The sequence below is a fragment of the Biomphalaria glabrata genome, chromosome 11, assembly GCF_947242115.1.
Source record: "Biomphalaria glabrata chromosome 11, xgBioGlab47.1, whole genome shotgun sequence".
Lineage (NCBI taxonomy): Eukaryota > Metazoa > Mollusca > Gastropoda > Planorbidae > Biomphalaria > Biomphalaria glabrata.
Window position 1 is genome coordinate 6,005,281 of NC_074721.1, and position 144,179 is coordinate 6,149,459.

The 144,179-nt window shown below is 35.5% G+C and overlaps 6 protein-coding genes across 7 annotated transcripts; 3 read left to right on the plus strand and 3 right to left on the minus strand.

Moving 5' to 3' along the window:
- Window positions 1–588: 588 nt before the first annotated feature.
- Window positions 589–10,423, minus strand: LOC106072494 (endoglucanase E-4-like). The gene is made up of 7 exons (XM_013232872.2): window positions 10,268–10,423; window positions 8,668–8,823; window positions 6,240–6,450; window positions 5,410–5,546; window positions 4,631–4,800; window positions 2,238–2,385; window positions 589–1,058 (listed from the first exon to the last, which is right to left on the minus strand). Exons 1-7 carry the CDS (start codon window positions 10,384–10,386, stop codon window positions 611–613), a joined length of 1,389 nt encoding a protein of 462 aa, XP_013088326.2. The 5' UTR covers window positions 10,387–10,423; the 3' UTR covers window positions 589–610.
- A 3,225-nt stretch (window positions 10,424–13,648) lies between these two features.
- LOC106072495 (collagen alpha-6(VI) chain-like) lies at window positions 13,649–38,813 on the minus strand. 2 transcript variants are annotated; one of them, XM_056004668.1, is made up of 15 exons: window positions 38,716–38,813; window positions 36,550–36,639; window positions 32,610–32,834; window positions 31,892–31,915; window positions 30,705–30,934; window positions 26,809–26,971; window positions 22,698–22,880; window positions 21,304–21,333; window positions 20,608–20,625; window positions 19,443–19,454; window positions 19,191–19,205; window positions 17,926–18,140; window positions 16,738–16,900; window positions 15,900–16,080; window positions 13,649–13,753 (listed from the first exon to the last, which is right to left on the minus strand). In XM_056004668.1, exons 2-15 carry the CDS (start codon window positions 36,608–36,610, stop codon window positions 13,744–13,746), a joined length of 1,530 nt encoding a protein of 509 aa, XP_055860643.1. In that variant the 5' UTR covers window positions 36,611–36,639; window positions 38,716–38,813; the 3' UTR covers window positions 13,649–13,743. The 2 variants fall into 2 exon arrangements, with proteins under 2 accessions (XP_055860643.1, XP_055860644.1); XM_056004669.1 differs by lacking the exon at window positions 38,716–38,813 and adding an exon at window positions 38,575–38,593.
- A 1,125-nt stretch (window positions 38,814–39,938) lies between these two features.
- LOC106072496 (collagen alpha-5(VI) chain-like) lies at window positions 39,939–52,941 on the minus strand. The gene is made up of 7 exons (XM_056004982.1): window positions 52,911–52,941; window positions 51,231–51,292; window positions 49,845–49,883; window positions 47,917–48,137; window positions 46,043–46,205; window positions 40,795–40,974; window positions 39,939–40,049 (listed from the first exon to the last, which is right to left on the minus strand). Coding segments are annotated over exons 1-7 (720 nt in total). The 5' UTR covers window positions 52,913–52,941; the 3' UTR covers window positions 39,939–39,996.
- Window positions 52,942–81,358: 28,417 nt separating this feature from the next.
- LOC129928927 (G-protein coupled receptor GRL101-like) lies at window positions 81,359–86,361 on the plus strand. The gene has a single exon (XM_056045446.1). The coding sequence runs from the start codon at window positions 82,652–82,654 to the stop codon at window positions 86,231–86,233; it is 3,582 nt and encodes a 1,193-aa protein (XP_055901421.1). The 5' UTR covers window positions 81,359–82,651; the 3' UTR covers window positions 86,234–86,361.
- A 10,294-nt stretch (window positions 86,362–96,655) lies between these two features.
- Window positions 96,656–100,449, plus strand: LOC129921717 (G-protein coupled receptor GRL101-like). Its single transcript, XM_056004272.1, has 3 exons — window positions 96,656–98,301; window positions 99,006–99,694; window positions 100,371–100,449. Exons 1-3 carry the CDS (start codon window positions 96,778–96,780, stop codon window positions 100,447–100,449), a joined length of 2,292 nt encoding a protein of 763 aa, XP_055860247.1. The 5' UTR covers window positions 96,656–96,777.
- Window positions 100,450–106,271: 5,822 nt separating this feature from the next.
- On the plus strand, window positions 106,272–108,902 carry LOC106062306 (G-protein coupled receptor GRL101-like). Its single transcript, XM_013220578.2, has one exon. The coding sequence runs from the start codon at window positions 106,272–106,274 to the stop codon at window positions 108,804–108,806; it is 2,535 nt and encodes an 844-aa protein (XP_013076032.2). The 3' UTR covers window positions 108,807–108,902.
- Window positions 108,903–144,179: the final 35,277 nt, after the last annotated feature.

Here is a 144,179-nt window from a genome sequence, read left to right on the forward strand (position 1 = left end):
AAGACACTGCCATTAAAGATTACATAATATGAGTTGGTAATGATGCATGACTACAACTTGATAGGCACAAACAAACAAAACAAAACAAAACAAAACATCTCGCTTCTTTAAAACTATAAAAACTGTGATACTTTATGCACACAATAACAAACTATTTTTTTTAACAAGATTATCTTTTCTTAAATAGGGAATGTGCAGATAATTTTACTCGCCGACTTGCACGATCATTATAAAATGGACCTCATACTTATTGATTTGCAAATCCAGGCAGCCTGCGATCGAGAGAAATGCAGGGGCTAGTCTGTGTGCGTCATACAGCAACTTTTAAGATGAACTTTATGTCACGTGTTCAATTATGATAATAACGTGATGGAGTTCAACAGTGTGTGTGGTAAATTACACCAACCAATTTAAAGACAGAAGCAAAGAAAAAGATTCCAATCTGTAATAATAACTTAAAAAAAAAAAGCGCCAGGGTCACATTGGCACCCCAACAGTCTTCGTATTACTAAGTACTTAGTATTAAATATTAATAAAAAATGAATTCTAAAACGTTTCACTGTGTTGGTACAAAAGAACACTTCAGAATATTTTACTTTAGTTACTTTTATTAGCTTTTACATGGACATGCATTATTTGTCACTGGCAATGAATTTGTGGCCTGGAGATGGACAATGCCAGCAAGTGCACCCTGAAAACCCGCATTGATGTCCGTGGCGACCTCGTTGTGGACATAGTCAGATCGTAAGTCCACATAGGCGTCGTCCGCGTCGGGACCACCGACCAGTGCGCCTTCCAACACGTGAGGGTTTGGAGTTTGTGCGTTGTACTCATTCCAGCCACAAGGAGCGGGCCGGTCAGGACACGACGCTGCCCTGTGATGAGGCTGTGTTGGGTACTTAGAGCCATACCCGACTTGGAAACTAAAGCACCCGCCAGTGTGGTTGTTGTCTCCTAGGAAGTAGTTGATTTGCTGCACAGCCCACGTCCTGTACCTTGCAGCTTCAACCCCGGTCTCAGCAGCCACCAGGGCCAGAAACGCTACATTCGCAGAAAATCTGTTTAAAAAGAGTAAGAAATTATTTTAATTCAGTTCTTGTTCTATAACGATAAAAAAAAATGTAAGCCGGCATACACACGTAACAATCTTTTTTTGCAATTCTAATGTTACACTTTACATTTTTGTCACAGAATTTAAGTGTGACCGAAACAGATGACCTTTACATCATCTGCCCCATAGATCGCAATATTTGAAAGGATTTCTTTTCTTCTTTCTATATTTTAGAAGAATCAAATTCAGTAGTAATAAATGTCATCTAAGCTTGAACAAGGGAAAGAAATTTAGCTTGACTGAAGTGGTGGTATAAGCTGAGTTAGTCCCCTTTATATGCCGCTCTAAATTGTATTAAACAATATATAACTATAAAATCTTCTCTATTCGTAAGTGCCTCACTGGCAGAGTACTTAGCACTTCTGCCCGAAGAGGCGTGATCTTGGAGCTCGAATACAGGTCGTTACCTTTTTTTTTTTTGTAAATGCTTTTAAAAACCAATTACGATAAAATTCACCCAGATATCTCTTTCTTTCTTCTCTTCCCCCACTACCCTCCCATTTTCCCAACTGGTCACGATAAGGATCACAGCGTATTGAGAAATCTAAAAGCATGAAATAGCGCTTTAAAAAAAACAACAATTGGTTATTACAAATTTAACTACATGGCTGATCTAGACTAATTGATACAATCATACATCTTATAAACTATGTTTGTTCGTTTTTTTAAAGTATTTTTTAAAGCTTTTCTTGTTTAAAATTTAGATGTACCTGGTTTTTGTGTCGAACTTTCATTGAATGGTCCTCATGTTCTAACTGTATCATAATTGAATTCAATCCAGATGTAAGTAATCTAGATATGACCGGATTAAAAAAAAATATAACTTCTGATTTTCGAGATCTTCTTCTTCTATATTCTCATTTGTATATCTTGATATCCTATTCCTGAGACAAACTGCGCAGTGGTTTCCAGATAAGGTAGTTCTCTATATAGTTTTTCTTCCATAAGGGATGGAGGGGTGGAGGGTTGTGCAGTGCCAGTGTCTTGTTCAGGCATGTCAATTTAGTATGCAGCTTTGAATGACACGATTAGAATTCTCTGGTGACGCTACTAGATCTCAAGGTTTAGCTTCCGGCCCATGTATTTGGAGGTTACATTTAACTATTTATTGAAACGACACACTCACCTATTAGGGCTCCATTTGCTCCTCCAGGCCAGTCCACAAGGTGTGTAAGTCACGTCACCGCCTGGCAAAAAGCTGTTGATGAAACTGACCAGGGAATTTCTGTACTGAGGGTCTTGGGTCTCTTCATACAGAAGTTGTAGGCAGGCAGCTGTGGAAGTGAGTGGTCAAGGCAATATGAGATGAACTATAACAAGTGCAACGGAGATAAAGCAAATAGGTATTACGAAAGTAGGAATCGATTAATATAGATATGTTATTTGTTATATTATATGTTATTGCATTGCAAGGTCTGTATGTGAAGATCTTTGCATTAAATGTTATATGTAAGTGCTAGTTAGACGAAAAAAAAAACAGATACTAAAATAGAAACCCCAATATTATTGTTGAAGTACACCGCACTGGTGGCATCCTTGTAGAGGTTCTGAATAACTTTGATTATGTTTTTATTAAAGTTGTACTTTTCCATTGTCGCCCAGAGTGCCCAGTGCCATACTCGATCGAAAGTTTTCTTGAAATCAATAAAGACATGGAAAAGATTCTCTTGGTGTTGGTTCAAAACCAGAGTTGGAGTAAGACAAGGCTGCCTACTGTCACCAACACTCTTCAATATCTTCCTTGAAAGGATAATGGAAGATGCCCTCGAGGGCTATGAAGGTACTGTTAGCATTGGAGGAAGAATAATTACTAACTTGCGCTTCGCAGATGACATTGACGGCCTAGCAGGGACAGAAGAAGAACTAGCTGACCTGGTGATGCGCATTGACAAGACTTCCGCAGCATATGGCATGCAAATAAATGCCGAAAAAACTCAAATTATGACCAATAGCCATCAGGGCTTTAAAAGAGGCATCAGTATTGGAGGTGAAAAGCTAACTAGTATTAATAGCTTCAAATACCTCGGAGCTATTGTCTCAGATGAGGGAACAAAACCCGAATTATTGGCCTGAATAGCACAGTCCACAGCAGCCCTTTCAAAACTTAAAATAATATGGCCAGATAAGGGCTTAGCCTTCGGCACCAAAATCAGACTGATGCGCTCTCTGGTCATGGCCACATTTTTATATGCTTGCGAGTCGTGGACGTTGAATGCAGAGCTTGAGAGGAGGATCCTAGCAATGAAATTGAGATGCTACAGAAGGATCCTAGGCATCACATTCAAAGACCGCATCACAAACCAAGAAATCAGAGACATGGTTACTGTAGCGATCGGAGCCCATGATGACCTGCTAACTATTGTTAAAAGACGAAAGCTTAAAACCTTTGGCCACATTACAAGATCTACGGGGCTCGCAAAGACCTTCCTTCAGGGAACACTGCCAGGGAAAGAAGAAGAGGCAGACAGAAAAAGCGATGGGAGGACAACATTAAAGAATGGACAGGCCTGCCATTGAGAGAGGTTCTAAACACGCAAAAAAAAAGGGAGGAATGGAGAAAGACGGTCGACAAATCTTGCCTGGTGCCCCAACGGTCCAACAGACTAAGGGATAGGTAAAGGTAAAGTAAAAATAGAAACAGATGCTAACATAGAAGCAGATGCCGACAGAGAAACAGATACTAAGCATAGAAACAGATGCCAGACATAGAAATAAATGCAAACATAGAAACAGATGCTGACATAGAAACAGATGCTGACATAGAAACAGATGCTGACATAGAAACAGATGCAAACATAGAAACAGATGCTGACATAGAAACTGATATAGACATAGAAACTGATATAGACATAGAAACATATGCTCCACAGTCTACAACATCTTTATCTGAAAAAAATGTTTCTGAAATGTTAAGAAGTAACTTTTTTAACAATATTTTGAAGCATTTCTTTAAGCCTCAGTTTGAAGCATTTCTTTAAAATTTAATTTGAACAAAAAAATTAAGATCATAAGATCAATAACTTGAACAACTTCCTCGTGAACAATACTAAATAAAACTTTGATTTTAATATGGACAAAATCAAGTCGCAATGAGGTAAAATTAATGTACTAGACTTTAGTGATAATATTTGTAAACCAAATATACAATAACACAACCTTTCAGTCTCACGTTCTTAGAGCGTCTGTCCTAACTAAGACCCATGACGACAATGCCACCGATCTTGCATCATGCCATCATTCACAACTGATCGCTAACGTCTTCCCACCGGCAGCATAGAAGCACACAAACACACACACACACACTAACCCAAAAAACAATGTGTCATTCTACTCTTGTATGTTAATCTTAAACTCTGCTATGTCGTTGGTTTCCCTGGCTGACTCAGTCAACCCATTCCATACTCTAATGGCACGATATTAATTATTATTATACTTATCATACAGATAAGCTTGATGTATATGCACGTATGATTTTTTACTTATCTTATCTTATTACTTAGATTAGTAAGTGTATGCCACCTGTCTTATCGTCCCAGGTAAATCCCCAGGAGTAGGCATCAGAGAAAGACTTGGCGTCATTCAGGTAAGAAGTCTGGCGTGTGGCTTTGTACAACCAGATACTTGCTTCACACAGCTCGTCTCGGTCAGCTGTGGACGTATAGAAGTTTCCAGCAGTCTTGAAAACGCCCCTGCCAAAGACATAAATCAAAGACTCTAAAGGTTAGAGTAACACCTTTAGTGAAATCACTAAATTTAGAAAGCCTTCAGAATAGAAGACTGAAAAGTAAAGTAGCGATCATTCATAAAACACTGAACCATAGTCTTCAAATACAAAATTTAATAAAATACTCAGAAATACACAAAGATAAAGGTACATCTCTCATTTTATATGCTAGGACAAATTTGTACAAATACTCCTTCTTCCCTAATGCTATTTAGAGCATGGAATGGGTTGTCTGAGATAGCCAGGAAAACCAGCGACTTGGCAGAATTTAGGTCATAGGTTAATATGCATAACTAAATGCATGAAGCCTCAAACGTAATCATCTTCTTTTTTGAAGTGACGTCTGTATTATATAAGATGAGATAAGATAAGAATCACAGAAACGAAAGATGTTGAAGGTTGCATTTAAATTGACGAAGATAGATCATCAAAGAGCAGTACCTACCATCTTCTTTTCAGTGTTATTTACAATTACCTCAAATCTCAAAGAATTGAAATAGCAAACATTGGTTCGACTTTTCTATCAACGAAGTAAATAGTTGTATATATTTAGAGCGTATGCATGATCATTTACCTATTAGCTTTAGCAAAGCTGTATAAGCTTTCGGCTGCTGTCAGCAGTTCTTGGCTGTAGTCTGCGTCACCATTGTCCAAGAAGACTATGGAGCCAGCAGCCAAGGCCGCGGCTGTACCAGCAGCTATATCGCTACCCTTGACGAAAAAAAAAAGTCATACTATTGTGAATATTACATTTGTAAAATGAAGATAATATGAAAGTAAAGTCATTAAATAAATTCTTTGAGCTATTGAAACTAATCAGTTTGTTTATTAAAATACTTTTCGCATTAAGCATTTTTTATTTCTATTTTTTTTTTCATTTTATTTAAGTTTTCTTTTTCCTTTATCTCTCTCTCTTACACACACACACACTTTCTATTTCTTTATCTTAATCTCATTCTCTTTTTTTTTCTCTTTCTCTCCTCTGTTCTCTAATTTTCCCACACTTTCTTTTCCCCTTAATATCTCTGTCTCTCTGCCTCTCTGTCTCTCTGTCTCTCTGCCTCTCTGTCTCTCTGCCTCTCTGTCTCTCTGTCTCTCTTCCTTTCTGTCAATCTGCCTCTCTGTCTCTCTGCGCCTCTCTGCCTCTCTGTCTCTCTGCCTCTCTGTCTCTCTGTCTCTCTTCCTTTCTGTCAATCTGCCTCTCTGTCTCTCTGCTTCTCTTTCTATCTCATTATCTCTCTCTCTCTCTCTTTTATATTTTCTTGGGATCATTAAGCCAGAAAAAAAAAATCAAAATGTATAAAAACATTAAAAAAAGGTAAAAAATCGGTTCTATGAAACTGTTAGATTGGACTCTATAAAATTAAACAATTTAGGACGAAATTGATTAGGTGCTAAAGAAACCTTAATTGTTGCGTTGACAACCAGACATGGCCTGTACATGGTCATATCCTCGGGTCGACCCCACCAGCTGTGGTCAGTCTCAGGGTCACCAATCTGAACAACTAGAGTCTCACTTATTGGGTTCCACGCCTTCAGGAAGTAGTCCAGCGGCCATTTTATAGAATCCAACATGGCGCTGGTCTGGCCAGATAGGGCGTAGCCGTCTTTAAATCTACAGTCATAAAGAATCCATATTTATTCAATATTATTCAGGGGAGATATAGATCTGGCTTTTTTAACATAGAATTAATTTTATGTATAACATTTCCATTGTAATCTCATACGACGTCATCTAATGAACATTTTTTTAACGAAACAATTCCTACATTTTGAATATTTAGCGGAACACTTTACTTATTTCTTAGAGAGATTAATTCACAAGGTGGCTTAGTAGTTAATGATTTCAGGAATTCGTAGAACGCCTATTCAGGCGTAGCGGAACACTAAGATTTCTCGGAACACAGTTTGGGAAACAGTGTCATTCAATGTTACTCGGCCTTGGCTCCCTGATAAAAAAAACAACATTAGTTTTAGGTGACGACTGTGCTATAGGGAAAGCTTAACAGATCCGAAGTAGAACCGAGCTCATTGCACTTGCAAGGATGAAAATGCGCCTACAGTAACTGTGAATTAGAGAAAAAAAAAAAAAAAAGAAGATTTTCCCTGGGAACTAGGCCATTAGTCTCGTCCCTCTAGCGCAAGGGTTTTCAACCTGTGGGTCACGACCCCCCTTGAGGGTCGATTGACGATTTGCCAGGGGTCGCCAAAGACCATCGAAAAAATGGATTGTTTTTGTCTATTCTTCTATTGATGTGTGTGTTTGCGGGAGGTAGTCGCTGCAGAGTGGGGGGATTTAAAAAGGGGTCGCCGAGCATAAAAGGTTGAGAACCGCTGCTCTTGCGAGAGTGTCTAGTTCAGGGGTTCTCAACCTGTGGATCGCGACCCCCTAGGGGGTCGATGGACGATTTGCCATGGGTCGCCAACGACCATCGAAAAAATGAATTGTTTTTGTCTATTCTTTTATTGCTGTATGTGTGAGCGGAGGGGGGTCGCCGGGCTTAAAAGAGCCACTGACTCTAGGCTATGGCTATATTTTACAATTTCAGAAGAATTCCAGAAACGATTTATTAATAAGTTAAAATGGTTAATGTTAATAATTTACACCTAGAATTCGCTAGGGGCTTATGAAAGTGCGGGGCCCACTGCGGCCGCATAGGTTGCAGTGGCCTAAGACGGACCCTGCTTTAAGGTCCCTCAGACAGCAAGATTGTATTCATTAAGACCGGGGAAGGGGAGGGCTTCCAAGTTTCAATAGTTTAGGATTTCAAGAGACAGAGTCTCAACTTTTCTGACCAAATTTTTTTTTTTTTATTCTAGACAACACAACATTGCAATGACTTCATCATTCCGTGAGTGTATCGAGAGTTCTCTTTGACAAACATAAATAAATAAATTAAATGTGTTTTGTGTGAAATGTGTTTGTACTTACTCATTTTATGACCAAAATGAAATAAATAAATAACATTTCCATTTTGCATCAATATAATGATACTGCTATTTGTATGATACATGAGAAATCATTAAGATTACTACAGCTATATACACTAAAGAAACCTTATTATTTTGTGGTTAGCGATCCCTTAAAAAGAGTTTTCAGAATATTAAAATGACAATTTTAAAATGTGGTAGAAATAAATTATAACAAAGAAACTTAACAAATAATGATTTAATTATGTTGTAGATAATTTATTAGGTCTATGTTACATTTTTTTTCAAAGAAATGTGTATTTTATTAGTTTAACTATAAAGGGAAACGCCGTGGCTTAGCGGACAAGCGCCTTGTTTTTGAGCCAAGGTCAAGGTTCGAATCCTAGTAAAAAACTGGGCTTTTCAATTTCGTATTCTTCGGGCACCTCTGAGTCCAGCCAGCTCTGAGTCCAGCCAGCTCTGAGTCCAGCCAGCTCTGAGTCCAGCCAGCTCTGAGTCCACCCAGCTCTGAGTCCAGCCAGCTCTGATTCCACCCAGCTCTGATTCCACCCAGCTCTGAGTCCAGCCAGCTCTGAGTCCACCCAGCTCTAAGTCCACCCAGCTCTGAGTCCACCCAGCTCTGAGTCCACCCAGCTCTGAGTCCACCCAGCTCTGAGTCCAGCCAGCTCTGAGTCCAGCCAGCTCTAATGAGTACCTGACATTAGTTGGGGAAAATTAAAGCCGGTTGGTCGTTGTGCTGGCCACATGACACGCTCGTAAATTGTGGGCCACAGAAACATCTTTACATCATCTGCCCTATAGACCACAAGGTTTGAAAGGGGAACCCCTACTATAAAACACACGGTGACTTAGGCATGCTTATGTTACCTGTTCGGCCCTGTTACCTGTTCAGCTCTGTTACCTGTTCAGCCCCCACAGAAGTAGAGTTGCTGCTGAAGACATGGGCAGTCCAAACTTGGTCTGGTCTCCATTGTCGAACCACCCGCCTACCACACAGTCAGTCAGTGCTGCATCTCCCCTCCAGGGGATAGGATTGTTGGCCGGTAGCTTGCCGGACCTGCAGAAATACGAAAACTATCTAAGAAGCTTGCAGGCAGTCTGGTCGTGTGGTATGCTCGTCATTCTGCCATCTCGGTGGTCCCTGGTTCGAGCCTAGCCCGCTTCCCCCCCCCCTTTCCTGGAAAAGGTTTAGGTGCAGAAATAATAATCTTAGAAAATAAAACTATATATAAAGACTTATTACAACGAAAGAGACGAGGCATAGTGGTTAAGTAGTAACGCTTGGCTTACGAAATGGGGGGGGGCTTGAGTTCAAATCCAGGAAAAGACTAGCATTTCAAAAATTGGTAATTTAGGAAGTTCCGCAATCCTTCATCTTCACTTTGACCTGTCCTCTAGTCTGCTGAACCATTGGGAAACCACACGTGATCAGTCCACTGTATTTTCTACATTCTTTTTTCTTTTGCCTTGCATGACTGGCCGTTCAATCTTTAATGCTGTCTTCACATTGCTTTCGCAATTTGTGAGTTCTTATTTTTTTCCTGGTACTGTTCCTTGAAGGAAGGTCTTTGGGAGCTCTATGGTTATAAAGTTGTTTAAGTTTGAGTTTTTGGCCATGGTCAGCAGGTGGGCGTGAAGCTCAATTACCATTGCGAACCTATTTATAATTTCCTAATCTGAGCTCAGCCACTCAATTAAGCACATGATAAAAGTTGGGAGTTGCGTTGGTATATGACATAGTGACACAGTATTATACTTCAACCATGCAAACATCATTGCTCCCCCCCCCCCCCCACATACATCGCCGCAAGTTCTGAAATGGTTTGAAAGGAGTTCCTTCCTTTTTTGCTTTGCTTTACCATTTAATATTAGATGACATGGGATGTTAAGCAAATGATTTCGTTTCGTTAATTTGTTGTTCTTTTTGAGTCGACAGGGCAAGACTCCTATCTTGGTCTCTACTAACCATGAACAATATAAAACAACTGCTACGAACTGCACAACTTGATAACGTAATTTTTTGGGTTTATTAAATAACAGCCAAATGCTGGTAAAATGAGCCGTCTTACTATATAACCAATGTTATGTACTGAACAGTACTGTTGCACTGACCTCGTACAGCTGTTTCGTCATTAACTACACAGGACACTATTGTACCAATCCGTACAGTTGTAAATAACTATCTTGACTATTAAGTTTTGTTTCTTTTCGTTAATCGGGTCCCCGAAGACCTTTAAAAATATGATAGTCAAGCACTTGTTGCTAGTTCATTCTAAACAATAAACTGACCATATCATGGGTGATTTGCATGTCTATTTTAGCCTGCGTCACATGTCAGCTGGTTACACTCATGACCATGCCGCTACCCTAACCCGCGGCGTCAATTCAGACACACAAATATTATAAGTATGATCGTGTCTTTAAGTGGTATGAAATCAACCCCTAAAGAATTAGATATAGAAATATTTCACAATATGATAAATTAGATATTTATTTCTAACCTTTGTGCATCATAAAACAGAATAGACTTCTGTAAAGCTAAGCTGTAGTTCTTCGCCGAATATGTATATGTTATTAGAAATAACAAAATCACAAAACAATTAGTCCAGTAGTATGCCATTGTTAAATAATTGAAGTCTTGAATGAAATTGTCTTGCAATTTTTTATGTATGGTGCGTTAGTAGTTCCATAGAACGAGGAAAGGGCAATAACTGGGTTACTTTCAAATAGCTGACAGTAAGCGTAAAATAGATTTTAGCTTGAGCTTGGATGTCAGTTTGATCGATATTATCTTATTTAATCAAAAATCATTTCTGTTCTATAACTTAAATAGTAGATTTCTTTAAAATCTTTTATCTCATTATTACGAACTATTTACTAAACAAATATTTGTATACCTTAATTTCAGATTATATTTGTTGAGCCAAATGAAAATACGGTGTCGTCATAACGTAGTGTCGCAGATCCTGCACAGTCCTAGAAGACATCAGCATAGACCTTCGAAAAGGAACTACTTGAAAAACTGAGCAGCTGCCCCTCACACCTCCTCTCACCTATCGCTACCTGGCAGTGGCTTCATATGTAGCGTATAGGTCTTCGCTAAAACTGGATAGTAAGTACATTTCTACACTCTAAAGCTCATAGCAATTCGACCCCCTCTTCTTATTATTATTAGGCTAAAGCGCTATTGTTGTAAAGAGTGCCATTTATATTTATAAATTTCCTTTTAGTTAGTTGGAGGCGTGATGGCTGAGCGATAAAGCGCTTGGCTTCCGAACCGGGGTCCCGAGTTCGATTCCTAATAAAGACTGGGCTTTCATTTCAGGATCTTTGGGTGCCTCTAAGTCTACCCAGCTCTAATGGGTACTTGACATAAATTGAGGAAAGTAAAGGCGGATGGTCGTTGTGCTGGTCACAAGACACCCTCGTTAACCCTGGGCCGCAGACACAGATGACCTTTACATTATCTACCCTAGAGATCGCAATGTCTGAAGGGGGAAACTTTTTTTTTTCAGTTAGTTTATTTTATTGTCAGTGTCAGGCCTTTCCCTTATACATTTTCTGACATTGACTCCAGATTTTGAACCCCGTTTCTTATGTCTTATCGTATTTTGTAGATTTCTTATCTTAGTCTCTAGTATCGACAGCACATGTGTGTTTGTGTATGTGTATGTGTATGTGTATGTGTATGTGTAGGTGTAGGTGTATGTGTATGTGTAGGTGTTATACGTTTCAATAAATCATAGAACCGGGGCTGGATTTGGGGGAGAGCAGGCGGGGCTAAAGCCCAGGGGACTACAAAAAGGGGTCTCCCACATTAGAGACAAAAACAGTATTTCGTTTTTTACCGACAATACTTGAAATCTTATAGTTGGCAACACTGTCGCTTTTACATAGTGTCAGCTTATTGTGTGCTTGTAATATACAACAACATCTTTAGATTTACTACATTGCATTTCACTAAATATTAACTTTTTAAAATATTTTTTCAATTATTAAATTTTTTAATAGGAATATTAAATATCAATTACATACTGCGTTCCCATAATGGTAGGGCGCGTATTTGTAGATATTAGTCAAATAGATTTCAGTTTTGTTTCTGGTCAACTAGTCAGTAAATAATCGATTTTTTTTTGGTTCGTTTACGCTATTACCACATTCATTGGCGAAAACGTATGTTGATCTAGGTCACAGCTGAATTTGTGCAAACACGTACAACTTACAACTTTTAATCTTCGAGGTAGGACAGTGATAGACCCGCGGACCAAACCCGGCCTGCACAAAGGCTTAATCTCGCCATCTCATTTTTAACACACTCACCCACTTAATTACAAATACAATTTCTATTTATAAAAATTAATAATTTGTAATAACATTGGAGTTATATTACGAATTTTAATTCATAATTTAAACATTGTCCAATACAGCAAAGGATATCATTCATAGTAGATATTTATATAATGGCACAGTTTTGCCTTTCATCTGTAGCCAAAAGTAGGGTCACAAAATACGAGCATATACAATATTTACACCAAAGTGAAAATAAAGGAAAATTAGTTGTAAAAAGTTGTGAATTTTTTTTGTTGTCTATACTAAAGCTAAAATGATATCTACAATTAAAATAAACTTTTAAATTAAAAGAGATTGAACAATCTTAGTTAATAAGCCATGTAACACATATTCTTATCTTGCCAAATGCTATAACATGTACATTCCTTCTTTCCCCAAATCCATCATGGTTTACATTGGAGTTGTTGGTCTGAGAGAGTTGCAGATTTCTGTATGTTACAAGTTAGATAAGACTATACATTTAGTAGATTTAGATATTCCCTGGAAGTTGATCAGTTATTTACTTCATTTCAATTCATGTCAGACATATTTAAAGTGATGAGTCTATCAAGCTCTAATGGGTACCTGAAATTACTTAGCCATTACTTCATCTTACCTGGGCCGGCTCTAATAGTTGCGGGCCCTATGCGAAACGGATTGCGCGGGGCCCAGTCTGGGTAGGGATAAGCACAAAGTCAATTAAGATTTTGTATTAGAAAATACATTGTCTTTACATTAAATGAAAGCTGAAAATGAGTTTTTTTTTAATCGCGCGTAGGATTGACACCCCAAAATGACAAATTTGTCTATTTTTCAAGAGATTTTTTATGCGTTTTCAGGAGATTTTTAATTTCAGGCGATTTCCAGGACTTTTTCGTATATTTTGCAATTACAAGAGATTCCCAAGAGCCCCTGGAAATCAGGAAGCAGCGGAAACCATGTTATTATATTAGTTATAACGTTTTAATTTAATAACTTAAACCTAGAATTAGCGCGGGGCCAATGACAGTGTGGGGCTCACTGTGACCGCACTGCTACTTACCTACTGACCATTTAGTCATTGTGTATGAAATTCATCGTATTCTGTTTTATCTTCTTTCTTTGTGGTGATTAAATACACATCATTACCACAAATAAACATCCGTCATATTGCATTGCTCCTTTGTAGAGCTAACTCCTTTAAATGTATTACATGATGTATATACTACTAATGTGTTTACAATTAGGTGTTTTGTAAATCCATGTCTATACCTCGAGATGTCTAGGTCTTCATCTCTTGGCTGCCATCAGTAAATCGTATAAATTTACTTCTTAATCAGAGCTTTATCAATTCTCCTGGGTGCAGGGAATACTGTCATCGAAAGAGATTATTGTCAAGGAATGGAGAAAGACGGTTGACAGATCATGTGTGGTGCTCTAACCATCCAACAAATTAAGGGATAGCTTAATATGGGAGTAAAATCTAATTACTGTTGTACATATTATAATATATATATTTATACAACTAGATAAAATATAAAAGTATTTTTAATATATTTTGTAAACTCGGAAAGTTATTTGGAGAGTTCAAAATAAATTTATTTCACTTGTGTTTACATGATCTATACAAGATAATCTAGTGTCCTGGTCTGCATCAGTTGCTGACGTCTTAACGAGATCTGTTGAATAAAAGTTAAGACACGAACAGATTGTTGGATGACACATTAAAGTTATTGAAACTTGAAATAAAATGAGAGACTATCTTACCAGTTAAAAAAAAAAGGATTTCAAACTCACAACTTTTTTTACACATCGGTACTTCGATTGAGTAATTCAAATTGATATTATTTGCTCGTCGAATAAGAAATATACTATTAAACCAAATGAATAGTACTTCTACACTTTAGTAAGTGCCACTAGACTTCACTTCTATTAAACCAAATGAATAGTACTTATACATTTTTAGTAAGAGCCACTAGACTTCACTTCTGTTAAACCAAATGAATAGTACTTCTACACTTTAGTAAGAGCCACTAGACTTCACTTCTATTAAACCAAATGAATAGTACTTCTACACTTTAGTAAGAGCCACTAGACTTCACTTCTATTAAACCAAATGAATAGTACTTATACATTTTTAGTAAGAGCCACTAGACTTCACTTCTGTTAAACCAAATGAATAGTACTTATACATTTTTAGTAAGTGCCACTAGACTTCACTTCTATTAAACCAAATGAATAGTACTTATACATTTTTAGTAAGAGCCACTAGACTTCACTTCTGTTAAACCAAATGAATAGTACTTATACATTTTTAGTAAGAGCCACTAGACTTCACTTCTGTTAAACCAAATGAATAGTACTTATACATTTTTAGTAAGAGCCACTAGACTTCACTTCTGTTAAACCAAATGAATAGTACTTATACATTTTTAGTAAGAGCCACTAGACTTCACTTCTGTTAAACCAAATGAATAGTACTTATACATTTTTAGTAAGAGCCACTAGACTTCACTTCTGTTAAACCAAATGAATAGTACTTATACATTTTTAGTAAGAGCCACTAGACTTCACTTCTGTTTACCATATTGAAAAGCATAGACATTGGAGACATCTGTCGTCATAGGTCACAAAAGAAGGAGTTAAAGAAAGAAAAATAGACTTAAAAGCGACAACCACGAGACATTTTATTTACTTTTGAGAGTAAAGTAGACACACACATTACTTATCTATTATTGAACGATTATATAATGTTACAATGTTTCGGTAATAGCCCCTTTATATTTCTTTTGTCACTTAAACGAAATACTGAAAAATCAATAACTTTTGGTTTAAAAGTTTGAGGTTCTGGAAAGGGAAGCACGAAGCTCTCTCACATATTTACATAATATCTGATTCAACGACTGACTTGCTTGACATTACTTGTGGGCCCCTAAGGGAAGCTTAGGGCAGCAACCTCACATCTCCACCTATATCAGCTCTGAGCAGCTTTTCATCAATTCCCATGTCATTCCAGCATTCTCAGTTTGTTTGGACCTGACCACTTTCCCTCTTCCTTCCAAGGTTTGTTTGGGCCTGACCACTTTCCCTCTTCCTTCCAAGGTTTGTTTGGGCCTGACCACTTTCCCTCTTCCTTCCAAGGTTTGTTTGGACCTGACCACTTTCCCTCTTCCTTCCAAGGTTTGTTTGGGCCTGACCACTTTCCCTCTTCCTTCCAAGGTTTGTTTGGGCCTGACCACTTTCCCACTTCCTTCCAAGGTTTGTTTGGACCTGACCACTTTCCCACTTCCTTCCAAGGTTTGTTTGGACCTGACCACTTTCCCTCTTCCTTCCAAGGTTTGTTTGGACCTGACCACTTTCCCTCTTCCTTCCAAGGTTTGTTTGGACCTGACCACTTTCCCTCTTTCTTCCAAGGTTTGTTTGGGCTTGACCACTTTCCCTCTTCTTTGCGGACTCCAAAGAGACCATTCGTTATGAAGGCCTCAACACTGACCTGAAGCGTCACAACCTGTGGGTAGTAGATCAACAGCTCGTTGCCAAGTCAAAGTCTGTACGACGTAGCAACATGATATTGGCCTAAACTGCCCACAGGTTCTGACTTTGCAGGTCAGTGTTGAGGCCTTCTATAACAATTGTTCTCTAATCCAATTAAGTGCTGCCTCGCAACAGTTGTAGTTAGTTTTCGTAGCTCCATTTTCGCTTTTTAATTTATTGAAATAAATATATTTTGCTTGTTCTCTACCACAATAAGTATCTTTTCGGGCAACCTTATTCCCAACACCCGTCAAGCTCTCTGTGTGACCTGCTGCTTGATCTAAGACTTACTTAAGACAAGCTCTCTGGATGACCTGCTGCTTAATCTGGGACAGTGCGTCGAAAGAGGCGATCTTAAAGACATCGTCTGCAGTGGAGGCCATTCCCTTCAGCTCAGCGTCTTCCGCTTGTCCAATGCCCACACTGACTATGATGATACCACGTGACTTAAGGCGTGCTGCAGACACTTGAGCTAAAAATAAGATAGCATCAGACACGCATTCGTTTTTTAAAAGTTATTATATATACAAAATATATTTTACTTTATATATCTGTATTACTGGGTATGCCAAAGATACAGATATAGCTCAAAAACAAGCAAAATAAAAAAAAAAAAATGTTTATAGTGAGCAAAGAAAGAGCACTGTAAAATACCTGCCATAAATCTCAATATAGCATTTTTATCTCCCCTGTTCTAAATAGAATGAATTGGTATACTATCACTAATCAATTAACTAATTATTTTATTGCTCTTATCCATGTGTTGTTATCGACAATAAATAATTGTGCAAAATTTAATTTTGATCGTAGAATGGGAAGTGGGGAAAAAATATAGAAGAATCCACCAGACAGACAGAGTGAGTTATTATAAGCTTTGTAATGATGATTGAGTTGTCCAAAATTTATTTTCTTTATTATTTCCCCACATTTTCAAAGTGATCAAATATGTAAAATCAGAAACGCGTGTAAATAGTCAAAATGTGAATCAAGTACTTATAATTCAGAGAGTTTTTTTTTAATCTTTGAAATTGAGAGATTTTATAGTCAGTTTGATTCACATATCCCGGGATCCCTTATTTCCCACTAAAGGACTTCAGTCTAGAAAAAGCGTTTCAAAAAAGCGACTTACTTTTCTCGGGGCTACTTGACAAGCCGTCAGTCAAGACGATGACAATCTTTCGAGCGTTACTGCGACCACCAGAAGCAGTAGAGAACATGGTCTGGTTAGCCACAAGGTCAAGGGCGAGGTCAGTGTGGGTGGTAGAGTTCATATACTGCGTGTTCAGCAAGGCCTGTGAGTGAAAGGTCTGCAGGTTTAAATCTAAAGATACTTTAAAGTTGTACATTTTTAACAGCACCTTAAGGGATTTTCACACTAAAAGTTAATCAGAGTAATCTTCTCTTTGTTTACATTTCAAATTGTTATTAGGATCCCGTCCTCGTTCGTTAAACAATAAAATTCAGTAATAGAGATAAAGAAGGAAAACTATATGAAGCAATGTGGTGGCCATATAAAGGAAAGAAAAACGTGGCCGTGGTGACCAAATAGTGAAGGGATTGGCTTTCAAAACGGAGGGGGTGAAAACTGGGATTTTGAATTTCGGGATTTTTTGGGCCCTCTGAGTCCAACCACTCAAATTGGTACCTGACATTAGTTGTGAAAAGTATAAGCGGCTGGTAGTTGTGCTGGCCACATGACATCCTCGTTAACCATGGACCGCAGAAACAGGTGGTCTTTACATCTTATGCCCCATAGATCCATTAAAGTTTTTGAATTATATTTAAAGTTAAGTACGATTGAGGATTTACGAGAAAAGTACTGTGGTGGGGAGAGGGTATCTAGGAGTTGGTTTTCCGCGCTGCCTTTAGGCGCTCAGTAAACGCAACTCTGCCCGAGTCAGGTAGCCAAGACAAGCCAAGTTCAAGTATATAGTATAACTTAGCCTCTCAACCACGCTTCCCACCATACTTCCGAGACTGCGATTTATCTTTGAAGGTTTTCATGTGGTCTTTAAAAAAATGTCTCTAAAAAGAGACCAGCCAGGCAGGGGCACAGCTTTTGAAGATGTAGGACTAAAAGGGTTAACATATTTAGTGTAGGTCTATCTTACGATTAACGTAAATTTAATTAACCCAAAGGCGCCCATTGCGTTTGAGTTGCTTCCTATGCATGTTGTATAAAAAATGTTGGTATAATGATCCAATTAATAGTAATTGTTGTTATCGTAAAGAAATTTAAAAGCGGGGCCTTGCAAGCATTCATTATATTAGGCCCCGATATTCGTTAGGCCGGCTCTGAATCTAGCTACTAGATTACCTTTTTCAATGAGTCTTGAGTTGGGTTGTCCTTGAGGTCAAACATTTTCTTAGCAGTGTGGCTAAACACGACTCCAGCAAAAAGTACGTCGGCGGTTCCAATCTTGAAATTCTGGGTCAGGTCTACAGTAAACTGCAAGAGCTTGTTGTAGTTGACTGGACCAATGCTTCCAGAGGAGTCGATGACGTAGAGAATGTCGGCCACTGTCTTACAGGCTTGCAAGAGAAGTACAAGGTAACGATATTAAATAAAACCAGGGAGTCTCAAGTTATGAAGTGTAGCTCTTGATCTAAGTCTAAAACAAATACATGATCTATAAAAAGGGAAGGGATCAGCAGTGCTGGATTTGCCTATAGGCAAATAACATAAGGCATAGCTTTCGGCACCAACTTGCCTGATGCCCAACCCCCCGGAAAACAAATAGCTTTGAAGAAAAAGAAAAAGAATAAATTGGCTTATGTTAAATATAAGTGAGTCACATATCTCAAATACAGAAGCGGCCACGCTTTGGGGAGGAGGGGCGCTATAAAGAGAATCTTTTTACACTGTCAGCCCATCGCAAAAATATTCGTGTCATTAATTTTATACTAGCCCAGTGCCCCGCGCACTGCTAAGGCCGCCTCCGCTGCAGTAGCTGAGGGCCTTAAGAAATGTATAAGGCCCAAAGGCCGAAAAACACGTGTCGGAAATGTCTAATGTATGATGACCGAAAGACTGCCAGAAATGTATAAGGCCTGAAGGCTGAAACACGTGAGTTGGAAATACACAAGACCCAAAAGTCGAAAGACATATGCCAGAAATGTATAAGACCCAAAGGTTGAAGACATGTGTTGGAAATGTATAATGACTCGAGGTCCAAACAGGTTAGACATCACTGAACATAATTATTAAACGTTATTAACCCACTAACAATCAATCAGTAGAACTCTATTTAGACATGTTGAGATCCTAAACTTCTAGATGCATGCGTTTCCTAAACTTCAAAATTGAAAAGCTGATAAGAACTCAACACGAGACAAAATCATTATGTACATACGTATGTTTAGTAGGAATCATTTTCTTATTCATAGCTATAGATCTATCTACATTGGGAATCACGGCTGCAGGGTCGTAAGGTATACACTTCATACTGTCGTCTCGATGTCTCAAGTTTGGTTGTTCTAAAATGTTATTGGATAATCGTCATTTCTGATGATACGTGCGAAACTTCATCAAACAACACAAAATCTAAAAATAAATAATTCAATATAAAAAAATGAGCTTACCTGGTGCTATTGGTGCTAGAAACCAAGATACACAAAATGAAAACATTAAATAGTTTACAAGTGTAAGGTTACATTATTTATTAAATAACAAATGCATAAATTTACTTTTGTATCTATTGATAAATCGTGTGTAAAAATACTGTGTTACCAGTGTTGAATTAGAACACCATTAATTTATTAATGCTATTAAAATTTTATTTCAAATTCAACAATTTCTAGTGCTGATAGTAAAAAATAAAAATATTAATTTACCTGGTTGAGCAGCTGGTTAAATAAAATAAATAAATAAATAAAACTTTTGCAATAAAGAAATTTTAAATTATTTATCCAAAAAATAGGTACTAATGTTTATAAAGGTCATTAAAATATTCCTGTATATTTTGTGTAAACATGAAAACATTTGGAGTTTTTAGTAAGAATATAAAGCGTGTAAGACTGTAAGTTATTCTGTTTGTTGTCGACAATACAGCAAGTAGGCTACTTTTGAAAATTAATTAGATTATCAATATAATTCATAGATTATCTTTGTGTGTCTATCTAGTTGTGTGTATTATTCTAGTTTAACTTTTCTTGAATATTCAATAGCATGAAAGTTGTGTTTTGAAAGGAAGAGTTACATTCTCCTCTGGCAGTCTTCTGTCATAAAGCTTTTCACGTGTAAGCATTCAGTAAATTTAGCTAGATCCATTCTTATCTTATCTTATCTTACCATATCTTATTACAGACGTTGATTAAAAAATAAAGAAGATAATTTCGTCCTAAGCATTTCATTGTCATTCTAGTCATGCATGTTAATGACTTAAAATCTGCAAAGTTGTTTGTTTTCCTGGCTGATTCAGGCAACCCATTCAATTCTCTAATGGCACTAGGGAAGATCGAGCACGAGTTTGTTCTAGCATATGGTATATTAAACATTGAATTGTCTCTGTTCGGAGTACCCAGTTATTGTACAGCTGACCCCGGGTATTATGATAGGCTGAGATCCTGGTCAACAGGTTTGTCGAAAGGGTAGCAAGAAGAAAGAACAAGAGAAATGGCTTTATCTCGATTACAAGGTGCCCATATCACATTTAGCATAGGGCCTTATCAAGTCTAAATCTTCACCTGTGTAAGTCGATAGAATTGACATACTTTTTAGCCTATTTCTTGTAGTGTTCAGTAGCTCAATAAATTCATTTTTAACTATTTAATAGAGCTGATTCTTCATCGAGAGTGTGCTTGTAGTTTCTGAGTTAAGAATCTCCACTGATAGATGTTATGGTCTTCCTGATGGACATTAACTGGACTAGGGCTTGGAAAGGCACGCCAGCTACCCAACACCTAAACAACGCGCCCGCACAACTACTCAAGGCAACACCTATATATAAGTTGTTTGTGGCAATAAATTTACAATTCAATCTTTTTTTTTCATACTTACTAGTCTTGGGTGTAGAAACTAAAAAGGAAAAAAAGAAGAAAAAATGTATTTATATAATTTAGTCGGAGTTTACATGTATCGTAACATCACAGAAAAAAATAAAACATCCCATTATAATCACATACACTAATGGGGTTGGGGGTAGCAAGGTATCCGTGGCCCCTAAAACAAGAATGTTACAATGGCCCCTCTCCTTTAGAAGGTTGATTATTACAAAACAAATTAGGTCATTCTGTTTGTATTAGTACATTTAAAAAAGACATTCCAATGAATGTGTTATCTTTTATAAATAATCATGTCGTCACCCTTTCATTAATAATCATGTCATCGCCCTTGTATAAATAAATCACGTCGTCACACTTTTATAATTAATCATGTCGTCACCCTTTTAATAGTAATCGTGTCGTCACCCTTTATAAATAATCACGTCGTCACCTTCTAATGCATGTACAAGTAAGCTAAGAAGCGACTATCTTTCAATGGTCCCTCTGGGTCTCTACTATCCATGGGTCAGTGAGCAATAAATCCCCCCTTTCTCTCCATGGTTTCAGTGCCAATGAATGCACTATAGAAGTTATAGTCAATATTAATAGTATGGATGATCACGACATGCTGTTATTATTATGACAATTTTTAAAAGATGCTATGAACATACAGTGTAATAGCAACAACATTTTATTGACTAAACCTTGTTACCTTGTATGACTTCCTTGGTTCCTCTACTGGCTGAAAATATAATGTTCATAATTCTTGAAGGATGGTTTAATATTAGGTATTATTATAATTTCCAAAAATAAATAAAAAAACAAAAACAAATACAAGTAAAGTAAAGAATTAAGGAAATAACTCGGAATTTAAGTGAGACTGTTTAAAACATCATTATTATATACATAACTTAAAACATAGTTGGTGAGTCACTGGGTCGCACTCTTCAATGACTGCTCTTTTACCGCTAGAGGCTATACATTATAGGAACATAGAGAAATTCTAAAGTGTTCGGTCTCCGGCCTCGCTGCAATGAGGGAACCCAGTTGGGGCTAAAAAAACCCGACTCACAATAGACGGATGCAATTGAAATGTGAGACAGAAAAGTGGGTGAAGAGCCAACTCCTCATTCCTAGCCTCTGGGTCAAAGTTCCTTCCATTAGGTCAAAGGTCATAAAAGGGCGCAAATTAAACACTTGGTGAACACTCTACGGAATTGAGGAGCTCATACATATTTGCTGAAAACGTTATTGGTACTCAATAAGTCTATTATTAGTTTTGGTCACATGTAGTTAGAAAACAAGGTCTATCAATAAGAAGAGGAATATATACTGTGATAGCTGTTTTACTGCCTAAGAGTATGTCGTAGAAGACGAGAAAGTTTTCACTAAAAGTGAGTTGTGATGTTTTTTTCATATAAAAAAGGGGACATTATTACCAAGAAATCAATAGGCAAAATATTTTTTTTTAATTGGAGATGAAAGAGTTCTCTCTTTACAGTGTTTCTCAAACTTTTTCCTTAACGGAACATTTCGTACATTCTGAGTATTTAGCGGAACACTTTGCTTATTTTTTAGTGAGATTACTTCACATGGTGACTTTCTAGTTAATTGTTCCATTAGTTCAGTGATGCCCAAAATATGGCCCGCGGGCCAGATCCGGCCCGCTACGTGGTTCCATCTGGCCCGCCGGAACGTCAGCACAAAGTTTAGAAAATCTCCCCCCCCCCATTTTACACACACAAAAAAAAAAAAAAAAGAAAAAAAAATCACGATTACAAAGTTGCTCACATTTTAAGGAGAGAAATGAAGCCATTATAAACCTCAAATATCCCATTAATTAATGTAAGTACTAAGTCCATGGGTTTCTAATAAAATAATATGAGGTCAATTTAATTAAATTTCTGGCACCTTTTTGGAGATATTGCCCGCGACATGAGTGTTAGTAATTAAAATGGCCCGGAGACTGAATAGAGATGGGCATCACTGCATCAGTTTGTTGAACACTAGGGTTCCGCGATACACAGTTTGGGAAATACTGGTCTATTGTGATGTTACAAAATGTTCACATTACTTTATAACAACAAATGACTTAACTTCACTGACCTACACATGTTTTGTCCACGATCAGGCCAAGAATACCGGCCAAGGCGTCAAAGTCTGTGGCTTTGAAAACGTTTTCAGCCCTACTGGCTACTCCCTGGAGTTCTGACTCCTTGATGCTGGAGGTGATACCCACGGAGAAGATAGTGACGTCGTGGTCTTTGAGACGTTTAGCGGCACTCAGAGCTGTTAAACAGAATACAAAATTTACTTTCAATCTCTGTGTATTTCTCTGACTCTTACATTTTTTCAATTACTTAGCAAAATCACTAGAAGTCATTTGAGCTGTTATGCTTACGTTAGAAATGTATTACATAAAATGTCTTTAATTAAAGGGAAACTCCGATGGTTTTTCAAATATGAGTTATTGACATATTTAAATTCTGCGTAAAAAGTTGTAATAGTAAAACATTTTACCATTTTTTTTATTTAAATGCTTAGAAACATTAATATTTAATAAATTAGTCAGTAAATTCTTGACATCTCAAAAAAAAAAACGGAGTTCTTTGAGATTTTGTTTTAAGCTAGTTGATACGTCACTTCCCCTCAACAATACTGAAAGAGAAACTAGATTTGACCAACCGTATCGCTTCATGCTTACAGTAGCTGTTAGACTTAGTGACGGTCTAGTCCAGAGCAATGATACAGTTATATATATATATATATATATATTTACATGTGTACATAGATAGATCTAAAAGCATTAGGATAATTAACTCGAGAAAAAGAGTAACATTTAGAAGCCTCTCTCTGTCCCAAGTAGTAAATAGATCGTGTGTCTGAATGATTCGAACAAACTGGTCAGTGTAAGGCTAGTCGAGACTACGTGTAGTCGGTCATGACAAGACAACCAAGCGATAGTGTTTGTTGTGTGTTGAGTGGTCTGGCGAGACAATACACACTGCCTTGGTTAGTCAAGCATGTAAATCTACTTTTAATACGCATTTTTTCTTTGCTTACAAGATCCTAAATAGACCAAGATATATTTCTTTTACGAGAATGTAAACTTTGCTGTATGGTCTCCTGTTATACAATAAGTCAATAGATTAAAACACATTTGTGATGTCACATATAAACTCGTTGAAAGTCTGACTGTTTTGGATGCGCAAGAAAATTACGTCGGAAAAAACATCAATTACTAAGTTATTATTGCAAAGAAAAAAAAAGAATCATATAATCATTATCAATAAATCAAAACACATATTATATCAAAAATTGTCAAAACCATCGGAGTTTCCCTTTAGTAAGGATACTCTCGCGTATGTTTGTTTGCCCATTATGAAGAAAGGAAAAATGTTACGACTCCCGAAATAAACTTGATTTAGGTTTTAAATTTGTTAATGATATGTTGATAAAGGTGTGTTTCTATCACGCTGTGCCCATGTCTCGGCTACCTGTCTAGAGGTTATAAGGGTCAGTGTTAATGTGCAAGGCTAGTGTAGGAAAAGGGGTGGGAGGGGGTAATGTAACGGAGTGGACTGGGGTGAAGCTCTGCTGACAGGCTGGTGACCTTGACTGGAAAGTGTTTTTTTTTTAAACTAATAAAAAGTGAGGAGGCTTGTCCTCTAAAAGGCAGTGGTCACTACATTAACTTATTTATACCATCGATAAAAGCACCACACTCAGAGAGTCCTCTGTGGTATATATTCTGTTCCCCTTTCAGACCTTGATATCTATTGGGCAACTGTTTCTTTGGCCTACGGTTAAAGATCAGGGTGTCATGTGGCCAGGTACACATTAGAGTTGGGTGGACTCTGAGGCGCCCTAAAAATCCAGAAATTCAAAATCCCAGTTTTCACCTAGATTCGAACCCAGACCCCAAATTCGGAAGCCTAGCGCTTAGCAACTCAGCTACCTTACTAACCTTTTTTTTTCCACGTGCGAATCAGTTTAATTCTTCTTTATTCTGACTGGCGAAAATGACCCTGGCGAGTGTGTAAGTGTGCTATGAAACCTACGTTTTGGATTCTCTCGATTGAGAGATGGAAGATTGTTTTCTTTTTTTATGTTTGTGAATCGGTGAATGTGAATTCGATTGGAAATATTGTATTTCTTTTCCCGGGATTATTGACTCAATACAACTAGATTGTGTCTCTGCCAGATATCTGCAATCAGAGTGATAGCGGCAAACATGGAATCGGTGAGTTATTTTTTTTCAACCCTCACAACATACATTATATTATCGAAAAGAGGTAAAACCAACGAAATACTGTTAGATACATTGAACCCGTTCACTAGGTTTATTTTCGGCTAAAAATGTTCACCTGTAAAACCCTTTTTTTTTCTTTATCACGTTAGATAACTTGGCTAGGCAATCCGCCTTCTAATTTACAAGTTTTATGCCCCTTGTCTATGGATGCTCTTACAAAGCCAAATATAAATTGAAATAAGTATTTCTTGAGAGGCTTTCTTAAAGAAAAAAAAATACAAAATTTGTTTAATTTTATTTTTGCAATGGCTATTATAATTAAAACATTACTAGAAGTACTCTACTATGAGACGTAGGGTTCTCTCAAGTTATGTAATGATCACCTTGTTTCAATAGCTAACATAGGCGTCTCCTTTGTACACAAAGATGAATAGTCACGACCTTGCAGACAATTCTCAAAAGAGGGCATCCAAAACGTAAAAAAAACCCCACTAAATAAAAAACCCACTAAATAAAAAACCCACTAAATAAAAAACAACTTCATAAAAAACCCACTAAGTAAAAAAAAACCACTAAATACAAAAAAAAACACTTCTTCTATATTATTCGACTAATGACACACCTGGATTGTTAGTTGTGATTTTATTTTAATATACTTGACATAAATTTAATCCAAAACACATGGGGCACACTATAGATTTAAAACTTTCTTCGTAAAGAAAATCACTCAAACACAACTTTAGCGTGACACTCCTGGCCTTACTTACTCTATCAGGACCCACATGGGGACTGACCTGATTTTGACCTCATTCACCAAAATGAACTGTCACGTAATATCCCTGGATAAAACAACTAAAAATACGGTCACGTGATATCCATGTTTCATTCGAATTCGGTCGTAAGTTGTATAGAATAAATGGGGAAGCACATAAGTTGTATAGAATAAATGGGGAAGCACGTGACTTAAGGGTGTTTGTTTAAACTAGGCCCTGAGGTCATTCCATCTACCCCTGACCCCGGCTAACCTTAGCCTTCACCTTCCTTTGACGTCTCCACCCCTGACCCCGGCTAACCTTAGCCTTCACCTTCCTTTGACGTCTCCCCCAATGCTGGGAAAATAGTTGTCTCCCTCGTACAGATAAATGACTTCTGGTACATTAAATATTTTTAACCGCTAACAATTGCAGTAATAAAGATTGATTGAACAAGGTCTGTTAAAAGGTATAATATATAATGTATAATATAGCTCCTCCTTTGTGGTCGAAGATGAGCACATTTTACATTTCCTATGGACTCGAAGATGGCTGTTAAGTCCAATCCTCGCTTTAAAAAGCCGGCTGCATATGTGGCATGGGTGGGTTAGGTCAGTTTCAGATAGGACTGCTTCTTCTCTCAGCTTTTTGTTGGTTCGGCGCTCTTTCGCCCCTGGCTACTCCTCTTGCTTCAAGTCTTGAGACTCCGAGACCTACAGCTTCACACCATGAGGAGCGATCGAGAGCTAGTGCTTCCCAGCCGTGAATGTCGATATTGCATTCCTTGTAGGAGCTCTTGAGAGTGTCTTTGTAGCGCTTGTATTGGGAGCGCTTTCCTGCACACAACTCCCCGTACAGAAGTCGCTTGGGAAGGCGATTGTCTTGCATGCGGACTACATGTCCCGCCCATCGAAGTTGGGACCTTTTGACTGTCGCATTGATACTGTGCATGTTGGACAGATTTCTGTGTCTGGTATGTGGTCGGACCAACGCACCTTATAGATACTCCTTAGACAGCGTAGATGGAAGGAGCTTAACATGAATGGACGATATTTTCATTTAAGAATTAAGACTATGAAAGAGGACACCACAAACATCATGACCAGAAACTATGACTGCTTAAATCCGGTCTTGAATATAGTTTATCTCTATACATCTCTTAACAAGACCATTGATTCCTCTTCGACTCATTAAAATATTTAAAAACACTTACTTGCTGTTGGGTTATTAGACTGCCCGTCTGTAATGAGGACAACAATGCCAGGGGCGTCTTCTCTTCCCCCAGCGTGGTTCTCAAACATGTAGGTGTCACTGATGAGATTCAGCGCCCTGTCGGTGTACGTGTTTCCCCCGTCATAAGGTGTCTCCAGAATATTCTGACAAAAATATTTAGCGCCAAGTAGATCATTCTGACATTTGAGGTTGAAAGTAGATCTAGTTTGTATCTATTTATTCTAGACATTCTATAACTAATGACAATAATAATATTTCTACAAGTTATGTTTTATTCAGTGATGGCTGAACTTTTAAGTTCTTGAGCCTAATACATTTCAAACTGCGCCTCGGCCAAAACAAAATGTTCGAATCCTATTTCTGCTTCTTGTGTTCTATGTGCAGAGGTATTGTTGGGCCAGAGGAGATCATGTCACTGGCCAGATATGGCCTGTGGGCAGTTAGTTCGGGCTGACCATTTAAAGTCGTTAATGTCAAGACAGTGGAACTTTTGTTATGGATTGTGTGTGTGTGTGTGTGTGTGTGTATTTTTCTATGGTGAGGGTAGAAAGTGGTTAACGATTGGTTGTGAATGATGCAGCATAGGTGGCGTTGTCGTCACTTGGTCTAGGGGAGACCACTCCAGGACGTGAAACTAGAAGGTTGTATTATTGTAGTGAATTACATTTTGTTAACTCTTTCTTTCCTAACTGACTATACCAACGTTGATTCCACTAGAATGTGATAAATAATTACGGAGAGAAAGAGTTAAAAGATATTATTATCAAAGTCTTAGAACATTGATTTTACCTCATATCAACTTGATTTAGTCTACATTATAATAAAAATTCTATTTAGTATTGTTCACAGGGAAGTTATTAAGTTATTTGAAGCTTATTGTAAAATGTTCCACATGTCTCGGATGTTCCTTCAGAGTTAAAGAAAATTACTGCGTAGTCCAAACCTCCCGCAGCACGACGAGGGATGGAAGCGGGCAGGGTTTGAACCCGGGACCATCGATAAGTCCGAACGACAGTCCAGTGCGCAAACCGCACGACCAGGCAGCTTTATAAGTTGAGATATATTACGCTCACAACGATTTAGTTGTCTACCAGCAGTTTGGTGCTACAAGTCAACGACAAGTAACAACATTAATACATGAGACCAAGACTAGGACTGGTGATAAATAGCGCAACAAATTTTCATGTTGTTTTGTTCTTCATTTGGGCTTTTTCAGTGCACGGACCAAAGGTTTGGAACTCACTCCCCATTGTTCTCAGACAGACAACATGCTATACCACTTTTAAGAAGAACATTAAGACCTACTTGTTTAAAACTTTTTTAGATTAGTTTTTGATATGAGATGTCGTGTTTGTGTTTGTAATGCTATTACAGCGCTTTGAGCCTACATTTTGTTTGTTAACAGCGCTTTAAAAAAGTAAAATTATTATTATTATCATTTGTTACTGATGGTATTTAGGGAAGAATGAAGAATTGAAGTTGGTTTGTTGGAATTTACGTTAAGCTAAAAGGAATCGGATTATTTTACTCTTGACATGGTTTTATCATAGACACAATAGTATGTCCTTCAGTTAAAAAAAAATGGATAAGTTAAGTAAAGAAAATGTACATTTACTGAAAGCAGAACAAACTGTAACTGTAAACAACAACATCAAAATGTTGGACTATTCGATATACAACAAACTATGAATCTACATTCTACATCACTTCTACTCTTAAACCTTAAAACCCAGCCTTCTTTTGTGTTTGTGCAACAATGACAGGGGCGTAACTCTACTTCAACCATTTGACCAATAAAAACAAAACAATTTATACTCGAAATCATCATGCCTTTCAACCAAGATTCTCCATGGTCACAAGGTATAATTGCAATATTTGAGATGCCACTATTTAATATTAATTACATGATTCGGTGAAGAAAATCTATACAGGTCTTTGCTTTGTTAAAGTGTTGGCCTATTTGTACATTCTTCAGTTACATCTCTTTTTTTTTGTTTTCTTTCAAAGAGAGAGAACTTTTTTGCTTTTTTGTTTATGGAACATATTTACAACAAAAAACTATTTTAAGAAAAATGTATAAAAAATAAAATGTCCTGCTTTAATAGCGCGACGCTCTGTCAACTTTGCTAACCAGCCCTACCAATAGGATGGCTGCATGGCCGAGCGGTATGCGCATTGGGCTATCTTTCGGTAGTCTGGATTGTCCCGGGTTCAAACCCTGCCTTCTGCCCCCTCCCCGCGTCGTCTTGGAGGAGGTTTGGATTTGGAAGCAGATTATCTTCAAATCTGAAGGAGCATCCGAAACATGTAAAACATTTTACAAACAATTTATTTTTTTTGCCAATATTTGTATACATAATTTGTTACAATGCATCGATCTACATACATCTAGATATTGATCTAGGAGCTGCTAGTTTCAAAGTATACATATTTTATTTTTATATAAATTTTAATACATGCACATCAGTAATTGTTTCGTTATTAATGTTAATCAGTTTAAGTTTTTTTATTCTCCGAAGTACTTAAAAAGTATTTTAACAAGACCACTAAATATTCTATATCTTTTCTAGTCAACTCAATTTTCTGGCTACTTTTAGAACTTTTTCATCTCAAAAAGAAAGTGTTAGCCAAAACATTGAATAGAAATTGTAATAAAAATTAACTAAATACTTGTCAATCTTGGACACTGACTGCAGAACTAGAGAGGGGGATTCTAACCATTGAACTGAGATGCTACAGAAAGGTCTTAGGTACACCTTAAAAAAAGACCGCATCAAAAAGAAAAAAAGATTAGAGAGATAATCTTAACCCCTGACTGCAGAACTAGAGAGGAGGATTCTAACCATTGAACTTAGATGCTACAGAAAGGTCCTAGGTACACCTTAAAAAAAGACCGCATCAAAAAGAAAAAGATTAGAGAGATAATCTTAACCCCTCACTGCAGAACTAGAGAGGAGGATCAAAGCAATTGAATGGAGATGCTTTAGAAATGTCCTAGGGACAACTTACAAAGACCGCATTATAAGAAATTAGAGACATGATTAGTTCAGCGATCGGACCCGACGATGATCTGCTAACAACTGTCTAAAACAAACACTTTGCAAACTGAAACTATATGAGCATGTCACAAGGTCTTCATGGCTCGCAAAGACCTTCCTTCAGGGAACAGTACTAGGACAAAAAGAGGCGGACAGAGAAAGTGATGGAAAGACAACATTAAAGAATGGAACGTCCGGCCATTGAAAGAGGTTCTATCGAAGACAAATGACAGAGGAATGGAGAAAGACGGTCAACAGATCTTGTGTGGTGCTGCAAGAGTCCAACTGATTAAAGGGTTGGTGAAGATGAATAAAGATCCGTTCAACACCTTGCCCAATGGATATGAAATATATATGAGAGGGCAATTATTAAACTTGGTGTCGCAATGCAGTGAGGCCATTAAAAAAGGCTGGAAATTCGTCATAGAAAAAAGTTCGCCCCCCAAAAAATCACGCTCTATACTTTTGCATGTGTTTTCAAAGGGTGTTACATTTCAAACACATAAAGAGCGCTAGACAGTGATGCATCAGGCCTGTTTTTAACTCTTTATATCCGTAATTATTTTTCACGTTCTGACAGATTTGTTCAGTTTTTGCTTTTGCACATTCTACCCTCTTATGATTAAAATGCATGCTCTTTTTATGTAACACAAGTTAAAGTTTATAAAACCAAAAGTTAATTTAATTTAATGGGTTAAATTAACGATGGTATCGTTATATTAGGAGAGAAAGAGTTAAATAAATTCATTTTAACTCTTTCTCTCCTAACTGACGATACCAGCGTTGATTCCACCAGAATGTGGTAAATAATTATGGAGAGAAAGAGTTAATCCATTACCTTCTGCACTTCATAGACGACGTTGTACTCATCCAGATTGAACCAGATCTGAGCCTCAGTGCTGTACACCACCAGCCCAAAGCGAACATTGCTGGCACCGAAGGTAAAGGATGCTACCATGTTGGCCACCAGTGAGAGGACTTTCTTGAAGTTGACCGACCCGACGCTGGAAGAGGCATCCACAACAAAGACGATGTCAGCAAGGGCGTTGCATCTGATGGGTAGAGGGGCTGTGAGTTGAACAGAATACCATTAGAAGTAGAAGATTATCTCCTTTTCGCTAAACTATTTTTTGTTTTGTAATGTTCAATCGCAAGACTTATATTATTAAACCTCATCTTAAACACATTTTATAAGTATTTTCTTAAAATGAAGAGCTAGAGGCTAGAATGACATAATAAAAAAAATATTTAAAATTGTTTATTATAGTCATCTTCAATTAAATAGGACTATTTATTTCGGCTTAATTCTAATTTAAATGCAATATTTATATCATCAGCATCATCATCTTTCTTTTGCTTTCCTCATGGAACATAGGGCCTTAGTAAGAACACGTCATTCTCTACGGTCACTTGCTAGTTTTTTTAATGTCTTCCCAGCTCTTTCCTGTCCTCTCGGCTTCATCTAGTACACTGCGTCGCCATGTTCTTTTTGGTCTTCCTCTATGTCTTGCCCTGGGGGTTCTACTCTAAGGCCTGTCTAGCTACTTGTTGGTATCTTTTCTAAGTGAACATATATTGAACAGTAACTAAACTTAAATGAAAAGAACTGTAATAGTAAGTCCGTCTCGATCTCAAAGTTACATAAGAATGTAATAAAGGGATCTCAAGCACTTCCATGTCATGGGTTTTATAAAATATTGTTTTTGTCTGAAGCAAGTTTATTAACAAGGATGTCATGTGGCCTAAACAATGACTTATAATTACCCATTAGGAGCTGGTGGAATCTGATAATTGGAAATCTCCATCAGAATTTGAGTTCACTTTAAAAGAGAAGAGAGTGCATATATATATGTCTGACTTCCTATTTCGTCGTATGAGAAGTTTCTCATGAAAAGATTGTGTCTGGAGGCGTTTAATGCCACAGAAATACCGAGTCTGACACAGTTATAGTTCACAATCATAACAATTTCATTCATTTTATAACACACGTTTTTTTTTATTTAATTTTACAAACAAATACATTACCACTGTATCCACTGCCACCTGATACTGTAACAAAAGTAATTAAATGTTAGTGTTATTATATTATACAAAACGTTTAATGATTAGATAAATGTTGGTTGTTAGTTGTACATAGATGATAATTTAATTATTTAATAACAACAATACTAGTTAAACGAATTTCATTGTTGGATTCCTTGAGTCTTAGCACGACTATAGTTCATCGTGTAGAGCATGAGATGCTAGTCTGGGCAGTAGCTATGGTTGAAAATATATTTGCCCTCTTTATGAAGCCGATGAGTCAAAAAATTAAAAAGGTTTCGGATCAGTTTTGGCCAGCATTTAGAATTTTTAACTGCAAACTAGCTAAGGGTTACCAGCAAATTTTATTACTGACAAGTAATTACTCAAACCTTACAGAATATACATTCATTAATTAATTCAGAGAAACGAGAGTATACAAAGTGCAGTGTTACCAATAGCTCAACCACCATCAGGATTTGAGATCACCTCGTAATAAGAAAATCTTCACTGCATGGTAGCTAAACGCCCACAACATTTTAAACCTACCTTCAATACGTGGTAGGTAAACGCCAAAAACATTTTAAACCTACCTTCTCTACATGGTAACTAAACACCCACCAGATTTTTCCTATCTTCACTAGATTGTAGCTAAACGCCCACCAGATTTTTCCTATCTTCACTAGATGGTAGCTAAACGTACACCACATTTTAAACCTACCTTCTCTGCATGGTACCAGAACTCCCACCACCGCACAGAAGACATCCACACCAGTGTGGACCACAGTTTCAACCACATTGCCCGCAATCTTGACTCCAGTGTCGATCACGTTGCCTACAGTGTTGACGGAAGTCTCCACCAGATTCTCTGCAGTCTTGCCCGCTGTGCCTATGACCTTTCCAGCGGTATCAACTATCGTCTTAGCAACATTACCCAGAGTGTTGACTAAAGACAAATTGAATATTTAATCTTTAAAAAATCAAAAGCCAAGGCTTACATAATACTCTAAGCAGTGCTTTAGGTTGTGATGGTAAACACCAGTACGGCGTACCGGCACCTTTTTGAATCTGGGGAAATTTTTTAATACTTTTTTTGAATTTAAACGTTTATTATTAATTTATTAGTTGTTAAAATCCATCACTTAGTACCGACACCTAATCACTGACTACCGGCACCTATTTTTTTTTTTTTTTACAAAAAAAGCACTGACTGTAAGTACATAGTAGTTACCTTCATAATCTCTGATTAATATTACAGTATATAAAATATAGTATCCTCCCTTAGCAGCTTTAGTAATGACAATAATGAGGTCTGTGTGCGGACGTAACAATCTAGATTTCTTAACGATTGTTAAGAACATAAAATATAAACAAGGAAAAAAATATTTTTAAAAAAGCTTTAAAAAGAGAAAGAACTCAAGACTTACAACTATATCTCTCAATAATGTATTTTTCCCCTTTTTTTCGATATGAACAAAAAAAAAAAAAAAAGAAGAATTTTAAATTGATGTATGATTTGTTCGGTACCATAAATAGAGTTTGAGTTTTGAGTTTAGGCACAATTTAGGTCATGTCGTGCCCGTAATCCTTTAAGGATCACTCTCCCTTTACATAACAAGGTTTAAATTCCGTACAGTTAAATCATTAACAAGAAGGTCTATTCACAGTTAAAATAGTAAAGGTAGTAAAAATTTAATAATTTGGTAAAAATCTTATGTAAATATTATATGTTCACAATTCAAAAATCAGATCTTCGTAGACAAGCTCACCTCCCGGAGAAAGCCCAGTCCCTTCCCAGGGTCGACATTGTCGAATAGTGTTTTTAAGGTGTGTGTTCTAAAAATTTCTCCCTAATATCCTGGTATCTGGGGCAGTCGATGAGGATATGTTCCACAGTTAGACGAGAGTCACAGTACTCACAAAGTGGGGTCTCCTCTCTCTTCAGCACAAAAGAGTGTGTGATGTAGGTGTGGCCAATCCTAAGTCTGGACATGGTCATGCTACCACACCTTGTCAGACCCTTAGATGTGGGCCGCCACCTGACATCCGCCACAATCTGCCTGAGTTTGTTGTGAGTCTCAGCCTCCCATAGGTCCTGCCACTCTCGATAGGTGGCAGAGGCAATACTTTGTCTCAGGTCCGAGCAGGGAATGAATGGGTGTGGGAGAAATAATGTGTACATGATCTAAGGGCACAAAACAATACATATTTAGCTATTTATGTCACTGGCGGATCCAGAACTTTGGAGTGGGGGGGGCGATTTTTTTCCAAACCCTAACCCTAACGCCCAGTAAACCCTAACCCTATGCATAAACGTGCGTACATCATATATATATATATATATATATATATATATATATATATATATATATATATATATATATATTCGATATATGAGAATAAAATAAGACTGTTTCTCAATCTTCGGCGAAAAAAAACAGAAAAAAAAACAGTCTTTCTCTTGCAAACTTGGGGGTCTGAGAGAGCGCTGTAAGCTTCTTCAGTGGGGTTCGGGGCGAAGCCCCGACGCCAAAAGCGTTTTCTTGCATTTTTCACTGCAGAAACGCATTCTTCTGACATTTACAGCTCATTATTTATCAGTGGGCTTCGGGGCGAAACGCATTCTCCTGACATCTACAGCTCATTACTTATTAGTGGTGTTCGGGGCGAAGCCCCGACGCCAAAAGCGTTTTCTTGCATTTTTCACTGCAGAAACGCATTCTTCTGACATTTACAGCTCATTATTTATCAGTGGGCTTCGGGGCGAAGCCCCGACGCCATAAGCGTTTTCTTGCATTTTTCACGGCTGAAACGCATTCTCCTGACATCTACAGCTCATTACTTATTAGTGGTGTTCGGGGCGAAGCCCCGACGCCAAAAGCGTTTTCTTGCATTTTTCACAACTGAAACGCATTCTCCTGACATCTACAGCTCATTACGTATTAGTGGTGTTCGGGGCGAAGTCCCGACGCCAAAAGAGTTTTCTTGCATTTTTCACTGCAGAAACGCATTCTTCTGACATCTACAGCTCATTATTTATCAGTGGGCTTCGCCAAAAGCGTTTTCTTGCATTTTTCACGGCTGAAACGCCTTCTCCTGACATCTACAGCTTATTATTCATCAGTGAGGTTCGGGGCGAAGCCTCGACGCTAAAAGCGTTTTCTGGCATTCTTCACTGCAATAACGCATTCTCGTGCCCTACAGCTGATTATTCATTCTATTATAAAGTGCCTTTTGAATAATGAGAAAAATATTCTAATATGAATTTATAGTCCCTTAATACATTGCAAATAAAACCGATTTGTTCTTTGAAAAGATTAGATACCCCACATATTTAGATTAAGGTTTTGAGGATCGCCGCCGAAAAAAAAATATTCGATTAATAATATTCAATAAAATTCTAGCATACATTGTTGAGTTATAGTCCTAAATTTATTTAACTAGAAAAATATGAGATAGAGTAAAGGTTGGAAAAAGTCGACTAGGAAAAGATTATCTGGCTTTTGAACTCATCTCAACCGTGACTGTTATATTGAAAAATTTCGTTTGAATTATAACTTTTCCAAAGCAAAGTCTTTCTTAAAATAGTTATGATAAATTCATGTCAAATTACACAAACTCTGTTTGGAAAGGGCAAGGGCGGTAAAATGAAAACTATTAATTCTCGCTCCTTTTTATAATTTCTGCTATTGATTGCATTTTGCATTAAAGAATAGGGGTTGGGCGACTCGATATAAGAATTTACCTTATAACATATATAAATTATATTAGTGACAGATTTTTTTAATTTTGTAATTTCTTACTATAATACAAAAAGAAAAAGTATTGATTTGTCCGATGGGGGGAAGGGGATTGCATGTATCGCACTTCTACCTGTTTATATTATATAGATATTCGACTAATTTTGTTCACATACTATGATTTCTCCATAAAAGTAGGACAGCCCCCCCACTGAAAGGGTTTAGATGGGAAGGGCGGTGGAGGTATTTTCTCTTCCCCTTCCAATCGGCCAACAGGTGAACGAAATTTTATAAAGACCGGTTAAAATACCAATAACAAGTTTTAATCATATAGATATTTAATTGATTCTGTTAGCAAACTGTGATTTCTACAAATAAATAGGACCGCCCCCCCCACTCGAAAGTTTTATGGTGGGGGGGGGGCGGATTGATGCCATCGCCCCCTCCAGACCCTACCAAATCGGCCAAAATACTAGAAGGGGGGGGGCGAAATAATCTAAAAATAGGTTGAAATATAAATAATTAGTATATATTATTAACAAAAGTAATAAATTCGCATACAAATTGTGTGAATTCTATACTATAATTCGTCCGAGTGGGGGGGCGATCGCCCCTACCGCCCCCCCCCCTGGATCCGCCAGTGATTTATGTTAATACTGAAGGAGTGATTTACCATGTTGGTATCCAAATAATGAATTAACATTGAATGGTTAATTTTGTTTCTATTGATTCTTGTATTATCTTTGCCAATAAATAATTGTGCAAAGTTTCAACTTGATCCGAGAATGGGTGTGGCAGCAATAGAGTGTTGTTTTACCAGACAAAATGAGTTGATATTGATTTGTATAAAATACACAAACATTTCGATCGTCATATTTCAATTAACTAATTAGGTTTACTATAATTAAGTCTAATACTTACTGAAAAATCCATTAGATTGAGCCAACAGTGTAACCAAAACAATACACTTTAAAATTCTCATTTTGTTTTTGTTTTTTTGTAAACCAGTTCCTTAAAATAGAAGTTAAAGGGAAATAACAAAGATATGAATACATGGATAAAAAACTATTGAAAGATTCATTGCACTTATATGTTTGTAAAAGATCTCAATATTCAGATAGTTAGAATTTGTCTTTAAATATAGAAACAAGCTTAAAGAAATGTATAAGCAGAGGCGGTTTTCAATATTAAAAAAAAAGTATTCCTCTTTAACGAAATGGATGGCATTCTTTAAATTCTGCTTCCATATTTTACCCGTAGTATACACAACATATATACACTAGGAGTTCTCAACCTTTTAAGCTCGGCGATCCATTTTTACCATCCCCACTCTACCGCGACCACCCACCCCCACCACACATACAGCAATAGAAGAATAGACAAAAACAATCCATCTTAGGCGACCCCTTGCAAATCGGCAATCGACCCCCAAGAGAGGTCGCGATCCACAGGCTGAGAACCCCTGCTCTATACACTACTGCATTCCACATTCATCTTCGGACTCGAAGACAAGATTTGTTATTATACAATAAATTTGCATCATTCAAATGTTCTTTTTGCAGTCTATCTTATGATCTACACATAAGACGGTCCGCACAATTTTCAGGCGCTTCAATTTATTTACTCAACGTTTTGCAGAATACAAAGCAACATTGGAGTGGAGTGCGGGAATTCCCGCTAATTAAGAACGTCTGTTATAGTTGAGTTCATGACATGGTGAGTGAAAGTTATGAAGTGGGGAAGCCGAGGAACGCAAGAGAGCACGTCAAGACATGCTCAAGTGAGTTGTAATTGTGTAAGTTAATATTTTACCCGTCTTTCTACATACAGCTAGGGTGGGGGGATAGGAGGTCATAATTTGACAATCTCCCCGCCGGGACCCCACTTGAGAGGGTCCCCAGATGAGTGTCCAAAATTTGTTTTTTTACATTAAATATCACTTAAAATATCCTATGTCATGATATCAAATGTCATAATCCAAGCCTGCCGGATACCCAATTCCCTAGCTACGCCACTGGCTAATCTACTTGGTCATTAGGTTGGAGCTCCACACAACAGGTACAACCAAAAAACCGAGTGGGCATGTTATATTCTTATGTAGAAATAATAATTTAAATTAAACCTTGAAATACGAAGCCAGGAAAAAAATTTTATATTTATACATACCAAATTTTTCCCTGAAATATTATAGATGTTGTTACGTAATGAAACGTTAATTTTTTATTTTATAAAAAAAATAAATACAGTTTTTAACTTTCAATGACTTGCATGTAGAAACATAAGACAAAAACAAGCGAAATATAAAAGGTACCTATACAAAACAAAACGTATCTAAGGGAAATAAATTCACATTTACAGTCGTATATCTCAATACTGTAAGCCCTACTACTTATTTCTGCCTTTTGATAGCAAACAAAATTAATTAATAACCAATTTTGAAATCAACAAATTGTTTAATTGTCTGACTGATGCATGTTTCGTTAGGAACAATTCATGATTTTCGCAAGTTTGAACTTGATCCGAGACCCGAGTGGAAGAAATAACGTGTTCGAAATTTGAACTAGACGGACAGAGCAGATTGAGCTGATAGAAGAAGCTTTGTTTAAAATAAAAGTAATAATACTTCAAACAAAATAATAATAAAAATAAGGCTTGTCTTCGAAGACTAATGTGAAATGCAGTATTTCCATATTTTGCCACACACAAGGGCAAGTGTAACCATTGTCCGCCGGTGGTCGATTAAGATATTTTTTTCGCCGTCTACGTCTGTATATATAAAAATATAACACACACACACAAACACAAAATACACGCCAGTCACACGAGTCTCGATTTGTCTCCCTTTTTCCTGTTTTACATCAGTATTTATTAACCTGAAGTACGACAAACAGCCTCGTGATTTCATCATAATCTATTCAGCCTATACAACCAAAAACATCCGCCCACCTTTTCTCTAACAGTCACATCAGAAAGAGGCACATACAATCCATAACACACTTACAACATGTTAGTTGTAAGCATATTAGATGTTTGGAGCTGCAACCCAATGACCATGAATCGAAAGCTACAATAATAACATATACTTACTGTGTGACGAGACCTGGGGTGTCGCTTCGTTACCAACGCTCTAATGTCAATGAACCAAAGCTCCTTTATATAGTCATCACCTGCCCACATAACATCTCATTGGCTGGATACACATGTAAAACTCAATTTTTATCCCCAGTTATGCTATTGCAATTGTTCTCAAAACTTAATTAAATTTGGCATTAACTTTCTGTTTGTCTTCCTTGTTTGATACTTTAGAAATTGTAAACGTTACGTCACAACATCTGTAGCATTTCAGGGGAAAATTTGGTATGTATAAATATATATATATTTTTACTGGCTTCGTATTTCAAAGTTCTGTTTGAATGTAGAATATAACTACAAAGCAGAATTTAAGAATTTAAGCAAAGCGAACAGTTTTAATAACTTAAGCAAACATTTACTCAGTAATAAGCTCATAAAGGGATCCGTTTCCTTTCATTTAAGTCATGTTACTAAATTGGAGGCAATTTAATTGAAATCTAATCAACATTTCTTTGCTTTTTAAAAGTGTTTTTTTAACTTATTTGTTGCAACTTGCAAGACTGGTTTAATTTGTAAACAGTTTTGTATCGATTCGTATCCAAAAGCCGGAACAACACATGATCTTAATTACTTATATAGGCCTATAACAAAACGTAAAGATCCCTTTTCAGACCATGCGGTCTATAGGGCAGATGATGTTAAGGTCATATGTTTCTTTGGCCAACGGCTAACGAGCGTGGTGTCGTGTGGCCAGCACAATGACCAACCGCCATTTCTTTCCCCAACTTAAGTCAGATACCCAAAAGAGTTGATTGGACTCAGGGGGCGTTCTACAAATATAAAACGTTAAATAAGGTTGTAGTAGAAATGTCCTGAATGTAAATCACTTGGTCTCGTGTGCCATTCCATTCAATGTGTAAGAAATCACCACGGCCCGTCTCTTACTTCCTGGGTTTAAAAGCTAAGGGCGACAATCACACTCGGTTTCCTCACCTCTACTTGAAGCAGCATTTCTTCACAATTGGCTTTTAAATTTGAAAAAAAAACAACAGAAATAAGAGATGCTCCAGCAGTCTTCACTGGGTTATTATTACTCGTTTAGTGATCAAGTCTTACCACTGAGTGAGGTCTAGCCCAGGAAGTTTTTTTATATTTGCAAAACGTAGGCAAAGATAATGATTTACTGAGACGTATAAAGAGTTCTGTTCCTTGTATTGAACGTTCAATATCAATAATAGTTTAAAATTAGATTCTTTTATTGCGAAATAATACAAATACAAATTTACGATAAAGAAATTATTTCAGATCGTGTGGATTCTTTGTTGTAAAATTGGACAGCTTTATTCTTCCTGTAAAAAAAAAAACAGCCATTAAAAAATAAGAAAAAACAAACTTTATTTTTTCAGCTATAAAATGATTTTGTCTAATTCTCTTCTAGTTTAATGTATTGGCTAGTATGTATTGGGCAGTTGTTTGAGACAAACATCTATAAAAAAGCTAACAAGATATCCTCGAAATAAAGAATCACCCTTTGTGTCAGGATTTTGTGATTTTACCATCACAAAAGAGATACAAGACACCGATAGCAAAGACAAACAGACAGAAACACTCTTTTGTTGCTCTGGCGATCCAATCATTAAATAAGAACAATCTGATATAAAGTTTGTCACATGTAAATTATGAGTGAGTCTGATTTGAATGTACACTTTGGTTTCTTATAGTTATAATGTTTTTTGTTTGGTGTAATGCACAAATTGTAAGACAGATTTCCATACGGACAAAAAAGATTATTATTATTATTATTATTTTTATTGTCATTATTATCAAAAGGACCGACAAACTGCACAAATACAATAGCAGCTAGTACCACATGGAGCCAATATAAATAACAGTAATGCGGGGTAAAGTGGGACAACAAATTGTGCTAATAATCTAACACACAATCACACTAGTTAGCTGGGGAATCATTGACACATCTTCTACAAGGGTAGGTTACCCACACCATGTCTCTTTCTAATAACAGCTTATAGAGCATAGTAAATATATAGGGATGTAATAATGTCTCCAAAGGTCCTTCCATGATAAATGACCTACCTTCACATATCCTGGATGTGATACGGTCTCGGACTTTGCTGAGGTCACCAAGTTTCTCCACCAGGAAGACATCTTTGCTATTACTCTCAGCAATGACAGGTTCCTGCCACAGTGGCTTGCCCACGGCGACCACTAGAACAGCGACGCCCTGGTCCTGTAGTCTCTTGGCTGAGTTTCTAGCTGTTATATATAGATAAAGTAGAATGTAAGGAGTATGTATGTGCTGTGATGCGAGTTATTTTAAATATGGGCTCGTTATAATTGTGCTTTTGTTCCCCTGGCAATCAAATCATATAAATAGAAACCATCTGATATTAACTTTTCGCTTGTAAATTATGTGTGAGTCTGGTGGTGTGAATGTATATTTTGGTTTTCTATAATTATAATGTTTTGTTTGGTGTAATGCAAAAATTGTAAGACCTTATGGATAATAAACATTATTATTATTATTATTATATTCTTGGAGTTCTATTCTCAACCAGTAAAGACAAATCTAATAGTAATACGATCGTTTATTTACACAAGTATAAGTTTACAACCAATGTCTCCATAGTCTACACCACCTCTTACTTCGGACTCGACCTACTGTTCTTCCAATCCTAGCTCCTACAGGCTACTTGTCAACAAACACACCCACGTGACTCACAGTCCAGTCAACCAACGGGACAGGTACACTATATATAATTACGTCAGCGCACACAGGGGCACTTCTCTTGACCGTGTGTGTTACGTGCGCATCTTAGTGTGAATGTGAAATGGTGCGATTGCGTGTTGAAAGTAGGAAGAAGAACCGAAATGGAGGACTATGAACAAGAAAGTGTTTTCAGTGTTAATAAAGATTAAAGTATTTATAAACTGTGATTTGTCGTTTACATGACTAAAGAGTCTCATCCAATATGAAAACGTAACAAGTGGCGCCCAACGCAAAAGGTAAAACCCACGTATCCCTCTATACACAGGGGATCTCCTGTCAGCAGACAGTAGAGATAGTAAAGTCTAGATCTAGAGAAAGGAGAACATTCGATTCGATATTATTAGTAATCGACTATGGCGGACAAAGCTGAGATAGCAGCGTTGAAGGAAGAGGGAAGGTTGTTGGAGCTTGAAGGGGCAGAACTAAGAAAATACGTACAATAAAGGTTGATGGAGAGGGAGAGATTAGCGATGGAAAGAGACAAAGAAAAGGAGAGATTAGATAAGGAGGACAAAAGAGAAAGGGAAAAAGAAAAGGAGAGATTAGCGATGGAAAGAGACAAAGAAAAGGAGAGATTAGATAAGGAGGACAAAAGAGAAAGAGAAAAGGATAAGGAGATAGTAGCAATTGAAAGGGAAAAGAAAAATGAATTGGTCGCCATTGAAAGAGAAAGATTAGCATTTGAAAAAGAGACAGCAGACAAAAAGTTAAAAACAGACCAAGGAAAAGAGAATGATAAAAGAAAGAGTGAATCTACAGGGAATAAACTGGCAAAATATAAAGGTTTGATTTTCAACGAAGACAAAATAGACATAGACATTTTTTTGAAGAAGTTCGAAATAGAAATGAGAGAACTGGAGTACCCTGAAGACAAATGGACATTCTTATTGTCGAGATCATTTACAGCGGAGGTGCCTTCAAAAATATGTATGAACCAGAGTAACTACAGCATTGTGAAAGAACAACTACTTCGAACTTTCGGGAAAACAGAAGCTTTCTATCGCCAACAGTTTGTTAATTGTGAGATAGAACCAGAGGATGACCCGCAGACCTTCTTGGACAAAATGAGCAGCCATTTCGATAACTGGATAGAAACCGCTGAGGTAGAAAAAACCTTTGACAGTCTAAAGACATTTCTCATGCTGGACAAAGTGATGTACGAGTGTCAGGAGGAATTAAAAATATTTCTGTTGGAGAGGAAACCGAAATCCATAGAAGACATAGTAAGACTGATAAGGGCTTATAAAGTGGCACATCCCGAGAAGAAATTATCTAGAGGCAGTGATATGGAAGAAATAGTTGCATTTAACAGAACGTGTGAGACACAGAATAACTCTCACAGAACAAGGGAGACACATGATAGACAGTATAGAAGTGGTACATATGAAAGACAAAATGATAGCCGCAACGGAAGATATCAAGGAAACAGACAGGAAAGAAAGGACTGGGAGAAAGGTAGAATAGAGCAAGGCTTATCAATGTCATCTGATACTGGAACATTGGAGCTTTTTCAGACATTCGTAGGGAACAAGGCAGCCAAGACCATCAGGGATACTGGGAGCACTATTATTGGAGTGAATAAGAATTTAGTGGAAGACCATGAATATACAGGCGAATCTAGGAAGTGTGTTATGTTTAATGGGAATATAGTACAATTACCGATTGCTAAAGTTAGTATAGACACACCGTATGTTAAGGGGACAGTGGAAGCTTGTGTTGTAGATCAGGGTGAGATAGATTTAATTATTGGGAATATCCATGGGGTGAAAATATGTTCAGTAAGGGAGATTGAGAATTGGAAGATTATGGGATAAAGTCTACGCGAGGTAGAAATGGGGATGTGGAAGAAGACATAGGATCTCATACATCAGATGACATGGGTAGCAGAGAGCACGAGAAGAAAGAATTAACAGATAAGGTAGAAAGCAATGCAATAGGAATGGGTCCAAATCAAAGTAAAGTAAGGCAATCAGTGGTACAGGGAAAGCGATTTAAACCCACATATAGACGTACAAGTCCATACATCTTATGCTTTAATTGTGGGAGAAGGGGGCATATTAGAAGACAGTGTCAACAATTAATTAGAATTAAGGATTCAAGGTACAATAGTGAAGAGGCGTATACGAGAAAAGAGAGGGATATTAGCAGCCTAGAAAACACAACAGCTAGATCATTAGGTAGTAGGATCACAATGGGACATCATTGCAAAGGAGGGAAGCGGAAAGGATGGCATGTCAATAATGTTAGAATTATATAGATATGATTAGAAAAGGTGGGAATGATGGACATTAATTATTGTTCTATTCTACAATGAATAAATATATGTGTAATGAATTGAATATTGTTGTTACAATATGCATGGAGCAAGATAGACTTTGTTTGTTAACTATTTGATTGCGACTGGAATGATGGTGTTTTGTACAGGCATACGATTATGAGTGGGGAGTTGTATTAATAGAAATATGATTACTTATAGATATATGTTAACAGAAGTGGTTTCAATTGCTCATAATAACAGTTATTATTGTGATGAATATAATTGTTATTCCATGTTGGAATTGTATTGGTATTAATATGACATTGTGTTTGATTTTGTGTAATTATTACATTATGGTTTTATATGTTACCGATTTGTTTTAACTTGGAATAGTCTGATAATATATTCAGTGATTTGTATTTTGGACGTTCGATGTGCATCGAACTTGTTAAACAGGGGGGTTGTTACGTGCGCATCTTAGTGTGAATGTGAAATGGTGCGATTGCGTGTTGAAAGGAGAGAAGAACCGAAATGGAGGACTATGAACAAGAAAGTGTTTTCAGTGTTAATAAAGATTAAAGTATTTATAAATTGTGATTTGTCGTGTACATGTCTAAAGAGTCTCATCCAATATGAAAACGTAACAGTGTGTCACTGTTGGTCACCCATGGCATACAATAACTGTGTCAATACAGTGTGCATGTATTTATGTCCCAAAAAGAAATCAAAACCGAAAAGAAATCAGAACCGTTCGATCAATCTTAATAAAAATTAACACAAGTGTTCATTAGATTCATAGCGAAGACCGTAGTGCATGTTTTAGTCTTGAAGACCGTAGTGCATGTTTTAGCTATGAAGACCGTAGTGCATGTTTTAGCCTTGAAGACCGTAGTGCATGTTTAAGCTATGAAAACCGTAGTGCATGTTTTAGCCTTGAAGACCGTAGTGCATGTTTTAGCCTTGAAGACCGTAGTGCTTGTTTTAGCTATGAAGACCGTAGTGCATGTTTTAGCCTTGAAGACCGTAGTGCATGTTTAAGCTATGAAGACCGTAGTGCATGTTTTAGCTATGAAGACCGTAGTGCATGTTTTAACTATGAAGACCGTAGTGCATGTTTAAGCTATGAAGACCGTAGTGCATGTTTTAGCCTTGAAGACCGTAGTGCATGTTTTAGCCTTGAAGACCGTAGTGCTTGTTTTAGCTATGAAGACCGTAGTGCATGTTTTAGCTTTCAAGACCGTAGTGCATGTTTTAACTATGAAGACCGTAGTGCATGTTTAAGCTATGAAGACCGTAGTGCATGTTTTAGCTATCAAGACCGTAGTGCATGTTTTAGCTATGAAGACCGTAGTGCATGTTTTAGCTATGAAGACCGTAGTGCATGTTTTAACTATGAAGACCGTAGTGCATGTTTGGGCTATGAAGACCGTAGTGCATGTTTTAGCCTTGAAGACCGTAGTGCATGTTTTAGCTATGAAGACCGTAGTGCATGTTTGAGCTATGAAGACCGTAGTGCATGTTTGAGCTATGAAGACCGTAGTGCATGTTTTAGCTATGAAGACTGTAGTGCATGTTTTAGCTATGAAGACCGTAGTGCATGTTTTAACTATGAAGACCGTAGTGCATGTTTAAGCTATGAAGACCGTAGTGCATGTTTTAGCCTTGAAGACCGTAGTGCATGTTTTAGCTATGAAGACCGTAGTGCATGTTTGAGCTATGAAGACCGTAGTGCATGTTTGAGCTATGAAGACCGTAGTGCATGTTTTAGCTATGAAGACCGTAGTGCATGTTTTAGCTATGAAGACCGTAGTGCATGGTTTAACTATGAAGACCGTAGTGCATGTTTTATGTCCCTCCAACAACCGGAGGGCCCAAACACTAAAAATAAAATTAAAACCCCTAAATGTATCTCTATTAGAGTACAAAACTATTATTAACCCGTTTTCACAGTATTTTATTTAAGAAATCAATAGGTCGGCTAAAATGTAGGCGAAATACACTCTAGATCAATGATACGCAAACTAAGGGTCGCGGGTCATATCCGGCTAGAATATATATATATATCATACAAAAGTATATTGTTCACTTATTTGTGGCTTCTTTTTCAGGCCCAGCAGCGAGAAGTGAATTTACGCAAAGTGAACCTCTTTACTTATTTTAGTAGTTTTTACTGTGTGATACAATATATAAACCATTATACAGCCCCGCTGGTAAAGGAAAAGAGAAGGGAATAGTACTAGCTACCCTACACTGTTAACAAAAACAAAACATTACCTGTAGAATCACCACTCACTTACTGTAATCTGGAATATCAGAAGCTTTGGCCATTATCAGAACTGCGATTTTCCCAGCATTATAGCGTCCTCCCAAATCAGGCCTGAACATGTCCGCTATAAGGTCAAGGCCATGGTAAGGTTTAGCTTCATCTGACCCGTTGAATGACGTCAAACCTAGTATAGCCTAGAAAATTAAAAAAAGAAATATGTAAAGGTCATATGTTGATATGGTCAAGGTTAACGAGGGTGTCTTGTGGTCAACACACAATCAACTTTTACCTTACCCAACATGTTAGGTACCATTCAGTTTTGGTTGGACTCACAGGGAGACCGAAATCCAGAAATCTAAAAATCCTACTGCGAAATTCGATCTAAGACCCCTCGGTTCAGAAGTCTAACGTTTTACCCCTCAGCCACTGTAAACTACATCGCTCACATAAATAATAATAATTCTAAGTACTGTATTACATCAATCATGATTTTGTGAATTCAAACAACACAGAAAAAAAAAAAGCCGGAAATTAATGCACATAATGACAAAGGCCTGCCGGAGGACGTAACCCCTAAAATAAAATATCCCCCTTTTGATGGACAATTGGTAGCTTTATTCTCGGAGGACTCCAGCTTCCGTGGCTTCATTGTGGCGCCTCCGTTGAAACGTCCCTTCGACGAATCGAATAGGTGAACACGGCCTTCGATGAGCTCGTTACCAAGGTATGTTCTAGCGCATGGGTTCTCAACCTGTGGGTCGCGACCCCCTTGGGGGTCGATTGAAGATTTGCCGTAAATATGTGTGTGTGGGGGGTCGTGGAAGAGTTGGGGATTGTAAAAAGGGGTCGCCGAGCATAAAAGGTTGAGAACCGCTGATCTAGCGCATATAATTGCTTTTGGTGACGATGTAGGAAAGGCTTACTGATAAAGTCAGATCCGTCACATCGTCGTCCTGTGATGGGCCTCCCACGATATTTGACGGTACGTTATAGGCATATGGATCGTCCCATCGCGGGCTCGGCCTACGGCCTTCATCTAAGAGGAGAGACTTATAACGTTAGCTCAAGCCGTGTCTCATGAAAACAGATGTGATTAAATGATCCTCTAGTTGACTGGGGCCTCCAGACAAAGAAGTCAGCCAAGTGCCAATCTCTCATCCTGGCCACGGAATTATAGTCTTTATCTTCTTATCTTATATAATACAGACGTTACTTCAAAAAAAGAAGATGATTACGTCATACGCGTCATGCATTCAATCATGCATATTAACCAATGTCTTAAATTCTGCCAAGTCACTGGTTTTCCCGGCTAGCTCAGGCAACCCATTCCATGCTCTAATAGCACTAGGGAAGAAGGAGTATTTGTACAAATTTGTCCTAGCATATGGGACGAGGAATGTGCCTTTATCTTTGTGTCTTTCAGAGTATTTTATTTAATTTTGTTTTTGTATTTGAAGATTATGGTTCAGTATTTTATGTATAATTGCTACTTTACTTTTGAGTCTTCTGTCCTGAAGGCTGTCTAAATTTAGTGATTTAACTAAAGGTCTTACTCTAATCAAATGTGAATATTCGTTTGTTAAGAATCTCACTGCTCTATTTTGTGTCTGTTCCAGTTTCTTAATGTTTTCTTGAGTTCAGGGGTCACCAACAGAGAATGCATATTCTATTCTTGGCCAAACAAAGGTTAAATAACATTTTAGTTTTATCTTCTTATTTGATTTATAGAAATTTCTTCTAATGAACCCTAATGCTCTGTTTGATTTTTTGATAGTTTCATCAATATGGGGAATTCCCGGATAAAAGTATCATCACAGGGAGGAATCTCGATTCTTAAAGACACTTTAGTCTGGAGGCTCCTTATAACTTCTTAGTCTGCGCGAGAGTTAATTAACAACTACCTACTTTCCTGAGCTGGGCATGATCTGTTATCTGAATAAGATCCAGCTGTTTCTGGGTCGTGTTGCTGTAGACAACGGCTGCAATCTGGGCGTAGTCCACCCCTAGTTTAAACGTGTCCGTGAGGTCAGCGCTGAAGCGTAAAATCGTGTTGAGCTTCTTGTTGTCCTTGCGCCCACTGTCCGAGGAGTCTATTATAAGCACAATATCAGCGAATGCATCACAGCCTATGTAATGATAAGGAAAGTGATAAGACGTCGTTATGAGCTGCTTGTAAACTGAACTATAATTAATTGATTTATTGAAAGATGTCATACCAAATAAAATACATGTTTAAGTTACTTTTAATGTACTTACAGTTAAATTAATTTGATTGTACTCTCACTTGAATATAGATGAGATTTATTTTAAAAATCGCGGGATACACATTTGAGACTAAAAGAACATATAACTGACGAGGACTACGGACAGGAAACCTTAATAGATTTTAAGAATACAACGGTTATGTATGCCCTCGAAGACTAATCTTATAAGTGTAGCTAAGGGTCGAAACATTAAATATTTCTATGGTACTCATAATGATTATATGAACATTTATATAAGATTGTGTTGGGTTAATAATTAACAATTAAAAACGTTTCTTCTAGTCCAAAGATTGAGGAGAGGATCCGTACTTCTTTTTTTTTTTTTTTTAATGGTTATAAAATCCACGCTGTGGTCCTCATGTCTCTGTCACATTAGAATGCTGATATCATTGTCTAAAGGGGAGCAATCGATTTCGTTTTGGTCTCATATTTGTAACGCAAGGTCTTTCTAATATCAAAGCTATTTGTCATTTGCTAATGTAATATATTGAATTTAAAATTTGTGAAAGAATACAAAAAATATGAATACAAAGAGAGACAGAAAACAAAGCCTTACAATACGTATTATTGTGTATATAACCATATATCAGACTGTCTGGTATTAATCAAACATTTATAGGTTTAAATATTGATTTGGTAATGTTTTAGTGGAATAAAAGCAAAGGGTCGAAGCCTCCAATTGATAATGGCGTTGTTTTTTTAAATTTTTACTTATTTCCATAACTAGCAAATCAAATTTATACTATTGCTAACAGTTGGACAGTCTATTGCTAACAGTTGGACAGTCTATTGCTAACAGTTGGACAGTCTATTGCTAACAGTTGAACAGTCTATTGCTAAAAGTTGGACAGTCCATCGCTAACAGTTGGACAGTCTATTGCTAATAGTTGGACAGTCTATTTCTAACAGTTGGACAGTCTATTGCTAACAGTTGAACAGTCTATCACTAATAGTTGGACAGTCTATTGCTCACAGTTGGACAGTCTATTGCTAACAGTTGGACGGTGTTTGATTATAACCTGCTTTTATCTGCATGCTCCAGGTGCAAGAAAAAAAAACAGACTTGATTTGAATGCGACATAAAAAGATTTAAGATGGCTGCCTGACCCTGAGTCCCAAGGTTTCATCATCTCTGCCTCTGCTTGTGGTGCTGTCTGGGTCAAGTCCACTAACCAGCTTCCTCCAGGCGTCTCGGTTCTGAGCGAGTCTCTGCAACTGACGCCCATTTTTTGCTTGGCATCTGCTTCCAAATCTCGGCGCCATGTATCCCTGGCCCTATCTCTCTTACTATTTCATTGAGGGCTCCAGGTTGAGGCTTGTCTTGTGATGTTAGATGTAGGCTTACGAAGTTTGTTTTCTATCCATTTAAATCCACTCTCAATGATATCTACTTCTGTCTTTCCATTGAAATGAAAGTAGACATTTAAACTCCCCCGATTAATAATGAAGCTAAATGAGGTGACGCCAATTATAGACTTATAACAGAGATCAATAATGTCTTACACATAAAATAATAGACTAGACTTTTCAAATAAAAACGACAAAAACAAAAAAAAACGAAATACTTGCCGTCGGTTTGCCACTGCTTCACAGATGTTTCTGGTGTCTCTTACAGATCAATAAGAAAAATAGAATCTTATTAATTATCAATATGTGGTAATTGTTTTAAATTGTTGAAGCAAACAGAAGAATGTTTCAAGTAATTGTATTTGAAGTCTAATAATGTTTTTTGTTTGGTGTAATGCACACATTGTAAGACAAATTTCCATACGGACAATAAAGATTTTTATTATTATATTATATGATTATATAACAGAGGATATGCAACTGTTAATTTCTAATGCTTCAATACAATATGTAAATATTCTTTTTTGTAAGTTTAGTTAATTTTGCTGAATAGCAATGTTTTATTTTCAAAGTTTTTTAAAAAAATGTTTTCAGTTAAAAATTTTCAATTCTACCTTTTTTCTGGACTTAAAGCACTACCTTCAAACCTTACCGCCCAACGTGTCATTGGACAGTTACTTGGAGATCTCCACTGAGACTCTACAGTATAGCATTCTAAGAACGTATAAGATGGATATAATACATAAATACCTAAGCACTCTTATTAGCATACTTGTCAGATTCCAGTCTTTTTTATTCTTATTTGAAAGTGATTTATTTGAAAGTGGCATGTGCATTTTTTTCTCCTCACAGTAGTTAGTGGTAGTGAAAGGCTCATCAAATTGACTTTCAACTTTCTGCAATCGTGTAGAGCAGTGATTCCCAAACTTTCTCCTTATCAGAACGTTTCGCGCATTCTGAGCATTTAGCGGAACACTTTGCCTATTTTTTTTTAGAGAGATTAATTCACGTGGTGGTCTACTAGTTATTTATTCCAGTAGTTTGCGGAACACCTATTCAGGCTTCGCGGAACAGTAGGGTTCAGCGGCACACAGTTTGGGAAACACTGGTGTAGAGCAAAACAAAACAACTAACAAACAAACAAACTGAATCAACACGCCCATATCGAGTTACTTCAGCTGTCTTATTTTTAAACACTCTCAAAGTAATAATCTCAAATGACTTCATTCGTGATCTTCTCCTGTCGACTCGTAGCTCTATGTTAATTGTTCTTCTCACTTTCTCACATTTTAACACAACGTTGGTTACTGCTTACAATTTTGAACCCAACAATAACCAAAACAATGGTAGCGAATGTTTCTATGTTTTTCCCTAAGTGCTGCTTTTTCCAGTCTTTCTTTTTCCTTTATATATATTTAATGTCATTACATTGGAGAATTGGACTCAGGACTCCATACAAGTAATCAGTATCGTAAAAGTCAGTCACTGTTTGTACACATTATTAACAGAATAAAACGTCTTAAAGGTGTTTCAAATGAACAAACAATTGTACAAAGTAGTGACATACTTCTAGTTCTGATGTAAATATTGTCATAAACTTATAGCTACCTTCCAATGAGCTGTCTACCAAAAGCATCAATGCCAAGATCGCTAAAGTACAAATAGTCATCCTGTTAAAATAGAACTAATGTAAGTTATAGAATAGAACTAATGTAAGTTATAGAATAGAACTAATGTAAGTTATAGAATAGAACTAACGTAAGTTATAGAATAGAACTAATGTAAGTTATACAATAGAACTAATGTAAGTCGCACAATAGAACTAATGTAAGTTATACAATAGAACTCATGTACGTTATAGAATAGAACTAATGTAAGTTATAGAATAGAACTAATGTAAGTTATACAATAGAACTAATGTAAGTTATAGAATAGAACTAATGTAAGTTATAGAATAGAACTAATGTAAGTTATACAATAGAACTAATGTAAGTTATACAATAGAACTAATGTAAGTTATACAATAGAACTAATGTAAGTTATACAATAGAACTAATGTAAGTTATACAATAGAACTAATGTAAGTTATAGAATAGAACTAATGTAAGTTATAGAATAGAACTAATGTAAGTTATAGAATAGAACTAATGTAAGTTATAGAATAGAACTAATGTAAGTTATACAATAGAACTAATGTAAGTCGCACAATATAGCGAATAAAACAATAAAATGTAATAGTGTAAGTCTTAGAAGTTAAACTATTTAGAGTATACCTTTCATCAAGACTTTAATGGGTTTAAAGTAGTCTTCATGTCCTATAAACATTGAGTGTGTTATTTTAGTGTGTAGTGAATTACAACTTGCTGTTACGTTCGCAGTATAAACAAAGCGTGAATCTAATTAACTTAATCGGGATAACTATTGATTATCTCTTCTTGTAGCTACAGATCTAAATCGACAAAAAACTAGATGAAAACCAATTAACGTGTTATATTGATATTAGTTTGAACGTGTGTGGCTTACTGGCACAGCATGCTTGACTAACTAATTGGGAGGGGGGAGGGCTAAGTTCAAATCGACCAGGAGGATTTAATTGATATTTGACTCGAATTGTTTGCTTAGCGCCCAAAGCCAGCATGGAAACCTTGTAAAAAAAAGATCTGTTCCACCAAGTCCACGATAGTTACAGCTTGAAAGACACATTTTTAATAAAACTATGTTAAATTTGTGTGTGTGTGGGGGGTTCATTTGAGACCCTCAAAATCTTCCGTACTGATTCAGACAAGTGATAGGATCATAGCGTATTGAGAATGCTAAAAGCATGAAATGGACCTCATTCACCAATCGTAAACAAACAACATTTAGCCACGTGATAATGTTGATAAAACAATGAAAAAACGTATCACTTGACAGCCTTAATGGATTAAATAGTTTGTCTTGAAAGGATAAAGAATCACGTGGCTAAATGTTGTTTGTTTACGTTTGGTGAATGAGGTCCATTGTGCTAAACAAAAACAGTTGGTGAAAAAATTATTAATCGCACATACAAATTAAATTCATTTTGGTTTCAAAGGAAGCTGACTCGCGTTTTATTAAAAGTTCTGCATTAAGAATCTAATACGCCTGCATCAGTTTAGCTGTACTAGCTGTCTGGAGCTATAACCCAAAGAAACACGTGCTTGTGATAGGCTAGTTTAAAAACAATGTTATTTTCATTACTTATAAACGCAGGACTCTAATAACAGTGTCTGACCTCTCTACAATGTAAAGCGTAAGCCCTATACTTACATGGGCTGTATTAGTGATCCTTCGCTTTCAATGTGAGACTGACGATACCAACGTTGAATAGACCCATTAAATTGAATCAATTATTGATTTTAATAAACTTTAATTTATGTTACATAAAAAGAGCATGCATTCTTCTTTAATTATATACCTAATATAACATTTATCAATTACATAAAAAAAAGAGTTATGAAAGTTTAATTATTACAGAGTAATGAAAAACAAGTCAGCCTATTGAATAACTCCACTGGAACGTAGAAAATAATTACGGACAGAAAGAGTTAATAAACAAAAAAAGTCAATCGCATAGTTGCTCCACATTATGTAGATATAGCTCCTCTTTCGTGATCAAAGATGAGCACATTTCTCATTTCTTTTGGACTCGAAGATGGCTATAAAGTCCAATAGTAAGTTCCCCTAGCGGTCTAGAGTGCAGATGATGTAAAGGTCATCTGTTTATGTGACTTACAAGGGTGTCATGTGGCAAGCACAACGACCAACCGCCTTTACTTTTCCCCAACTAATGTCAGGTACCCATTAGAGCTTGGTGAACTCAGAGGCGTCCAAAGATCCCGAAATTAAAAATCCAAGTCTTCACCGAGATTCGAAACTGGGATCTTCGGTTCGGAAGTCAAGCGCGATACTGCTCAGCCACCGCGCCTAAAGTCCAATCATCGCCTTAAAAATGAGGCTTCATACGTGGCAAGGCTAAATTTTGTCAGTTACAGATAGGACTGCATCTTCTCTCAGCTTTTTGTTGGTTCGGCGCTCTTTCACGCTGGCCACTCTTCTTGCTTCGTATCTCGTGACTCCAACACTCACAGCTTCACGCCGTGAGGCGCAATCGAGAGCTAGTGGTTCCAAGCCGTAAATGTCAGTATCCATGGGCGTAGCCAGGGGGGGGTTCTTGGGGTTCAAACCCCCCCCCCCCGAAATGAAATCCCCCCCCCTGCGGAATAAAGTGACTGATTTTTGCTTTCATTTTATTTATTTTAGGTGAGATTTTAATACTAAATCATCACTTACCACAGCACAGCCGAGGCAGTTTTGAGTTAAAAACCCTCTACCAGGGGGTTTTGAGTTTAAATCCCCCTACCTGGGGGTTTTGAGATTTTAAAAACCCCTATCAGGGGGTTTTGAGTTACAAATCCCTCTACCAGGGGGCTTTGAGTTTAAAACCCCCTACAGGGGGTTTTGAATTTTAAACCCCCTACCAGAGGTTTTTGCAGTTAAATCCCCCTCTTCTATAAAACAAAACACAAAAAAATGCAAACAACAATCCCCAAATTCCAACAGCACAGTTGAGGAAGATTTTGATTTTAAAACCCCATCCAAAATTTACGATAATCCCATCTTCAATATAAAAAAAGCTAATTACACACTCAAAATTCTATGAGCGTAGCCAAAGGGGTTTTGAGTTTAACCCCCCTCCCCCTTCCAGTTGGGGTTTGAAGCTAAAAAGTACCTCTTCAATATAAAAAAAAAAGCAAATTACACACTATAAAATCTATGAGCGTAGCCAAAGGGGTTTTGAGTTTAAATCCCCCTCCTCCAGATGGCTTTTTCTTTAAAGTTTAAAACCCCTACAGATGGTTTTCAGTTTAAAATTCCCCTACAGAGCGTTTAGAGTTGAAAACCTCTCTCTTCAATATTATTTTAAAGCAAACTACAGTCACCAAATTCTATGATCGTAGCTAAATGGGGTTTTGAATTAAAAACAAAACAAAAAAAAAACAGAGATTTTTTAGTTTAAAACCCCTCATCAGATGATTTCACGAAAAAACTTTCCTTTTCTATATAAAATCTAAGCGAAATACAGGCATGAAATTCCAAGAGCGTAGTCAAGAAAGGTTACAAATTTCTACCAGTGGCTTGGGCTCCATTAATAAAGTGTGAATAGTCTTCTGCCGAAATTGAAAATCATTAAATGTGTCTCAACAAAGATGGCTAAGACAGATTTTAGGAGTCAGTCATAAATCAAAGAAATCATATGCCGAACTGGGAGTCGAATCCTTAGAAGGTTGTGACAGAGCGTCGCACGAGGTTTTGCGGGGCATGTTTTCCGACAAAAGGAATTATGCAAAATAAGAGTTGCGGAAACAGCTTGCCGGAAAATGCGCCGAACGGCACGAGAGGGTCTAAGTCAGTAAGTTTTTTGAAATAATACTTTTTAATAGCAAGATAATGCATTGTAGATACCTCAGAATATGCATTTTGTTGGCTTTCAATGCCAGAAATAGTGCTCGGAGGCGGGGCTTCGCCCCGCGCTGGGGGAGCGCTGCGAACTCCCCCAGACCCCCTTGCTAGCAAGGGCGGGGAGTCTACAATAAACAATAAACGTCTTCCCAATGGGTCAGAATGTAATAAAGATTAATTATGTACACACACACACATATATTTTTTTTTTCGCGGGGGGGGGGGGGGAGGTCCGGGGGGATTTCCCAAAACCCTCCCCGAAAAAAAATCCTGGCTACGCCCATGTCAGTATCACTGTCATTGAAGGAGCTCTTAAGGGCGTCTTTGTAGAGATGTCCACAAAGAGTCATTAAATTATTAAAAATATTCTAATTTAAGCTAAACTATAAAATTCGTTGTTTTTTTTGATATCATAATATTTGTGACGGTTTCCAAGAGACCGTGGGAGATCTCTCACAAAGGCTGCGGTACACACATTTGAGACCTAAAGGAAGTGCCTTATTGGAGACAGGCGCAGAAAATCCTAATCGACGATACTATCGTTGATTTGAACTCATTAAATTAAATTAGTGTTTGATTTTATAAACGTTACTTTGTCTTGTTTTAAAAGAGCACACATTCCCCTTTAAATCTATACCAAATAAAACATTTTCTGATTGCTAAAAAAAAATTAAATTTGAAGCTTAATCATAACAGGGTAATGAAATACTGCTGTGCAAAAAAAAAGGAATCCCGTTTAAACGTAGACAATTATAATGGAAAGAGTTAATTTGTTTTAAATATAAAAAAATAATTTAAATTTGGCTAGAGAACTAGAAAATATTTCTATCGAACAAACTATAAATCTTCGGGTATTTCCACATGTAGACCCTATTGATTCAAAAGTCTAATAAACTAATGTAAATTAATGTTTAAGCACATTTTATGCATCGTCTAAAAATTTTAGATCAAAAAGCATAGCATTGGAATATTATGAAGTCTAGAAGATTTATACTTTTGCTTAACCAGAATTGTTGTTAGCTTAAATTTCGAACAGATGTACATCCATAGATAAGATTCGCCTATTAAACACAAAGTCACTGCTGCGACTAATAAGATCTTTTAATTAAATCTTTTATTTTTAAAGAACATTTGTATGCATGTATTCAGATTCCAAAGGAGCTCTTATCTTAAAGAAATCCCCAAACTGACACCACTGAACCAAAAATAGAATCCCTCTACAGGGGACCACCATTTTTGCTTATAACAGCAACAAAACTGAGTCTGACATATGCAATCGTAATTTATAATTCATAAATGCTAGAAATTTTTATATATTGTTTAAAAAACGTTTCCACATTGCGACTGCTTTTAGATGACTGCACAAAACAACAGACTCAATGATATTTAAAATGCGCATGTGGGTGGAGTCTTATAGAATAAATTGACAGATATAAAACATAAAGTCATTGAAGTGATAGCAACTACATGTTTGTGGGGATATTGCCAAGAATATATTCGCAAAGCATGTTTTTGAATGTTAACAAATGTCCAGGACGCTTTAAAAAGTTACAAGCTTTATTGTTGGATCTGTAGAATATAAACTCGACTGTGTAAAGGATGGTATTTGCAGTTTTTCAAATCAATAGTGCTCCATGAAGTTTCAACGAAAAATCTTAATTTTATAAAAAAAACTCTCATGTGTAGTTATAGCCATATTAAATATGGGTTGGAGTCTTGTAACAAACAGATGTAAAACAAACCGAAATTTTTAAAAAGATTGGATGACCTTAAAATTATTATCGTCGAAATAAGCTTGTGGCTATTGACATTAATTTACTTGTGTAAGCAATCTTCTTTAAAAAAAAAAGGATTTTCAAAGCTTCTCAAATTTTGAGCCTTCGTATCCGTTATTCACAACGTGAAGTCGCTCACAAGAAGGAACCTATAGACTTCTGTTTTTCTAACTACTAAAGTTAACCCTTAAAGTGCTGAGCTGTTTTAAAATGAGTGCATACAATATGGAATTTCGATTCTGATGATTAAAGGCTAAGCTACCACACGCGTCTTAAGGGTTAAAGATAGGATTCAACATCAAGACCTGGAAGTCGAACAAACTTGTTACTATTTTCAGCACATGATGTATCAAACGAAATTCTAAAATGGATTTATTATTTCGTGTAGCGGAAATTTCTCTAGTGTGGAGTGCAGTGGTTCAATCTAGTCCAGATGACATCTGCCAAAGCAACGACATTGATCTTGTGATTATAATAGACTGTCTTTTCCCGCCCTTGCAATGGGGCATGATACAAAATATTGTGGGTTTATTTAATACTACAAGATCACGAGATGAAACTAAAAATCTGAATGTGGAATTATTCGATTTATTTAGCCAGAGTAAGTTCATTATTGATGACTCGAACATTGACAATGTTTCCGACCTTTGCCAAATGATTACGGATGCTTTAGATGACAATGTATTTAAACTAGAACAAAGCTTAAAAAGAGAAAATTATAATTCTTCAAATTTGATTATCATTGCTATCTATAGAAAAAACAATAGACACAAACCCAATCATTATTTACGTAATGTAAAATACAAAAAGCTTTTAGAAATTTGCATAACGCATGGGAGAGATAAATGCAAATCAAACCATTCTCCTAACTATGTCAAAGTTGACAGCGAAGACGACCTAAAGTATAACAATGACGTAAGTCTAAAGTTATGTTCTCGATGCTTAAGGAGCTGGTTTCCAATAAACGATGCGCAAAATAAACGTCTCATTAGCTCTTGTTTTCATTTTGATGAACAAAAAAATAGCCTAAGTTGGCAGGAAGCTGCAAACAACTGTAGACAAAAAAGGTCACATTTAATAACATTTGAAACAATACAGAGTTTTAAAATCTTTACTTCAGGCTTGAAGAATATTGAAAGTTTTTTAAAACTTGACTTCAGTTCAGAGGCTTTAACACTCTTTTATATAGGTCTGAATACCCTGAATGTCAGATACAATAAACATTTAGTGTGGATTAATAACAATCCCATGGATGTGTTTTTGTACTCTGTAATAGAAAATTGGAGAAAATCTTTTAACAGCGAGAAAACTTGCTTTGCTTTGAAGTATAATGCTTTACAAAACAAGAAGAAAATGATTACCAACGTAGATTGCACATCGAAGAAGTCGAAATATAGTTTTTGTGAACAAAAAATTTTTCAATCATTTAAAGCTATAAAAAGTAATTCACAAATGCGTACGTATGCGGTTCCTAATGATAACTTTATTAACAACAACAGTAAGATTACTTCTATTTCGAATAGCAAAACTTTATCCGGAATTGATTTTCCGAAATTTTTTTGTAAAGAAAATTCTGATCCGCAGTCGTATAACTATGTTTGTGACGGGGTGTTAGATTGCGTCAATAAAATGGATGAAAAAAGATGTAACTATGACATTCAAAAATTAGAAGAATGCATTAAAAACGAAAGGTTTGTGTGTAGAGAGCCCAACGTTCATGGGCTTACATGTATTGCTAGAAGGCAAGTGTGTGATATGATTAAAGATTGTCCAGATGGAAGTGATGAGTCAAACTGTGACGATTGTATTTTCACTCAGTGCTCACCAAATGTTTGTATTCCTGACCATTGGACGCTGAATTGTTCTATAATTAATCAAGAAAGAATGAATGAACCTGATGACAAGTTAAGTCTAAATAATACCATTATCACTGAGTCTAAGTTACATAACTTGAATGAGTTGAAAACTATGTGTAACTTAACTTATAATGAAAGTAATGAGATGTATAACAAACTTAAGTATAATCAGGATTGGGCTCCGAAATGTATTGATATAAAAGACAGGCATGGCGCTCATATTGGATGTTCTGATTTTTCACATTTGCGGAACTGCTCAATGTTCCAATGTCCTGAAGGTTTCTCAAAGTGTTGGGAATCTTATTGTATTCCAGATTCATTTATTCACGATGGGGTCAAAGATTGTCCTCATGGGGAAGACGAAGAAGAACATATCGTTACTACCGGACTACACTTTGCATGTTACCTCAGTTCTAAGAAACTTCATCCTATCTATATCTGTGACGGTAAACCACAATGCCCTAGAGGTGATGATGAGTTAAACTGTCAAGTCCTGCATTGTCCATCTGGTTTCATCTGTCTGGACGGGACGGTCAGTGTCAACGACACAAACACTTTGCTCAACATGTCTTCCTTTTCCCCAGACACAACATATTTAGATATTTCTGGTATTGATGTGTCTCCAACGGAGAATTTTCTAAATATCCAACATTTAAAAAAATTGTTGGTTTTCATTGTTTCCAGGTGTCGTATTGATGATAACACACAAATTATAGCTGATAGTAATGTGATTTATCATTTAGATGTCAGCTACAATAACCTTTCAAAATTTTCTTATTCCGATTTGATTTCAAACTTTTTGAACATTTTTTTCCTAAATGTTTCACATAATACTGAGCTCCATTTTATTCCACGATTTTATTTCAGAAGGTTTGAGAAACTTACTTACTTAGATCTTTCATTTTCTAAAATTAGTGAAATCAATTTAAAATATAATCAAGAAATGAAATATCTATATTTCTTAGAAACAAATTTAGAGAATATCGATCTGTCTGGAAATGCCAGATATCGAATTATTGACTTAAGAAATACTCGCGTTTCAGATACCACAAAAGAAAATTTTTTCAACAACATTAGTGTAAGAGATAAAGTGTTAGCAGACTACAAACTTTGTTGTTCATATTTCAGAGGAGAAAAACTTCTAGCTCATCAATGTGAAGCAGAAGAAGAAACTTTATCAACTTGTGAGGATCTTATCGGACATTCTTTAAAACGAGTCTTTCTCTGGATTGTTGCAATTTGTGCAGTTTTGGGAAATATGATCTCTTTGGGCTACCGTATTTTATTTGAACGAGCAACACTTTACCTGCCATATTTATTATTTGTTACTTGTCTTGGTGTTTCTGATCTTCTGATGGGTATTTACCTTGTCATTATTGCCTCTGTAGATGTAGTTTATAGAAATATCTACATTATATATGAATCTTCTTGGAAACAAAGTACACTGTGTCAGATAGCCGGAACTTTGGCCACATTGTCCAGTGAAACGTCCACTTTTTTTATTCTGCTCATAACACTTGAAAGATTTCTGACCATCAGATTTCCTTTTGGTGAGCACAAAATCTCAAAATTGGGTAAATATGTTTTGATATCTTTAGCTTGGTGTTTGGGATTTCTCTTGTCTGTAATTCCCACAATGTATGAAGAAAATTCTTTATACTCCACTAATGGAATGTGTCTTGGATTTCCTTTGAGGAAGTCTAATGGTATCGCTTGGATTTATTCTGTGACCATATTTCTTTTCTTTAACTCTTTTTTGTTCATCGTTATCGCCATTGGTCAGTTTTTAATTTTCATGACAATATCTCAACATAGTTCTAAGTTTAAAACTGAATGTCAAACTTCAGCTAGAAGAGCAGATAACATTACAGTGGCTCTCAAACTGTCAGTAGTAGTGCTGTCAAACTTTATCTGCTGGTTTCCAGTTTGTGTCATGGGAATAAGGACAGTGGTCAGTGACTATGAAGTGACCAGTGAGACCTATTCCTGGATAATAGCTCTAGTGCTGCCCATTAACTCGGCCTTAAATCCAATTCTGTACACATTACCCCGCGTGTACAAATTATGGACAGAATTTAGGCGAAGAAAATCTTCAGCTGCATAATTCTAAAAATTTTCCTTCATTTTTGTTTTCATATATATAATTAGATTTTAGACTGACATGTTTTATGATATGGAACATTTTCAATTACTTAATAAAATGTTATCGTGTATCATGATTTTCATCTTGAGCATTATAATTTAATTTTTATTTCCAGTATATTAAACTTGTTCATAAAACAACATAACTTATTCAAAACCTTTTTGGTAGATCTACTATGTTTGTTTGTTTTAAATGTTTCTGATGCTCCTTCAGAGTTGAAGATAATGAACTTCTTAGTACAAACCTTCCACATGACAACGGGGGATGGGAGCGGGAAGGGTTTGAACCCGGGACTATCGAAAAGTTCGAACGACTGGCCAGAGCACAAACCGCACGACCGGGCAGCCCTTCCAGCCAGGCAGCCATCTACATCTCAATGCAAGTTTAATTGCTAAACAAATCTTAATTTTTAATCTTTTTGTACTCCTTTATTATTTATTATTATTTTTAAAACGAGATTCCCCGTATTTATCTGTGAAAATAAAACACGTTTTGCATACATTTATTTTTTTTAATGTTTTTCCTGAAAGTGAATTTCCCCACCTTTGTATCGTACATTGATCTTGTCTGTCGCATTTAATTCTTCTGTGGCATTATTTACGTTTCCTATAGCAAGATTTAATGATAAGAAATCATACTACCAAATACTACCAAATACTACCCCTACTTCTATGTTATTGCTACCATTATTGACTTCTGGAAAAAAAAATCCTTTACTTTTCTTGAGCATCTGATTGGTTTATCTTCATCTTTCAAATAGGTCCGTTTCATTTTCTTACCGATTTTCGAAAAAGAGCCCCTATAAAGATGTTACCTTTCATTTTCTTGTCAATTTTTTTTCTGCTAAAGAGAATCAAAGTTCATTGTATGTTATTATTATTATATTATTTGTATTATTATTATTATTTTTATTATTATTATTATTATATTTTGTTATAAAACATAATGTAATAAATTTATATAACATAATGTAATGAACTCATAAAAAGCTTAATTTAAATAACTTATCTAGCATAATGTATTACATTTATATAGGATAATGTAATAAATTTCTATAACATAATGTAATAAACTTATATAGTTTATAGTAATAAACATATCTAGGATAATGTAATAAATTTATATAACAAAATGAAATACATTTATATAACATAATGTAATACATTTGTATAACATAACACACACATTTATATCATATAATGTAATAAACGTATATTATTCCTCTACAAATAAATATTTGGATGCTAAAACACCCCGGAGCGTCAAGTTGTTATTAGTTTCTACCTCAGTCCCTCTCTATTACTCTCCCGCTCTTACCCTCTCTTTCTATCTCACTCTCTCCCTCTTTTACTCTCCTTCTCTCTACCTCTACTTCTCTTATTATCTCTCCTCATTTTCTCTCCTTCGCTTTCTTTCTTTCTCTCTTCCTCTTTTTCTCTTTCCGTTTCTCTCTCTCCTCTCTCTTTTTCTGTCCTTCTTTTTTTTTCATTTTCTCTCTCTCTCTCTAGCTCCCTACTTCTATATTAGCACTGTTTATTTTAATTGTCTCTAAAAAAATATACGTTTGATTTGGATAGGAACGGCCAGCGTTATAACGCGTCCCTCCCTCATACAAACATAATTGTGGCCGGTAAATTATTGTATCATTTTTTCCATCCTCTCACCCCCAACACAAATGTTCGGCTTCAATACTAGCTCTGGCTTTTCTCGACTTCAACAACCAACATGGAAATGTTTAAAAGCTTCTATTTTAGCTTTTCGTTCCTATCTGCACAAACAAAAATCCTCCCAAAAACATACACAAACACTCATTTAATAGAACCTCAAAAATATTTGCTGTTTTCGTGAAAAAAAAAAATGAAAATATCTATCTGGTTTTGTTAGTTAAGCTTTTTTTTAGTATCACCAATGGGGAGTTTAGAACCAAGGAATAATGGATTTCAAGAGTGTATATACTTTTTTTACACACGCTTTCACGAAGCTATTTCCTATTTAAAGGAAAATAAAAGAAAATTTGCTAAAAACTTGAAAAGAAAATAATACGAACTCGATTTTATTGTGTTATTAAATATTTCGGTCATCGGGGAAATACCAAACATCAATATCAAAGGTTTAATTAAATCTTGTGATTTGCAATGCAGCGTTCAGATCGCTATTATTGAGCACTAAAGAGATAAAAGTAACCTGCATACGAATTTTCACTTGAATTCGTTCGGTAATTGCTCAGAATTCTTGATAGCCCAATGACTAAATAGTATTATACGAATATATTCTTTGATTTGTTCTTAGGTTTTTTTTTGGTACACAGTGTTGTTCTCTTTGTTGTTTTATCATGTTTTCCATAAGTTGTTATATATTGTTCCAGTGCTTTTATTGTGTTGTTTTACACACGTTCACATACCGAGGCATCATCATAGCTGTTGATATGGAAGCCTACCATGACAAAGCGGGCCGAATAGGAAAGACAGGCTGCATTTTCCAATGACTGGTGCCTATCTGGACAATTCAAGCTATTGGACTTGGGACAAAATACACCTACTTAACACAATCGTCATCCCAAAAGCAACGAATGCATGCGAGAGTCATCTGCTCAAATTGAGAAAAGACTAAATGTGGCTCAACAAAAATGGCTAAGACGGATTTTAGAGTTACAAAGATCGGGTCCCAGACAAATGAATCCTATGCCAAACTGGGACTCAATTACTAAGAGTTGCAATGACATGGACGCTAATACGAGGAAAAAGCAGAGACGTTATCGTATAAATTGGCGGCACACTTTTATGTAGGACCTCAGAGCAGTGGACACCAGGTGGAAAGGACAGATCCTGTGTGGGGCAGCTCGCCGCCCAATGCGCGGGAGGATCTAAGTCTAAGTCATAAAGTATTCTCCATTGCGCTCTATTTTCTAGCTGTTATGTAAACTGCTCAATGCGATCTGACAATAGATCGAAATGTCTATGATCAAGTGACATTTAACGACATCCCAACCAATGCTGCTAATCAACTATTAATAAATGTTAACTGCAGCATCAAAGACACACAAAAAAGACAGCAGATTCATTGTAGAACCAGTTTGGTTTAGCGTGACATTAATATGGATAAATGTCACAAAGACATGCCCATTTCTCACTACGGTTAATACAATTTCTTTTTTCTAATATAGCGCTACTTTCATGCTTAAAGCATGCTTAAAGCGATATTGTCCAATCTCATTTGTGGACCAGTTGGGGAGGGGGATAAGGAGGTATCTGGGAGAAGATTTTCCATTTCCGTGCTACCTTTAGACGCTCAGAAAACACTACTCTGCTCGAGTCGGGTGTCGAACCTCTAGCCATCTTTCATAGGTAGCCAAGCCAAGTTCTCGACCACGCTTCCTTCTTATACTACCAATACAACAATACTATCAAACTATAACATCAACGTAATAACTTTCATGATCTTGCCTCTAAAAAGTAGTCGTGTAAGGTAACATTCAGATATAATCATTTTACCTTTTTTTAAAAACAAAAAACATTTGACAAAGTGATGTTACGAAACCTCACTGGTATGTAATGAGTTGTTGTTAAGAGTTCTAGTGAATTACCAATAGATAAAAAGTATTCCAATGTTCTACATTGAATGACGGCATTTTCAGATGAGGTTATGAAACCAAGTCGGCTTCACGAACATATAACAATATCCAAAAAATAATTTAAGAATATTCATGAACAATTCTAAAATCTACTAAGTTTTATGATATTCTTTGAAAATGGATTAAAACCAAAATTATTTTTTTTTAAAACAATTATTTAAAAAAAACAACAACATATGTTACACAAAAAGACTTATTTCTGTTAGTGATGAAATATTATTTCAAAATTGTCTAGTTATGTAGCTTATGACGGCATATAGGGAACCATCAGTGGTTGGACAATGGCATAATAAGTAATGTAGAATAAAGAACAGATCTATTCACTATTCACCTTGTGAGTTATGATACACAGGCAACATCTTAAGAAAAGTTTAGCCCGCAATTTCATTTCTATTTGAATCTAATTATAAAAATTGTAAACAAAATACAAACCCATGCCGAAAATGCCCGAAAATAATCTCATCTTTCAACAGTTTTGTGAGACAAATAATGAAAAAGATGTTAGACTCTTGGTGTAAACTGAAGTTCGCTGGATTTCGAAAGTGGTTTGTTATTGCTCGTTTTGTTAAATACACTTTTTTTTCTGAGAAACAGGAAGATTCAACTGTTGGAGGTGACTTAAAGCGGGCTAATAAAATGGCTTTACATGGTAGGCATCTAAGGCAAATGAATGAAACCAAACTCCGACTGCAAGGAAAGAAATGTAGTTTCATTGATTATATCATTTTTTTTTTCCTTTTATCGAGATATTAAATCTATTTTAAGGAGTTTTACAATCTCACATAACTTCTTTGTTGACAAATGAAGTACTGCCTAAGGACATCGATGTCTATGCAATTCACATAACAATGCTCTATGAAGAAATGACGATACGCTTCTAGGATGTAAATAAATATAAAAAATAAATATAAATGACTATTATTAAAACATCTGTTACTGATGTTCAAATTGAGTTGCAGAAAAAAATAGATTTACACAATTATGTCTTCAGTAAAAAGAATGTTAACATAGGAGGCACAACAGAGATGTGGCTGCATTTGAATGTTTCAGTAAAATTCCAAAACTGTGGTCGAAAATGGGATTATTTTTTAGTTTATCCTTCAACATACATGGTAAACCTAGATTTAGTGCGTAACAAACTTAATGAATAAGCAAAGAAAGTAGCCACTAAAAGAGACCTTCGCCTTACTTTGGCTAATTTAAAGCTTGAAGTTTCTAATATTATCAGATTGCAGGAGGCACAATGGTTCCCATTAGCTTAATTTCATTTTTTAGTGAATTCAGCAATAATAATATTTATATTAAAGGTAAAACTAAGTTTATATTTAAACCTAAAAACACTAGATCCTACTATTCAAATATTTAAAAGGGGACTTTTCTTAAGATTTGAAAGAAAGTCATGACAATGAGATTAATTTTTTAAATGTAACCACTGCTAATTATTTGACATAATTTTTGTATAATGATAATAATGGCAATGTCTTCAATTTCGAAAATTACTGCTGAATGCAGTGTTTCACATAACTACGCAAACCCAGTTGCGACCTGCATATTTTCCCAAATTTTATGCAGGCAAAGCCGTTGTCTGCTGGCCGTCTATTTAAGTTTTCTTTCCGTATTTTGAGACCGTCTTCAATAATGACTTTTCTTCGAGTCTCAAATGTTTGACCCGCAGCTTTTGTGAGAGCTCTCCAACTGTCTCTTTCAGAGGCCATCTGATGCCAGAGAATGCTGTCAGATACTTTCCTCCATGCCAGTGAGGGCATCTTTATAGCGCTTACGGGGGGGCACCTCTGTAACTCTTAAGATCACCAAAGAAAATCGCCTTTGGCAAGCAGTCGTGTCCCATGCGGGATAAGTGATTTTGACAGCATACAAATTAATAAATAAATGACATTTTGTTCAAATTTACTTTCTCACGCTTCTTCATAAATGTTTTTTTTTAGAGAGGGCGCTGGCGGATTTTTAAAAAGAAAAAATACGGAAAGGGAGCGCAGGTTTAAAAAGGTTGAAGACCACTGGTCTAGAGGTTAGGGTTAGGGTTAGGGTTAAACCAAGAAGATAGATGCGTAAGCGTCTATCCAAATTTACATTTACTTATTTATTACATTGTAAAATTATTACTTTCAAACTAGTTTTCCCCATATGGCCAACGAGCTCAGCGATATAAATCAACTATTATATTTTTTAGAAAGATCCTTAGAGCAGTATTCGAGATCAAAATCGACTCTCCATGAGGGAGTGACTTGACTAGAGGTGTAAAAAAAAAACGCTGTAAAAAAGCTAAGGGAGATAATCCATGTGATGGTGAAAATATTTTTTAGCTAAGTGGAGATAAAACATGAGGAAATTAGATGATAAGAATTGAAAGTTGGCAATAGTATAATAAAATCATTTAATGCTAATGCAAAGATTATATTAAATCAAAACCGCTTGACCAATCCTGATAAAACTTGGCAGAAATGTTCCTTGGGTACTAACTTAGACCGTAGTGTATGTATTGTAGCCCTAAAACACACTCAAGACCCTAAAAAGAAAAAGTTGACTAACCTTATTGAAGCATAATAACTTTGTAGTTCCAGCCCATAGTGATCATCTACAGGATCTGGATCTACAACTAATTTCAAGAACTACACTTTGCGCAGATAGTTTTTTACTTTGACACATGAAAATACACAATATAGTCTATTGATTTCATTCCATAGTAAAATTAACCTTCAATTTTGTGTTTCAAAAGCATTTTTACATCAATTCGTTCCATATATCTGAGAATTCAGAACGTCCTGACTTACTTATAATCCCTTTCATTTAACAAATCGGGTAAACCCGTTTTGTACTTTATATCCTATTCATCTATCGCTTCTTTCCTTTTTAATAGATATGAATCTATTCGGGTAAATCAATTTTCGCAAAACTAATTTTTTTCGTAGCGAAAGAGAAAAACTTGAAAGGATCATAAGCTAAGTTTAAAATACATCTAAATCCAATTCACTAGATTAGTAAACACAAATTAAGGCCCGCAGGCCGCAGGTAATATCCGGCTAGTTCTATATAAGGCTAGCTGATACCCGTGCTTCGTTCTTCACCTTTATTTTAACCTATTTAACCTATTGAACAGTTGGGGCAAGACAAATGATATGTGGACTGTCTTTCTCCATTTCTGTATTTCTTATGCTTAAATGGAACTTCTTTCAATGGCAGGCCCGCATATTCTTTTATGTCGTCTTCCCAGCCCTGTCTCTGTCTGCTTTTTCTTTGTCCCTGAAGGAGGGTCTCTGCTAGCCCCGAGGTCCATAGGATATGGCAATAGGGCTTTAGCTTGCCTTTTTGCACATTAGTTAGCACGTCATCGTGAGTTCTAACTTTGTCTTGCGGTCTTTATAAATGATATCTAGGAACAACTAATTTCATTCTCTTTGGTTCTGCAGTCAGTGTCTAAGATTCGTAAGCATATAAAATGTGGCCGCGACTAGGGAGGGCATCAGTCTGGTTTTAGTGTCAACGGCTATGCCTTTGTCTTTCCATATTGTTTTGAATCTTGCCTATGCTGCTGTGGATTGTGCAATTGTTGCTTGTAGATTAGGTTTTGTTCTTTCATCTGAGACGATAGCAGATCCAAGATATTTAATTTTACTGACACTTGTCAGCTTTTTACCTCCAATACTGATGCCACTGTTAATGCCCTGTTGGCTATTGGTCATATTTTAAAAAAAAATTGATTTGTATACCATTTGCGTCGGAACTCTTGTGTAAATGCATTACCCAATTAGATAGCTCTGCCTCTGTCCCTGGCAGACCATCTATGTCAGCGATGGGCAAACTACGGACTGCGTGCCAAGTCCGGCCTTCGGAAAGGCTTAATACGACCGCCACATATTTAATAAAAATAGAAAAATTATAAAAAAATTACCTCATCATGTAAAAATTCATGCTTTTATTACGATAGGAAACTTAAGAGTAATATTATATTTAATTTGTATGATTTGAGACTTGGTGCGTTTACTGATTTAAAATTCGCACAAACTAAGTAGGCATAAACAAACTTCAGTGAACGTTGAAATTGAAGACTCCTGTAAACAAGTGATTGTTTGGTGTCTATTGTCTCTTTATTTCATTGAGCGATTCTAAAATGTCAATTATAAAAGTCAAGCTGATTCAGGAAGTAATCGTTTTTGTTTTAAATAATAGTGCACGTAGAATTTTTTTCCATATAAATTTAAGGTCAAACACTATGTCTCATGTATATATTGTTTGCTAATGACGAACGAAAACAAAAAGCTCAACACCATTATTAGGCCTGAAAAATCTTATTGAAAACGATTAATAGTTATAAGAAAGCTGTAATGGCATCATAATATACAATATTGCTCAAAGTGAAAAACCTTAGCATCTAGATTTGAATTGGAAAATTAGAAGATAACAATAAAAATAACATCACTGTTAGCCTCAAAGATTATTTAGCTTAGGTTCCGCTAGATTACTATGAGCGAAAGTATCGACTTAAATATATGAAATTGAGCGAAAACAAAGAGAATTGGTTAAAAACATTTCTAATTGCACAGATTTATTTTTGAGAGTCTTGATCTAGTACACATTTTTTTACATGACTAATCCAAACTAATTTTTTCGCTTGTTTATCATTCCCTTTCTTCTTGTCTTTTGTCTACAGTTCACACTAAATCGCCGCACAAGACTGCTTGCGCTATGTTACGTAAAATACTTAACATGGACATTCGTACTTTATCATTCATAAATGTTACAAGCATTTGCAAATGTTACAAGCTCTATGCTATGTTCAACCTTATGGCACGTGTACACCATAATCCTCACGAAATAAACCCTCCCCGGCATGGCAATAAACATCACTCTTATCTATGATTTAAATGTAGCAATGGGGCGGAGTCTCATTCATAGGCATGGAACATCTATTGAATACTCCAAAGATCATATCTCTCTTTCGCTTTCTAGTATACACATATTTGTGGTTATTCTTCATGAGTTCATCTATCCGCCTTCTTACAAAAAAAAAATGATTTCGTAAGAGTGGAAGAACAGTTTTCTGTTTTGATATTACTACTGTAAAATAAACTCGGTAGAAAGGGGTAATGTTTTTGCTTTTGTAAACAATATTTCATGGATGCAGTATAGCGTTACAATTTTTTTTTGGTTGAAAAATCGCTTGTATTTTAACGATATATTGTTTACGCATTGACTATCTAAAAGAAATCAATAAAGAATGCATTTCTTATTCTGGCTGATCGGAATTAGTTTAACGTGTAGTAAAGCGGACTACGATAGCCCAACAGATATATGCCAGAGTAGTGAGCTAGATCTTAATATATTGATAGACTGTCAGCACCCGCCACGTAAATGGGACATGATTAGAAACATCATACATTTGTTCCGAACTTCTGGCTCAGCAAATAGAACTAAAAAACTATCAGTGACATTGATAGATATGTTTAGTTTAAATATCATGACTCTACAGGATTGGAACATGAACAATGTATCAGAACTTTGTCAGATGCCCACAAACCATAACGATCTAAAGACATTTAAAAAAAAAAAATTAAGTCTACAGAACCAAATCCTGAACGGAGATGATGAAGATTCCGAATCATTCATTATATATATAACCCAAAAAAAGCAAAATATCGTTTTTGAATTTTTAAAGTACTCATCAAGTTTTAGAAATCGTCTCATGATTATTATTTCAGATCGGAAATTTTTGGTTGGAACTGAGGGTTATGGTAACGTTATCGAGGTGGATGGTGAAGACGACCTGTTGTATAACAATGAATTGAGCGTTAAGTTATGTTCACGGTGCTTAAAAGGCTGGTTTCCGACTTATCATGCTGAAAATAAACTCATCATAAAATCGTGTTTGCTTTATGAGAAGGAAACAAAACGCCTAACCTGGCAGGATGCTGCCAACTACTGTGCTCAAAAAAGGTCACATTTGATCACGTTTGAAACAAGATTGGATTTCACATTCATCCAATCAAACTTAGAGAACTTGGTCAAGAATTTTTCAAAAAAAAATTTCCATGCAAAGGAAGCAGTGCTGTTTTATATGGGACTAAACACTTTAAACGCCAGACTTAACGAAAAACTATTGTGGATCAATAGCAGACCAGTTGCTTCATTTATGTACTCACTAATAAATGCGAGCACATCAAGAAATAGCAAGAAGGATTGCTTTGTTTGGCAATACACTGGGATTGAAACAAAGGACCGAGTAATACTAAACGTTAACTGCGAAGTTAAAAAAACTAAGGATATACTATGTGAGCAAGAACTTTTACAGTCATCAGACTCTTTCCTATTTCCAATTAGTCATTCAAATATACTTAAATATGTGGTTCCTAATAATAATTTCATTCAAATAAAAAATGATATTGTTGCTATTTCGAATACTTTTATTTCAGAAAATTCAGGATTCCCGCTATTTAATTGTGGTTACAATGAGAACCCGGCCTCATTTAACTTTGTGTGTAATGGATTCCTAGATTGCTTTAATGGAGAAGATGAAAAGATATGTAAATATGAATTTGATGACTTAAATATGTGCATTCGAAATGAACTGTTTGTATGTCGAGATCCCAACGTCCACGGACTTAAATGTATTACTAAAAGACATGTGTGTGATATGATTAAGGACTGTCCTGATGGAAGTGATGAGTCAAACTGTGATGATTGTACTCTGACTCTTTGCTCACCAATTGTTTGTATACCTGACCATTGGACTTTAAACTGTTCATCGGTCAGCCAAGAAAAAGTAAATGAAACTAGTGACAAAGAATATTTAATTAACAGTACGTTCTACAGTCCTATGTTTGAAAACTCAGAGTTAATAATGATATGTAATATTGCTTCTAGTAAGGATACTGAAAAATTTAATGAACAAAGTAAATATAACCGTTTCTGGACTCCAAAATGTATTTATTTAAAAGATAGACATGGTTCTCACATTGGTTGTTCTGATTTTTCTCATTTGTCTAACTGTTCATCGTTTGATTGCCCTGAAGGTTTTTCCAAGTGCTGGAATTCATATTGTATTCCCGATACGTTTGTCAACGATGGGGTCAGGGACTGTCCTCACGGTGAAGATGAGGAAAGGCATTACCATAACACTGGATCGTACTATAGATGTTATTATAGTTTCAAGGAGTTTCATCCCATGTATATATGTGACGGAAAAATTGATTGCCCCAGAGGTGATGACGAGCTAAACTGTGGAGAACCGCATTGTCCATCTGGATTTATCTGTCGTGACGGGACGGTCACTGTCAACGATACAAATACTTTACTCGACATGTCTTCCCTTTCCCCAGACACAACATTTCTAAACATTTCTGGCATTGATCTGTCTAAACAAGTTAATTTAATGAACTTAGTTTCTTTCAGAAAATTGTTAGTTATTATAGCTTCGAGGTGCAATATTCACGACCAAACTAGAATAAAGGCTGAAAAACGTTCTGTTTATTATTTAGATATTAGCTACAATAATCTTTCTCAGTTTTCGCAGGCGGATTTGGTTTCACATTTTTCTAATCTTTATTTCTTAAATGTTTCTCACAATGCCGGTTTAAGTGTCATACCAAGGTTTTATTTCCGAAGGTTTCTAAAGCTTACCCTACTAGATCTTTCATTTACCAGAATTACGGAAATACATTTAACTTTCAATGATAAAATTCGCTTTCTTAATCTTTCAGTAACAAAATTAGAGCATGTTTATCTAACTAAATATGCTAAATATGAAATAATTGATTTCAGAAAAACTCGAGTTGCTAACACAATCAAAGAAAAATTTTTCGACCACGTTACGGTAAAAGGTAAAGTGTTAGCAGACTACAAACTTTGTTGTTCATATTTCAGAGGAGAAAAACTTCCAGCACATCAATGTGAAGCAGAAGAAGAAACTTTATCAACTTGTGAAGATCTTATCGGAGATTCTTTAAAACGAGTCTTGCTCTGGATTGTTGCAATTTGTGCAGTTTTTGGAAACATGATCACATTGGGCTACCGTATTTTATTTGAAAGAGCGACATTTCATCTGACATATGTATTATTTGTTACATGTCTTGGTGTTTCTGACCTTCTAATGGGCATTTACCTTGTCATTATTGCCTCTGTAGATGTACTTTATAGAGGTGTTTATATTGTACATGAAAATTCTTGGAAACAAAGTACACTGTGTCAGCTAGCCGGAACTTTAGCTACATTGTCCAGTGAAACGTCCACTTTTTTTATTCTGTTTATAACTCTTGAAAGATTTCTGACCATCAGATTTCCTTTTGGTGAGCACAAAATCTCCAAATCTGGTAAATATGTTTTAACATCTGTCGCGTGGTGTTTTGGATTGTTCCTGTCAGTGGTTCCAATCTTATTTAGAGATATGTCTTTATATTCAAATAATGGAATGTGTCTCGGATTTCCTTTAAGAAAGTCCAGTGGTACTGCCTGGATATATTCAGTGACCGTTTTTCTTTTCTTTAACTCTATTTTATTCTTTGTTATCGCCATTGGTCAGTTTTTAATTTTCTTAACAATATCTCAACATAGTTCTAAGTTTAAAACTGAAAGTCAATCTTCTGCTAGACGAGCAGATAACATTACAGTGGCTCTCAAACTGTCAGTAGTAGTGTTGTCCAATTTTATCTGTTGGTTTCCGGTTTGTATCCTGGCAATAAGGACAGTGGTCAGTGACTATGAGGTCACACGTGAGACTTATGCCTGGATAATAGCTTTAGTGCTACCCATCAACTCAGCCTTAAACCCAGTCCTGTATACTTTGCCACGTATATCTAAATCTTGGACAGACTTTAAACGCAGAAAGTCTTCACAATTCTCATATTCGTAAAATCGCCGCTATACAAAGACATTTGTTTAAAAATATTAAAATTATTTGATTGAAATTACTATATTTAGAATTTTTAGCTTTAGTATCTATTTGTCGTGTAATGTTGTTGCGATTTGTGCAGTGTTTGGAAATATGATCGCATTGGTATACCGTATTTTATTTGATAGGCTACGCTTCATCAGACATATGTATTATTTGTTACATGTCTTGATGTCTCTGATTTTCTGATGGGTATTTACCTTGTCATTATTGCCTTTGTAGATGTAGTTTATAGAGATGTTTATATTGTACATGAAAATTCTTGGAAACAAAGTACACTGTGTCAGATAGCCGGAACTTTTGCAACATTGTCCAGTGAAACGTCCACTTTTTTCATTCTGTTTATAACACTTGAAAGATTTCTGACCTTCAGATTTCCTTTTGGTGAGCACAGAATTTCTAATCTGGGTAAATATGTTTTAATATCTGTAGCTTGGTGTTTAGGGTTGCTATTGTCTGTGATTCCCATTATGATTTTCGAATTGTCTTTATACTCTGCAAATGAAATGTGTCTTGGATTCCTTTTTAAGAAAGTTGAATAATATCGTTTGAACATATTCTGTGACCATTTTTCTTTTTTAAAATTCTTTTTTGTTTGTGGTTATCGTTATTGGTCAGTTGTCTATTTTTATGACAATTTCTCAACATAATTCTAAGTTTAAACGGAAAAGTCAAGATTCAGCTAGCATTACAGTGGCCGTCAAACTATCAGTAGTAGTGCTGTCAAATTTTATCTGTTGGTTTCCAGTTTGAGTCATGGGAATACGGGACAGTGGTCAGTGACTATGAGGTCACACGCGAGACATATGCATGGGTATTAGTCCTAGTTCTACCTATGAACTCTGCCTTAAATCCAGTTCTGTATCAGGGGCGTAACTAGGGATTTGGGGGCCCGGGGGGATTGACCTCTTTGGGGGCCCCTTGCATTTTGACATTCGACATATGACATGGAATAATGTACGCAAAGATATATAAGCCCCAAATCAAATTGGTTCAGTATATCAGTAAACTTAACAAAAAGTAATCAAGACTCTTTTAATGAATAAAAGCTTTGTTTATTAGTTAAATAATGCACAAGTGACAAATCTCAATTGATATCGCTTCACGTCGTGCATTCTGTGCAGCAAAGACATCTATAACATCATCTACATCGATACTTTCTAGTATTTGTGACTTCACTGACATTAAAGCCATGATAAGCCTTTCTTGTGTCATTGTGCTTCTGAGATAGCTTTTGATGAACTTGAGCTTTGAGAATGATCTCTCACATGACGTAATGGAAGTGGCCTGAGTTAGCAGTATTCGGAGGAGGTTGCAAAGTTTGAGCACACGTAATTACCATATGAAGCCTGTTTCCTCAATATGTCTATTGGTGATTGTATTACTGGTTTGTTGATGAAGAGTGCTCGTGCATCAATGACATCATACAAACAGGAAAAGTAGCACAGTTTGTCATGAGCGGGTCTTCATCTAACAGGTGTCTTGGTTCAAGAAGAAACCCAAAGGTATCCATTTTCTTTCCAGCCTTTGAAAATGCCCTTCATCTCCATATGAAATCTGTTGAATTGCAGTCCTACATTAGAACTCAACTTCCCATCTCAACTTTTCTTTCTTCTATAGCTTTTATATAGCGTTACTTTCATGCTTATAGCATGCTCAGAGCGCTTTGGTCCAATCTAGGAGTTGGTTTTCCGTTCTGCCTTTAGGCGCTCAGTAAACGCAACTCTGCCCGAGTCGGGTGTCGAACCTCGAGTCCCCTTCTAGGTAGCCAAGACAAGCCAAGTTCAAGCGCACTTAGCCTCTCGACCACGCTTCCCACAGGGATTACAGGGAATCCATAGTATTCACTACCTTCTTTTGCTTTTTTGTTGGATTGGGTTTTTGTCAGTTTCTCATCATTTTGCAGAAAGCATGAAAGGGTACTAATTTCTTCAGCAGCTTCCCGTATATGCAGTCCAGACTTTTGTAGTTTCTTCCGAACTATATTAATTGGGAGCAAGAGCTTTGACCAGAATTCAAGATAGGCAAAAAATTCTTAATTTTCCACTGCATGAAGAAGATTCTGTCCTAATATTATATGGTACTACGTCATTGTTGGTTGTTTATGTTTTGTGCGCAAACAAAAGGATTCAGAGCATACAAAAGTGGGAAAGATCCATATCTCGTTATGCTCGAGTATAGAAATACTCCGATAAGTGGACTGCCGTATTCACCATCACAACTGGTGACGAGTAGAAGACTCAGGGAATCATTCGAACTGATCCCAAACTATTTAAACCATCGGTAGCTGAAAATGCAGAGACATTACTCAACGAACGACAGATGAAAAGCAAAGTGAAATACAATGCAAAAGCAAGACTACCTAAAGATTATTCTGTCGGAGAGTTCGTCTAGGTCAAACATGGCAGAAAGCAGTTGTCATAAAAACATTCAGCACCCAGATCTTACATCTTAAAGACAAACGGAAAAACATACAGAAGAAATCAACGCTTTTTGAATAAGAGTTTCGATGAAGACATCTCTGGGTACTATGATACCGATGGAGACAATGAACTGCAAACTGTTGGAACAAACGAAACAGACAGTTATAGACCAACGTCTAGAGAACTTGTTGTGCCAGTCAAGACAACCAGAAGTGGACGAATTGTTAAAGTTCCTAGTAGACAGGGCCGGCCTTATGCCACTGCAGCCTATGCGGTCGCAGTGGGCCCCGCGCTTTCATAGGACACGCGCTAATTCTAAGTGTACATTATTAAATTAAACCATTATAACGTATATAAAATAACAGGGTTTTCGTGACCTCCTGATTTTCCAGGGCCTCCAGGAAATCTCATGAAAAGGCAAAATATACTATAAAGTCCTGAACTTTTTTTGAATTTATTCAAATCTCCTGAAGAATAGACGAAATTGACATTTTGGGGTGCCAATAAATAAAAAGTGGCATTTCGAGCTTTCATTTGATAAAAATGTATTGCAAAGACGAAAGTAGGCCTATTTTCTAATTCAAAAAAAAAATAATATTGACATTATGCTCATCCCTACCCAGACTAGGCCCCGCGCGATCAGTTTTGCATAGGGCCTCCAAATGGTAGATATCACTCTTAAGAACTTTAAAAGGAAGGGTGTGATAATAACTTCAACAGGATTAGATGGAAATAAAAATAGAGTTTCCATTGGATTGAGGAAAGATGAATAGAGGGGTAATAACTCGAGAGTGAAGTTTAATTCTGAAATTAAAGACGCCAAACCCTAATAATGGACTATTCTTGCATTATTAAGAATAACTTTTGGATCTGTTATACTCGATTCTGTAAATTTTGCTTCAAGGTTAATTAGTGTAGCCATAAAATACTCGCCATTTAGATCTATTATTAGTAAAGGTAATAAGATACCTGGAATTCGCTGTATATCATGCAGTTTTATTCGTGGCAACAAAGTTTAAAATGTAAAACTAACTTTAAAAAAAAACTTTGATCTCTGTGGGAAAAAATATTTTTAAAATGTCAACAAAGTCAACGTACTGATAGACCTAGATCTAGGTTTAGTCTTTGTGATAAATTTTTAATCCATAAATGTTGAAAAAAAAGACACCCGTTGACACTATTTGTCAATCAAATATATTAATGTATGTATTTACAAATAAATTTCGGACACCCATTTGGGGGCCCCCCCTAGGTGGGGGCCCGGGGGGATTTTAAATTTCTCCCCCCCCCCTCCCCCCCCCTTAGTTACGCCACTGTTCTGTATACCTTGCCACGCGTGTACAAATCATGGACAGAATTTAGAGCACAAAAATCTTCACGATTCTCCAGTTCATAAAATCATCATTTTCTCCACATTAAAAAAAACAAAAATAAAATTGTAGAAAAAAACTATGAATCTGCTTTACTACATTTGGACGTTTTGGACATTACGATATTGTATATTGTATAAATGATTTTAATATTCCATAATCGATATCCAGCGTTCCTTTTTTTTAAAAAATAAAATTGCCGAGAGGCTGATTACGCTTGAGCTTTGTTTAGCTAACTATCAAAGGGGCTCAAGACCTAACTCGCTCAGAGTTGCTTTTACTGAGCGCCTACTGTCGCCCCAAAAACCTCCCAGATAAACCTTCCCCTATGTTCCCACTGTTGAGAAATACTCAGAAAGACTCAAAGATAGAGACATATTTCTTATGTCATACGTTAGAAGAAATTCGTACAAGTGTTTCAACTTCCATAGTGCCAACAGAGAATCAAATAGGTTGCTTGAATCAGCCAAGAAAACCAACGTCTTAGCAGAGTTTAAATTATTGATTCACATGCTTAACTTGATTGACACATGAAATGCGTAGGACGTAATTATCTTCTTTTTTGAAGAAACGTCTGAAATATATAAGATAAGATGTGAAGAATAATAACACTTACTCTATGCTATAAACATGAAAGTTGCGCTCTTTAAAAGCAAGGCATGTAAGTAACTTATTTTAATGTATTTCTTGAAAAGTATTCGTTAGTCTCCTTCAGTCGTAGACTATGGTTCATCTCGCACACTTTTTCTTGTGACTGTGGAGCCCTTTTTTGGAGAGACACTCCCGTCCACAAATATCGCAGGTTAATGTGGCTTTCGCTTCGGTGGTAGAGGAGTTGGCCATTTTTCGCATTGTACTTTTTTCTTCCAGACCGGATGCCCATGTTATTGCGCTGTCCATAGCTTTCTTGGTCACTGTCTCTCTCCATCTAATGGTCAGTATTGATGTTCACTGATTTAAGGATCCTTATTATTACATCTATGTAACGGAGGTGGGGGCGACTAGTTTTTCTTGAGCCAGTCGCAAGTTGTCCGTAGAGGATGACTTCCGTGATGCGACTGTCCTCCATCCAGCGAACATGTCCAAGCCAGCGCGGCGTTGTCTGAGGGCTGTAAAGATGCTGGGAATACCTGTTCGTGCAAAAGATCTCAGTATTGCACATTTTTTCTTTCCATGTGATTGTCTCGATCCTACGGAGATATCGCGAATGGAATGAGTTTAGTTTTCTCTATTGCTTTGCGTAGGTGGTCCATGAAAATTGCCATACAGCAGTGAACACATAACACATGCCTTTTAGACTTCCATTTTGGTCACTATAGTTAGCTTCTGGTTTTGCCAAACTCTCGACATGAGTCTAGAGAAGGTCGAGGCAGCCTTCCCTATGCGTTTTTTAATCTCCTTTTCTAGAGACAGGTCATCTTGAATGGTGGATCCCAGATAACAGAATTCATTTACGGGATCCAGCTTGTTATGGTCTATGAAGATAGAGGGTGGTGCAGGTGGTCCCTAACATTTGTTTTCTTCGTGCAAATAGTTAAGCCATATTCTTTACAGGCCTGAGAGAAGCGGGATATTAGTGACTGAAGTTCCTCTTTTGACGTAAGTAAAATTATTTTAATGTATTTCTTGAAATATATAATATACTTCTAAATGTTTAAATATATTGCAAATGTAATAGGCGAGTTTTCAGCACTTCTTTAAATGGTTTAAAAAAAAAAATAACGTTATGGTTCTTATTATTACTATCCGTGCAAACTAAAAAAAAAATAATTTTTAAGTAGATTAAACCTTTTAGACTTTGCGATTGATAATTTACAAGACATCTGTTTATTTCAATCCATAAAGAATGTTTTTTTTTTCTAGTGGGTCTGTGGTTGACTTTATAATACTAGCTAATACCCGTGCTTCCTTCTTAATCTTTATTTTCACCTGTCTCTTTGTTCGTTAAACAGTTGGGTCAAGACACAAGCTCTGCGGACTATCTCCTTTTCTTTCTTATTTGGCTTTTCTAGAATTTCTATCAATGGCAGGCCCGAATATTCTTTTATGTCGTCTTCCCATCCCTGTCTCTGTCTGCCTATTCTTCTTTGTACTGGTACTGTTTCCTGAAGGAAGGTCTCTTCTAGCCCTGAGGGCTTTGTGATATGGATATAGGGTTTTAGATAGCCTTTTTGGACAGTAGTTAGCATGTCATCGTGAATTCTAATTGCTGTATTAATCTTGTTATAATCTTTGTGATGCGCTAAATGATAACTAATATCCTTATCTCTGGTTCTGCAGTCAATGTCCAAGATTCGCAAGCATAAGTGGCCGAGATCAGAGAGCGAATCAGTCTGATTTTAGGGTCGAGGACTATACCTTTTTTCATATTGTATAGATTTTTGCAAGTGCTGCTGTGGACTGTGTAAGGCTTGTCAGTAGTTAAAGTTTGGCTCTTTCACCCTAGATGATAGCAGCTCAGAGATATTTAATTCTACTGACACTTGCTAGCCTTTCGCCTCCGATACTGATAGCCCATTTGGCTATTGGTCATAATTTGTGTGGGTTTTTTTTTGCTTGTTTTTTTTTCATTGATTTGCATACCATATGCTCGGAACGCTTGTCTATGTGTATCATCAAATCAGATAGTTCTGTCTCTGTCCCTGCCAAATCCTCTATGTCAGTGATGGGCAAACTACGGACAGCGGGCAAAGTTCGGCCCGCTGAAATGTTTAATACGGCCCGCCACATATTTTATAAAAATAATTAAACGTAAAAATTTCCTTCACAATGTAAAAATTCAATCTTTATATACGATTTGAATAAGATTAATTTTAAATTGTATGATTGGAGATTTGATGTGTCTCATTGAACATTGAGTACTCCACATGCGACTGTTTCGTGTACACTGTCTCTTTATATCACTGAGTAATAATAAAACATTAAATATAAAAGTCAAGATGATTCAGAAAATATTGTTTTTAGCGGTCCTCAAGGGGAAAAGACGCTATTAGTTTTGTGTGGAATGTCTGTCCGTCCGTCTGTCCATCGTCCCGTGTAGATCTCGTAAACTAGAAAAGAGAGTAAAAATCTGACATCATAATATTTTAGACCATTTTAAGTTCTGATGGAACGGCTACTTTTTTTTTTCTGAAAGCAAAAAATCTAATTTTTTAAATCAATTATGCAAGCAGTTTTTTCATAAAAATACACCATTTTTACAACTATTCACTGTTAATATTAACATACACCGGAGGCTCTTCAGTAGGGGAGGTGACCACCTACCATATTTTCAACACATTTATGGTTTTAGATTTTTTTGTCAAAAAATGTTTACGTTTTCTTAAAGAGAAAAAATATATTTAGTATGTATATAAGTGGAATATAATTTAAAACAATTAAAGGTAGTTTTTCATACTTCACGTGAACTGCAGCGCCTCTACATCACTATAAAACATTTAACTAAAGAAAAATTCATTTTTTTTAACGGAAATGTTTTTTTTTTTTAGGATTTTTGAGGATTTCAAAAAAGAGATTACCCTTTACAAAACAATTAGATATTCATTATAAGACATTATTTAGGCCATGTTCGCATCTAACTGTATAATATTCACTTTCCCCTATCCTTTAGTCTGCTGAACCGCTGGGGTACAACACAAGTTCTGTCAACCTTCTTTCTCCATTCTTTTCTGTCATTTGTCTTTAATAAAATTTCATTCTGATGGTCTTTCTGAAAATATTGATACTTGCCTTTTTACCTGCCTGGCTGGACCACTTCGGGGGCTGATGTTCGAGTTTATGTATCCACACAAACTTTCTTTGTAACCTTTTTTTTTTAAATAGTGCACGTAGAAAATACTTTTTCATAAATATTAAAGTTAAACCACTGTATCTCATGTATACATCCTTGACAGATGGCGAACGAAAAGAAAAAACTCAAAACCATTATTAGGCAGAAAAAAAAATATATTCGAATGATGATAGTTATCAGATGACCTTTACATCATCTACCATATAGACCACGAGGTCTGAAAAGGGAACTTTACTTTACTTCTTATCAGAAAACTCCCACAGTACCCGCATAGATTGTAGCGTACAAAATTGCTCAAAGTAAAAAAAAACAAACAACTGTTAACATCTAGATTTTAATTGGAGAATTAAAAAAAAAAGTAAAGTTCCCCCTTCAGACGTTGTGGTCTATAGGGCAGATGATGTAAAGGCCATCTGATTCTGTGGCCTACGGTTATCGTGGTTGTCATGTGGCCAGCACAACGACCAACCGCCTTTACTTTCCCCCAACTAATGTCAGGTACCCATTAGAGCTGGGTGGACTCAGAGAAGGATCCCGAAATTAAAAATCTCAGTCTCACCAGGATTCGAACCCGGGACCCTCGGTTCAGAAGCCAAGCGCTATACCGCTATTCCACCGTGCCTCCAATTGGAGAATTAGAAGATAACAATACAATTAACCTCACTGTTAGCCTCAAAGATTAGTAAACTTAGGTTCCGGTATATTACTATGAATGAAAGTATTGACTTAAATATATGAAATTGAGGTAAACAAAAAGAAAGCGGGTAAAAATATCTCTAATCGCTCAGATTTATCATTGTTAGTCTAGATCTATCTAATTGATACATTTAATATTAGCTTCGTTTTTTAACTCTTTCTCTACGTAATTATTTTTCAACGTTTTGAAGGAATTCTTCATTTTGCTATTTAGTATCTCACTACCCTTTCATGATAAAGCTTCAATAGCTTTGTTTTTTTTTTATCAGAAAATGTATCTCTTACAGAATTGACGGGAAATGCATGCTCTTTTTATATAACACAAAGTCATTTTTATAAAATGAAAAATTAATTTAATTTAATGAGGTCAAATAAACGATGGGATCGTCGATTAGGACAGAAGGAGTTCAGTATTTTTTTTTATATTTTTTTTTTGCTTGTTATTCCATTTCTTTCTTTCTGTCCTTTGCTCTACAGCTGACACTAAATCGCCGCACAAGACTGCTTGCGCCATGTTACGTAAAATATTTCACATTGACAATCGTTCTTTATAATTCATAAATGTTACAACCGCTATGCTATGTCGCCAATATGGCATTGGTGCACCACGATTCTCACTAAATTAACTCTTCCTGGCATGGCAATAAGCATCTCTCTTATCAATGATTTAAGTGGAGCAATGGGGCGGAGTCTCATTCCTAGCCATGGTACATCTATCAGTGACTCGAAAGATCAAATCTCTCTTTCGCTTTTTAGTTTTCAAGTGTTTGTGGTTACTGTTCACGTGTCATTGTATTACGCCCTCTTATGAGGAATAAAAGGAATTCTAAAGCGTGATAGAACAGCTTTCAGCTTTGATATTTCTTCAATAAAATAAACTCATTATGGATACAATATAGCGTAGTAATTTTTTAAAAAAAAATTCGCTTGTATTTTAAAAATATATTATTTTCGCAATCTGTATGAAAAAAAAAACAATGCCTACTTTTTTATGGCTCATGGCAATTTGTCTAATGTGTAGTAAAGCGGACAACGCTAGTTCAACAGCTATATGCCAGAGTCGTGAGCTAGATCTTCATATAGTGATAGACTGTCAGCACCCGCCACGTAAATGGGACATGATAAGAAACATCATACATTTGTTCCCAACTTCTGGCTCAGAAAATATAACCCAGAAACTATCAGTGACATTGATAGATATATTTAGTTTAAATAATATGACTGTAGAGAAATCGAACATGAACAATGTATCCGAACTTTGTCAGCTGCCCACGAACCAAACCGAACTAGAGACATTTAAAAAAAGACTTTCAAATCTAGTGAGCAACGTTAGGAGAGGAAATGACCAAGATTCCGAGTCGTTCGCTATATATATATTCCATGACCAGCAGAATATTGTTTCTGAATTTTTAGACTACTCATCAAATTTTACAAATAATCTAATGATTGCTATTTCAGATCGGTATTGGGTTGGGATGGGAAGCTTTGGTAACTTTATCGAGGTGGATGGTGAAGACGACTTGTTGTATAACAATGAATTGAGCCTTAAACTATGTTCTCGGTGCTTAAAAGGCTGGTTTCCAACTTATCATGCTGAAAATAAAGACATCATAAAATCGTGTTTGCGTTATGAGAAGGAAAAAAAACGCCTAACCTGGCAGGATGCTGCCAATTACTGTGCTCAAAAAAGGTCACATTTGATCACGTTTGAAACGAAATTGGATTTCACATCAATGCAATCAACCTTAGAGAACATTGTCAAGAAATTTTCAAAAAAAAATTTCGAGGCAAAAGAACCAGTTCTGTTTCATATAGGACTTAACACTTTAAACGCAAGGCTTAACGAAAAACTAGTGTGGATCAATAGCAGACCAGTTGATTCATTTATGTACTCACTAATAAAAAATCCGAGCCTATCAATAAATAGCAAGAAAGATTGCTTTGTTTGGGACCTCACTGGGATTGAAACAAAGGACAAAGTGATATTCAACGTTTTGTGTGGGGATAAAAGAACTCATGATTTACTATGTGAGCAAGAACTTTTAAAATCATCGGACTCGCTCAAAATTAGTCATTCAAATGTTCTAACATATGAGGTTCCTAATAATAATTTCATCAAAATTAAAAATGTTATTGCTGCTATTTCGAATAATTTTGTTTTAAACCCTTCAGGATTTCCGCTATTTCATTGTGGTTACAATGATTACCCGACCTCATTTAACTTCGTATGTGATGGATTCCTAGATTGCCTGAATGGAGAGGATGAACAAATATGTAAATATGAATTTGACGACTTAAATATGTGCATTCGAAGTGAACTGTTTGTGTGTCGAAATCCAAACGTCCACGGACTTAAATGTATTTCTAAAAGACATGTGTGTGATATGATTGAGGATTGTCCTGATGGAAGTGACGAGTCAAACTGTGATGATTGTACTCTGACTCAGTGCTTACCAAATGTTTGTATACCTGACCACTGGATTTGGAACTGTTCATCGTTAAACAAAGAAAATTTTTTAAAAAACTCAGATTTAATAACAATATGTAATTCTAATGCTTTTAATTATTATCTATCAATTAACGAATTTAATAAATATAACCGTATTTGGACTCCAAAATGTGTTTATATAAAAGACAGACATGGTGTCCATATTGGTTGTACTGATTTTTCTCATTTGTCTAACTGTTCATCGTTTGATTGCCCTGAAGGTTTTTCCAAGTGCTGGAATTCATATTGTATTCCCGATACGTTTATCCACGATGGGGTCAAGGACTGTCCTCACGGTGAAGATGAGGAAAGGCATTACCATAACACTGGATCGTACTATAGATGTTATTTTAGTTTCAAGGAGTTTCATCCCATGTATATATGTGACGGAAAAATTGATTGCCCCAGAGGTGATGACGAGCTAAACTGTGGAGAACCGCATTGTCCATCTGGATTTATCTGTCGTGACGGGACGGTCACTGTCAATGATACAAACACTTTACTCGACATGTCTTCCCTTTCACCGGACATAACATTTCTAAACATTTCTGGCATTGATCTGTCTAAACAAGTCAATTTTATAAACATAGTTTCTTTCAGAAAATTGTTAGTTATTATAGCTTCGAGGTGCAATATTCACGACCAAACTAGAATAAAGGCTGAAAAACGTTCTGTTTATCATTTAGATATCAGCTACAATAATCTTTCTCAGTTTTCGCAGGCGGATTTGGTTTCACATTTTTCTAATCTTTATTTCTTAAATGTTTCTCACAATGCCGATTTAAGTGTCATACCAAGGTTTTATTTCCGAAGGTTTCTAAAGCTTACCCTACTAGATCTTTCATTTACCAGAATTACGGAAATAAATGTATATTTCAATGACAAAATTCGCTTTCTTAATCTTTCAGTAACAAATTTAGAGCATGTTAAGCTATCTGAAAAGGCTGAATATCGAATTATTGATTTCAGAAAAACTCGAGTTGCTAACACAATCAAAGAAACATTTTTCGACCACGCTACGGTAAAAGGTAAAGTGTTAGCAGACTTCAAACTTTGTTGTTCATATTTCAGAGGAGAAAAACTTCCAGCACATCAATGTGAAGCAGAAGAAGAAACTTTATCAACTTGTGAAGATCTTATCGGAGATTCTTTAAAACGAGTCTTGCTCTGGATTGTTGCAATATGTGCAGTTTTTGGAAACATGATCGCATTGGGCTATCGTATTATATTTGAAAGAGCGACATTTCATCTGACATATGTATTATTTGTTACTTGTCTTGGTGTCTCTGATCTTCTAATGGGCATTTACCTTGTCATTATTGCCTCTGTAGATGTAGTTTATAGAGGTGTTTATATTGTACATGAAAATTCTTGGAAACAAAGTACACTGTGTCAGCTAGCCGGAACTTTGGCCACATTGTCCAGTGAAACATCCACTTTTTTCATTCTGTTCATAACACTTGAAAGATTTCTGACCATCAGATTTCCTTTTGGCGAGCGCAAAATTTCCAAATCGGGTAAATATGTTTTAACATCTGTAGCTTGGTGTTTTGGATTGTTCCTGTCAGTGGTTCCAATCTTATTCCGAGATATGTCTTTATATTCAAATAATGGAATGTGTCTCGGATTTCCTTTAAGAAAGTCCACTGGTACTGTCTGGATATATTCAGTGACCATTTTTCTTTTCTTTAACTCTATTTTATTCGTTGTTATCGCCATGGGTCAGTTATTAATTTTCATAACAATATCTCAACATAGTTCTAAGTTTAAAACTGATAGTCAATCTTCTGCTAGACGAGCAGATAACATTACAGTGGCTCTCAAACTGTCAGTAGTAGTGCTGTCAAATTTTATCTGCTGGTTTCCGGTTTGTATCCTGGCAATAAGGACAGTGGTTAGTGACTATGAGGTCACTCGTGAGACTTATGCCTGGATAATAGCTTTAGTGCTACCCATCAACTCAGCCTTAAACCCAGTCCTGTATACTTTGCCACGTATCTCTAAATCATGGACAGACTTTAAACGCAGAAAGTCTTCACAATACTCAAATTCGTAAAATCGCCGCTATACAAAGACATTTGTTTAGAAAATATTAAAATTATTTAATTGAAATTACTATATTTATAATTTTTAGCTTTAGTGTCTGTTTGTCGTTTAAGGTTGTCTTGAGAATATGTTTTTAATATTGATGTAGTGTGAAGTTGTTTTATATTAATACACCGTAGATTAACCTCATCAGCCTGAAACAGTTTTACTTTCCGACACTCTTGTCACGGGCCAGATTACTGAAATGGTTAAAAAAAATGAAATAAATAAAACACTTTTGCTAGAAACACGAGGATCTTGTAATTACATGAAATCAGGGTGGACTTTCGTTAAAGAGATTTGAAAAATCATTGCAGTTCCTTTATCATTGTCCAATGAGGAATGTTTTTGTGATGTGGCAGGTCTGCAGCAGTACCGACCTCGGACAGGTAACGAGAGTCTTCTTAGAAATGTTAAGGGCTTTGAAGTTACCTTTGAGGTCACTTATCGTTATCCCCTCTATTGATATAACAACAGAGTAACAACAGAGTATATTTTTATTTTAGATACCTAGCATAACCTTGTATAATGTCTTCATAATAATATTATTATTATTAAAAATTCATATAATGTTAATAATGTTAATACGCATGATTCTAATTGTAAATAATATGGAAGATAAAAACAAAATGTTTGAAAAAAAATATATATACATATATATCTTATCGTCTAGACCAGTGGTTACCAAACATTTTTTTCTCGTAGACTCCTTGCCATGTTTTCTAGTTTTCGGTAGACCCACTGCATAACATGTATAGCATTTTTGCAAATTCATCAACTTTAAAAAAAAATGATTTCTAACTGTAGTGATTCGAAGAATGAGAAAGTAATTTAAAGCTACATTTTGTACGTTTACCATCCATAGCTACGGATACTATATTTCATTTAGGAATTTGTTGTTCTATGAAGCTGTCCTTCGAACATAATATATTAATTAATTATTTTGCCTTTAGGATCATTGTAAACGTTTTTGCAAAGAGTTTCTCGTGTATTTCATGTTCTTTCATGTCATCTTTCACTTGCGGCTCAAATATTTGAGGGTCGGCAGAACTGTTTTCACTGACAGCTGAAGAGGCGAAGGTGAGTAATTGGCGCCTATACCAATAATCTACGAGCAGGAAGTGCTCATTTTTGGCCTTAGCTTGCGACCCACCTAGCAGAAGTAAAACTGAATTCAAAACTAGTCTGTCTTCCAGCTCTACCCACAAATGGGAAAGGTTTTGTGGGTCAATCCTGAAGAAAAAACAAGGAGCCAGCGCCCCTTAGGTAGTTTGCAGCAAACAGCGCTACACTGTCATAGCCTGCGACGACGCTGATCCCGAACTGTATATACTTGTCGTTTGCAAAGTATTACATAAGAAGCTTTTTATGTTATAACTCATGCTAACGATGTGCCCTTGAACTGTAGTGTTGCTTACTGAAATTCTTTTAATAATATCAGATGTAGGTTTGTGTAAAACAGTTTTTAAAACTACAACGGCTGGTAAAGAGATATTGTAAGAAGCTCACAAACCATCATCTTCTCTATATGGTGTCGAAGAGACATTTTGTGGGTCTATTCTAAACTTTATCTTTAAGTGTACCAAAGATTTTCAAATCATTATTTTTTCAGGGTGACATTGCCTCAAATGATCCTCCAGTGTAATTAGTTTCATATTGTCATTAAAAGGTACTCATTCGACCACTTGTTTGACAAGGAAGGAATGAATCCCAATTTAAAATAATCAACGCTGTACAGTCTACATTCTTTTAGTTACAATTAGTTACATGTGGACAAAAATTAAGCTATTTAAACAAGTATTTAAAAAAAAATACAACAATTTTTCGTTTGAATAGCAGGATAAATTCAAAGGATTAACTATGGTACAATTCATATATTAGTGTATGAAATAATTACATGGGATGTGAAATTTAAAGTCACGAACTGCTTAAATAAGATCTTGTAGACCCCCGTGGACATCTCATAGACCTCCAATTTATTTTTTCGCTTTCATAGACCCCTTGAAAGACCCTGCTGTGTCTATATAGACTACTTTGAGAATCACTGGTCTAGACAAGATAAAAACTATTTAAGTTTTGTTTTTATTACTTTTTGTGATTAATAAATTATTAGACGCTGAGTCGTCCTCTCTGTTGAGGAAAAGAATGGATCTACATTTTAAGACATTTTAAATCAAAATCCTTACTTCAATCTGCAAGCAATGGTTTTCATAGTCATATGTTAGGTGACAACTTTTCAATTAATGAGCTCTTTATTGTTATGAACTACGGTTGTAAATTTTGCAACTATTTAGTTTAATTTTTCTTTAATGATTGTATCTTTAGATTAACTTTAAAATAATTTTTAAGGTATTATAAATGTATCATTAAACGAATAATTAATTTTGCAATTTCTATCATGTGATCTAAAAGTTGTGATATTATTGGATATAGCTGTCACAAACGAGGCTTAAAATAATGTTAAATAAAAAGGAAAAGTTTAGTTACCCTTTTAGATTTTAGTATCTAAAGGGCATATGATGTGAAGGTCATCTGTTTCTGTGGTCTGTGGTCTAATGAAGGTGTTAAGTGGCCAGCATAACGTGAAGATACCAATAATAAGCATCCCACCAAGATTCGAATCATGGACCCTTTGGTTCGGGAGCAAAACGCTTTTACCACTAAGCCACCGCCCTCCAAAAGAAGATAAAGAACTTGCAGATAAAGCTTGTTGTGTTGTTTGTCTATGTTTCATGTGAGAAGCTAGGACTTTCAGTCTTACGACACTGTGGCATTTTACGTCTCGAGAGACGATCTTTTTCCATTGCAACTTCTTGTATGACTAAATAGGCCAATCCTTGATACAAAGCTGCGTTCACAGGTTGGGCATATGTAATCACTATTCTTTCTGCTGCTGTTGTTTTTGCATCTGCAATCTGAGACCCTTTCTTTATGCTCTCTCTCCATGTGGATCTACCCAGTGCCATTTTTTCCCATCTGCTAGTGTCGATTTTAAGAAGCTTTATGTTGCGTTAGCATACATAAGTATACCGTAAATGTGGGCGACCAGTGGCTCTCCTGCCTTCTGTTAGATCGCCATACAGAATGTCATGTGGAAGTAAACCTACTGGCATTCTACGAAAGTGGCCAAGCCAGCCCAGGCGTCTTCTGCTGATAACACAGCGCTGTCCAGTCGCCTTGTTCTTCGTAGCAGTTCCTCATTGGTTAATTTATCTTGCCACCTTAATTTTAAAGATCCACTTTAGGCACAGGAGGTGGAAGACATTCAGCTTTTTTTCCTGCCATGAGTAGGCTGACCATGTTTCACTTCCGTATAGCTAAGTTCTCATCACACAGGTCTGGTAGACTATGGCTTTAGTATTGTTAGTCATTAAGGTATTGTCCCACACTCTTTTCTGCAACCATGATATGGTGACCATTGCTTTGGCTATCCTGTTGTTAATGTATTAATTATTACAAACATGTTTTTGATAATTTAAGTGTCTACTTATAATTATTACAATCACTAGGTAAGGAAAATGAACACATATACAGCTTTATATAGTGGCCATCTTATTTTATTTTTCACGTTTGTAAGTGTCAATTTTATTGAATAAAGATTTTATTAAATTATTATTTTTTTAATTTCTTAATATTGTTTATACAGACTAAAACAAATATTATTCTCTTTATTACGTACTAGACTATGGCCTTACAGTTCAAAATTTTGAAAAATAATAAAAATAATGTATTTAAGACATTTAAATGTAACATCGCAATCCACCAAATTAAAAAAATTGTTTCCTGAAAAAAGGTAGAAGCTAATAGTAAATAAAATAAATGAGAAATGGACAAGCTCTCATCCAAATCACAAGAAATATAAAGCCTATTATAAGCTATCCCGACAAGGTCAACGTCCAATCTTTCAACTCAGGACCATACACAACAGAATGAGACAAAATATGTACCGGAAGCTCAAAATAGTAACCAGAGAAATCTGCCCATGTGGAGTGTCACCAGAGAATGCTTACCATATCCTTCTTTACCATGAGGCCCGTACAAGACACTGGCCCTAAAACACCCCAATAGAAAGAAAACTATATGGAGAGCTCTCTGATTTGGAAACCACTGCGCAGTTCATCTCATGTATTGGTCTAGTCATCTGAACACTCCAACAGATCATCTCATGTATTGGTCTAGTCATCTGACGCTCCAACATAAAAATGAGAACAAGGAAGAAGAAGAAAAAATAGTTTCTCAAATTCACACTAGCATAAGTTTAAAAAGCTAAATTTATCTTAAAAATAATACTCATATAGAAGATGCACGGACAGTGCGCAGCCAAGGGCATACTTTTCATTTATGTAAGTGGCTTCAGTAGACTAGAACTTATGCAAATTTTAGAAACTGCGACTAGTGATATATCATTTGTCCAATTAAAGGCAACTAGACCGTTACAACACAGCATATCGGCGACATCTCGGGAACGATGGTCACATGATCATTTAGTACACCGCAGTTCCACTAGCAAGCCTTCCTCTGCCTAAGAACGAGTTTGCTAAAATAAAGACTCTCACTCCTTCAGCTGTTACATTCAATTTCTCAAACGTTATAAGTTGAGACGCATTTTTAGGAAGAACTTTCTTGATGGACCTCATTCACCAATCGTAAACAAACAACATTTAGCCACGTGACAATATTGATAAAACAATGAAAATTACGTATCACGTGACAGACTTTATGGATTGCGTAACTTGTATAGAATATATAGAGAACCACGTGGCAAAATGTTGTTTGTTTACGATTGGTGAATGAGGTCCATTGAAAAATGGATTCGAAACATTTTGTAAATACATCTGAAATTTTTTTTAATTATTTGTCATTAAGAGCATTTAAAAAACAAATGCTCAACTTTTGAGGCAATAATTAAAGAAAATAAAACAGCAAAGAAGAAGAAGGTTTTTAGCTTCTTACAAAATAGTAGAGGTAAATAGTAAAAAAACAACTAAAGACTTTAGATGAAAACAAATTGATCATTCTAGCTGTATCAGAAGAAATTTTAACATTGATGGTTCAAGATTCCCATGAGGCTCTGAAAGTAACTTCAAAATGCTGCACTATGGTTAGGTTTATTTTTTTTAATTTCTCCTCGTTTGAATGCATTAACTTTCCGCCATCATTGTTGTGTCCCTTGAGAGTATTATTTCAAGAATCCGACAATTACTGCGTTTTATTAAGAGACAAAATTAAATCAAATAATCAAACTCTTAAAAACCATTTATCATCTCACACATTTTGCTTCTCTGCACACAGTATAAAAAAGGGCATTTCACTTATAATAAATAATCAATTTTATGATTGAAACTATCTGAGAAACAGAATTTCCTTTCTTCTTAGACTGTTCACTCTCATTTCAAAATCCTAAGCCATGCTGTCACGTGGTCTGAAGACTAGAAGTCTGGTGGAACGTCCTCTCGTATTAGTCATGCGCTGGGAATTACTGTTGCAAATAGAAAGGAGGTTACTCAACAAAGGCAAGTGTGAAAAGGGGGAGGATAATTTGTGTGTAGGCAGCAAACATTGGTTGGGTCTTTTCTGATGGCTTCCGATTAGTCAGGCCTTGGAATCGTCTCCGCCACACATTACCTTGGTTTACCAATTACCAATCTATGGTTCTGACCCCCCTCCCGCTGTACCGTTGGTTGGGTCTTTTCTGTCGGCTTCCGATTAGTCAGGCTTTGGAATCGTCTCCGCCACACATTCCCTTGGTTTACCAGTTACCAATCTATGGTTCTGACCCCCCTCCCGCTGTACCGTTGGTTGGGTCTTTTCTGTTGGCGTTCGATTAGTCAGGCTTTGGAATCGTCTCCGCCACACATTCCCTTGGTTCACCAGTTACCAATTTATGGTTCTCACCTCCTTCCGCTGTACAGCATCAAAAACTTGACTTCCAGTATTGCACCTAATAACCAACTCTAATAGAAAGGGAGAGGAAAGAAACATTCACTTGTTCCAAATTAACAGAGGCGTTCTCTTCCTTCTTGTCACTTGAGCAGAAACAAGCAAAATATTTTTTAAAATCCTTTAAAAAAAGATCAAAGGGAGGAACTCCGCCCTTAATACTACATCTATCAATAATTGCAGGTTATTTCCCTTGTTCGATATGAAACAAAATAATTGTTTACCAATAATTATTTGACTTATTTTTTGTTTATCGATTCATGTTTTGCTAAGTACAATAAATAATTGTTTAAAAATCGCACAGACATATTATCGTTTGTCTAGATCTTTTACCGATTTCATCACATGACTCATCCATTGTAATCAATAAAGTTACGCTTAATATGCAACTTTTTTTTTTAAAAGTATTTTTTAGTGTTTTTTTTGTGTTTTTTTTAAGTGTTTTTTTTAGTGTTTTTCCTCCACTTCATAATTTCTTTTGTCATCGGTTATGAACGCATAAAGAGTGTTTATGTTTAGAAGTATCTAAAATCAAAAAGGTGTAATTGCAAATTAAACACTAAGTTATGTCTTTAAGTATTTAAATAAAGAAAGTTTCATTTGCACTTATCTTTAAAAGCACAACATTTTGAAATAATTCTACGTTCTCTAATCGACATTCAAGAATTGAAACAGTTTAACAAACATTCACAAGGATATAATGAAACATCTAAAATAAACTAAACAGTTGCTTGAATAACACATAACATAAACCGAAATTATTATATATTTTTTTTAGCTATTTAAAAATAAAATAAATCGGCAGAGGAAACAAGTTGTAAGTCATGACTTTGCCATGTTACTCCAATGATTCTTAAGAAGATTCAACAGGTGTAAAAGATGGGCTGTTTTACAGTGTAACTAAATCATCTAGAAGTCCTTAGAGAGTAACGTTGAAAACGTAAATAAAAAAAACGTATTAGAAGGTTTAGATCTAATAGAATAGGAGCTTGGAAAAAACAACAAATTTACAAAGAGAGTGTGTGTTATAACACAAACACTGAGGCGGGCCCCATCGAATTTACCAATGGACCAGGAATATTCTAACCTTAGTCTTGTTTGGATCGTTGAAAGTAGTAAAATTTTAAAAATCATTGGGCACTAAAATAATAATCATAATAATAATTATAATAATAATAATAATAATAATATGAACATCTTCGTTGCCTGTCAGAGGGCGGTACTGCTGCAGACCGTCCACATCACCAGAAAATTCCTCAGTGGAAACTGTTAAAGGGACTACGATGAATTTTGTTTCTCTTTAGCGAAACTCGACGCTGGCAGCGCCAGAGAATGACTACTCGTTCATTTCTAAATAATAATAAAAATAATAAAATTAAATTAATTTTCTCTTTTAAAGTTTAAATCTTTCTAAATTAATTTTTATCAAACATAAGTACTTTGTTAATTACAAGTCGTTTTTTTTTCATGAAGTTCATTAAGTAACGTTCCCCTTTCAGACCAAGTGATGTATGGGGCAGATTGTGGGTGTCATGTGGCCAGCATAGCAACCAGCCACTTTTACTTTTCCCCAACTAATGTCAGATACCTCTTAGAGCTGGATGGACTCCGAGGCGCTCTAAAGATTCCGAAAGTCAAAATCCGGTTCGGAAGCCAAGCGCTTTACCACTCTGCCACAGTGCCTTCTCTATATTCATTTAGCGTACACCTGTATTTCTTCAATTAATATTCCTTAACCTTATCTATACATTCAAAATTAATAACATGACACACCTCATAAAGGGAAACTAAAGAAAAATAAATTAGAATTCATTCTTCTTACAAATTAGATAAATTGACAAAACAAACAAAAAATATTCTTGACCTACTTCACTCTTTAATTTAATTTCCGGTAGTGAGATAGAAATGACTTGGGTCACACAAATTAAGACTTTCCCCCTCGCAAATACAAATTAATATTTCCCCTTACATTTATCATAGGATACATTTAGTTGAGGTTGAAAATATTTTTTCAAGCCCTTTTCTATAGTATAGCTATCTTTTTTTTAAAACTTACACTTTAAGTAAAGTTTGAATCAAATCAAATTCTTTATTTTAAAAAATTTCAATCAGTATTTCATTCCATGAGGTAGATAAAAATGAAAAATTTATTTTATTATGATCCATTGATACTTTTTTTCATTGTGACCTTCGATGCAAATTTTTTGTACCAGTGCGCGCATCTATGAATGTAGCTTGAGTTATCAATGATGAAGTCTGTGATCTTTTTCAATAAAAAAAAACATTATCCACCCTGAAGTTTTTCAGTTAAAATTAAAACTAATTTAATTTAAAAAAAATCTGTTTGCATAGATAATTTTTTAAATAAAATTGTTCATTTTGAAAAAGAAAAAAAAGGAGCCGTTGCATCAGAACTTTGAATCATAAAAAAAAATCATGATGTCCGATTTACATTTTCTCTATTAGTTTAAGTCATCTATGGGACAGACGGAGAAACATACAAAACTAATAGCGACTCTTTTCCTTTCAAGGACCGCTAAAAATATGATCACGTGATCAGAATAATCTAATTTCTGCAACTATTTTGACATATTCGCTAGTCTTTTACCATTCCTAAATGTTACATATTTTATGCTTTGAAATGTTTCTAACCTACTGAGAAGGTCAGTAAAACAACGGTTATAGGAGGAGTCTAATAAGTGACACTTCGCCAGTGCGAGACGATTTGCGATCAAGTCCAACAGAACTAGTCCCCATGTGTGAAATATGTTATGAATAGTGGAAACAAAAAGGGAAGTAGAGTTTAAAACAGCGGCACAAGTGTCGATACGGCGGTACGAGTGAAATATTTGTACAGTGTTATGTGTAGCCAATTGTACAGCATTGACTTTGATCTATTAGACAATAAATTGTTAAGTTATTTTGGTACCCGTAGTCCTCAAGTTCTTTGACTTTGTAGTGCAGCAGTTCGCAAAGAGCTTAGACAGAGAAAGTCGTGAAAGTATCTTGTTTGCAGATTTGGAAAGAGCAAAAGAGAAATTTCTAGTTTTAGTATTGGATTAAATAACAAACTTGACTAAGAAAATACTTCTTCTCGACGTCATGTAGAAATTATAAAGTGATTATTAAAAAATAACATTATTATAATTTTTGCAAATCAAATATAGAATGAATATCTTATTTTGGCTTACAGTACTCACTCTGGTGTTTAGTGTAGCTAGTTATACTACACTAAATCTATGTCAGAGTAGTGAGCTCCATCTCGTTATAGTTATGACCTGTCAGTTTCAGGCAATGAATTGGGACATGATCAAAAACATTTTTAAATTACTTAAACCTACTGACTCAGAGAATGCAACTAGAAAACTGACAGTGACATTGATAGATATTTTAAGTTTAAATAACATAACTCTAAATGAATCAAACATTAACAATATTTCTGAATTTTGTCACGTGGAGAATATTGATGAATCAAATGGAAAAGAAAACGTATGGAAACTACAGGCTTACATTCTGGAAAAAGATTACGATTCTTCGAAATTATTTATTCTATACATATTAATATATTGGCATGAAATTTCATTTGAATTTTACAACAACGTTTTATTCAAACTAAAATTCATCAAATTTCTAACAATTAATATACATAATGATGACTATGATTGCTGTGAACCGAGCAGTTTTCCTCACTATCTCACAGTTAACTTCCAGGACGACCTGAAGTATAACAATGAGATTAGCGTGAAACTGTGCTCTCGTTGCTTAGATGGCTGGTCTCCAATTCTTGATGCATCCAATAACATAACTTCGTGTATTCTAGTTAAAGAAAAAAGAAATCTCATAAGTTGGCAGTACGCTGTCAACTACTGCAAACGAAAAAGGTCGAAATTGTTTACATTTGAAACAAGTTTAGATTTGGAATCTTTGAAGTCTAGCTTAAACATGTCATTCCAGAGCAATAAAAAAGATAATTTTCAACCAAACGATACAAATTCAATAAAAATCTACTTGGGACTGTATACGTTAAAATCAGGAGGCAATGAACAATTATTGTGGATAAATAAGAAAACAGTCAATTCATTAGTACATTTAATAGTAAAAAATGTCAGCAATTCTCTGAATTCCACGAGGGTCTGTTTTGCTTGGAACTACAACCGTTTGCGAAATGAAGAGATATTGCGGCTTGATTGCGGAGCTAAAATCACAAAATATGTTCTGTGTCAGCAGGAATTTATAATACATTCTTTACCTCAAGAAAGAATGACACATCCAGCAATCCAGAACTATACAGTTCCAAATCATAATTTTTTCATTACAACCTATGGGATTATTTCTGTATCCAATGTTAAGAGTTTATCCCCAATTACATTTCCGACATTTCTATGTGACAAGTATTTTTCTATCTCGTACAACTATGTGTGTGATGGAATCAAAGATTGTAGTAATGGTGAGGATGAACAAGTTTGTTCTTATGAATATAAATCTCTAGAGTTCTGCCTTGAAAGGAATTCGTTTTTCTGTCCAGATCCCAACTTGCTTAGACGTAAATGTATTTCTGAAAGTCAAGTGTGTGACATGATTGAGGATTGTCCTGATGGAAGGGATGAGTCAGACTGTGATGATTGTATTCTGACTCAGTGCTCACCAAATGTTTGTATTCCTGACCATTGGACGCTGAATTGTTCCACTATTAACTATTTAATAGTGAATGAAACTAGTAATGATGAAAATGTGATAAACATAAATGTTTCTGAGCCTAAAGTTAATTTATTAGAGTTCATAACTTTGTGTACCAAGACTTCGCATGAGAATAACACGTGCATTGAACAAAGTCAACACAATAATTTTTGGACACCAACATGTATTTATATGAGGGATAGACACGGTAACACTATCGGTTGTTCTGATTTATCTCATTTGTCTAACTGTACAACGTTTATATGTCCCAAAAATTTTTTCAAGTGCCGGAATTCTTATTGTATTCCTAATATATTTATGCTTGATAGGGTCTTAGATTGTCCTCTGGGGGAAGACGAAGTCAGACAGAACTATTATAGTGGATCGGATTTTTCTTGCTATAACAGTGATAAAGAAATTAATCCCATTTATATTTGTGACGGCAAGCCCAATTGCCCTCGAGGTGATGACGAACTGAACTGTATAAACCCAATATGTCCATCTGGTTTTATTTGTCTGGACGGGACGGTCACTGTAAACAATACGAACATTTTGTTAAACATGTCTTCATTTTCCCCAAACACAACATTTTTGAACATTTCTGGTATTGATGTGTCGCGGTCAGGTAATATCATGAACATTCTTATATTAAAAAGGCTTCTTGTTTTGGTAGCGTCAAGATGTCATATTAATGACAAAACTCAAACTAATGCTAAAAACAGTTTCGTTTATTATTTAGACATTAGTTATAATGACCTTTCCAAGTTTACCTACACTGATTTTATTTTACAATTTTCCAATCTTCGTTTTCTAAACGTCTCATATAATGACAATCTTAGTCACATTCCTAAATTGTATTTCCCACGATTAGTACATCTTGTTTCAGTGGATCTTTCATTTACGAAAATTACCCGAATAAGTTTAAATTTTAATGAGAAATTACGATTTATAAATTTTTCAGTAACAAACTTAGATACTGTGGTTTTCTCGAATGTTGCCGAGTATGAAGTGATTGACTTGAGAAAAACTCGTATTTCTGACACAATTAAAGAAAATTTTTTTAACAACTTCACAGTAAAAGGTAAAGTTTTAGCAGACTACAAACTTTGTTGTTCATATTTCAGAGGAGAAAAACTTCTAGCACATCAATGTGAAGCAGAAGAAGAAACTTTATCAAGCTGTAAAGATCTAATTGGAGATTCTTTAAAACGAGTCTTGCTCTGGATTGTTGCGATTTGCGCAATTTTCGGAAATATGATTGCATTGGGTTACCGTATTTTATTTGAACGAGCAACACTTCATCTGCCATATGTATTATTTGTAACATGTCTTGGTGTTTCTGATCTTCTGATGGGTATTTACCTTGTCATTATTGCCTCTGTAGATGTAGTTTATAGAGATGTTTATATTGTTATAAACTTGGTGGTGGCACAGAGAGGGGTAGTGGTGTGTGTGTAGTCAGCCGACGCAAATCGCCCCAGGCCAGCGCTAGACGAGCGGTCAACCGTGACGAGGTACAACTGTCAGCCGAGTCGTGTCAACAGGACAGTTCGGGAAGGATCGCAGCGTCACGAGAGTTGTAGTCACCTGACCACCTAGAAACGTCGAGCGGCGTTCTGTCCGGTTCGAGAAGGCCAGTAGGGACCCTATATAAAGAGCGGAGGTGTCGCAGTCAAGACGGTTCAGAAAGCGGGTTTACGACAGGAGTTCAGAACACGGTCGACTACAGCACAGTTCAACGGTGTGGTCCTGTACGGAGCATTACGACGGTTCAGTGCGGAGTACTATCAAGTACAGTTGAGACGAACGGCGTCTTGATCTTGGTCTGTGATCGAGTCCGACACAACGAGCCCAAGTGTGTGAAGTCAGTCCCCAACTGTTGAACCCAGTGCAAGCCCGGAACGAGACGGAGAGACCAGGGCAAGACTTGATACGGCGGAACGGTGTTATCGGAGAGATATTTGTTATCGCAGAACTATTTGTACTGTTCTACGTGCTGCCAATTGTACAGTATTGGCTGTTACTTATTCAACTATTAAAGTGTTACGTTACTTTGGAGCCCTGACTTGTCAAGTTCTTTAAGTTGGTGGTGTATGGTGCAGTTTGCAGAGAGCCTGGATAGTGAGATTCGTAACAATATTGTACATGAAATGTCTTGGAAACAAAGTACATTGTGTCAGATAGCCGGAACTTTGGCCACACTGTCCAGTGAAACGTCCACTTTTTTCATTCTGCTCATAACACTTGAAAGATTTCTGACCATCAGATTTCCTTTTGGTGAGCACAAAATCTCAAACATGGGTAAATATATTTTAATTTCTTTAGCTTGGGGTTTGGGATTTATCTTGTCAGTGATTCCCACAATGTATGACGAAAAGTCTGTATATTCCACTAATGGAATGTGTCTCGGATTTCCTTTAAGAAAGTCCAGTGGTACTGCCTGGATATATTCAGTGACCGTTTTTCTTTTCTTTAACTCTATTTTATTCGTTGTTATCGCCAATGGTCAGTTTTTAATTTTCATAACAATATCTCAGCATAGTTCTAAGTTTAAAACTGAAAATCAAGCGTCAGCTAGACGAGCAGATAACATTACAGTGGCTCTCAAACTGTCAGTAGTAGTGCTGTCAAATTTCATCTGTTGGTTCCCTGTTTGTATCATGGGAATAAGAACAGTGGTCAGTGATTTTGAGGTCAGTCGAGAGGCTTACTCCTGGATTATTACTTTAGTTCTTCCTTTCAACTCAGCCCTAAATCCAGTTTTGTATACTTTACCACGTATTTCTAAATCTTGGACAGACTTTAAATATAGAAAGTCTTTACAATTATCAAAATCTCGAAATTCTTAACTATTTAAATAGATTTGATTAGAAAATATCAAAATAATTTAAATGAAAGTACTATATAGATTTGATATGTATTTGTCATGAGATTGTCGATACTATTTAACGTTGTTTAACGTCGTGAAAATATGTTTACAACATTGAATTTGTATCTTGGTTTCTAAATATTTTACATCCTTTGTGTCGTTATATTAGGTTAGTACACTGATTCTGAACTCTAGGCCATTTGTTTTTAGAACATTTGCGTCGCTGGCCCCATTATAGAAAGCAAGGACAAAAAAACTATTTTGTTAGAAACCCTAGGATTTTGTACTTACATAATATGTGGAATTTCGGAATTTAATTCGAAACTAACTTCTGAAGTAAGTTTATCCATTTGTTTGATTTTTTAATTCTCAGGATTAAAAATGTGAATCATACGTCTCACAAAAAAAAAAAAAAAAAAAAACTTTCCTTGACTTTATTAGCGCACTTTACTTGAAATGAGAAACTGTTCATATTAGAACTGTACTTCTTTCATAATATCTTGAAAAGCTCAGCTGTTCAACTCTTTGATGTGATGTAAATCTTCAGTGCTGAGCACATGCAGAATTGTACCAATTTGTCTGGGTTATCATCCCGCCACAGATGACTTAAACAATTTTTTAGCTGCAATTCAACCATACTTCTAACAGCATCAGAAGTCACTCCACAAATGTCAGCCAAAAAGAAGAAAGATCCTTCATGACTTTTAAACTTTACTGAAGAAGTAAGCCAGTGATGTTCCTCATAAGTCTTATGTGATTTTTCCTACACTGTTGTTTCTACCACAAATAAGCATAAAGTGTTGATAAGTATCAGATATGTCGGTGGCAAGAGAGAGAGCACATTAGACTCTACTCTACTGGCTTTCTAATTTCAAATTGAGAATTTACACTTACTTTTCTAATTCTCATTCTATAAAGGATGGTGGCTACAGCTGTATTCTTTTTCTAATACATATCACTGCTAGCTAGATTTTTTTTTACTCATTTGCATTTGAAAAAGATAGCTTCATTTCACAACTTAAAATGTAATCAAATCTTTTGCTTGCCTTTACTACCTACTTACTTTTTTTTCTCTTCTAAGTAATATTATCGTCGAAACTCCAATCTTCAGGCGTTATTTAGCAATCTTTCCTAGCACTTATTCCGAAAATGCTGCCAAAGTTGTTTCTCATTTTTAATTTCATTAACCTGTTTCACGTCATGCTCTTTGAAACAGTTACAAAAGGGCAATAACTGGCAACAATGTTTTGCCTTTTTTCCTGTTTCACAAAACAATTTAAAGATTTATCCAATTTTTCAAGCATTTTAGATTCCACATTTTGTTTCGTACACTTCCTATTTCATTAACGCACAAATATTAAATGATAAAACCCACTCCAGTTTATATGGAAAAAATATGACTTTAAATGATTCAGAAATAATGTCCTGTGTTGCATACACAAGGTTTCAAATTCACGGCTAGCTCATGAAAACAGCAGAAATTTCCAAGAATTAAAAATAGCTAAAATCAATATACCTATTTGTTTTCTAATAAGAACAACATTCTGTATGAGAATATTAGAATACCAAAAGATTGAAATCAACAGAAGAAAGTCTGATAGCCCTAACGTAGGAGAAGGTACTCATTTTAACCTTTTTTGGGTGATTTTCTACTTTTTGCTGGGTAAAACCACGCCGCGGTCTAGATTTTCGGCATCACTGGACCTGAAGTTAAATTTATCTGTGGTGTTATCTTTATTACTAAAATTTCAATTATTTTTATCGTAATCTGTATACAAAGTTCGACTCGTTATAATTTGCATACCAAATGGTGAAAGATTCAATGATGCCTTTCTTTCTATTTTACATTTTCTCTACAAACATCTGGACTCACCCTTCACTTTTGATGGTTGCCTGGTCGTGCGGTTTGCGCACAGAACTGTCGCATGGAATTATTGATGGTGCTGGGTTCAAACACTGCCCGCTCCCATACCCCGTCGTCCTGAGGGAGGTTTGAACTAAGAAGTAAAAAATCTTTAAATCTGAAGGTCTCTGTGAGGTTAGTAGTCGTTCTCTCCTTAGAAGATGTAACAAATAACAAAGGGAATATTTTTAATTTAGATAACTTGTACAAATGCTTAATCTCCAAGCCTAGGGTTCCATATTTACTTTGTTACTTTATTCTCCCATTATTATTATTATTTAATATTTATATCTTGTTTCTACGTGTAATATCATGTGTATAGAGTACAAGGACATGCTCAAAAAAACGATTCTTTTCATTTATGCATAAATTTGGTATCGTCTAGACGCTTATAACGGCTATGGCAAAGAGAAAAAATAAATATATATATTACTATTTTGTTGCGTTTTTTTACATAAATATTTTATAAGTCTATGTCTATCAAATGTTTATAAGATCTCTATTAAATCTAAGACATGTTCACTCAAACTATAAATTTTAATGTATAAGGTTTTTCATATTTTTCATTGTCATATGTTTTGGTGTGCTGTTTTATATTACGTGACAACAATTTATTAAATAAACTGTTTAACTTTATAACATATTTTACATGACTTGTGTATATTTTGCAACTATTTAGTATGTTTTTTTTTTAAATAATTGTATCTAAGATTACTTTTTTTTTTTAAATTTTAAGACATAATAAATATATAATTAAATGATTCAAAAAATGTTCATTCTTATCATGTCATCTAAAGTTTGTGATAATATTAAATATAGATGTAAACAAATGGAGGCTTTCTTTTATGTTATTTTTACCCATTAGTAAAGAAGACAAATAGTACAGCAAATGTATAGTTACCCTTTCAAACATTAACATTTATAGGCCTGACAATAAAAAAAATCATTAGGTTAACAAAAATGTCACGTGGCCAGCACAACGACTAAACGGCTTTAATTTTACCTATTTTACGCCATCACCCTTAAGAGCTGGATTAACTCAGAGACGCTTTAAGAATACTGCATTTACAAATCTCAATCTTTAACAGGATTCGAACCCAGGAATTTTCGATTTGGGAACATAGCGTTTAACCAATCGGCCACTGTGCCTCCTAAAGTAGAAGAGTAACCTGCAAAAAAAAGCTAATTATGTAAAATTGTGTCTACATTTCATAATAGCAAGTTCAGAAACTCAGTCATCCTTCATCGTAAACTAACATTAAGTAATACTCAATATTTACTCATGTATGATAATTTACGTATTTACTTGTATATTTTACATCACTTGTGTAAGAAAAATCAACTCATCACACTCATATTGCCAACTTCATATATTTGTTTTACATTTTCAAATGTATGTTTTAACGAGTAAAGATTTCTTCAATTTACAAAGCTGCTTTTTTATTTACTAAATTTATATCAACTCAATTTCTTTGTCTGTATGTCTGTCTGTTTGGTCAAAGGTTTGTACACATTTTTTTTCCAGCACCTAATCTCGGATTAAGCTGAACTTTTGTACAATTATTTCTTTTACCTAAAAACACAATAATAAAAAGAAAAAAAAAAAAAAACTATTAGTTAAATAACTATTGGGGATTAATTATTATGTCGCTATCGAACAAGGGGAAAAAGTGTACTTTGACAGATGTGGCGATATAAGTAACAAATAGACCCCTTTTTACTTTCTATAGAGAAAGCTTTAAAGTTTAAACTAACACTCAATAACTATATAACAATTTATTTTCATAAGTATTTCTCTGGCACAGTGGTTAATTTGTCAGTTTGATTTTAGGTCGTTCAACCTTTATTTATTTACTTTATTTTGAAAATGTATTTGAAAAGCGATCACAGTAAACAATGACATAAATATCCCTTCCTTTCCCCCCCCCCCTTTTTTTTAAAAAAAAGGTTGTAATTGTTAGTAAAAGTAAAGTTCCCCTTTCAGACCTTGCGATGATGTTAGGTGGATGATGTAAAAGTCAGGTTTCTGTGGCCCTCGGTAACGAGGGTTTCATGTGGCCAGCACAACGAACAACAAATGTCACATACCCATTAGAGCTGAGTGGACCCCCGTTTTGGAAGTTAATCGTTTTACCGCTCTGACACCGCGCCTCCATAATTGTTGGACCAATATTTATATTTACTTCAAAACTTTAACCTGTCTGTTTAACAGCGGCTTTGATTATAAGGAACTGCTTTCGTTACGAAGGAGGATAGGAGCGGGCAGAGTTTGACAGTCCAGCGCGCAGCCATCCGTAGCGATGTGTGAATACCCACGTTTTCTCCCCCCCCCCATACACATGTTTTTTTTCGTGGGGTTCCTATCCGAAGAAATAAGAGAGTGAACTTTCCTTTTTTTCCTGTCCAAACTCTTGATGGAAGAAGAGAATTATATATATTTAGATATATATACTCATCCATTCATAGTTTTTTCGTTATGACCTTAGATATAAATTTTTCGTACCAATGCGCGAATCTATGAATGAAGCTTGTGTTTTGATGAAGAAGTTTGTGACCTTTTTAAAAAAAAACTTACCTCCCCTGAAGTTTTTCTTTTAAAAGTGGTATTTTTTAAAATTATTTTTAAATCTGCTTCCATAGATAATTTTTGAAATTAAATAGTTCCCTTTCGGAAAAGATAAAAAAAGAAACAGTTGCATCAGAATTTTGAATGATCAAAAATATCTTGATGTCCAATTTTCATTTTCTATTTTAGTTTTCTGAGATCTAAACGGCACGGTCGGAGGTACATACAGTTTACACAAAACTAATAGCATCTATTCCCTTTTTTGGGGCCTCTAAAAACACTATTTATCAAGTAATCAGAGAAATCTAGTTTCTGCTACTACTTTGACCTATTCGCTAGACTTTTACCATTCCCAAATGTTGCATATTTTATGCTTTGAAATATTTCTAACCTATTGAGAATATTATGTATTAAAAAGGCCAATAAAAAAGCGATTATAGGAGGAGTCTAATAAGTGACACCTCTCGAATTCGAGACGATATGCGAGCAAGTCTGACGGAACGGATTCAATTGGTGAAAAATGTTCGGAACAGTGGAAACAAACACATAGGCTAGTGGAGTTTGAGACAGGGGCACAAGTGTCGACACAACGGTACGGTTGTTAATGAAGAAATATTTGTACAGTCAGTGTTACGTGTAGCCAATTGTACAGTAATTGCTGCGATCTTTCGGACAAAAAAGTGTTACGTTATTTTGGAGTTTCTTAGTCATCAAGTTCTTTGAGTTTTTAGTGTCGTGTGGAGCAGATCGCAAAGAGCCTAGACAGAGCAAGACGTTTCAGTATTTTGTTTGCTTAAACAGATTCGGCATGTGCATAAAGTAGTTATATGTTTCAGTGTTGGATTAAATAACTAAATTAACTAAGAAAATACTCATTCTCGTCGTCATGTAGAAATTATAAAGTGATTATTTAAAAAATAACATTATAATATTTTTTTGCAATCAAATATAGAATGAATTTCTTATTTTGGCTTGTAGGACTCACTCTGGTGTCTAGTGTAGCTAGTAATAACACACTAAATATTTGTCAGAGAAATGAACTTCATCTCGTTATAGTTATGACCTGTCAGTTTCAGACAATGAACTGGGACATGATGAAAAACATTTTTACATTTTTTAAACCTACTGACTCAGAGAATGCATCTAGAAAAATGACCGTGACATTGATAGATATGTTAAGTTTAAATAACATGACTCTAAATGATTCAAACATTAACAATGTTTCCCAACTTTGTCACGTGAAAGATTTTGATAAATCAAATTCAAACGAAAATGTATTGAAACTAAATGCTTACATTTTGGGACAAGATAATAATTCTTCTAAACTATTCATTCTATACATATTAAGTAATTCGTATCAATTCTATTACCATTTTATGGTAAAAGTTTTATACAAATTAAAATTTATCGAATATTTTATAATTACTATACTTAATAGTGACTATGATTGCTGTGAACCGAACAGTCATCCTTACAGGCTTACAATCAACATCCACGACGACCTGAAGTATAACAATGAGTTTAGTCTGAAACTGTGTACTCGTTGCTTAGATGGCTGGTTTAAAGTTGTTGATGCATCCAAGAACTCTTTTATTACTTCATGTATTCTATTTGAAGAGAAAAAAAATCTCATAAGTTGGCAGTATGCTGTCAACTACTGCAAACGAAAAAAGTCGAATTTGTTTACGTTTGAAGCAAGTTTAGATTTTGAACTCTTGAAGTCTAGCTTAAAAATGTCATTCAAAAATTTTACAAAAGATCATTTTCAACGAAATGATTCAAATTCAATAATAATTTACTTAGGAATGTATAAACTAAAAGCTGGAAATAATGAACAATTATTGTGGACAAATAAGAGAAAAGTGAATTCATTAATATATTTAATAGTGAAACAAAACAGCAATTCTCTGAATTCGACAAAGGTCTGTTTTGCTTGGAAGTACAACAAATTGCAAAATGAAGAGATATTCCGGCTTGATTGTGGAGCTAAAATCACAAAATATTTACTGTGTGAGCAAAAAGTTAAAAAAACTATTTTTTATCTAGCAACTTCAATGAATCATTTAGTAATACAGAGGTATACAGTTCCTAATAATAATTTTATTATTACATATAACAAGATTATTTCTGTATCCAATGTTAAGAGATTAATCACAATTACATTTCCGACATTTGTTTGTGACAAGTATTTTACTATTTCCTACAACTATGTGTGTGATGGCATCAACGATTGTTTTGATGGCGAGGACGAACAAGTTTGTACTTATGAATATGATTCTTTAAAGTTCTGCCTTGAAAGGAATTCGTTTTTATGTCCCGATTCTAATTTGCATAAATGTATTTCTGATAGTCAAGTGTGTGATATGATTGAGGATTGTCCTGATGGAAGTGATGAATCAAACTGTGATGATTGTATTCTGACTCAGTGCTCACCAAATGTTTGTATACCTTACCATTGGTTGCTGAATTGTTCCACTATTAACTATTTAATAATGAATGAAACTAGTAATGATATGAGTCTGTTAAATAGTAATGTTTCTAAACCTATATTTCACAATTTTTTAGAGTTTATAACGTTGTGTAGCAAGACTTTGCAAGTAAATAAGACATTCATCGAACAAAGTCAATACAATAGGTTTTGGACACCAACATGTATTTATATGAGGGATAGACACGGTACCACTATCGGTTGTTCTGATTTATCTCATTTGTCTAATTGTACAACGTTTATATGTCCCGAAAATTTTTTCAAGTGCCGGAATTCTTATTGTATTCCTGATACATTTGTGCTTGATAGGGTCTTAGATTGTCCTCTTGGGGAAGACGAAGAATACGAAAAGAGAAATTTTAGGGGATTATACTTTTCTTGTTATAACACTTTTAAAAAAATACATCCTATTTATATTTGTGACGGCAAGCCCAATTGCCCTCGAGGTGATGACGAACAGAACTGTATAAACCCAATATGTCCATCTGGTTTTATTTGCCTGGACGGGACGGTCACTGTAAAGAATACAAACATTTTGTTAAACATGTCTTCCTTTTCTCCAAACACAACATTTTTAAACATTTCGGGTATTGATTTGTCGCGATCAGATAATATGATAAACATACTTATATTGAAAAGGCTTCTGGTTTTCATTGCGTCAAGATGTCATATTAATGATAAAACTCAAATTAATGCTAAAAATTATATAGTTTATCATTTAGACATCAGCTACAATGATATTGCGAAGTTTACCTACACTGATTTTATTTTACAATTTTCCAATCTTCGTTTTTTAAATGCCTCATATAATGACAATCTTAGTCTCATTCCAAAATTTTATTTTCTACGATTAGAACATCTTGTTTTACTTGATCTTTCATTTACGAAAATTATGCACATAAGTTTAAATTTTAATGGTAAATTACGTTTCATAAATGTTTCAGCAACAAACATAGGAACTGTGGTTCTCTCAAAATCTGCCGTCTATGAAATGATAGACTTGAGAAAAACTCGTATTTCTGACACAATAAAAGAAACATTTTTTAACAACATTAGTGTAAAAGGTAAAGTTTTAGCAGACTACAAACTTTGTTGTTCCTATTTCAGAGGAGAAAATCTTCTAGCACATCAATGTGAAGCAGAGGAACAAACTTTATCAACTTGTGAAGATCTTATTGGGGATTTTTTAAAAAGAGTCTTGCTCTGGATTGTTGCAATTTTTGCAGTTTTTGGAAATATGATCACTTTGGGCTACCGTATTTTATTTGAAAGGGCAACACTTCATCTGACATATGTATTTTTTGTTACATGTCTTGGTGTTTCTGATCTTCTAATGGGTATTTACCTTGTCATTATTGCCTCTGTAGATGTAGTTTATAGAGAAGTTTATATTGTGCATGAACATTCTTGGAAACAAAGTACATTGTGTCAGATAGCCGGAACTTTGGCCACATTGTCCAGTGAAACGTCCACTTTTTTTATTCTGTTTATAACACTTGAAAGATTTCTGACCATCAGATTTCCTTTTGGTGAGCATAAAATCTCAAACTTTGGTAAATATGTTTTGATTTCTTTTGCTTGGTGTTTAGGATTCTTCTTGTCAATTGTTCCAATTATGTATCCTGATATGTCTTTATATGCTACTAGTGAAACATGTCTTGCTTTTCCTTTAAGGAAGTCCAGTGGTAGTGCCTGGATTTATTCAGTGACCGTATTTCTTTTCCTTAACTCTATTTTATTCGTTGTTATCGCCATTGGTCAGTTTTTAATTTTCATAACAATATCTCAGCATAGTTCTAAGTTTAAAACTGAAAATCAAGCTTCAGCTAGACGAGCAGATAACATTACAGTGGCTCTCAAACTGTCAGTAGTAGTGCTGTCCAATTTTATCTGTTGGTTTCCAGTTTGTGTCATGGGAATAAGAACAGTGGTCAGTGACTATGAGGTCACTCGAGAGACTTATGCCTGGATAATAGCTTTAGTTTTACCCATCAATTCAGCTTTAAACCCTGTTTTGTATACTTTGCCACGTATCTCTAAATCTTGGACGGACTTTAAACGCAGAAAGTCTTCACAATTTTCCAGATCTAAAAATCCTTAACTATCAAAAGAGATTTGATTAGAAAGTATCAAAATAATTAAAATGAAAGTACTATATAGATTTGATATCTATTTGTCGTGGGATAGTGGATGCTATTTACTGTTGTTTAACGCCGTGAGAATATATTTATAACTTTGATTTTTTATCTTTTCTAAATTTTTAATAAAAATTGTGTGTAGTTCTCATTACTTAATACACAGAATTCGAACCTTTTTTTTCCGGGCACTAGCGTTTATGACCACATTACTTAAAATCATGAAAAAAATACATTTTTGTTAGCTCTTATAAACCTTTACATCAATAGCAAGGAAACATTTTTGTTTACCAGCCCATGTCTTTTACCGTTTATTATTTTGCTTATTTATAAATGCTTTTAAAAAGTGTTGACTCAGATTACCCCTTCCTTCTCCTCACCCCCACTTCCTTGGTCCAGACAAGTGATAGGATCATAGCATATTGAGAAAGCTAAAAGCATAAAATTATTTTTAGCAAAAACATATGGTTAAAACATTTCTAATCTCAAAGATGTATTATTGTTAGTCTATATCTATTACCAATTTAATTACATGACTCATTCATACAAATGAATAATGCTACGCTTAATATATGCTATTCCTTTAAAAAAGTTTTTGCTTGAATCTTTGGCTTTATTTTTATTTTTTGTCATCGGTCATGAAAACATAAAGAGAGATTATGTTTAGAAGGATACCCCGTCAAAATAGCGCGGAAAAATAGCGCCGACTAAAATAGCGCGAACAAAATAGCGCCGACAAAATAGCGCCGAAAAAAAATCTATTTTAGTCATTTTGAAAGAAATACTTTAGATATCGTAAAATATAATTAGAGCCCTTTTTTTTTGCTTTTAATGTTATCATAATTTTTCAGTTATTTTGCAGGAAACACTTAAGATATCGTAAACCATAAATAAGCAAATAACAAATAAATAAGTAAAAATAATAATTTTAAAATATAGTATTTATTTACTTTATAAAACTGTACTTCGAAAACACGCAAAGATACTTGTCAAAATTTACACACACATACACACAAATTTCACAAAGTTAAATTGAAGGAAATGTCACGTAGAAATTCCATCACTGGCTTGTTTCCGTACAATGGCAATATAGTTTCAAGTCGTCTGTTAAGTTGGAGGTACTTTGTCTTGCTGGCAGCTTTACTTCGTTCTCCAGCATTGTACATCAGAATCTTGTTCTCAGTGTTCTCCTGTTCTCTGAGGAAGTAAGAGATTAACTTGTACACATTAGGTTGTCAATAGACAGTTCAAATGCATGGTACCATTCCTCCACTGAATTTTATTTCGTGGTAGATTGTCCTGTACACGATCTCTAACATTCCATAATGCTATTGGAAATCTTGGAGTCACTATGCAGTTTCGTCTTTGGCGACCAATAGAGTTGTCCTCCCAATAGTCATACGAATTCCATACAACATCTGTTCGAGGTTCATTGAAAAAGATAAAGACATCAACAAAAATGATGCCCAGGACATTAAATAACTAATAATCCGGTATCCTTTTACACATCATATATAACTCCCTGCTATTTTGTCTTGCGCTATTTAGTCGGGAAATTTTGCGCTATTTTGTCGGCGCTATTTTGTCCGCGCTATTTTGTCCGCGCCATTTTGACGGGTCACCGTTTAGAGGTGAAGTGACATTTGAGAATGAAAGACAGTGACAGTGATAAAAGTGATATAGAATTCATAGGCTAGAGTGAGTGTGTTTGTTTTGGCACTTTAAAGCATGCAGTTCCAGTTACACGTAACATACATTACAATACACTGGTCACAATACACTGGTCAAAAAGGGGGGCGGTTGCTGAAATGTGGTAAGTTCTATTAAAAGTGTAAATAATATAGTGGGAGGTTAGGGTCAGTATTATGTGAGCGTTTGCAGGATGTAATTACAAAAATGCCCACCCTAAAAAATATAAAACTTAGCATATAAAATATTTCAAATAAGAACTGAAAAGCTGAATAGTCAGATCGTGTAAATAAGACTATTGGGTGTGGAGAGAGAGAAGTAATAGCTAAATTTACAGGCTGGTCGAACTGAATGCAGATTGAAGAATAAGCTAACCAAAGGAATGTATATGGGGGCAGGGCCAGGGAGAGTTTTAATCTTAAGAAGTAAGTATGAGAAGAAGAGGGATGGGGGTCCATTGCGAAAAAACTATAGAGTCTGTTAACAAATCAAAAGGGCTAACCTTTTTTATTTGAACGGGCAACACTGCATCTGACATATGTATAACTTGTTACATGTCTTGGTACTTATGATGGGCGTTTACCTTGTCATTATTACTTACTTACTTAATCCTGTGTACTCCCAGGGGAGCATAGGACCGCAACCACACCTCTCCACCGAACTCGGTTCTGAGCATTATCATTATCATTGTCATTATTGCCTCTGTAGAATTTGTTTATAGAGATGTTTATATTGTACATGAAATGTCTTGGAAACAAAGTACACTGTGTCAGATAGCCGGAACTTTGGCAACACTGTCCAGTGAAACGTCCACTTTTTTATTCTGCTCATAACACTTGAAATATTTCTGACCATTAGATTTCCTTTTGCTCAGAACCAAATCTCTTGTTTGAGTAAATATGTTTTAATTTCTTTAGCTTGATGTATAGGGTTTCTTTTGTCTTTGATATCCACAATGTATCGTGATATGTCATCTTTTCTACTTATGAAATGTATCTTGGCTTTCCTTTAAAAAAGTTTTATTTTATTAATTTGACTCACTCAGTAACAATATTTCTTATACATTAGGTAAACTCATATTTATGTAATAGTTCTAGTTTACCTATCAAATCTGCCTTAAATATATTTTTATATAATACAGTACCACGTATTTACAAATACTGGACAGAGTTTAAGAGTAGAAAGTCCCTGCCCTTAGAGAATGTTTGAAATTTGTGATTACAACCTTATGATATCAGATATGGGTGAGAGCAAAGGTTTTAACATAGCTTTAGTAATCAAACATAATGTCATCGGCTTTGAAAAAAAAATATTCGTTTTTAATCCAAAAATAATCAAGGAAAAACATTTTTTAAATACTTAAAAAGAAACAAAAAATGTGTAATCGGTTTTGTTGTTGACTAATTAGTTAGTTTAGATCAGGCATGCAATTTAAGTGTAACAGATCTATACAAACAACAATAAATCTATGAAATTAGAAACAATTTCAGCAATTGTTATTGGTTAGCACGCAATTTAAGTGTAACAGATCTATACAAACAACTTTATGTCTAAATCGCAGATGTGTTTAAATATTGTTTTAAAAATATATTTTAGATTTACTTTAGATTTTACTTTTAGATTTGTATATTCACATTATTCGTATCTCTATGGCATCCATTCACTGTATTAAATACATTATTGAAGCTATATCTCAATTTATCATGAAAAAGATATATACATGATTGGGTCGTCGTGTCTCTACAGGAACGGAAAGAAAAACATTTTTAAAACGAGGAAAAATAGATTTTCTTAATATCATTCATAATTCAGATTCTTTGTCGACCTGTAATCAATATTAAAGCAAAATAAAAGCAACGTCGAATGAGTTTTTGGCAACAGCAAAAACACAATTCTCCCTCCCCACACAGCTCTCCGTCTCTACAGCAGTTCTCACTCTCTACATAGCTAATCTACACAGTGAAACGACAAGTGCGGAGTGTAGCAATGTGCTGCAAAGTATATAAGCTAATGATTTATATTTTCCTTTTTTGTTAGTTTAAAAACAATTGAGGCACATCTTTAATGAATAATAAGACGAGTTTTTAAGCTATTTGCTAAATAATCTCCCTGTATTTCAATGATTACATAAATATGTCGTTTCTGCTAAATCATAATAATAATAATATTAATAATCTTTATTGTCCGTATGGAAATTTGTCTTACAATTTGTGCATTACACCAAATAAAAAACATTATAACTATAAGAAACCAAAGAGTACATTCACACCAGACTCACTCATAATTTACATGTGTCAAAGTTTATATCAGATTGTTCTTATTTAATGATTTGATTGTCAGGGGAACAAAAGAGTGTTTGTGTCTGTTTGTCTTTGCTATCGGTGTCTTGTATCTTTTTTGGTGATGGTAAAATTACAAAATCCTGACACAAAGGGTGATTCTTTATTTCGAGGATCTTGTTAGCTTTTTTATAGAGGTTTGTCTCAAACAACTGCCCAAATGGGGTTTGTTTTTTGCCAATGAGATATATTATTCATTGTTTATAATAGTTGACAACGCATGGTCTAAATAAAGTGCATCATAATGTTTTTTTTTCCATTGTACAATCGACATTTTACTTAATGTCTAAATTTGTTTTAGCGCACTTCATTTCTAAACTTAGTTTGAAGATTAATGACTAAAGACTAAAATAGGAATATATTTCGCCTTAAGATTACCGATTTGTGATATTTTCTAAAATATAAAATTTTGCTAGATTGTAAAGAGTTTTCGATAAAATAGCTATCTTTAAAAAATGTTTGTATTTTTTACATATATTTGTACTTGACGTTAAAATATATTTATAATTAAATTTAACAAAACACATTTTTGTATTTATTTAAAAATATATTTATATTTAAATTCAAGACAAGACATATTTGTATTCGACTTTAAAACATTTTATATTTAACTTCAAGATCACACATATTTGTATTTTATTTGACTTTAAAACATTATTATATGTAACTTCAACACAACACATATTTGTATTTGACTTTAAAACATTATGATATGTAACTTCAATACAACATATATTTGAATTTAGAACCTTTTCCTATTTAACTTTTAAACATACTTGCATGTAGCTTAAATACATATTTTATTGAACTTAAAACATATAAGTATTTAACTTTCATTTTTTATTATGCTTTTCAATATATTCGTCTTTGACTGTTTTGTAAAATGTTTTGTTTGACATGTTTCGGGTGTTCCTTCAGAGTTGAAGATAATTACTTCCTAGTCCAAACCTCCCGCAGGACGACGGGGGATGGGAGCTGGCAGGGTTTGAACCCTGGACCATCGATAAAGCTGAACGACAGTCCAGCGCGCAAACCGCACGACCAGGCAGCCATCCTGTAACATATATTTGTATTTAACCTCTAAACGGGTTATCAGACGCCCTGCAATGGATTATACGTCTTACGTTTTTGAGGTCGCATCATCTGTTTGGAAAACCTGATCTAAGAATTACAACAAAATGTCAACATGTCATTGACTGAAATCTAACTTATAGAGACACTACGTTAAAGGCACATTTCTTAATCCATATGCTAGAACAAATTATTACAAGCTCTAAATTTTCCTTTAGAGCTCTTAGGAACTAAAATCGGTTGCCTGAATCAGCCAGAAAAACCAAGTACTTAGCAGAGTTTATGTCATTGATTAACATGCACGACTAGATTGCCACATGAAATGCGTAGGACGTAATTATCTTCTTATTGAAGTAACGACTGTAATATATGAGATAGACGGATAGTACAATATATAAATAAAAAAACAGACATATATATATATATATATATTACGCTAACATTTTGTGGTTTGTTCTTCTTTGTGTTTACAAATTTTTATCCTTGTAAAACAATGTCCAAAATATGTCGGACAAACTTTTTGGTTGTGAAAACAACAGTGTTCTTTATGAGTTAAAATAATTTAAGTCAAGTAGAATTCATTAAAAGCAAATCGAAGAAACACAACCAGCGTACACTATAACCTAATTTCAATAATAGAATCAATAATCCAATATACCCTAACTTTTTTCCTTAACGAAACACTTGACACATTCTGAGTATTTAGCGGAGCACTGCTTAATTTTTAGAAGGATCATATCAGTTAGTGGCCTCCTAGTTAAATATTCCAGTATCACTTGGAACACATATTTAGGCATCGTGGAACACTAGGGTTCTTCGGAACACAGTTTGGGAAACACTGCCAGTATTTTCAAAAGTTGGGGAACGCGTACTCCCAGTGATCTGGATGTTGCACCCATTTTGACTTATTCGCTAGCCTTATTCCATTTCTTAATGCTACACATTTCATTCTTCGTAACGTTTCCATCCTACTGAGAATATTATTTATTAAAAAGGTCAGCGAAACATCTATTGAAAGGAGTCTAAAAAATTGAATTGACACTTCGCTCGTGCGAGACGACATGTGATCAAGTCCAACACAATAAAGTTCAGCTTGCGAAAACAGTTCCGAGCAGTTGAACCCAGTGCTAGTCCGCGAAGAAGCGGAGAGGCCAGTGGAGATTTATACAGAGGCGCAGGACTTAATACGGCGGTACGGTTGTTAACAGTGAAATATATGTACAGTCAGTGTCAAACATAGTCAATAGTACAGTATTTTCTGTGATTTATTTGACAGTAGAGTGCTTTGTTATTTCGGAGCCCCGAGTTATCAAGTTGTTGACTTGGTAGTGTAGTTTGGAGCAGTTTGCTAAGAGACCAGATAGTGAAAGTCATTACAGTATTTTCTTTTTTTTTTAAATTTTAATAAAGCTTAAAGTATTTTCTAGTTAAAGTGTTGGATTAAATAACAAATTCTCCAGAGAAAATACTCCTTCACGGCATAATGAAGAAATGAGTATGTGTTTATTTAAAAAATAATATAATTCTCGCTATCATATACAGAATGAATATCTTATTTTGGCTTGCAGGACTCACACTGGTGTTTAGTGTAGCTAGTCATACTACACTAAATCTATGTCAGAGTAGTGAGCTTCATCTTGTTATAGTTATGACCTGTCAGTTTCAGGCAATGAATTGGAACATGATCAAAAACATTTTTAAATTACTTAAACCTACTGACTCAGAGAATGCAACTAGAAAACTGACAGTGACATTGATAGATATTTTAAGTTTAAATAACATAACTCTAAATGAATCAAACATTAACAATGTTTCTGAATTTTGTCACGTGGAGGATTATGATGAATCAAATTCAATAGACAATGCATTGAAACTACAGGCTTACATTTTGGGAAAAGATAACAATTCTTCGAAACTTTTCATTATATATTTATTAAGATATTCGAAGAAAATCTATTTGGAATTTTACGAAAACGTTATTAACGAGTTAAAATTCATCAAGTTTCTCATAATTTTATTGAGTGATGAATATGAATGTTGTGAATCGACAAGTCATCCTTACTCGCTCAAAGTTGACATCCACGACGACCTAAAGAATAACAATTGGTTTAGTCTGAAACTATGTTCTCGTTGTTTAGATGGCTGGTTTCCAATTCTTGATGCATCCAAGAACTCTTTCATTACTTCATGTATTCTGTTTGAAAAAAGAAGAAATCTCATAAGTTGGCAGTACGCTGCCAACTACTGCAAACGAAAACGGTCGCATTTGTTTACATTTGAAACAAGTTTAGATTTTGAACTCTTAAACGCTAACATTAAAAAGTCATTCAAAAACTTTACAAAAGATAATTTTCAACCAAACGGATTAAAATCAATAATAATTTACTTGGGATTGCATTCATCTAAAGCTGGCAATTATGAACAATTATTGTGGATAAATAAGAGAACAGTCAATTCATTAGTACATTTCATAATAAAAAATGTCAGCAATTCTCTGAATACTACGAAGGTCTGTTTTGCTTGGAACTACAACAGTTTACAAAATGAAGAGATATTCCGGCTTGATTGTGGAGCTAAAATCACAAAATATGTTCTGTGTGAGCAAGAATTTAAAAGACTATATTTACCTCAAGCAAATTTAATAACTCATTCAGAAATGCACAATAATACAGTTCCTAATAATAATTTTATTATTACAAAATACATTGTTATTTCTGTATCCAATGTTCGAAGTTTACCCTTAATTACATTTCCGACATTTGTTTGTGACAAGTATTTATCTATTTCCTACAACTATGTGTGTGATGGAATCAACGATTGTTATGATGGTGAGGACGAACAAGTTTGTACTTATGAATATAATTCTGTAAAGCTATGCCTTGAAAGGAATAAGTTTTTCTGTCCCGAACCCAACATGCTTAAACATAAATGTATCGCTAAATGTCAAGTGTGTGACATGATTGAAGATTGTCCTGATGGAAGTGATGAGTCAAACTGTGATGATTGTATTCTGACTCAGTGCTCACCAAATGTTTGTATTCCCGACCATTGGACGTTGAATTGTTCCACTATTAACTATTTAATAATGAATGAAACTAGTAATGGTGAAAATCTGATAAACATTAATGTTTCTGAGCCTTTAGTTCACTATTTGCTTGAGTTTATTACTTTATGTAGCAAAAATTCAGAAGAAAATCCAAATACTTTGATCAAGCAAAGTCAATATAACAGTTTTTGGACACCAACATGTATTTATATGAGGGATAGACACGGTACCAGTATCGGTTGTTCTGATTTATCTCATTTGTCTAATTGTACAACGTTTATATGTCATGAAGGTTTTTTCAAGTGCTGGAATTCTTATTGTATTCCCGATACGTTTGTTCTTGATGATGTGATAGATTGTCCTCTTGGGGAAGACGAAGTCAGACAGAACTATTATAGTGGATCAGACTTTTCTTGCTATTACAGTTTCAAAAGCATACATCCCATTTATATTTGTGACGGTAAGCGCAATTGTCTTCGGGGCGATGACGAACTGAACTGTATAAACCCATTATGTCCATCTGGTTTTATTTGTCTGGACGGGACGGTCACTGTAAACAATACGAACATTTTGTTAAACATGTCTTCCTTTTCCCCAAACACAACATTTTTAAACATTTCGGGTATTGATGTGTCGCGGTCTGGTAATATCGTGGACATTCTTATATTAAAAAGGCTTCTGGTTTTGGTAGCGTCAAGATGTCATATTAATGACAAAACTCAAACTAATGCTAAAAATAGTTTCGTTTATTATTTAGACATTAGCTACAATGATATTACGAAGTTTACCTACAAAAATTTTATTTTACAATTTTCCAATCTTCGTTTTTTAAATGTCTCATATAATGAAAATCTGAGTCACATTCCTAAATTGTATTTTCCTCGATTACAAAAGCTTGTTTTACTGGACCTTTCATTTACGAAAATTACCCGAATAAGTTTACATTTTAATGACAAATTACGTTTTATAAATTTTTCAGTAACGAACTTAAGAACTGCGGTTCTCTCGAATGATGCCAACTATGAAGTGATTGACTTGAGAAAAACTCGTATTTCTGACACACTAAAAGAAAAATTTTTTAACAACATCACAGTAAAAGGTAAAGTGTTAGCAGACTACAAACTTTGTTGTTCATATTTCAGAGGAGAAAAACTTCTAGCACATCAATGTGAAGCAGAAGAACAACCTTTATCAAGCTGTGAAGATCTGATTGGAGATTCTTTAAAACGAGTCTTCCTCTGGATTGTTGCAATTTGCGCAATTTTCGGAAATATGATTGCATTGGGATACCGTATTTTATTTGAATGGGCAACACTTCATCTGCCATATGTATTATTTGTAACATGTCTTGGTGTTTCTGATCTTCTGATGGGTATTTACCTTGTCATCATTGCCTCTGTAGATGTAGTTTATAGAGATGTTTATATTGTACATGAAATGTCTTGGAAACAAAGCACACTGTGTCAGATAGCCGGAACTTTGGCCACATTGTCCAGTGAAACGTCCACTTTTTTCATTCTGTTCATAACACTTGAAAGATTTCTGACCATCAGATTTCCTTTTGGTGAGCACAAAATTTCAAACATGGGTAAATATATTTTAATTTCTTTAGCTTGGGGTTTGGGATTTCTCTTGTCAGTGATTCCCACAATGTATGACGAAAAGTCTGTATACTCCACTAATGGAATGTGTCTCGGATTTCCTTTAAGAAAGTCCAGTGGTACTGCCTGGATATATTCAGTGACCGTTTTTCTTTTCTTTAACTCTATTTTATTCGTAGTTATCGCCATTGGTCAGTTTTTAATTTTCTTAACGATATCTCAACATAGTTCTAAGTTTAAAACCGAAAGTCAGGCTTCAGCTAGACGAGCAGATAACATTACAGTGGCTCTCAAACTGTCAGTAGTAGTGCTGTCAAACTTCATCTGTTGGTTCCCTGTTTGTATCATGGGAATAAGAACAGTGGTCAGTGATTATGAGGTCAGTCGAGAGGCTTACTCCTGGATTATTACTTTAGTTCTTCCTTTCAACTCAGCCCTAAATCCAGTTTTGTATACTTTACCACGTATTTCTAAATCTTGGACAGACTTTAAATATAGAAAGTCTTCACAATTATCAAAATCTCGAAATTCTTAACTATTTAAATAGATTTGATTAGAAAATAGCAAAATAATTTAAATGAAAGTACTATATAGATTTGATATGTATTTGTCATGAGATTGTCGATACTATTCAACGTTGTTTAACGTCGTGAAAATATGTTTACAACATTGAATTTGTATCTTGGTTTCTAAATATTTTACATCCTTTGTGTCGTTATATTAGGTTAGTACACTGATTCTGAACATTAGGCCATTTGTTTTTAGAACATCTGCGTCGCTAGCCCCATTACTGAAAGCAAGGACAAAAAAAACTAGTTTGTTAGAAACCCTAGGATTGTGTACTTACATAACATGTGGAATTTCGGAATTTAATTCGAAACTAACTTCTGAAGTAAGTTTATCCATTTGTTTGATTTTTAATTCTCAGAATTAAAAATGTGAATCACACGTCTCTCAAAAAAGAAAAAAAGAATTTAAAACCTTTCCTTGACTTTATTAGCGCACTTTACTTGAAATGAGAAACTGTTTATATTAGAACTGTACTTCTTTCATAATATTGTTACGAATGAACAGTGACAGGTAGAGGTCACTATGTGTGACCCCGGCGAGATGACACAGCACCGAGTGTTATCTGGAATCTATGCATGTAAACAAAGACAGGATGGGACGTGCCTCACGTGTTGTTCCAGAGGACGAACAGATTTACGAAGGGGGGCATTGTGACAAATGAACAGTGACAGTTAGAGGTCACTACGTGTGACCTCGGCGAGATGACACTGCAGCAGGCATCCTCTGGAATCGACATGTATAAACAACAACAGGATGTGATGTTTCCTCCCATGTTGTTCCAGAGGGTACTAGCAGTTTTTTTTGCAACAATAGACAAGCGATTAGGGACTCTTTATAAACCAGAGAGTTCATGTGAAAAGAGTCAGTACAGTCGTCGATACTGTTCTCTACTGTGCGAGACAGTAGAAGAGAGTGGACTTGAGCCGTTACAGTCGATACAGTCGATGTAAGACGTATACGCTACATGTTACAGTGACGAATTGTTATAGTTATAATTCAATAAAGTTATATAAAGCTGAAAGTTGAGTCGTCAAGTTCTTTGCAGTGTTTCTTTTATTTGTGTGCCTAGTACATTTAGCCAGAAAATCAGAAATACGTAACAATATCTTGAAAAGCTCAGCTGTTAAACTCTTTGATGTGATGTAAATCTTCAGTGCTGAGCACATGCAGAATTGTACCACTTTGTCCGGGTTATCATCCCGCCACAGATGACTTAAACAATTTTTTAGCTGCAATTCAACCATACTTCTAACAGCATCAGAAGTCACTCCACAAATGTCAGCCAAAAAGGAGAAAGATCCTTCATGACTTTTAAACTTTACTGAAGAAGTAAGCCAGTGATGTTCCTCATAAGTCTTATGTGATTTTTCCAACACTGTTGTTTCTACCACAAATAAGTATAAAGTGTTGATAAGTATCAGATATGTCGGTGGCAAGAGAGAGCACATTAGACTCTACTGGCTTTCTAATTTTAAATTTAGAATTTATACTTACTTTTCTAATGCTCATTCTATAAAGTATGGTGGCTACAGCTGTATTCTTTTTCTAATACATATCACTGCTAGCTAGATTTTTTTTTACTCATTTGCATTTGAAAAAGATAGCTTCATTTCACATCTTCAAATGTAATCAAATCTTTTGCTTCCCTTTACTACCTACTTACTTTTTTTTTCTCTTCTAAGTAATATTATCGTCGAAACTCCAATCTTCAGGCGTTATTTAGCAATCTTTCATAGCACTTATTCCAAAAATGCTGCCAAAGTTGTTTCTCATTTTTAATTTCATTAACCTGTTTCACGTCATGCTCTTTGAAACAGCTACAAAAGGGCAATAACTGGCAACAATGTTTTGTCTGTTTTTCCTGTTTCACAAAACAATTTAAAGATTTATCCAATTTTTCAAGCATTTTAGATTCCACATTTTGTTTCGTACACTTCCTATTTCATTAACGCACAAATATTAAATGATAAAACCCACTCCAGTTTATATGGAAAAAATATGACTTTAAATGATTCAGAAATAATGTCCTGTGTTGCATACACAAGGTTTCAAATTCACGGCTAGCTCATGAAAACAGCAGAAATTTCCAAGAATTAAACATAGCTAAAGTTAATATACCTATTTGTTTTCTAATAAGAACTACATGCTTTATGAGAATATTTGAATACCAAAGATTGAAATCAATGGAAAAAAGTCTGATAGCCCTAACGTAGGAGAAGATACTCATTTTAACCTTTTTTGTGCAATGTTCTACTTTTTGCTGGGTAAAACCACGCCGCGGTATAGATTTTCGGCATCACTGGACCTGAAGTTAAGTTTCTCTGCGGTGTTATCTTTTTTACTAAAATTTCAATTATTTTTATCGTAATCTGTATACAAAGTTCGACTCGTTATAATTTGCACACCAAATGGTAAAAGATTCAATGATGCCTTTCTTTATATTTTACATTTTCTCTACAAACATCTGGACTCGCCCTTAACTTTTGATGGTTGCCTGGTCGTGCGGTTTGCGCACAGGACTGTCGTATGAAATTATTGATGGTGCTGGGTTCAAACCCTGCCCGCTCACATACCCCGTCGTCCTAAGGGAGGTTTGAACTAGGAAGTAAAAAATCTTTAAATCTGAAGGAAAATCTGAAACATATAAAACATTTTACAAGCAACTATTCCAGAAAAAAAATAATTCTTAAAACAAAAGTTAAAAATCGTTTAAACATTTAAAAAAAAAACACCATTTAGATCACGGTTGTCAACATAAAACATTTTCGGACACATCAAACTAAAAACAAACAGACATATTTGTTCACCAGGTCATCACAACATTGAATAAAATCCAAATATCTTATATACAAATGTCATGTAATGTCTTACTTGAAAGTCTGCTATGAACTCATATTTCGTTAACCAATGTTTGTAATATATAATGAAAAATTGTGAGGCAAATTTAATGAAGAAAAATAAAGCTATTTATTATTGGTATTATTATTATTATTATCATTATTATTATTTTAAAAGAGCGAGTATCATTCACTGGCGAAGCCAGGGTCGAGTTTCGTTAAAGGGAAACAAAATTCATCGTAGTCCCTTTATCAGTTTCCACTGAGGAATTTTCTGGTGATGTGGCAGGTCTGCAGAAGTACCGCCCTCTGACAGGCAACGAGAACGTTCCTAGGAATGCCAAGGGCCCTAAAGGTATCTGTGAGGTCAGTTGTTATTCCCTCGGTTAATATGACAATGGGGTATATTGTTATTTTAGATAATTTCCATAAACGCTTAATCTCCAAGCCAAGGTTCCCATACTTTCGTTGTTTTTTAACGATGATCAGCAAATCAGGGCGATTAAAATCTACAGTTTTGTCAGTCAAAATAGGCCTATCCCAGTACAGTAGATGATCCGTAGACTCGAGAACCTCTTGTGGTGAGTATTTGTAATATGGATTATTATTATTATTATATTAGAAACGAACGAATATTCATTCTCTGGCACTGGCAGGGCCGAGTTTCGAGAGAAAAAAATTATGACAGTTCCTTTATCAGTGTCCACTGATTAATTATCTAGTGATGTGGCAGGTCTGCAGCAGTATCACCCTTGACAAGCATCGAAAGGGGCCTTGAAGGTCTCTGTGAGGTCAGTGGTCGTTTTCCCCTTAATAGATATAACAAATAACAAGGGGAATATTTTTAATTCAGATAACTTGCACAAACGTTTAATCTCCAAGCCTAGGGTTCCATATTTACTTTGTTTTCCCATTATTATTATGTTAGAAATGAACGAGTAGTCATTCTCTGGCGCTGCCAGGGTCGAGTTTCGCTAAAGAGAAACAAAATTCATCGTAGTCCCTTTAACAGTTTCCACTGAGGAATTTTCTGGTGATGTGGCAGGTCTGCAGCAGTACCGCCTTCTGACAGGCAACGAAGATGTTCCTAGGAATGTTAAGGGCCTTGAAGGTGTCTGTGAGGTCAGTTGTTATTATCCCCTCGGTTGATATAACAATGGGGTATATTGTTATTTTGGACAATTTCCATAGACGCTTAATCTCCAAGCCTAGGTTCCCATATTTTCTTTGTTTTTCTATCTCAGTTTTTCTTAAATTATGAGACAGTGGTACGGCGATATCGATAATGGTAGCGGTTTTTTCTTTTTTATCGATGAACAGCAGATCCGGGCGATTGAAATCTACCGTTTTGTCGGTCAGAATAGGCCTATCCCAGTACAGCAGATGTTCAGTAGACTCGAGAACCTCTTGCGGAGAGTATTTATAATAAGGGGGAGTGTCCTTACCGATCAATTTGTACGTCAAAGCCAGGTGTTGGTGTATTAACTTTGCAACTTGGTTATGGCGACCTAGGTAGGCTGATTCTGATAGGGCTGGACATCCTGCCATAATGTGTTCAATCGACTCGCCCACATTTCCACATTTTCGGCATTTGTCGACAACATTGAGTTTCAGGATATGCTTCTCGTAATTTTTTGTCCTGATTACTCTGTCCTGTATTGCTGTAACAAAGCCTTCTGTTTCAGGGTAGAGATGACCTGCTTTGAGCCATGTTAAGGAAGCAGCCATGTCGATGTTGTCCCCATGTAATGAAGCCGGAAATTTTCCGTGGAGTGTTTTTTCTTCCCATTGGCGAATCTCATGCCCTGCGTCGTCCAAACCGATATTGACATCAGCATTGTGTAGGTTCAGAGGGGTTGCATCGGAGTCGTATTTCCGTAGGAAGGAAACTAATTTATTGCTGGAGGCGAGCAGTTTTGATCGTATTTTTAAAACTTGCATCTTACACAATTTGAAGATGTTCTGCAATCCACGACCCCCATCCTTCCTGGGCAGGTATAACCTTATGGTGGAGGACTTGGGGTGTAGACATCGAAACTTGGTTAGTAATTTTCTAGTGAGTCTGTCAATGTCATGTAGGTCGGTGTCAGTCCATTTGATCACACCGAACGTGTAAAGGAGCACAGGGACGGCCCAGCTGTTAATTGCAGTGATGAGATTACTGCCAGACAGTTTGGTGTTGAGGATTTTATTAACTCTTTGCCTATATTTGCCAAGAAAGTCCTCTTTTAATTTCTTATGGTTTATCTTGGCATTCTGGTTTATTCCAAGATATTTATAAATAGAGGCGGAGTTCAATTCCTCGATGCCTTCAAATTCAATGTTGGTGTTCGTTGCCTTGCACTTTTTAATGCTTATGATGCCACACTTATCCAGGCCAAAAGACATACAGATATCGTCACTAAAGCATTTTACCGTTTTGATTAAGGTGTGTAATTTTTGTTCGGTTTCTGCATATAGCTTTAGATCATCCATGTATAATAAGTGGGACACACATTTTGTACATTTAGTGTCAACCCTAAAACCGTTTGTAGAGTCTTGGAGTAATGTAGATAGAGGATTAATCGCTAGGCAGAACCAGAGTGGAGATAGTGAGTCACCCTGGTATATACCTCTTCTTATGTGCACAGAACCTAGTTTATCACGATTTAGGTGCAGGTTTATCTTCCAATTATCCATACAGACTTTCAATAGTTGTTTTATTCTTGGGTTGATTCTATGGATGTCCAGGGTTTTTAATAGCCAATCATGCGGAACTGAATCGAAAGCTTTTTTGTAGTCGATGTAACACATGTGTAAATTTCTCTTTCTTCTATTATTATTATTATTATTATTATTATTATTATTATTATTATTATTATTTAACATTCATATCTTGTTTCTACTTGTACTATCATGTGTATAGAGTAAAAGTATATGCTGACAAATACGATTTATCCATAAATTTCGTATCGTCTAGACGCTTATAACGGCTATGGCTAAAAGAAAAAAAATATGTATTAATATTTTGAAATGTTTTTTTACATAAATATTTTATAAGTCTACGTCTATAAAATGTTTATAAGATGTCTATTGAATTTAAGACATGTTCACTCAAAGTATAAATTTTAATGTATAAGGTTTTTCATATTTTTCATTGTCATATGATTTGGTGTGCTGTTTTATATTACGTGACAACTATTTATTAAATAAACTGTTTAACTTTATAACATATTTTATATGACTTGTGTATATTTTGCAACTATTTTGTATGTTTTTTTTAAATAATTGTATCTAAGATTAATTTTTTTTTCAATTTTAAGACATAATAAATATATAATTAAATGATTCAAAAAATGTTCATTCTTATCATGTCATCTAAAGTTTGTGATAATATTAAATATTGATGTAAACAAATGGAGGTTTACTTTTATGTTATTTTTACCTATTGGTAAAGAAGACAAATAGTTCAGCAAATGTGTAGTTACCCTTTCAAACATTAACATTTATAGATCTGACAATTAAAAAAATCCTCCGGTTAACAAAGGTGTCACGTGGCCAGCACAACGACAAACGCCTTTACTTCTACCCAACTTACGTCAGTACCCTTTAGAGCTCTGTCGACTCAGAGACGTTTCAAAAATCCTGGATTTAAAAATTTCAATCTTTAACAGGATTCGAACACAGGAATTTTGGAATCGGGAACATAGCGTTTAACCACTCGGCCACTGTGCCTCCTAAAGTCGAAGAGTAACCTGCAAACGAAAAACACTAATTATGTAAAATTGTCAACATTTCATAATAGCAAGTTCAGAAACATCGGCTTTGCTTATAAGGAACTGCTTTCATTAGGCTTATTGTAATAGTTGCTAGCTTTAAGGCTTTGGGCGTTAGTGGTAACTGTTGTCTTTTTTTTTCACTGTTAAACATTTGATAGTATTGACGCAGAGGGTTGGGGGTGGTGGCAGGTTACAGAATTCGGTTAATACAATATTGATGTCTAGCACCTAGTAAAATAAGGGGCGACAACTAGGTTATATAGGAATATTTCTGAAAGTACAAATTCAAACTTTCATCGCGTAAAATGGTCATTTTTCTGTGCGATTTCGATAAATGTCGTAATGGATTTAAGGGAGTAGGCTTTAGACAGAGATCCAGAAATCTATAAGATAGAGCCATGACTACATTTATAATGGAATGGTTTCTATCACTGATTAATGCTTAGTATTTGTTTCCTAGTTCGGACAGAATAAGGCGCTAAATACGAGCGGCTCATTTCGATTACTCTTTATATTTTGGATGAAAACTTTGAAGAGACAGCTATGGATACTAATGACTGTACTTTCCTTTTCTCCTTTACCAATATATTACTTTAAGAAAAATACCAAAACCAAAAAAAGGACATTTTTTTTTACTAATTATACACTGTTATTATTTTATAAGTCACGTGAAAAGATGGCCGCCGGAAGCTTTGGTTATTTTTGTCGCAGTCTTTTTTTTTTCGCTCTACAACTTCTTCGTTCTAATGAGTCGCTCTTTTCTTGACACGTCATTGATATTGTTATTTTCAATATCGTCAAATCGTAAGGTCTATCTAGTTGTTATTATTTTACACCAATTGTCGATGTGAATCGTCTTTAAACAAATCTCTGTTCACGTGTATTGGCGCCATATTTGCCTTTTACCCTCTACGTCACGTTTAGAGTTTCGAACTACGTCTAGTTATATTAGGCTCTCATGTGGCGATGCATCCTACATAAATTAGCAATTCAGCCAATGGGCAGACTGGGCTCTATTGCTTTGGTCGGCAGCAATTCTAGGAGACTTGAATTCCGATATTAAACCTGCGGCTATGTCTCAGACTTCTGTGCCACTGTGGGCTGCATTTAACTTAAAGAGTAATATTGGTCTGCGACAGTCCATTATCAGCTTAAAAATATTCTGCGCAGGCAGTAGGCAGTATTATATATAAAGTTAGCCCACAAATATACAGTTATCTCTCAAAGTCATGAAAATATTTTTGAGAATAAAAATTGTAAGTGCAATCAAGCTTGTATCAAAAGTTATAACCAAGATCTGCATAAAGCATTGAGTCCACTAAAGAATTCTTATAATGAAGTAATTCATTTAAGAAATGACTCTGATAGTGTTCTTCTTCTTCTTCTTGAAACTGTCAGGTAGAGTTGAGCCTTCGGCTCTTGGAACTCCAGGCCAGCAAAAGTGAACAAGAGCTCCCTTTCACCGGCCTAATGAGAACAGTGTACACTATTCTGTCTGGCGGGGTGTCAGACTCGCGGCCAGAGACCGCGTGTACAGGGACCCCTGCCATTTTCCTTTTCTATACCAGGCTAACCATGCAGGACACGCCCTTGAGGAACGGCGCCTGGATTGTGACAAAGTTGTGGGAGCTTTTTTACAACTCCGCCCAGTGCAATGAGGATGCTCTCGCACCCCCCCCTTAGGCACCCCCACGGGAGTCTTATTTTGCTAACCTCTAGCCTAATCGTTTCCTCCTACGATCGTTTCCACCCGAGCGCCACTATGAGGCAGAGTAGCATGCCAGAGCTTTGATAGTGTAAAAATGAAGCGTTTGAAGCAGCATGATATTGGGGTTAAAGATTAAACGTTTCCCTTTCAGACCTTGCGATCTATAGGGCAGATGATGTTGAGGTCATTTGTTTCTCTGGGCAACAGTTTTGGAGAAGTTTGTCATGAGGCCAACAAAACAACCAACAGGTTTTATTTTAACAATTAAAGTCAGGTACCCATTACAGTTGGGTAAATTCAAGGCCGCCTTAAATTCCGAAATGCTAAATCCCAGTCTTCACTGAGATTCGAACCCAGGACCCCAGGTTTAGAAGTCAAGCGCTTAACCACCCTGCCCCCACCCCCCAATATTAGGGTGTTCATCCAGTTTTTCGTTCCTCGCGATTGCGGAAAGTTCAACAACAATTCGATGAACTTACCACTGACTACTGTGAAGAGAAAGTTCAAGATGTAGAGAAGACTCTAAACATCAATTAATTTTACCGAGCTACCGATGTCATTTTTTCATATTAACATGACAGATTACATTGGCATAAAAAAAAACTGTCAATTTATTTCAGTATTTAATGCCCCAGTTTCATTTCAAGTCAAACAAAAAAAAGAGAGTTATATTCTGCCAACATGCTTCGAATTTCATCGCCATAGAATTTTTTTTTTCAGTGATGCAATCCTTTTGCCTTCCATAAAAACATATTAAGTCTGTGTCCGATTTGAGATTTAGCTGGTTATTTTTTTAATGCTAGACTACCTTTCAGCATCAAGTTTTCCAAACAGCAGGCATTTTTTTGTCACTTTGCCTGTGACAGTTGGTTCAGCACAGTTGTCCTTCTCGACAATACGATTGATAAAAAAGAATATGTATAAAGTCCATTGACACAGCGCAGGTTAAGTTCAACTTCTGTTCTTTAATGGAGTGACAAAAAGCCAAAAGTTTAGAAATAGATGTACTACTGGTTTCTAACTTTGCTAGTCAGACGTTAACAAAAATTAAATTCTAGTCAATTAATATAAAATGTATATACTGTTAACTAATTGGCTTAGAACTAAATCGCTTATTATTATTGCTGTTATTATTTTATTATGTTAGAAACGAACAAGCAGTCCTTCTCTGGCGGAGTTGTAAAAAAGAGAAACGAAATTCAGTGTAGTACCTTTATCAGTTTCCACTGAGGAATTTCCTGGTGATATGTCAGGTCTGCAGCAGTACCGCACTCGACAGGCAACGAGAATCTTTCTTGGGATGTTAAGGGCCTTGAAGGTAGCTGCGTTGTCAGTTGTCTTTATCCCCAGATATAACAATGAGTATTATTAATAATTTTTTTTATTATGTTATAAATAATATATAGTCTAAAAATATTTTTACCGAATCATTAACTACAAATTGAGATCTTAAAGATGCACACTGTAAGAGACGCTCTCAAATGTAGATCCTTTTTTTTTTAAAATGGTAACACCGCAATAGCATTTTGGCCGCACCCGATTTCGGCTTTCTGCTTACAATGCACACATTGCGATAAAGGTCACTGTTGCCGTTGTCAGCACTACACCTAGCTAATATTTCAACATGCCAGAAAGTCATTTATCTTTCATAAATGTTAGCTACGTTTTTCCGTTTTATGATTGTTTTCCACACAGTGATAATTGACGAAATCTCATTGAGATATCAGAAATATAGCAACTATGGGCGGAGATTCATAGAATGATTGACACAAATGAAAACAAAAATTATCAAGAAGTTTTTTATCCTTTCTTTCATTGCATTCTAAGGGAGTGTATAAACATTACTAAGAATCTGTGCACGTTATTTTTAGCCTATTTTCTTTTGTGAAGGAATTTCAAAACTGCGTTAAATTGTTTTCAGTTATTGTTTTGGTTTAACAAAATAATTAGATTGAAGAGAAGGCTGATTTGAACTGGAATAAAGAAATCGTTGGGAAATTATTAAAAAAAAACAACAACATATTGAAACTAAGGCAACCAAATGTTATATCTAAAAATATAATTTTAGAACTTAGTTGGGCTAGCTGTGATTGTATTTATACTTTGTGCAATGGGCTACTCCAGTCCTAGAAATGTGTGTCAAAGTAGCGAACTACATCTTGTTATAGCAATACACTGTCAATCTCCGCCATTGAAATGGGACATGATAAAGAACATTAATGAAATTGTTAAAACTCAGTAAATGTAACTACAAAACTGACAGTGACATTGATGGACGTTTTAAGCTAACATAACATGACTGTAGATTCTTCAAACCTAAACAACGTATCGGTTTTATGTCGAGTGATTGATATTACCGAATCAACGGTAGAGGATCATTTATTAACTCTTTCACTTCTAACTGACGATACCAACGTTTATTTGGCACCATTAAATTAATTGAATTTATGGTTTTATAAGCTTAAAATTTGTGTTATATAAACAGAAATGCATTCCTCTATAATTATATACTTTATATAAAATTTGCTGATATAATACAAAAAGTTATTGAAGTTTAATCATAACAGGTTAGTGAAACACAAATGAGTAAAATGAATAATTCCATCGGAACGTGGAAAATAATTACGGAGAGAAAGAGTTAAAAGTTAAACGTTACATTAGAAGAAACGATTACCCTTCCTCGAAAGTCGTTCTCATTTATAGAGCTAATAATGAACATATTATCTTTCAAGAGATTTCGGACATTTGAAACAGGGCTACATTAAAACACATAGAGTTTCTAACAATAGATATCGTTCATAGTAAAGATTGCTCCATTTTAAACAGGGCTAGCTACATTAAAACACATTAGAGTTTCTAACAATAGATATCGTTCATAGTAAAGATTGCTCCATTTTAAACAGGGCTAGCTACATTAAAACACATTAGAGTTTCTAACAATAGATATCGTTCATAGTAAAGTTTGCTCCATTTTAAACAGGGCTAGCTACATTAAAACACATTAGAGTTTCTAACAATAGATATCGTTCATAGTAAAGATTGCTCCATTTTAAACAGGGCTAGCTACATTAAAACACATTAGAGTTTCTAACAATAGATATCGTTCATAGTAAAGATTGCTCCATTTTAAACAGGGCTAGCTACATTAAAACACATTAGAGTTTCTAACAATAGATATCGTTCATAGTAAAGATTGCTCCATTTTAAACAGGGCTAGCTACATTAAAACACATAGAGTTTCTAACAATAGATATCGTTCATAGTAAAGATTGCTCCATTTTAAACAGGGCTAGCTACATTAAAACACATAGAGTTTCTAACAATAGATATCGTTCATAGTAAAGATTGCTGTGAGCCTAACAGTTATCTCTACATTGTCGATGTTGAAAGCCAGGACAATTTAACGTAGAACACTGAAGGAAGTGTCAGTCTATGTTCTCGGTGTCTATATGGCTGGTTTCCAGTTAACAATAAAGACGATAAAACTCTTACTAAGTCATGTTATAAGTTAAAAGAACAAAGAGAACTCATAAATTGGCAGGATGATGCCAAATACTGTGTAAAAAAAATCTAAGTTAATAACATTTGAGACAATTCAAGATTTTAAAATTCTGCAGTCAAACATAAAGAATTTAATTAATTACTTTAAAAAAATAATTAGAAATAAAAAAAAATCTATTTTATTTTACGTTGGCTTAAAGACTTTAAATGATGGAAACAATAAACAATTATTGTGGATAAATAACAGACCAGTGGATTCGTTCATGTACTTCAAAGTTAAAAATTTGAGCAAATCACTAGAAACTAGAAAGGCCATCTGCAAAATACAATTGAAACATATCCTAATCTAAATACAAATTTTATCTTTAAATCTGGATCAATTGCACCTAATTCTAAAATGTGAAAAAAATCCGTGTGAAGAAACAAGTCTCTTTAAGTATAAAGTATAAAATTGTGAAGCATTTCAACATAACATATATGCATGGCTTAGGCTAACATTACATGCAGAACAACTCCACTAGATGACTTCCTTCTTCTTGTTTACAACAAACTCGTGACTTGCCGCAAGTCCCCTAACTCCAGAGTACCAAACACTTGACCGTGTATCACGGTTGACCACACATAGTACCTGTGTCACAACAATCCTCCCAGGGCAGAGAAAAATTTTTGATCGTATCAAAATTTCATGAACCCAATAGTTTGGGCGTACATTAATAATGTTTTACATCGACAAGAAAAAACAATGACATGTAATACAATGGCATCTTCTTTTTTGAGAAAACTGATAATGCCTATGACGAATAATAACTCTTCAATCATGTGTTATTGAAAGGAACATTTCCAATTGAATTATCGCAGAAAGATTTTCTTTTTATATTATACAATTTATATAAAGAAAAAATCCACGCATTTAATTTTTTCCTATGTAATGATAATCTTTTAAATGTCAACATTGGAAGGTAAAAAATACCCAATTAGTTAATACTTTATGTTACATCAAATACATCTTCCAAATTAAGGGAATTGTTTACTTTGTGTTTATAACATGCCAGTTCTTAAGTCGATATCTACGACTACAATCAATGCAACAAACAACAACAAAAAATTGTTAAATTGTAGTACACATTTCACATCTCTGAAATGAAATGAAATGAAAAAAAGAATCACCGAGCGTAATGTTAATTCAATCTTGACAAGACAGAATTTAAAGTTGTCTTACAAGGTATTTGTTCATTTTCTCATTTGCTGATAAATAGAAGAACATAAGTCCAGCGGTCCCTAGACACATCTTGTCAATACGTCAGCTATAACGTTGCTTTGTCCAGGAATAGCTTGAACTGTAATACTGAAGTCTTGAATTCCTCTGGTTGGCTAGCTTATTTTTATTGATATAAGCTAGTGGGGCGTGATCTGTTAGTAAGATGAATGATTTCCCAAGCAAGTAACGGAATAGTTTCGTTATGCAGAACACAATAGCCTAGAGCTTCACGCTCTATCGTGGAATATTTTTGTTCTGCTGCGTTCAGCTTTCTGCTAATGTAGTAGACTTGTCGTAGTGTTGCGTCACACTTCTGCATTGAGGTGCCTCCCACTGATCTGTTTCTGATGTCTGGAAGCTGGAGTACTATGTCGTCTGAGAAGGTACTTATAATGCTTTGCAGGCATTCCTGTAGTCTGGAGCTCCAAGTGATCTTGTTTGGCATGTCTTATTTACTCAGTTCAATTAGAGGTTGTGTAATACTTGTGAAATTAGCCAGGAACCGTCTATAGTAATTACATAAACCTAAGATGCTTCGGACTTGTCCCTTTGTTGTAGGTATTGTTAAGTTGAGTATCTTGCTTATATTGTCTTGTAGTGGTCTGATCGTATTTTACTGTATTCTGTGCCCTAGAAATTCAATGTCTGCTCTGGCGATTTTAACCTTACTAGGTTTTATTGTAAGCCCGTTGTCTTGTAGTATCTGGAATACTTGTTGCAGACCAGCAATTCGTTCTTCTAATGTGTTGTGGAAGACACATATGTCATCAAGATAGAAAATGACATCTGTTTTTTTCCATAATAGTTTTGCCATCATTCTGTTGAAGGTTGCAGGTGTGTTTCTAAGCCCGAAGCTCATGTAATTGCACTGGTAACAACCGAATGGAGTAGTTAGTGAATGCCGTAATCGGCTTAGCCTCTTCCTCTAATGGAATTTGTCAATAACCTCTGGCTAAATCAAGAGTAGTGAAATATTTTTCACCTCTAAGTTTAGGTATAATGTTCTCTATGTTAGGCATAGGGTATGTATCTTTCACTGAAATGGCGTTTAGTTTCCAGTAGTCTACACATAGACGCATCTTTCCGGTTGTTTCCTTTTGTTTCACTAGGACTGCTGGAGCTGAGTATGGAGATGTGGATGTATCAGTTATTCCCATTTTTAACAGCGAGTCAATTTCCTTTTTCAGTATCTCTTCATGGTGTAAAGAAACAGGATATGGTTTGGCTCTTGTGGGCTTCGTATCAGTCAGTTGGATAGTGTATTTTATTGCGGTCGTCATTCCTTTGTAATAGTTTTAATAGTGTGTAATGTTTCATAATAGTTTGTAATCGTGTATTATCCTGTGTGATATTGTATTGGCCGATGTGATGTTGTGCTGTCCTGTGTGATGTGTTGTCCTCTGTGATGTTGGTTATTCTGTGTGATGTTGTGTTGTCCTGTGTGATGTCCTCTGTGATGTTGGTTATTCTGTGTGATGTTGTGTTGTCCTGTGTGATGTTGTGTTGTCCTGTGTGATGTCCTCTGTGATGTTGGTTATTCTGTGTGATGTTGTGTTGTCCTGTGTGATGTCCTCTGTGATGTTGGTTATTCTGTGTGATGTTGTGTTGTCCTGTGTGATGTCCTCTGTGATGTTGGTTATTCTGTGTGATGTTGTGTTGTCCTGTGTGATGTTGTGTTGTCCTGTGTGATGTCCTCTGTGATGTTGGTTATTATGTGTGATGTTGTGTTGTCCTGTGTGATGTTGTGTTGTCCTGTGTGATGTCCTCTGTGATGTTGGTTATTCTGTGTGATGTTGTGTTGTCCTGTGTGATGTTGTGTTGTCCTGTGTGATGTGTTATCCTGTGAGATGTTGCGTCGTCCCGTGTGATGTTTAATATGTTGTGCGTAATAATGTGGAATATTTTTCTACTAGTTTGTAAATGTCACTAAAGGTCTGTAATGTTTTTTTTATATGTTTTGTAACGGTGTGTAATGGTGTTTGAGTCTTTTGTAGTTGTGTGTTATGGTATGTAATGATGTGTGATGGTGAGCGTTATAATGCAAACCGTTTAATTAAAGCTAGCAAATTAAAACAAAAAATAAAGAAATTTTCTGTAAAAAGAGAAAACATAATTAAATTGCTTTGAAATATCACCTAAACATTTATTATACAAAGCTCTACAACAACAGCAAAAAACTGTTATTCAATAGATACCAGCACATATAGAAGTAGAAGGAAATGAGAAGGTTGACACACTCGCCAAGAGTGGGAGAACAAACTCACAATTAAACATTGCGCTCTGTCAAGAAGAAATGAAGAAACTAATAGTAAATAAAATAAATGAGAAATGGACAAGCCTTTATCCAAATCACAAGAAAGATGATGCCTATTTATAAGCTATTCCGACAAGATCAAAGTCTAATCTTTCGACTCAGGACCGGACAAAAAAAGAATGACACAACATATATACCGGAAGCCCAACGTTGGAACCAGTGAAATCTGCCCATGTCCTTCAAAACTGCTTTCTTTACCAAGAGACCCGTACAAAACACTTTCCCCTAAACATCCCAATAGAAAGAGAAAACTATATGGAGAGCTCCCTGATTTAGTAACCACTGCCCAGTTCATCTCATATATTGGTCTAATCATCTGAACGCTCCAACCTAAAAATTACAACGAAGAAGAAGAAGAACAATTTATTATTCATATTTGTGTATGTCATGCTATTAGCAAACCGAGAATGTCATTTATTGATATGAAAATTCCCCAAGCTAACTTCTATCTAGCGGAATTTGTGGACTAATTGGCATTATAAAACAAAACGAAGCACTCAAATAATTGCATGTCTTTCATCTTTTGTATTCTACAAGCTTGTAGCTTGTAACCTGTATTCTGTTTTGTATAGATTCTAAAAGCACGTTAGTTATAAACTCTTTTGCTACCTCATGTTAATTTGATTACTAACTTATATAATACTATAATAATAATAATACATATATTGCTTAGCTTTATTATTTTTTCTATGACATTCTCTAATGTCCAGTATAGCTGGCTATTCTACAAGAAATATATGCCAGAGTGGTGAGCTTAGTCCTCTTACAGTCCTATAATGTCAGCGTCCGCCACTTCAAAGTAATATGATCAAAATCATGTTTCAATTGTTTAAGGCTACTGACTTTCTGCGGACAATGATTTTATCCGCTTCCGATGTGAAAATATATTATTTCATTTAAAATTACCAAAACATAATACGATTTTTTTTTAAAAGTTAATAGTGTTTATCAACACTTATACCAGTGGTGTCAAACGCTTTTAAGGAACAGGACATACCAGTGGCGTAGCTAGGGTGGGGGAGGAGGGGGAGAATTTGAAAATCCCCCCCCCCCCGAGCCCACGCTCAAGGGGGCCCCAAAGGATAGTTTTATTACATTAAAAATTAACTATTAGGAAAAATGCAAGGGACCTTTAAAGAGGTCAAGCCCCCGGGTCTCCAAACGATGACAAATTCCTAGCTACGCCCCTGGGACATACAATGAAACACGTGTTAAGGTCCGCACCATTTCATATATATATATATATTAATGCGATAGGCCTACACTAAAAATGTGTTAACCCTTTAAGTTCTACATATTTAAAAGCCTGTGACATGAGGCATGACTAATAGTGATATCTTTAAAGTACAATGCGGCGCCACTGCCTGGCGCGGGATCTAATTCAAGCAATCGGTGAAATCGGCTTAAGGCTAAAGAAGTATCGGCCTCTCCTCTTAATATTCTAATCAGAACATATACTGATCTGAAAAAGTTGAGGGATTTAATTATTAATTTATACATTGCAACGCGAGTCAAGGGAAAGATTATGATGATTTTAATATCAGAGCATTATTTTAATTGCATACTTATAAATAAATACAAATTCATACAAAGTGTAAAAGGAAGTATTTTTAAAGGGCAATTTTAATGAGTAAACTTCACGCACACATACGTTGGAATTTCTCTCATTATACCAACGAATGATCCATTAACTCTTTCGTTCCTAACTGACGATACCAACGTTGATTCCACCAGAATGTGGTAAATAATTACGGAGAGAAAGAGTTAAAACCGTAACATGACATTCAAACTTTTTTATCAATGAATCTAATTTACTAATCGTAAACAAACAACATCAAGTCACATGCTTCACTATCTCTTTTTATTAAACTAAAGACCTAATTCCAATCAACAATGGTTATCACGTGACCGTTGTTTTTTTTTTCAATTTTGTATTAATGGTCATCGCTTCACCGTTCGTTTTGGTGAATGACAACTTCTTACTGAGTGACATTGGATTGTACTTATTAAAATAATTACAGGTGCCTTGTTTCACCTGCGTTCTTGTACTACTTTTTTATTTCGTATATCATTAGCACAACACAACAGCTATTGATCAGCAGACAATGTCTATTTACAATAAAATAGAATAACAGTTCACAATAAAATGACAACTTTAGCCCTCAATAAATTGCATAAGTCACATGGAATCAAGTTCACAAAAATCAATTATAATCCCAAGAAATATCAAATACAAAATTAGTAAAGCTTTTTTTATTATTATTCTATTACAGACCTAACACGTCAGTCTTTTGTAATGTACATGGCGTCGACTGCCTCTTGATCATGTGGTCCAATCTCAAAAAGAGATTTTTCCCAAAATGCAACTGTGGCCCCTTGATTTCCCCGTGCGAGATCATATTCTCCATAATTAAGTGAATCTCGTGGTCCGCAACCAATAAATGTCACTAACTACCGAACAATATGTGACAGTGAATGAGGTCCATTTAGATTCGATACATTCCTCAAGCATACAATGTTAACTTTATATGACATGCTTTTTTATTTCCTACTAAGTAAATAGAATGGGATTCTAAAACTAACACAACATCTATAGAACAAGTAAAGGCATATAAATATCTAGGCGTTATCATTAATAACAAACTTTTATGGGAAGACCACCTTGGAACTCTGACAAAGAAAACAGCCCAGCGACTATTTTTTCTATACAAACTCAATAGCTTTAAACTAAACAAGAAGATCCTAGATACTTTTTAGGCTCGACTATACAAAATCTGCTATAATACGGAATAACTTGTTGGCAAGGCAACGCTTCATCTAAACTGTTGCGACGTCTAGAAAACATCATAAAAAGGGCATCAAAATTACACTAACAACATTACCATATTTAAAGGAACTTTTTTAACAAAAGAGTCTAAGGAAAATCGAAAAAATCTTGAAAGACAACGGCCCCCCGCTCCATCAGAACTACGTCAGGTCGTCGCGAATTGGGCGACTGCTATCAATCAAAACAAGAACAGAGCGATACAAAAACTCGTTCGTACCTTACTCGGTCAGACTCTATCACCGCCACTCTTTGATCAGGGAACATGAAAAAGACCAAGATGCCTGTGTGTAGTCGCTGAATGAACTCTTTATGTTGTGTCTGTTGTATGTATGTGTATGTTTCTGTTGTGTTGTCTTTATATGAGAAAAGAGTCCTTGTAATCACAACAAATTTCCGTAAGAATCAATAAAGCAGTCTTAGTCTTAGTCTTAGAAAAAACAAAAAACAACGTTGCGGCTGGGCTGTGAATGATTGATTACTGAAGGAACTAATTGTAAATGACAGGTTGAATGCTGTAAGGTTGCAGAATGCGAATGTCGTGTAATACTGAGTTCTTGCTTCCTGAGGTGCTCTTGACACGTGACAAGACAAACACTATAAACTGACCTAAGTCCGTTTCAGCATACAAACATGAAGTTTATTTTACTACAATAATAATAATAATACTGCACTTCTTGTTAGTGCTACAAGTCAAGAAATAATAAACAATTCTATCCGCATAACAGCGGTATCAAATGTATCCAATATATGTTAGTTACAAATCACGTCCGCATCCAAGCGGGTAACAATGACAACAATTACTACTAGGTACACTGGAGCTTCGACTATAGATATCCATTGAAATACGAATAATACTTTAATATTCAATAAGCACATAATGAAATCAACTCTCAAATATTATTAATCAACAATCACTAGTCCATCGACTTTCATGCTATATACATATATATATATACACCAGTCCAGGAAGAAACGTCCAACCTTCCTGGACCGGGAGCAAGACCTTACTAACTTGACTTGACTGAACTCCAAGTCAACTTTATTCATTCTACTTCCTGTTTTCTACATCAGGAATTCCACGTGTCTTTTAAACTCTTAACATGACGTGAACTTTAGATCATGCAATGTCAACTAAGACTGTGACACTAATGCTCCGTTGCAAGATATGTTTGAGAAACCCTGATATACATCTATGTACTTTTGACTGATCCAAACACAAGAGAGGGAGAATGCTCTGGGGCAGGGCCTTAAAAAATGATTGACAGACAATACTTAGTAACGCAATATATGACAAATTTTCCAGACCACAAGTAAAAAAAAAACATTGCCTATTTTTTAAACCTATATAGCTGCTCATCGGTCATTTATCTCTTGTCATGAGATTACTTTAAAGATTTTATATTCTAAAGGCACGTGCAAATTATTATTTTGTTACAGTGCTGTGTTGATAAAAACTAAAATTGAACTAGACCAGCAGGATTCTAGTATCTAGTTTTGTAACTCTTAAGTGATCTTTCAGAGAAAAAAACAGGAGTCAATGGAACTTATACTGCCATCTTTTTGTCCTATAACACACTCAAAGAATGAAAATATTACTTTGCCTTGCCAGAATTTCCTTTATCTGCGTCGTGGTGGGCGACTCGAATGTAAAAAATATATGTCGGACTAACGAACTTGATCTCAGTTTCCGCCATTTAAATAGAACATTGTTAAAAACGTTTTCAGCTTATTAATTCCTTCTAACTCAGAAAATGTAGCTACACCCAAACAGCAGATGGCAACAATCATCATCATCATTCCTTTGAGTTCCTCATGGAACATAGGGCCTCGACATAAACACGCCACTCTCCACGGTCTCTTGCTAGTTTTTTGATGGTGTCCCAGCTCTTCCCGGTTTTCTCTGCTTCTTCAAGTACACTTCGTCGCCATGTTCTTTTTGGTCTTCCTCTGCGTCTTGTTCCCTGGCAACAATAGTAGAGATAAATAGTCTGAGTAGCATAACCGTTGATCATTTGAACATATCCAATGTGTCGGACCTTTGTCAGATTTCTATGGAGAAATATAGCGAAGCAACAATAAATGAAAAAAATATTGAAACTACAGAGTGATATTATAGAAGGTCTTTTAAATGTTTCCAAACTATTTGTCCTAACTATATTGCAAGACCAGTATGATGACAGTTTCGACTTTGTAATTTTTAACTCTTTCTCTCCTAACTGACGATACCAGCGTTGATTCCACCAGAATGTGGTAAATAATTACGGAGAGAAAGAGTTAAGGAGAAAAACGTAAGGCACCAGGACATTATTATATCCATTAACCTCGATTGCTGCACAAGTAAGAGGAATCATGTCGTAGACAGTGACGACGACTTAATGTATAACAATGAACTAAGTCTTAAGATATGTTCACAATGTTTGGATGGCTGGTTTCGTGTAAGCAAGGAAGATAATTCTATCATTAACTCGTGCTTTCTGTTCGAGGAGCAAAAGAAACGCTTTAATTGGCAGCAAGCTGCCAACTACTGTGTACGAAAGAGATCACATTTAACAACATTCGAAACAAGTTTGGAGGTTACAATGTTAAAGGATAGCTTGAACAACTTCATTAATAATTTTTCAAAAAATTATTTCCATTTAAATGATTCCATACACGTTTACTTGGGATTGTACGTCATAAATGATAGATTTAATAAACAATTAATGTGGATTAATGACAGACCAGTTAACTTATTTATGCAGTCACAAGTTGCAATGCTTAACAAACCATACAACACCGCGAAGACTTGTTTTGCTTTGAAACCCAGTGAGGCACACAGCAACGAGAAAAGGATATTTAAAGTTGATTGCACTTCAACAATTACGAAGCATACGTTATGTGAGCAGGAGATTGTTTACAAAATCCGAATATCTTAATGTCACGAGCCATTCAGATCTGGTGATTGATGACATTAAAAATAAGAACTTTATTATTCGTCCTACAGTCATACGTTCTATTTCAAATAATTTACCATTGCTCAATATTGGTTTTCCGACATATTTTTGTAACAGTGTCAATTAGGCACTATCGTACAACTACGTGTGTGATGGAGTGCAACTATATGTGTGATGGAGTACAATTATGTGTGTGATGGAGTACAACTATGTGTGTGATGGAGTGCAACTACGTGTGTGATGGAGTGCAACTATGTGTGTGATGGAGTACAACTATGTGTGTGATGGAGTGCAACTACGTGTGTGATGGAGTGCAACTATGTGTGTGATGGAGTACAACTATGTGTGTGATGGAGTACAACTATGTGTGTGATGGAGTACAACTACGTGTGTGATGGAGTGCAACTATGTGTGTGATGGAGTACAACTATGTGTGTGATGGAGTACAACTATGTGTGTGATGTAGTGCAACGATGTGTGTGATGGAGTGCAACTATGTGTGTGATGGAGTACAACTACGTGTGTGATGGAGTACAACTACGTGTGTGATGGAGTACAACTACGTGTGTGATGGAGTACAACTATGTTTAGGATGGAGTGCAACTACGTGTGTGATGGAGTACAACTACGTGTGTGATGGAGTACAACTATGTGTGTGATGGAGTACAACTACGTGTGTGATGGAGTACAATTATGTGTGTGATGGAGTACAACTATGTGTGTGATGGAGTGCAACTACGTGTGTGATGGAGTGCAACTATGTGTGTGATGGAGTACAACTATGTGTGTGATGGAGTACAACTATGTGTGTGATGGAGTGCAACTACGTGTGTGATGGAGTGCAACTATGTGTGTGATGGAGTACAACTATGTGTGTGATGGAGTACAACTATGTGTGTGATGGAGTACAACTACGTGTGTGATGGAGTGCAACTATGTGTGTGATGGAGTACAACTATGTGTGTGATGGAGTACAACTATGTGTGTGATGTAGTGCAACTATGTGTGTGATGGAGTACAACTATGTGTGTGATGGAGTGCAACTATGTGTGTGATGGAGTACAACTACGTGTGTGATGGAGTACAACTATGTGTGTGATGGAGTGGAACTATGTGTGTGATGGAGTGCAACTACGTGTGTGATGGAGTGGAACTATGTGTGTGATGGAGTACAACTACGTGTGTGATGGAGTACAACTATGTGTGTAATGGAGTGGAACTATGTGTGTGATGGAGTACAACTACGTGTGTGATGGAGTACAACTACGTGTGTGATGGAGTACAAGACTGTTTTCACGGGGAAGACGAACAGGTGTGTAACTTCAAATTTTCAGACTTAAAAGAATGTATTGAGACTGATCAGATTCTTTGCCGAGAACCCAACGTGCACGGGCTTAAATGTATCGCTAAAAGTCAAGTGTGTAATATGATTGAAGATTGTCCTGATGGAAGTGAAGAGACAAACTGTGATGATTGTATTCTGACTCAATGCTCACCACATGTTTGTATTCCTGACCATTGGGTGTTCAATTGTTCTATAATTGACCAGGAAGAAATAAATGATTTTAGTAAAGGCTTGGGATTTGGAAGAAATGTTTCTAATTCCAACTTGTTACACATTTTACTGTAACTAACATTCTGTGAAATAAATTATGACAAGGATAATGTGAAGTTTGACGAACACATTAATATATATAATCTTGTTTGGACACCAAAGTGTATTTATATAAAAGATAGACAAGGTACTCCTATTGGCTGTTCCGATTTGTCACATTTAATTAATTGCACAATGTTCAAATGTCCTCAGGGTTTCTCAAAGTGCTGGAATTCTTACTACATTACAGATACATTGAGACATGATGGTGTAAAAGATTTTCCTTACGGGGAGGACGAAGAGAGAATGTTAATTGTTTCAGAAATAGTCTTTGAATGTTACAAAAAGTTTTTAAAAAATTAATCCCATTTACATATGTAATGGCAAACGTGATTGTCCAAGAGGTGATGACGAACTTAATTGTATTGATCATTGTCCATCTGGTTTTATCTGCCTAGACGGAACGGTTACAGTCGATCATACAGATACTCAACTGAATTTTTCTCCATCACCCCAAACACGACATTTCTTAACATTTCAGGCATTGATGTAACTCGAAATAGCAATTTTATAAACATTTATACATTAAAAAACCTCTTGGTGTTTAAAGCGTCCAGATGCCATATAAATGATGAAACTCAAATCAAAACTGATAAAAGCTTAATTTATGATTTAGATATCAGCTACAATAATCTTTATAAGTTAACTAATAAAGACTTTATTTCACATTTTTTGAATCTCTATTATCTAAAAGTTTCTCATAATACTCGTCTTAGCATTATACCTTCCTCATACTTCCAACGTTATAAAAAGCTCACTATACTAGATCTTTCCTTTACTAGAATTGTGGTAAAAACTTTAAATTACAATGATAATGTAAACTTTCTTAATCTTTCAGTTTCAATTTTATTAAAACTAAGTCTGTCTAAAAAAAGCTGCCTATGAAATAATTGACACAAGAAAAACTCAACTTTCTGACACAGTTAAAGAAAACTTTTTCAACGACATCACTGTAAAAGGTAAAGTGTTAGCAGACTACAAACTGTGTTGTTCACATTTCAGAGGAGAAAAACTTCCAGCACATCAATGTGAAGATGAAGAACAGACTTTATCAACTTGTAAGGATCTTATCGGGGATTTCTTTAAAAGACGTTATCTATGGTATGTCTCTCTCTTTGCAATTATAGGAAATATGATCATACTGGGCTACTGTATTTTATTTGAAAGGGCAACACTTCATCTAACCTACGTTGCTTTTGTCACATGTCTTGGTGTTTCTGATCTTCTGATGGGTATTTACCTTGTCATTATTGCCTCTGTAGATGTAGTTTATAGAGATGTTTATATTGTACATGAAATGTCTTGGAAACAAAGTACACTGTGTCAGATAGCCGGAACTTTGGCAACATTGTCCAGTGAAACGTCCACTTTTTTTATTCTGCTCATAACACTTGAAAGATTTCTGACCATCAGATTTCCTTTTGGTGAGCATAAAATTTCCCGCTTTGCAAAATATCTTCTTTTATCCTCATCTTGGTGTTTAGGAATTGTTTTAGCAATGATTCCTATTATGTTTCGCGAAATGTCTATATATTCTATTGGTGAAATGTGTCTTGGATTTCCTTTAAGGAAATACAATGGGGTCGCCTGGAGTTACTCAGTAATTATATTAATTTTCTTCAACTCGTTATGTTTTCTGTTCATCGCCGTTGGCCAGGTTTCTAATTATATGACAATGTGTAAACATAGTTCAAAGTTCAATTCCTCCACAGGCCTTAGTGTAGCGAGAAGAAAAGAGAACGTTACAGTAGCGCTACGACTATCGCTAGTTGTGCTATCTAATTTTATCTGTTGGTTTCCTGTTTGTGTCCTGGGTATTCAGACAGTGGTTAGCGACTTCCGTGTGTCTCGTGAGGCATATGCCTGGATACTTATCCTTATATTGCCAACTAATTCAGCATTAAACCCAATTTTGTATACACTGCCACGTATTTTCAAATCATGGACGGATGCAAAACGGCGAAATGTGGAGAATCTTTTAAGGAAAAATTAGAACGTGTGAAAACTTTTCACCAGAAAGACAGACAGACAGACAGACAGACAGAGTGAGTTGATAAAAGTCCATTGCATCAGTGGATTCCTTGATGTCTATATTAAGAAAGAAAAACTAATGAATCATACATATTGGCATGGATTTTTATAAAGCATAAGATTAACGTAAGCCCAATCTGGTACTTATATAGAACACATTATTTCACACATTTCTCATTCCCTAATCGCGGTGAGCCTTTAC

What these genes read in the sequence shown, in the direction of transcription:
- LOC106072494 (XM_013232872.2), bottom strand. Translation starts at nt 10,386, where the DNA reads ATGGCATACTACTGGACTAATTGTTTTGTGATTTTGTTATTTCTAATA. An exon ending in TTGTCAACGCAACAATTAAG is followed by an intron (nt 5,547 to 6,239) that starts GTTTCTTTAGCA and finishes TTTTTCGTCAAG; the next exon opens with GGTAGCGATATAGCTGCTGG. An exon ending in AGCAAATGGAGCCCTAATAG is followed by an intron (nt 1,059 to 2,237) that starts GTGAGTGTGTCG and finishes CTTTTTAAACAG; the next exon opens with ATTTTCTGCGAATGTAGCGT.
- LOC106072495 (XM_056004668.1), bottom strand. Translation starts at nt 36,610, where the DNA reads ATGAGAATTTTAAAGTGTATTGTTTTGGTTACACTGTTGGCTCAATCT. An exon ending in AGGTGGCAGTGGATACAGTG is followed by an intron (nt 30,935 to 31,891) that starts GTAATGTATTTG and finishes TTCAACTCACAG; the next exon opens with CCCCTCTACCCATCAGATGC. An exon ending in CGTGGACAAAACATGTGTAG is followed by an intron (nt 21,334 to 22,697) that starts GTCAGTGAAGTT and finishes TTATATTTTCAG; the next exon opens with CCAGTAGAGGAACCAAGGAA.
- LOC106072496 (XM_056004982.1), bottom strand. An exon ending in GGTAGACAGCTCATTGGAAG is followed by an intron (nt 49,884 to 51,230) that starts GTAGCTATAAGT and finishes TTGATCTGTAAG; the next exon opens with AGACACCAGAAACATCTGTG. An exon ending in TTCTGATATTCCAGATTACA is followed by an intron (nt 40,975 to 46,042) that starts GTAAGTGAGTGG and finishes TATATATAACAG; the next exon opens with CTAGAAACTCAGCCAAGAGA.
- LOC129928927 (XM_056045446.1), top strand. Translation starts at nt 82,652, where the DNA reads ATGAAAAAAAAAACAATGCCTACTTTTTTATGGCTCATGGCAATTTGT.
- LOC129921717 (XM_056004272.1), top strand. Translation starts at nt 96,778, where the DNA reads ATGATTGAGGATTGTCCTGATGGAAGGGATGAGTCAGACTGTGATGAT. An exon ending in TTTATATTGTTATAAACTTG is followed by an intron (nt 98,302 to 99,005) that starts GTGGTGGCACAG and finishes CTGGATAGTGAG; the next exon opens with ATTCGTAACAATATTGTACA. An exon ending in ACAGACTTTAAATATAGAAA is followed by an intron (nt 99,695 to 100,370) that starts GTCTTTACAATT and finishes ACAATTTTTTAG; the next exon opens with CTGCAATTCAACCATACTTC.
- LOC106062306 (XM_013220578.2), top strand. Translation starts at nt 106,272, where the DNA reads ATGAATCATTTAGTAATACAGAGGTATACAGTTCCTAATAATAATTTT.